This window comes from Macrotis lagotis, chromosome 1, assembly GCF_037893015.1.
Source record: "Macrotis lagotis isolate mMagLag1 chromosome 1, bilby.v1.9.chrom.fasta, whole genome shotgun sequence".
Taxonomy (NCBI): Eukaryota; Metazoa; Chordata; class Mammalia; order Peramelemorphia; family Peramelidae; genus Macrotis; species Macrotis lagotis.
In genome coordinates, this window is record NC_133658.1 from 438,576,828 (window position 1) to 438,721,006 (window position 144,179).

The following is a 144,179-nucleotide window of genomic DNA, read 5'->3' on the forward strand; positions in this document are numbered from 1 at the left end:
ATAATAAGCAGTATTTATACAAAACAATCAAGCATTAAAAGTAATTGAGGTAAACTGGAAACAATTCCAATAAGCTCAGGGGTGAAAGAAGGATGCTCATTAATACCACTCCTATTCAATGTGATATTTTAAAAAGGTAGCTTTAGTGATAAGAGAAAAAAAGAATTAGAAGGCATTAGATTTGGCAATGAAAAAGCACAACTTTCACTCTTTGCAGATGATATGATGGTATACTTAGAAAATCAACAAAAAGCATACCTAAAACAATTAACAAATTCAAGAAATTAACAGGATATAAAATAAATCTACAATGATCATCAATATTTCTGTATATAAGTACAATCAAGAACAAGGGCGAGAGATAGAAAGAGAAAATCCATACAAAGTACCTAAAAATAGCATAAACTACTTGGGAATCAACCTCTTAAGACAAACCCAGAACGTCTATGAACCAAATTACAAAATACTTTTCACACAAATAAAATAAGTTGTAAACAGCTAGATAATCAGCTATTGTTCATGTGTAGAACAAGCTAATATGATAAAAATGACAAATCTACTCAAATTAAAATACTTATTCAGTGCCATACCAATCAAAAAACCAAAAAACAATAACGAAAACAACAATAATTTTGCAGAGCTGGAAAAGAAAGTAACAAAATTTATTTGGAGCAACAAAATGTTAAGATTAGCAAAGGAATTGATAGGGAAAAAAGTGCAAAGGAAGAGAACCTAGCTGTACCATATCTAAAACAATATTATAAAATGACAGTTATCAAAACTGCTTGGTACTGGTTAACAATTAGAGTAATGGAGGACCAGTGGACATAGATAGGCACAAAAGAAACAGTAGTAAATGGCCATAGCATTCTACTGTTTGAAAAACCCAAAGACATTAGCTTCTGGGAATAAGAATTCACTCTGACAAAAAAAGTACTGGGACAAATGGAAAGTAGTATGGCAACAATTAGATAGCTATAGGTCTACCTATATCTCATATCCTGTTACAAAATAAGATCAAAATGGGTACAGAATTTAGATGTAAAGAATGATGTCATATCATTTAAGAAAACAAAAAAATACACTATCTGTCAGATCTATAGGAAGGGGAGAAATTGATGATCAAAAAAGAAATAAAGAACATTTTAAATTGCAAAATGGATGATATTGACTATACACAAATAAAAGAGTTTTGCACTAATAAAACCAGTGTAGTCAAGATTAAAGAAAAATGGAGTGCTCAGAAATAGTTTTCACAGCTAGAGTTTCTTATTAAAGACTCATTTCTAAAATATACAGAGAAGTGAATCAAATTCATATGATTTTACGTCATTCCCAAATGATAAATGATCAAAGAACATGAAACAACAGTTTTCAATTAGAGACATAAAAGCTATATAAAGTCAAATGAAAAAAATTAACCAATGAAGTTCTCCTTCTCTTACTTGGTCATAAACTACTTCCCTTTTACATAGATCTGATATGTTCAGACTTAGCACAAAGAACCTGAACCTTTCCCACTCTGTCGAATACCCTAACTATACTGAACCACATGTTTACATATGTTTCTAGGAGTATAACAAGAAAATTTATCCAAATGCTGTCTTTGTTTCTGTATCCTTTCTTGATCTCAGTACCCCCCCCCACTTCAAAACACTATAAAAACCCTATCCCATGAACATTCAGGTACTGTGATATGGGTACTCTTCAATCCCAGGAAGTCACTGGGAAATTAAAGATCTCCAAACTTATAAAATTTTGGTCGCCATCTGGCTCTTTGGCTTCAACATTTGGAGGACCCAGCGAGAACTTAGTGTTTTGTGTCACCACCATCGGTGCCTCAAATTTAGGTTCAAACAGACTGTCTGTCCCTTCCCTAGGGGAGCTAGCCCCTGATAATGTTCCAGGGCTTCAGGACAAGATAGATATAGCCTTAGTATGAACCTCTACTCCAATTCAATGCCCCATTTGTCTTAAGTGGAGATGTTGTTACACCTGGGGAGTAAGCTTTTTCTGGTTCTGTGTCTAGACATTTGGTTGAAGGGAAATTCCATATCAGATGTAATGTCCGGGTCCCCTCTTTTGGATGCTCCTTGCAATAGCAAGGAACACATTTGGTTGGCTTTTGGGAGGGAGAGATTGTCTAACGTGACAATGACATCTCCCCTCATGGAATTATTTAGAGGTCAGGAATTTACCATTAGTCTGCGTTTGTTGATATATGCTAAAATTGTCACTTTGAAATTTCTGTTGCATTTGTGTAATCTTTTCTTGTGCCTCATCTGTCTTCATATATTTAGATTGTCTATTTACTTGTGTTAGGCTCTTCAATTGATTTGTTAATTGGGGGGGTCCCCTAAAAATTTCTTTGGGTTGTCTCATCTAAACTGCTGCTCTTTGTTATTTCAGTCACCTGGTATTTTTAGGCAATTTTCATCTAATACCCTCACTGACTCTCCCCTTGAGCCTGCTTTCTGCCTGTGTTACAATGGGTAATATGACCACTCCCTCCTCACCCCTGCATTGTCTGTTGAGCAATTCCAAGAGGGATTTTTATTTTTATTTCAAATGGAATGGATTTTGATGTTAAATTGACTAAGTCCAAACTACTCACCCTGTTATTCTACCATTATGAGAAGGTCACTCCCCCCTTCCTTGTTATTGTTCCCTTCTCTTCTCTGTTCTCCATGATTCCCTACTGCCAGAATGTTTCCCTTTCCCTCCCCCCCCTTTTAGAAAAAGGACTAACTAAGAGAAAGAGTTACTTCAGGAGGAATTCATAGATTTAAAAGGGACCTAATTTTGAAGTTAAAAAACCAGGAAAGAGACAGTGATTATAACCAAATGTGCTAAATAAAGAAATCAAAAGAAATGCTCTTTCAATTTGAAAAATTTGTGGGAAAATAAATTTCTGAAAGACAAGAGGGTCAGATCAATCCTAAAGCATATAATGTGGTTACCAAGATATATCTATATAGGGGAAATTAAATAAAAAATCTTTTTCCAGAATGTTACGGCATCATCAGAGCTTCAGGTGTTTAAGAATATAGATCCTGGTAATACTAAATTTTTTGGATTGTAAAATTTTAGGGTTTACTCCTTTCTTTACTGAAAACAAACATGCAATTAAGATATGTGTTATACAGTCAGTAAACTTTGTATAAGAAAAGTTTTACCTAGACTTTAAAATTGTTTTGTCATAACAAATTGTGAATGACCTGAAGTTTCATCTATCACATTTGTAAAGATTTCTTTTGAAAAAAAAAATCTAGAGAATACTTTGCCAAATGGTCATATTTCTCAAGGCCTTTTTGGCCCAGAAAATTTGTGAAAGGCTTTGATTTTGACCTCATGTTTATGAAAGAGAATATTGGTATGTGAAATCAATGTGCCTTATTTATTATCTGTTAAAAAGAGGAAATTATACATTTAACTGAAAAAATGTCATGGGTAAAAAGTGAAAATTTTATTGCATAAAACCAACATTGATATAGGATCTTATTTTCCTTGAAAATATAAGAGTATTTAGGGGCGGCTAGGTGGTGTAGTAGATAAAGCACCGGCCTTGCAGTCAGGAGTACCTGGGTTCAAATCTTGTCTCAGACACTTAATAATTACCTAGCTGTGTGGCCTTGGGCAAGCCACCTAACCCCACTGCCTTGCAGAAAAAAAGAAAATATAATATAAGAGTATTTGGAAGAAGAGATAAAATAAGCTTATAAAGCAAAAATTCAGAAGAGGTTTATGTGTAAATGGTAATTAAACATTAGGTTATCTTTAAGAGAACCTGCTGTTTTATGTTACTTTAAGATAATGAAATGTCAGTTTGTTATGTTTCATGTAGGTTAAGAATTTAACATTCACATTATATCTTAACTGCAAGATATCCTTTTCAATTATGTTGAATAAACGTGAGGAGCTTTGGAAAATGGCTGAAAAATTAAAACTATGTAACCCTAATTAGATGACTTATCAATAAGTAAGATGTTGAAGGGCATTATCAAACATGTGATCTACTTTTGGAAAGAGACTATGTTACTGTAATGATGTGTTAGCTGGAATTAATGATTGATTGATTGCTTTAATGAGGGAAATTATCAAAGGTCATGACACTCTGGGCCTCCTGAAATTTTAAAAGATGTGTGGGACCTTGCTTTATATCTGTGGGTCCTGGTATAAAGATAATAATGGAACTATTTTAGGAAATCTAGTTCTTACTGTGTTACACTTATTACTGTTTTGTTAAATTTAGAGATCTCAGCAACAGAATTCCCAAAACCCATTCAACAACCCCTTTCACAAGGTCCCATCTGTACCCCCTCAGAAAATTGCATCACTAGATCAAAAGAGGGGAATAGGAGAGCAGGGAATGTAATGAACATTCCTCGATGGAAAAATCCTGTTCTCCCCCCCTTTCCACTAAGCCAGACTACTCCCCTCCTGGGAAGATACCTTCACTGAATAAAAGAGGGGAAATGAAGGTAGCAGGAGGATGGTAGAGAATTGGCAGCAAAATTCTTATCTCAGAAAGAATAGAAAGAGAGGCAGTAAAACCACCTGAAGAAAACCACCAGCAGGAGCTTTTGAGTATCTCTTGGCTTTTGCTGTTTTTCAGAATGGGTAGGAGCAAATAAAACAGCCTTGGGAGTAGTTTACAAAAATTCTGACTGAGTTCTTCCCCAATTTGGCCTCTTGCTGGGAATCAGGTCAGATAATGGCCCTATCTTTACAATCAAAATCTCTCAAGGATTCCTCCACAATACTGGGGGAACTTGACTGCTTTTTGAATGTTCAGAAAGTAACCATATAAAATATATTCTTTTGACAGGGACACTCAGTGTAAGTATATGTGATATATGTGTAAGGAAGGGAGCTGATAGATTGTGACCACCCCCCCAAACTAAATTATGAAGTGGATTCACTTGGAGTGCTAATTAGTTAAAAAAATTATTTTGACTTCTCTGAACTTTTAATCAATTTTATTTTTATATCAGATACTAGGACAGTCAGCAAAAGGAAATGCTTCTAGATAAATGTCATTACTGCAGCCAAGGAAGCCAAGATGTCAGGTGACAGGGATGAGCCCCCAAAGGGGTGGCTTCTCGGTATAGCCTGAGGTTGGACTCTTTTGACTTGAGTTCACAAAAGTGACATTTGGCTAATGTCTCACCTGGAAGAATAAATCTGGCCCAAGTCTTAACCACATGACTTCTGCCTGGACACTGATATTCATCACTTATATCTCTAAGGGAATTTTTCTTTGATGTCCTGGATCTGTGTGGATACTAAGCAAACCAGAAAAAGAAGTTTTAGGTGAATTGGATCTAATAGTTAGAGATAGGTTAGTTGTGTTAGGTGTGTTACTTTGACACTGGCTAACACATGTTAAGGTAGGAATTAAGTTTCTTTAATTTTATTGAAAAAGAAAATTGAGGTAAGAAGAATGGGCAATTCTTAGAATAATTACAGCTTTAAGGTGCACTTAAGGAAAGGAATGTGAGTCAGACAAGTATATCAAGAGAAGGAATATCAAGGGTATATTTGGAAATATTTTGAAAAATTTCATTTTGTTAAGGATGTTTGAGCTATTATTGTAATAAGAGCAAAGGCTAATATTGTTTTATTTTTAAACCATATGCTGGTTAATCTGAACAAACATGACTGTTGAATGTTTATGTTAAAAGCTTTGAACAGTATGATAATTCTCATTGGGAGTTTGCTCATATAATGAACTACTAATGAAATATTGTGTTAAAGTGAAGCATGTGCATCAATATTGTGATAAAGCAAAATGGAAATAAGTTCCTTTTCTTGAGATGAAAACCTGTGCCTTGATCTGAGGAAAATGTTAAGCAGTTTCTGTACCAAAACACACAGTCCCAACTAGTCACCTGAGCTGGAGAGGACTTTTTGGAACAGATTCAGAAGATGCAGAATGACATCAGATGTCTCCAAGAGCAAAGAGAAGATAGGAAAGACACTGGACCACTTCATCTTTACCATTTCTTGCCCATGTATACATTGTGTAGTCAGGGGATCAGTTTTTCCAGCCTCCCCTTGATTCTTTAAGTGTGCCACCCTTCTCCTACATGACTCAGTATATTCTACCTAAGTATCTCTTAGAACTGGACTGTAACAAATTAAAGAGATAGGTGGACTGAGAGACTCATGTGAGATATAATGATGATAACTGGATCCTTTGTAAAAATGCTGATAGTTCATGCTTATCCAGGTTATAAAAATGATACCTCAAGCATTTAAGTTATTTTGAAAAAGGTGGGGAATGTAATACAATATTAATATTTTTATAATCCCTGTCTAGAAGGTGTCCTTAAGACCTTTCTAGGCCCAGAGAAACTCCTCAGAATTATCACTTTGCAAGGTGTCTTCGGGTCTGAAAATAATTTAACAGGACCCAAATGCTTGAATCTGGGTGTCACAGATATACCATCAATTTATCTAAGGTTCCCAAAGCACCCTTGTTAGCCTAATCATCTTGTTGTATCTGTAAAATTCTTGTGTCTTAAAAGGACTGCCTCCCCTTTCCCCAGATGCAGCTGGAACCATGGTAGTAAATGTCACTCCCTCAAACCTGTGGGAAGCCCATGAATTCACAACTCCCTCCAACTCAGGAAACATGTTCAGACATAACACAGAGACCCTGACCTTTTCCCCTCTGTCTAGCCCCGTATCTATACAGAACCATATGTTTACATTTGTTTGTATGACAAGAAAATATATCTACCTGCTATGTTTATATCTACCAGCTTTCCCTCAGCAACCACATCCTGAAAACATTAAAATAACCCTATCTCCTGAAGACTCAGGTACTATCTGATTTCGGTACTTTTCATCCCCAGGCAGTCCCAGGGAAATTAAACTTCTTGAAACTTAACAAATTTTGGTGTCCAATCACTCTTTCTGTTCAACACTATCACTGAGATTAACAGATAGTACTGACACAGGCCAAGTCAACATTTGGGATGTAGGAGACAAGCGGTACACAGCAAACTGACAATATTTTCACAAGGAAATTAATAACTGTTAGATAAAAGATATGAGATTTATTTTGATCAGAAACATATAGATCAGATTTATTCATTCTAATTATAGTATAACAATTAGGAAAATATATTAGCTTTGCAATTATGTATAGAGAGATACCAAAAGAATGAAAGACAGAGAAATAGATTTATAGCTATAGATACCAAAAATATCTAAACTAGAGGTGGATATTATTTAACAAGAGAACACTATATATAAAACTGGCATAGCATACATAGAGTATTTGTAGCATAATTCCTGATTTTTCTCAAGTTTGAAAACTTCAGGCAAATTAGTCGCCATAAACAAAACATGTAAACTTTCAAAAGAATAAAAGTTTTCTCTGTATCTGTGGACATCAGAAATAAAAACAATTCTCAAGGACACAAAGAAGAAAGACAGATAGACAAACAGGATAGGTGTCCACTGCTATCAGGAAGAATCTCAAACCTTGAAAATATTTTCAGCCTCATATTTCATCTGTTTTAGTGAATGGTCTCTTGGGGCTCATTTTTCTTGAGTTTCCTCTTGAAACCCTGCTCCACAAGGCCTGCTGGAGGGAGGTTTATGGCTGGTCTCCTGATGCTTTTTTCTCACTGTGTCTCTTGCACAGTAATACAGGGCTGTGTCCTCAGCTTTCAGGGAAGTCATCTGCAGCTGCAACAGGTTGTTGCTGTTGTCCCTGGAGATGGTGAACCGGCCTTTCACAGAGTCTGCATACCATTTGTTTGTTGCATCATTCCTAATACTGGCAACCCACTCCAGTCCCTTCCCTGGAGCCTGGCGGATCCAGCTCATGTAATAGCTACTGAAGGTGAATCCGGAGGCTTTGCAGGAAAGATCAAGAGATCCTCCAGGCTGCCTCACATCTCCCCCAGACTCCTCCAGCAGAACATCACAATGCACTCCTGCAAACAAAGAAACATTGAAGACAATAGTCATATAAATACATTACTTCAAAAAGTTTCCTTAATCATAAGACAAAAGACAAAATCACCTTGTAAAATAGTCAGAATGAAGATCCCATTCAGTACAAGACCCATTGTCCAGGCTCTTCAGTGGGGTTCCTTAGGAAGTCCAAGACCCCACAGAAGATAAGCTCCTTTCCCAGAGCTGCAGGTTGGTTTTTGTTGATGTTCATCCTCAGAGGGAGGAGTTCAATTTGCATGTTTGTCTCTGTTCAAAATGGAGGAAAGAACTGCCTCCCAGTATGCTGAGTCCCCTCCCTGAGAGAGAGGTTCCCCTAAATCCCTGGAAAAGACCAGCAACCATGGGAGTACAGATATTATTTGTAAAGACCCAGTGTTTATCCTTTATCATTCCAATCTATTCTCAATAATAAGCGAATGTTCATTAGACTATTCTATGTTCAGATACCTTACTAGGTTATCCCAATATCTTTCCACACTGGAAAGGCACCCCGTTACTTGACTTTTTTTATCCTTAGAAGGGATTGAATCTATCTGGGGGGATTATTGGAAGAGGGGCAGATAGGCAGATTTCTCCAATGATGTCTAGTCATTTCCACTTGCTTATAGGGCTTATTTTTTTGCTTATTCTCTTTTGACCTATATTCGTGTGTATTATTTAACCCAATGCCATTCACAGTCCCTTTATATACAGCCTATAATGTGTGAGCAAGAGAAAGGTGATTGTTAAGTTTTCAGGGAGAGCAGAAATCATCAGACTCTGAAAATCAGAGCTGGATTCATAAGCTTTTATTTTATTTGTTGAGAAATAAAAATGGCAAAAAAAGTCCAAGATGTAGATTAAACTTCAAAGTACATTGTATTTTGCATACAATGTTATTCCCTGCAGAGGTGATTTCTACATTTTAACTTTTAATTTAAGTTTTGCAATTTACAATTTATTTTAAATTAAAAAATTTTCATAGTCTGGGTCACTTCTTGAGTTGGGGAGAATTGATACAGAAGGGATGGGGCATAACCAAGCCTGCTGAATCTCTTGGACCATCCACAAAGGCCTCGTTTTGTTTCTCACATGAAAGATATGCTCCAGAGAATGTTATAATCTTTTAGAGAATGGGACCAATTGGAAGCTGAGACTCAGTCTGCAGGGAGCTCCATCTAAAATAAAAAAAAAAAAAAATTGCTGCCACCTACTGTTCTCACTGGAATATGGAGAGAAATAACTTTGGGTCGATTATATCTACTTTTATGTTAATTCTTTACTCATGAGGGAAAAGCTCTCCTCATCAGGATCCCTAAGAATGCTGACAAAAATACAAATTGCTTGCTCATCATCCTGTGCGATTGGAAGGAAACAGGAACTGGATCAGTTTATTTATCTTTTTTCTTCCTCTGCATTAAATCTTACATTTCCATCATGCTATTGTTGCCACACAACTTTAGAGTAAAGAACAATTCAAATCACCTTATGGAATGGAGTTTCTCTGTTCTTACAAAATATATTTTGTCTTCCCATGCCCGAAGAAACTAATTGAAGCTCTATTATCTTCAATCCATCTTTAGTTTAAGGCACTTTTCAGCCCTTTATAAACTGCTTTGTAACCTTCTACCTCGGATCTCACAGTTTTCTTTCCTCTTTCCATACGGCTACCAAGGTGGTGTTGAAACATAGTCCTGCCATATTTAATGAACTACTAAGTCTCCCTGCTTACTCTAACCTTTAATATAAACTATAATAATGCTGTTATCTTTTTTCATAACCTGATCCCAAATCATCTTTGTCACTTTATTATATACTGGTTGTTTCACTGAAGTTCAGTTAAACAAGACTTCCCCCATTCCTTTCAAATGATTCTCATTCTCTGGTTTTCATATAGTCTTACAATGTCTCTTCTCTTTTACTAGGATCACTGCTCCTAATCTCCACTTTATTTAATTCCTTGATTCCTTCAAAGATCATCTCAAGTGCCTTTCTATGTGAGGTCTTTCCTGCTTCCCTTCATTTGGGAATGCGCTCCACTTGAGTTATTTTATACTTATCTTTATATTGTCCATAAATATACTTATTTTTGTATGTATTTTGCCACAAAAGAATGAAAGCAATTTGAGAGTAGAAATTGTTTCAATTTCGTTTTCATGTACTAAGTACATAGCTCCTGTAAATTTTTAAGTGATTAATAAATGTGTATTAATATATTGACAAAGTGATTGAATTCAGTGACACTTCAATATTTCTTATCCTGGAGTCGCTAATATCTTACAGCCTCAGGCCAGTAAGCAAGCCTCCAGAGTTCTCAACACCAAAGGCCAAACAGCAATCCCTTCTTCCAACAGAAGACACAACTTGTGACCAAGTTGGCAGGAAGAAGTCACTTACTGGTTTAATCTCTCCTGGCTTTCCTTTAGAACTGACAGGAATCAAGCTCCTTAAAAGATGTTGAAGCAACAAAATTTAAAAAAAACAGTTGAACATCCCCAGCAAGGTCTGTCTGGAGATAGGGGAATGTGGGAGTGTCCAGGAAAATGAATAGCAACCCATGTCAACAGCGGCAGAGTAAGATATGATACTAAGCGGAGAACCAGGAGTGTGGGATCAGAAACCTTTGTGGTGTGGCCAGTGTGGCCACAGAATGGGAGCTCCAACTTCATAGGAGAGGTCCAAGGAAGAGTCACAGAACACCCATTTGGCACACACAGCTGGTCTGCAGGGCGCCAACCCAAGAGTCACTGGTATTCCCAGTAGATCACCTGGAGTTTTCAAGAGAAGATCTGGCATTCCCAGGACATACAGCACAGAAACAATCCCATATATTCACACCTTTCCCAAAGGTACAGGGTACAGGAAGGTGAATTTACCAGTTCTGACTGTTCACAGAAAATTACTGTTGCACCCTGGAAACCTAGCCCAGAAACTGGGTTGCCAGTGTGGACAGTCCAGATACAGCCCCACGCATAGGCAGTGGGCAGCTGACATCACCAGCATAGACAATCCAGAGAGAGTCTCTGGAGGTTCTTACTCTTCAGTCCACGTAGTGACATCCTGCATTCCCTAATATCTTATATCCTCAGGGCAGTAAGCAAGCCTCCAGAGTTCTCAACACCAAAGATCAACCAGCAAGCTCTTCTCCCAACACAGGACCCAAAATCCATTAAAAAAGATCAGAGAAAAGCTGGGTCTATTGGATGTTACCTTGAAGAAAAGGATACCGGCTCAGAAATGAGGGCAGAAGGGTCTCTAAATGTGAAGGAGAGACTATGAATGTTGCTCCAGCCCAGAAAGATTTCTTAGAATGGCTCAGAAAAGATTTTGAAATCCAAATGGAAAAACTGAGAAAAGAAATGAAATATAAAATCAGTATCTTGTAACCAAAAATAAAAAAAGAAAATGAATCTTTTAAAAATGCAGTTGGACAGATTCAAAAAGAAAATAGCTCTTTCAACTCATAAGGGAACAAACGGAAAAAGATAACAGTTTCCCTAAAAATAGAATTGACCAGGGGCAGCTAGGTGGTACAGTGGATAGAGCACTAGCCCTGGAGTTATGAGTACCTGAGTAAAAATCTGACCTCAGACACTTAATAATTACCTAGCTGTGTGGCCTCGGGCAAGCCACTTAACCCCATTGCCTTGCAAAAACTAAAAAACTAAACAACTAAGTAAAAAAATATAATTGACCAAATGGAAAAGGAGATGAAAAAAACAGCAGAAGAACATGTCACCTTGAAAAATACTTTGGGACTAGCGGATGCTAATGATTTCAAGAGACACAAAGAATTTGCTAAACAAAATTAAAAAAAATTAAAAAATAGTAGAAAATGTAAAATACCTTATTACTAACAAACTGACCTTGAAAATAGATCCAGGAGACATAATTTAAGAAACATAGGAATTTATACTTGAAAGCTATGATTTAAAAAACATATTCATATTTATAGGTCAGATTTTTGGCACTCTGACTTGTTTGACAACTGTCTTTGGTTAAGGAATTTTATCCAGCTTCCTATCATAACTCATTGCCTGTGTTATGTATTTGAGAAAACATATTGTGAGAACAAAGTGAGTTTTCCAGTGGATTGGTGCCTCTCTGGTGAGAGAATTTGTTTTGAAGTGTTCTGGCTCACAATGTATTTTGTACGTTTTTGTTTAAATTGAGTGTTCTTTGTGATCAAGGTACAATCAAACTCTTCTCTCTCTAGCCTGGTTGTTGTGCACTCTTGTCTCTTTACCTTGATTGGCCAATCTCTGTTCCCTCATATCACTCACTTTTTCTGCCGGGCTAGCATCTTCCTACCTCCCTCTTGCCTTCTCTCTGTTTCAAAGGAAGGAAGAAAGTAGAGGAAATTGGGTTATTTTTTCTTTTCCAAAAACTCATGGCTAAGCTCTACAGGACAAACTCTCCTGAAATCATGTTATTTTTTAAAAGAGAAAAGGGTTCTCTTCTTTTTCCCTAAAATTCTGCTCTGACAGTCCAGAGACCAGCTCTGAGAAATTTCATCCCTTCCTCTTTGTCATTCTCTAAATCTTGATTGTCTATTTTAGAGGCCTTTTATATTTTGTATTTCAGATGGACTGGAAGGAGTCTGACACTCTTTCTCTCACTCCCCTTTATCCCTTTCTCAGCTGCACCAAGTGGCAAGTAAAAGGTAAGTACATAAAATATCGATGTCTGAAATCCATTTGCCTTTTCCAACTGGCAGAAATGATGCTTCCAAAGGAGTGGTGCTGGGAAAGTGGCTGCCTTCGTGTCTATTGTTTGGTTTTCATTGTCTATGGACTTCTTTCTGTCTTCTTCATTTCAGTCTCTCTCTCTCTCTCTCTCTCTCTCTCTCTCTCTCTCTCTCTCTTTCTCTCTCTCTCACTCTTGCTCTCAATCTCATTCTGATCTCATTCATATTAGAGGCTTTTCAACTCTTTCTTTTTCTGAAAATGTAAAATATAGAGCATAGACTTATTAGGGACTGTTGTGTATAGGAGCATGGTAAATTATGTTTACCTGGTGTCCCTGAGCACAAGAGTCTTATCTTACAAAGTAGCACAGGAGTGGGAGTGGATTAGAGACTGAGGAGGTATTTAAGCACTGGTGTTTGGTTCAATAAATGTAGACCTTGGAGACCTTGGAGTACTTGGCGATCTTGGAGAACTTTTCATCAATCTTCTTGTCTCCCACCCCTTCAACACTCACCAGGGGAAAGACGAATGGAGTCCAGAAAGGAAGTCAACATTGACTAGTTATTTTGAAACTCAGAGTTTGTTGGAAGAAAATGGGACTGGTTGAGTTGGATAGGAGGCAAAGTGTATAGAGCATCGGCCCTGGAATCAGAAGTACCTGACTTCAAACCCAGCCTCAGACACTTAAAAATTACCTAGCTGTGTGACCTTGAGGAAGACATTTAACACCATTTGCCTTCAAAAAAAACTAAGAAAAGAATGAAAATAGGACTGAAAATAATAGAGAGCTATTTAGGTTTAATTGAGTATGCCATAAAAGAACCATATTTAACATGAAAGGTGATCTTTAGCATCTAAAGAAGGTATGAGTAAGTGTATTAAATTATATAAGAACTGAAAATCACTAGCTAAGGTATTGATTCTTTTTGGTTGTGTAGAACCCAGGTTTGAAATGTTTTTTAAGATGCACTAATGTTTGGAGTAGATTGAATCCTAGCATCATGAAAGTGAGCACAGTGTTGGTTTGGTGAACTCTCATGGAAGAATCAAACTTTGGTTCCAGAATAAATGATGGAAACTGAAAATTCTATTCTGATAATAATTGTTTTAGATATAAAGACATGTATATAATTTAAATTATTCATCTAAAGCTCTACTTGACAATGGTTGGGAAAACAAGATCCATGGACGATTGCGTTCATTTCTAGCACCAATTTAAATGAAATGAAAATTTCAAAATATGAATTACCTCTTGTATTTCTTGGAGTTTTGAATTTAAGTGTTTAAAAATGACCAATTTATAATTAATGAACAATAACAGTCTAAATTATAAACAATATCAATCTAATTTAGATTTTCTTTCCTTTTAAGACTGTTCCTAGTTTTTTGCTAAGGCATTCATAATAATATAAATGACTTCACTTAAGTTAGAAACTGCACATCTTTCTCTTTAGAAAGCAAATTAGTAAACCAAAATACAGTAAGGAGAAAGGAGAAAGAAATAAATATGTGTAGCATGCTTATTGAAGCAAATCACACCTTATTAGCATCAAGATCTGCAAGTATGGGTTTCATTTCAGAAAGAAATTTTTAGTACTGAAGGATAAAGCAAAAGGACTATTTAAATTAAGAGCTGTATTAAGGTTATATGATCATTTAATAATTACATAACTATATAGATAAAGATTAGATATAGATAGATAGAGAGATAGATAAAATCATAAATACATATAGGCTGATCTGTACATTATATAACTGAACTGTTAACATGAATTAAGATATTTAAAATATACAATTGTGTTCAAGGTCTTTTGTGATATTCCTAAGTATTCTTATATGAAGAAACATTGATCAATAATTGGTTGGTGGTTTGTTGGTTCTTGTCATTCTTTATCCGAGAAGACCAAAATTACCACAATATATTTGAGACAAATTGCAGTGTGTCCGACTGTGGCTGAGCAGAACAATAAAATCTAAAAATGCTCTTTCACAGCTTGGGCACGAAGAGCCCACATGAACACCTGCAATGGGTACTCTAAAGTAAGGATATTCCTTTGGGTTGCTTCAATTCTCCCTTCCTTATAGAATTCAGCCTGATCACTGATGAGGGCAGTCCAGGCTTGGCAACCCTGTGCCAGATTAATAGTATGAATAAAAGTACGAATAAACTAAACATTTGAGATTTTAACATTGTATTACTAGCAAACAGAATTATTGAATTAAAATTAAGTAAACCAAGCATTATTATTATTATTATTATTATTATTATTATTATTATTATTACTTATTAGAACTATAAAAGCTAATTTGAAGATTTAATACAGATAGTGATAAGGTAAAGATAAAAAAAGTATGTTTGAGTAAACCTTAAAGCCTTGGTTAACTTTATCATTGGCTGTCTTTTCCTGGTGATAAACAAGTAGATAATTTCTTTTCAAACAATAAGTCTAGCTCAAGGAATGGGATCCTTCGAAATCTATTGATAAACATAGATATATTCAAATGGGATGAAGGAAAACTAGCATTAAGGGGGTAAAAATCCCTTAGAATTTCTTATGATTCATTTTTTAAAAATACATTGAGTGTTATAGACCGGCTGGTATATTCACCACTACAAACTTTCCCGATTCTACAATGATTTGTGAGAAGGAGAAATTGGCTCTAAATAGCCAAAAAGGGAGACTATGTTTACTGGAGTGTGGGAAGAATGAATCCACTTATTAACAGGTCTTGCAAGGCATGGGTGCCCCTTAGTGAGAGGCCCTGAATCCTCATTACATAGAAGATTATACAGAAGATCTCTGCTCTTTCCCTCTGAGTCCTGATAGGTCCTCATCAACATGGGTACATTCCAGCTCAGTCATAGCTTGACATTTCACCTCATTGACTGCTTCCTCAGTTTTCTTCCAGATCTCCTCTGGCATATATCTAGAAGCAGGCCTGTGAAGGAATTCCCGATGTGATTCTAGTGGTACTGGATCTGGATTGAGGACTCTGCTGCTGCTGCCACCACCTTTCTTTAGTTCTTCTGCATCACTGTATCAACAGATCCAGCAATTGAGCTCCACCCCTCCCTGCTTCCTGACATCACTGTAGCACAGTGAGGGATCACCTTGTTTTTTCTACCATGTCCATGATACAGTTTAAGAGATGGTCAAGGTATTTCCATTCTTCTGCCCATTCTCTGTCTGTTAGCCTGTGATCAATCATTTCTTCTTGGCATAGGCCGTGCAAACCCATAGGTCTGTTCCTGTCCCTGAGGTACTTGTATTTGGGGTGTGGGTAGGAGTCCCTGTAGTGGTGGGCAATGTCCATATCATCCAAATGATAATGCTGAGGTGGCGGTGGGGCAGAGTGAGGCAGACTGTTGGGCTGGTAAGTTTAGCCATTATTTGGACTGTACCGCTGGCCTAGGCTCACAGTGCATGGCTGCTTGCTTGGATGCTCAGAGTGCAAAGGGTCTCTGTCAAAGCCATTTTCTTTGGTTCTGTCTGGAGTTTGTCTCTTCCAGTTTTCTTTCACATCAAGAAGCAGTTCTGAGGAATCAGCAGGTGAGGTGGTGTTGGCATCCAGGAGCAGCTATTCATGTTGATCCAGGTACTGGGCAGGATTCTGTTTGGCTAGTCTTGCACAAATGCAGGAGCATCTGTTGTAGGAGGGGGAGGTTGGCCTTCAAAACTGGGATAATAAAAGGTCTCAGTGGGAAGTTAGTAGCTTCTTGCAGTTTGGAATTAAATTCTTCAATTGTGAAAGTAGATTTCACCAGTCCTAGTACAAGAGTGCCTACTCTTTCCCCTATTTCTGGTAAAATGCCATTGTGGAACTGCTGCAAGGTGGTAAGAAATCTCTTCAGCTGAATTGCCTTGCTCCACAGGCTGGTGATAATTGCTGATTACCCAGAGAGGAAGAAGAGGAAGGCTCATTGCTAAAGCCAGTGGATGAAGATGGCACTCCATTCAAAGCTGTGGGTGAATGGCTTGTGCCATTAGTTAACATTGTGGGCATGAATGAACTGCTTCTTGGCGCTCCTTGGGTCATTGGAGGAGGTGGCGTGTTGGAGGCCTCAGTCAGGATTTCATCCTCAACCTACAGGTGAGTCTGGTCTTTTGGAATACTTCTCACTACGATCTTCTGGCAGGAGTACAGGAGCAGAAGTGGCTTTGGAGGCAGCAGCAGCAGCAGCAGCCTGGCCCCGACTGTAGTCATTAAACACACCTCGAAGCTTATACTGCAAAAGGCCGGAGATTCCCACCATTCGCCACAGGCTCTGTGACTGCAGGAGGGGAGAGGGAGAGAGGAATGCAACACAGCTTCCTTTGTCAAGTCCGGGCGCGCACGCGCGCACACACACACACACACACACACACACACACACACACACACTCGTCAAAAGTCAAAACCAAACGAGTCTAGGGAAAAGTTGTTTGGAACTCAGTAGCAGTACCAGCTTAGAGATATCTGGTACCAAAAATGAAAGGGACTAGGTCGAAGAGCAAAAGGGAAGTCTCCACATAGAACTAATTACTGAAGGAGATCCGCCCCCCCCCACCTCATTTTCCTTGTTGCTGCAGACAAAAATGATTTGGAGTGCGGAGAACTGCTACTGTCACAGGTCTCTCTATCTTGTTGCTCACATAACTATGAATGTCTAATTAGATTTTAATACAAATTTCTTTATGTTCTTGTTGAAGGAATTCTAAGGAAATTGCTTTTTCTGGTGTATAATTTATAATGTCATTCTTGAATGGTAATGAGTTCAACAACACCAGATAAAATTATCATGTAAATGTCTATTTTTTCCTTTGCTCTCCCTCATCAGAGAAATAGTTATCATTAGAAACAAATGTGTAAATATATAGAAATAAATAGAAGTATGCAGTTAGTGTCTTCTTTCATATATCTTTTGTAATTAATTTTTGTATTTATAATCATCAAAATATTGCTCCTTTTGGAAACAGTATCTTCACTGGGCAGATTATACATTTGTATTTCCTGGGACCTGCTTTTCTCATTTCCACTTGTGACAGCAGAGTTGATTCTCCCTCTTTTTATCAAAGAATTACCTTAATTTTTTTTGCTTTTATATCATTTTAATTTCATTATGTATCCCCTCCCCTTTCCTACCCAGTCATGCCTTATAAGAAAAAAGAAAAAATATTCAGAGAGATTTTATGACACATTGACCATGACTTACTTGCCTTTTTAACATTCATATCCTCAACACCCCTCAACAAACACACATACACAAGTTCTGATAAGGGCAGGTCACTTCTGGTTTTTACAGGGCTACCCATGTCACCACAAACAAATAAAGCCCCACAAATCCCCACTCTCCCACATATTTGTGCTCTGGCTGGCCCTGGGATCAGTCACTAGGGATCAGCAAGGGTGCTCTTGGCCTCCACTGTGTTCAAGGCTGTCTTCTTGACTCCTGTACCTTTGCCGTGCTGTTTCCCATAGTTCAGGTAGTGACTGAAGAAGAATTTCATCCACTTGGGGTCAGACTCAGGTGCACCACTCTCTCATAGATTTCTGGACTTCCCTATGACGCCACTCTTGCCATACTTGATAACTATGTGCACTTGTGCTAGCTGCTAAGGGAGCTCTCAAATATGGACCTGGCTCACTCCACATAGAGGGGAACCTTGCTGGCAAATTTGGAGAAGACATCTGCATGTTCTTCTGTGGCAGACAATTGAAGGCCTCTGAAGTAGGCTGTGCCTGGCATCTGCAGCCTCCTCTGAAAGACGAAGGCACCATATTTGATTCACAGTCTTCTCTCTTAAGAAGACTTTCAGGATCCAATTGAAGAGCTCTCCAGGGGTCTAGAGATTCTCTGAGTTGTTGTAGGTGTCAGCTGGCTAAAGGAAGACCCCCAAGGGCTCCTAGTACTGCACAGCTGGCTCAAAGGCCTTGGTCAGAGGATCCTTTGAGCCATGTTCTCCAGGTTCATCAGGGCTAGTCACACACTGAGCTTCTCCAGGTATGGACTTGAAGGTTCTTGGTCATTGCCTCATCATTGTCCTTCTCAATCCCAGTGACATGCAAGTGGAAGACCATGTCTCACTCCAACTCCCACCCCATATTTGATCAGTAGTTTTGTCCTGTCAATTCTACTTTCATCTTGGATACTCTCTCCTCTCTCTTCAGATACTGAAACCACCTTGAGGTCCGCCGGATCACCTCACTGCTGGACAATTTTGCTGGTCTGCTGGTGGTCCTCCCATCCTCAGTATGCCCTTCACTTTGTTCCTTTCTAGATTCAGCTATCAAAGAGATCTTCCTGAAGCATGGGCCTATTTCCTCCAAATTCCAGAGACTCTGTATTACCTCTGAGATAAATATAAAATCCTAGGTGGACTTTATATCTTTTCATAGTATGGGCCCTTCCTATCTTGCCTCTTATTCTGCCTTAGTTCCTTCTCATACTCAGCAATTCACTGACCCTGACCTCCTTGCTGTTCCTTTCATAAGAGATTCCATCTCCCTCCTCCAAGGTGTTTTGTCACTGGCTGGAATTCTTCTCCTTCTCATCCCTGCTTCCCAGCTCTTTTGACTTTTTCAAATTTCACCTTCATCTCTACTTTCTCCATAATCTCTAAATCTAGTGCTTTTGGGATGGATATGTCCTGCACATATTTTTTAACATAATTATTTTCATATTCTCTCTGAATGAGGCTGACATTCTTAAAAAGTAGGACTCTTTTATACACTTTCTTCAGTTTTCTAGTACTTAGCACCATGCCTGGCATAAAGTAAGTGCTTCATTAATAAATCATTGTTGATAATTCGACCTCCTGTCCTTCCTGAATGAGAATCCAATATTGGGGAGATGTGTTCTACTCATGATTTCCATGTTACACACACACACACACACACACACACACACATACACACACACACACAGAGTAATTTCTCTATTATTTTAACATATTAAACACAAAATTAACCAAATAAACTATTACAAATTATTGAGCTTTGTGGTGAATTAAATTCAACAAAAAGTTAACAAAGGTACATTTGTGTGAGTCCTATTATTGAGGCTGGTAACCTGAGAAAAAGATGGATCAATGATCACCACAAAACCTAGACAAATATTCAAGCAAAAGATAGATTCCCTTTTAGAAGTTTTGACGAGTACAAAATAAAGAATAGAATAGGGTAGGTGACATCATGGACTTGGGGTCAACATGATTGGTTACATAACTGAAGCATGTGGAACAACATGATAGATCAGAAGTTAGGAATGGGGGCTGACAACCACCCTCTCCTCTGCCTCCTATGACTAAGAAATTGTTATCAGCTGAGTCCACTAGCAACCTCCAAGCCCAGATTCTTTGGACAGCAAACCAGACAGCTACAAAGAATACCAAAGTGGTATAAAAACATCAGTCTGGGGTGGCTAGGTGGCACAGTGGATAGACCACCAGCCTTAGAATCAAGAGTACCTGTGTTCAAATCCGACCTCAGACACTTAATAATTACCTAGCTGTATGGCCTTGGGCAAGCCACTTAACCCCAATTACCTTGAAAAATCTAAAAAAATAAAAAATAAAATAAAATAAAAATATCAGTCCCAATTCCTTTATGACAGGCAATATCAACAAGATTAAGAGAATCTGTTATGGCAAGAATAGCACAGTGATTAGTAAAAGATGTGGATTTCTAAAACTAACCCATTATATGTCAACTGAATTCTGAACTAAGTTCAGAGGTAGAAAACCATGACTAAGTAGTCAGTTACATGACAAAGTAACTTAGTTGTAGATAGGACCAATAAGAAAATGATGTAGGATCCCTTTTTATTTTTCAGTATTGTGTTCATACAGCACTATCACTATGCTTTATGCATAGATTACACATTCCATTACATAGAGGCTAATCATATTCAAAAACTGTTAGAAAGGAAATATAAAGAAATGTTTATAGCTTTAGTTGAATTAAGTTGATTTATTAATCAGCTTGGGAAATTTTAGGGCCTTGAAACATGAAGAATACTGATACTACGTGAAAAACTTCTAGTGACTGGATGACCAGACAACCTTAAAATTATTAAAGCAAATGGAAGAATATCACCAGAATGACTTATTAAAAAGGATTTAAATTCCTTTCTAAAAGGAAGTTCCAGTTAGTCTATTCAGGAGCCCACAACCCTGAGACAACCCTGGACTATGGGCTACTGGGCAGTGACCAGTCCCTTCCTTCCCAGCAATGTTGACTCCACCAGCACCTAACAGAAAAAGAGAAAATTTAGAGATTTTTAAATATAATCATCATGGTTGACATTGTAGAGAATGAGAGTCCAGCTCATCAGACCTTAATGAAGAGACCTGTGCTGGGTGTCTTGTTAACCAAATCCTCTTCTGGTCACAAACTAGGTATTCAATATGGGTGTTTATGTATGCAAATATTCTGGTATGGAAAAATGTCAATGAGATTTCTGAGAGAGAGCAGCTATAAGCAGCTTCAGACTCAGGATAGTTTGACTCTTTCAGTTTTGGAATCTATTGAACTTCCACTGAAACAAATAAAAAGCTGTGGCATCCAGCATCTGAACAAGACAGCATTGACAGTGGAGACCAGGGTTAATTAACACATTTGCTAGCAGTTGGCCATCAGTGGATATCAGAAAACACCTGGCATTTATTTATAAATAAGAAATATTTCTCTGTATTTCAACCATCTAACACTTATGGCACTTGGCCATAAAGGCAAAAGTCAATGTATTTCATGAAATGGATCCAATTATACTTAAGAATGAAAATGAAAAGTTTCAAAAAAGACATTCATGACCCACCAGGAACCATAACTCTTAGTCATGGTTTGGGACTTCTTCACCAGCAACATCTTGTCTTTCTCCATCTTACATAGATTCACTGGGGACTTCAGCCCTTGATCCCAAACATTTCTATCTGATGAACACAAGGAGTGGTGGAGGAGGGGTAGGTTGACTACATCATAGCAAATTCCTTTACACCTCCAATAGAAGCCCTACAATTTTTCCTGTGCAAGCATTGGCCACCACAGCACTGGTTGAAGATAATTTAACATTTAGTTGAGTATTGAGTACAGTTCCTTATAGTTGCTAGTAGCTTTGGTTAAAACTCCTCATTTATAGATTTATAGTACTAAAGTTGAAAAGGATACAAAAATCAAGAAATAAAAAGCTCATGACTTCTACTTAATGGGAATTACAAATAAATATATGAGAGGGGATAAAGCCACTAAACTATGAAACTTGAGATTCTAGACTACAAATAGTTCTCTTTTCTCTTTCTAAAGATAAATGGGAAAGACAATAATATTTGCATTGAATATTTCTTGTAGTAAGTAGTTATCTTCAGATTGTTCAGAGCCTGCCCTAAAAAAAGTATTGTAATGCTGTCAAATTGAGCCACAATTTGAATAACTGCTATCACAAATATTAGTATCCTTTTTATCTCTGTTAAAACAGTCAGTTTTCTGTGTGTAGTAATGTAGCATGATGCAAAAGAATTCTATACATTTGGAGATGAGAGTGAATTTTCTGAATGCTTATATGCCTTGGCATTCTGTGCAAAAATAAAGATTTAGTAGTGAAAATGAAAATTTAGAAAGAGTATGTGTTCTTAAAATTCTTAGGACACTAATTCATTGTTGGTGAGGTTGTGAAATGATCTAAACATTTGGGAGAGCAATATGGAATTGTGCCCCAAACACTATTAAATTCTCAATACTCTTTGACTTAGCAATACCAATTTTAAATCTATCAGTCTGAGTAAAATATTAGAATGGGAAAGTAATACATTTTGAAGGGTATGTGGAAAAATTGGAACATTATTCAGTGTTGATGGAACTGTGAACTGATTTAACCATTTTGCAGAACAATCTTGAATTAAAGCCAAAGTGTTATAAAACTGTTTATACCTGACCTAGGTATTGTATATTATATTGTATATTGTATATTATAGCAAAATGAGAAGATGGAACACATTCTCTAACAGACTTGTGGAAAGGGGAGCAACTTATGAAGATATAAGAAACAGAATATTTTGAGGTGTATAGTAGATAAAATCAATTACATCAAATTTAAAAAATATTTTTGTGCAAATAAAATGTGGCTAATATCAGAAGGAAAATAAAAATTGGGAGAAAATTTTTATAAGCCATTCCTGAGATAAATATTCTATATCTAAAATGTAACTAATTTTTTTTATTAGTATGAGTCATTTCCCAATTGATAAATAACCAAAGGAAGTGAACAGGAAATTTTTTTCTGTGAAGATTTCAAAGTCTTATGGGAAAATGTTCTAAATTACTATTCATGAGAGTTACATTAAAACAAATTTAAGATACTGTTTTAAATCTATCAGTTTGAGCAAAATGTTAGAATGGAAAAGCAATACATTATGAAGGAAAATTGGGACATTATTCAGTGTTGGTGGAACTGTCAACTGATTTAACCATTTTGCAGAACAATCAAATAACTCCAAAGTGTTATAAAATTGTTTATACCTTTTGACCCAGTAATGCCATCATTAGGGTTTTTTTCAAGCTGATTGAACTAAAAGTAAAAGAACCTATGTTCTAAAAGAATTATATCAGTTCTTTTTATGGTAGTAAAGAATTTTAAATTGAGGAGTTGACAATGAGTTGGAGAATAGATAAACCGATTGTGATATAGAATTGTAATAAAATACTATTGTGCTTAAAGAACTAATTATATAGGGAATTTTAGAAAACAAATATGGAAAGATGGAGATAATGAAGAGTGAAATGAGCAGACCCAAAAGAACATTGTACAAAGTAAAAGTTACATTTTTTAAGAACATTATAAATGTGGAAATCAAATGCAAAAGACTTATGAAGAAAGATGCTATGCACATCCAAAGGAAGAGATGATAAATAGAACTCCATGTTGTCTGGTTTTATACACACATACACACACACACACACACACAACACACACACATATTTACATATACACAGATGCATTCATACATACATATTTATACACATTTTTGTCTAATGATATGGTGAAGTGGGGAGGCAGAAACAAAAAAGTTCATAGAAGAGTATAAAAGAAAATTTAGAAGAAAGTACAGAAAAGCAGGGTAGTTTTGAAAATGTGTAGTATTTGTTGTATAGATTTTCAGAAAAAAGTAAACTGAGAAATGAAAATTCATGATTTTATATTGAATCCTGTTTATGCTGTGTGTTGTGTTTTTAACTTTTTTGTATTCAAGTATAAAATCAATAAAAAATTTAAAAATTAAATACTGTTTTATATATATAAGATATATAATATGTATGTATATATATATATATATATATATATATATATATATATTTATAAGGTTTTTGTGGGGGGATCAGAAAGTGGGATTATAAAGATGCTCTATTTAGGAAATGGAGGACCTATTGAATCAAATACACATTTATAGGATTTAGCCTTGTTTAACATTTTTTTTGGAAATCACAGTAAATTTAGAATGGATGAAGAATAATGTCAAGAGATTTTTGAGATGCAGAAAAAGAAGAAAGATGGATCCAAAAATGAATGTCCAGGGGGCAGTTAAGTTACCACAGTGGATAGAGCACCACCTATGGAGTCAGGAGTACCTTTCTTCAAATCTAACTCCAGACACTTAATAATTTTCTACCTGTGTGACCTTGGGAAAATCACGTAACCTCATTATCCTAAATAAATCAAAACTTTTTTTAAAAGTTAATTTTTATTCATTGTATATTTTTAATATCTTGCCTTGGATAATACTTATAGAGATTTCTTACACTGAGTTAGAGGACAATGATAATAACATTTATCTCCCGGGGTTGTGAGAATAAAATGTGATAATATTTGTAAAGATCTTTACAAACCTGAAATTCAATATAATTGGTAATTATTATTCAATATAAATGGATGATGGATGATGATATTTTTATATTTTAATTTTCCTGAGTACTGCTAAGTGTGGCAACTTTACTGAAGAGAATTATGCAAGTATTAGGTTTACTGAGGTAGCAATGAAAAGTGCAATCTAGATAATCATGAAGACTTAGAAGACAAACAGATTCATATTCATAATAGCTCTGATCAATTATTGACATAGATTTCTTTACTCTTTTATTTAAGGGATTCTAAATAAGGAAACTGAGAAGCATGTTTTAGTGAGAGGGAGGTCCTATAGACTTGAAATCATAATATCTGAAGAGAACTGAACAGTTTCCATCTTTATGACCATATAACTATTATTCTTATTAATTTTTTCTCCCAATAATATGTAAGGCAATTTTTAAAAGTTTTTTTAGGTTTTTATAAGGCAAATGGGGTTAAGTGGCTTGCCCAAGGCCACTCAAATAGGTAATTATTAAGTTTCTGAGGTCAAATTTGAACTCAGGGCCAGTGCTCTATCCACTGCGCCACCTAGCCACCCCAATTTTTAAACTTTTAAAAAGATGTGCTCTCCAGCTAAAAGAACATTAATAACAACACTGTGAGATGATCAACCCTGATGGAAGCAACCTCTCTCAGCAGTCCAGAGCTAGGATAACACTATTATATGGGTTATGGACATTATTATCCCCATCTAGAGGAAGAAAAACAAAACAAAATCCTTCAGAATCTGATGAACACTACAGTCACTTAAAAAAAAAAAACTATCTCATATATTTCTTTCCCTTAATCCTAATTCCTCATACTGAAAATGACTAATCTGTAAACATACTTAACACAAGTGTGTATGTACAATATTAACGTATTTACTGTTGAGGGGTAGAGGGTAGGAAGGGAGGATGGAAGGAACTTTTGGAACTTAAAATATACATAAGCATATGAATGAATGTTTAAAAAGCAAAACAAATAATAAAAAAATTGAGCTCCCAATTTTGTTCCTTCCTTCCTCCTAACCTCCCTTTCTCTCATATAAAACATTTCCACATAAGTCATTTCATATAAGAGGAATTGAATTTGAAAAAAACTAAAGAAAGTAAAAAAAATAGTATGCTTTAGTTGGTATTCAGTTAGTATTAGATTTTTTTCTGGAGGAGGATAGCATATTTCGACATGAGTCCTTGGGAATTGTTTTAGAACATTATATTGCTGAGAATAGCTAAGTCATGCACTGTTCTTCATAGTCCAATATTGCTTTTACTGAACGCAATGTTTTCCTGGTTCTATTCACTTCATTTTGCACAAGTTTACGTAAGTTGTTTGATGCAACAGTACCACTGTTAAGTCTATTTCACAAAGAGAATAAAAAGGGTGGCTTGAAATCAAGCACCATAAACTGGTGAAAATATAACTCTTTCAAATCAGAAAAAAATAAACTACAGCTAAAAAAGAATTAATTATGGTGTTTGGAGTGGGAACTAGCCTATCTTTCCTTAATGGCTAATATTCTTCCTTTTATTCCATTTTCTAATGTATATATATATCAGCATCCCATTCAGGTCAGAGAAAAATTATTGAAAGAAACACCCTTTGAGATGACTTAATGCAGGAATTGGACAAAATTATGTGGTAGGGATCATCTAAGAGAGAACAAGCAGCTTTTCTGTTAAACTAAACTACTGATTGTTGACCATTGTATTATATGCACAACTAACTTGTCTTAATGATGTGTAATTAAGATTATTTTCTTATGGTAATTTCTTTATAATTTTACTGTTACTGGAATAGGGTAAAGATAGGCTTGAGATTTTTATCAGGACAATGAAAAATTTTCTTTCCCTAGGGAAATTCTGCTTTTATTCAATTTTATATAACTTTAATCTTTTAAAATGTTCCCTAGAGTTTTAACTGTCCCTAAATCAACTTTACAATTACTTATTTTCTCAACTCTCTATTACCCCAAGGTAGTGCATCCAAAAGTTCTAACTCTCTCCTCTCTGTTGTCACTATGAGAGATAATGATATTAGTCAGATTTTTATTTATTCAGACTTAACCCTGCTCTTTGAATGAAACCTCCAGTCTGCTTCCTCTTCAATTGACTTATTCCATGCCATGACATTATTAACCTCATATTTATGATATCATTCACTTCTCTCCTATGTTAATACTTGTCGGTGGTTCTTTTAACATCTCATTTGTGTTATCATATAAGACTTTTCATGCTTTTCTCCCTGCTTGTGATGCGCTGTTTGATCTCTGAGTTCTTCACTATCAAATGTTTATAAACCTCATGAAAAAAATTGAAATCATTTTATTTTTCCAATTACAACATTCAAAGTTTTTCAACATTCATCTATATGCAGATTTATGAGTTCTACACTTTCCATTATCCTCCCTTTCATCCCTCCTCTCCATGGTAGTTAACAGTCTTGTAAAAGTTGTATATGCACATTTGTATTTAATGTATTATCACATAAGTCATGTTGAGAAAGAGCAATTAGAACTAAGGGGAAAGGAAAAACCATGAGAGAAAAAAGGGAAAACATAAAAGAAATTTTTAAAAAGTAAACATAATATGCTTTGTTCTGCCTTCAGACTCATAGTTATTTTCTCTGGGTGTAGATGGTGTTGTCCAAAACATTTCTTTCAGGGTTGTGCTTGATTTCTGAGCTACTGAGAGGAGGTGTATCCATCATAGTTGATAACCTTAAAATGTTGCTGATGTACATAATGTTCTCTTGCTTCTGTTCACTTCACTCAGTATCAGTTTATGCATCTCGGTCCATGCTTCCCTAAATCTGATTGCTCAAGATTTCTTATAGAACAATGGCACATTCATAAATCGTAACTTGTTCAGCTATTCTCTAATTGATGGACATGCTCTTAATTTGAAAGTACAAATTCCAGTACAAAAAGAACTGCTATAAATATTTTTGAGCATTTTTCTTGGTTTTTATGATTTCTTTAGGATATAGACTAGTATTGATATTGCTGGTCATTTTCATTGCTTTCTGGGCATAGTTTCTGGTTGCTTCCCAAAATGACTGAATCAGTTCATAACTCTAAAAACAGTGAATTAATGTCCCATTTTTCCCACATCCTCTCCAACATTCATTTTCCTTTTTTGTCATCTTAGTCAATATGATCGGCATGAGATGGTATCTCAGAGTTGTTTTAATTTGCAGTTCTCTAATTGATGACTTGGAATATTTTTTCATATGACTATAAATATGATTTTAATTTCTTCTTTTGAAAACTGCCTGTTGATAACTTTTGACCATCTTCCAATTGGGTAATAATTTGTATTCTTATAAATCTGACTCATTTCTCTACTTTAGAATTGAGTTCTGCAGAAACACTAACTATGAAAATTGTTCCCTAGATTTCTGCCCACCTTCTAATCTTGACTGCATTGGTTTTATCAGTGCAAAAAATTTTAATTTAATATAGTAAAAATCATCCATTCTGCAAATTGCAATGTTCTCTATTTCTTATTTGTTCATAAATTCCTTCCTTCTCCATAGATCTGATAGAGTATTTCTTGCTCTTTTAATTGGTCTATGGTGTTGCCCTTTATGTCTAAATCCTGTTCTCATTTTAACCTTGTTTTAGCATAGAGTGTGAGATGTGGGTCTATGCCTGGTTTTTCCATATTATTTTCCAGTTTTCCCCAGAAGTTTTTGTCAGAGTGTGTTGTTATCTTATATCATTTGGGTTTGTCAAACAAATTACTATAATCATTTACTATTATTTCTTTTGTACCTACTCTAATCCACTGATAGATTACTCTATTTCTTAATCATTATCAGGAAGTTTTGATGACTGCCTTATTATTATATGCTTTTTAAATCTGCTACAACTAGGTCATCTTCCTTTGCATTTTTCCTCAATTCCCTCAATATTCCTGATCTTTTTTTTGCTTCCAGATGAATTTTGTTACTATTGTACTACTACTGTTTTGTTACTATTGTACTACTACTGTTACTATTTTGTTACTATTGTACTACTATTGTACTACAACTATAGAACTACAATCTTTGTTAGCTAAAGTACAGATAACAAAATCACTTCATGATCTAGTTATGTCTAACTCTTCTGAGTACATTCTCTGTAATATAAAGTATCATGTACATATACCTTCCCTCTGTTCCCTGTAGTAATATAGCCTTCATTAACTAAAGCACTCCTCTGACCCATTAGAAATCCAACCCTCTTAAGCAACATCACTTCATGATGCATTTATATCCATACCCTCTAAATGCAATCCTTTGAACTATATTTAACCCTTATTAGCTAAAGTGTTGGTTAATGGCTCAATACTTTCAAGGTTATATTATACCAATACCCTCTTTCTTTGTATGTTTCTCTTAACTATCCTAAGAAAAAGGCAATTTTCAAGAGTTACAAGTATCTTACCTTTCAGGGATGTATACAGTTTAATACTCTTGACTAGCATCTTTTACCACTTTCTTTTTTACACATCTCCTGTTTTGTATTTGCTTTGAATGTTCTTTTCAGTTATGCTTTTTTATCAGAAAATTATGAAAGTTCTTGATATCATTAAAAATCATTTTTTCCCTGAAAGAATATGCTGAATATTTCAGAGTAGTAAATTCTTGATTGTAACCAATGTCCTTTATCCTCCAGAATATCATATTCTAGGCCCTCTGATCCTTTCTTTTTGGCTACCTGCAAAATTTTCTCCTTTGATGGAGAATTTTAGAATTTGGAAATTATTCTTGGAGTTTTTATTCTAGGGTCTCTTTCTGGGGATGATTGATGGATTTTTTTTTCAAGGACAATTTTATCTTCTTATTCTAGTATATTGGACAGTTTTCTTAGAAAATTTCCTGAGAGATATTTTCTAGTCTCTTTTTTTGTTCGAGATTTTGGTAGACCAATAATTCATTAATTATCTCTCCTGCATCTATTTCCTAGGTCATTTGTTTTGCCTAAAATGTAGTTTACATTTTATTCTATTTTTTCTGCCTTTTGGCTATTGGTTTATATAATCTCAGTTTCACATAGAGTCATTAGCTTCCCTTTGTCCAATCCTGAGAAAGTAGATGCTTCCAATTTTTAGTTGAAGAAACTAAAACAAACATAGGTTAGTGACTGATCATCTTGCAGTTAGTATGTGTGACTGTATTTAAATGCAGGTCTTGATTCCAAGACTAGACTACCATCCATCCTAGCCTTATTATTTGCACTGTTAGAGTTGGATGTATTCAGAAGTGTGTTACTAGGTAAGGAAGTTAAGAAGAGAGAAGTATTACTGAGACATAAGAACTCACAATGAAAATTTTTTAAATGGGCTCTACCTAGTTGACTGAAACCACTTCCAGCACACTACAGTATAGATGTCCATTTCTGGTTATACTTTAAGCTATTCTTTCTCCAATTTCACATTAACATTCTCCAGTTTCAATTTTTTATTCTGAAAAAAAAACCCACTTCCATAAAATGAATACATCAAATTTTATTGAGAAAAAGATTAACCAATAACTCCTATAGAACTGATGCCTGGATAAAAGGAATGACTATCTGAGAGTTCAGGATACCCTGAATCTTGAAACTGAATTTTATTCTGAATAAAAAAGTACATATTGGCCATAGTATAGTAAAAAGTCATAATGAGGGCTGGCAATTATTTATTTAGTGTTTTATTTTTTCCCCATTACAGGTAAAAGCAATTTTTAACATTTATTTTTAAAACTTTGAGCTCCACATTCCCTCCTACCTCCAACTCACAAAGAGAAAGCAAGAAATTTGATACAGGTTATAAATGGGTAGTCATGCAAAACATTTCTATAATACTCTTTCTATGAAAAGAATTATAGACTCCTCTCCATCTAAAAGGAAATCTCAATAAAAATTAAGTATTTAAAAATTATGCTTCAATTTGTATCAAGACACCATCATTTTACTAGGGATGGATAGCATTCTTCATCACAGACCTTCAGAGTTGTCTTCAGTCTCAGTATTACTAAGAAAAGCTATGTCATTCACAGCTAATCATCCTACAATATTGCTGTTACTTTTTTGCACAGTACTTTTCACTTAGCTTCACTCATATAAGTCTTTCGGGGTTTTTCTGAGACCATACTGCTCAAAATTTCTTATAGAATATAACAATCTATCATGGATCACGTAGCACAATTTGTTCAGTCATTCTCCAACTGTTAGGCATTCCCTCAATTTCCATTTCCTTGTCACAAAAAAGAACTGTTATAAATATCCTTGTACATACAAGTCCTTTCCCTCTTTGCTTTTCATCTCTTTTGGAAGAAAGACCCAGTAGTGGAATTGATAGTGCAAAGAATAGGTATGGTTTCATAGTTCCAAATTGGAAAACTGACAATTAAAAGAACATGCTGGCCAAAGAAATTGTAGGGGAACCCTGTGGCCTCCAGGAAATAAGATTAAAAACTGAAGTCATCAGTGCTCAAATCAAAATCATCAACTTTTTTCTTCTAGAAAAAGCATAAGGGCACAACATACCTGAAAATTAAAATTAGATGAAGCCAAGAGTGCTTTCAAGATAGGGAAATTACATCATAAAAGGCTTCAAAAGAAGTCAAAGGAAATTCTGAGAAGGGCAGGTCATTTTTACTAAGAAAAGGAAGCTGTTAAGTACTTTGCACTGTCCCAACAGATAACGGGATTTTGTGGAACCTTTTCATGTTGGCAAGATTGGAACAGTTGAATTTTGAAGACACAGAGTTGTTGCCTCTGCATCACATTTGAGGAAGTTGTTACTCTGTACTTTAAAATCTATTTATCAAAATCATTTATTGCCAACCAAAAGGAAACCCTAAAACCAAGCTAAACAGAATTAACAAAGGATCCAGTCATAAAAGGAAAGATTTTTAACTTTTCACAGTTGAGGGAAAAAAAATGCATTAAAAATGCACTGGCCCTCCCCCAATCTCCCATTTGATACACAGGCAAATAAAATACATTTTAATTGTTGCACAAATAATAATAGACACTTTCAAGCACTCCATTCTATATTGGAAGTACTATAAAGAATCCCAGTTAAGCTGTGACTTAAGGGAAAAAAATAAATTTTCATGATAACTTTGCTATACATCTAAAAGGAAAAAACCTAAGAAGGTCCAAGTTTAAAGTCAACTACACTATTACATGGGATAGTGAAGTGATAAAGTATATAAAGTACCAGGTATATTGTCAAGAAGATTCCTCTTGCTGAATTTAAAATGTTTTTTAAATTTTTTTGACTTGTTGTTGCTGATGTTGCCAACGTTAATATTATTTGTGATCTCAGAAATATTCATATGCTTTATAGTACATGCTACACATACTAAAACTCCTGATAAACCAGTCTCAGCTTTTTCCAGCATCAGTTTTCCAGCATCAATTTATCATATAATTATATTCACATTGGTCTCTAAAACTATTCATCATGTCCCGATTTCTTTTCTGTGCCTTCTCTAAGTAAGCATAATAATTCTCTATATTCTATAAGAATCTGTCTTCAAAAATTGTATAAATCTTTATAGGAAGCATTTTTTTTATCTTTTTTGCAAGTCAATGAGGTTAAGTGACTTGGCCAAGGTCACACAGCTAAGTAATTGTAAGAGATTGTTGAGAGTCACAGGAATGCTATCATGTGACTGGTAATGACCTAAAAGGTCCTTTTGCCCTACTTACCTGGGTCGGCTCACTGGATCTTCTTATCTGTTCCTCATGTTTTGGCAGTTCCTGGAACATTGTGTGAGAGCTCTAAGTCTGAGAAACTAACATTTAAACTCACTGATCATCTGCTGTTCAAGAGCTTGGAAGCATTGTTTGACTGGCTACTTAGCGGAATGTCATGTGCATAGGAAGAAACTATGAAGTAAAAAGCGTATTTAAGCTCTTGCATGCTGCTAAATAAATGGAGAACTTGCTATCTTTGCCTTCTGCTTCTTCAATATTAGCCTGAGAACTTGACTACAGCTGAACTGAATCAAGTAGGTAGGTTTAACCAGCACACAATAGGTAATTATTAAATGTCTGAGGACACATTTGAACTTGGGTCCTCCTGGACCAGGACTCTATCCACTGTGCCACCCAGCTGCCCCATACAAGTATTTTTTACAGAATATTGTGAACTTTGTCTACTTGGAAAGTTAAATCTAGTTCACAGATATTTTTTAAAAAATGCTTACTTTTTTCACGAATACTTGATCTAAAATACTAAGTTCATTTTCTTAAAGATCTTCACAAAAGAAAAAAAAATGTAGTATAATGTCTATAAATCAGTTTATTGTGAGATCCACTTATTAGCAGACCTTCTAGGAAAGATCATCTCTTCATTCTGCCACTCATTTCTAATGTTTTTGTATATACTATCGAAAATGAGATTCTCACAAGTTTTATTTTCTCTTTTTGGTTAGTTGCATAATTTAATAGTCTTTATTGTCTTTCACATATTCATAATGCTTATGCAATTTTACATATTGCTTATAAATACTTGGTTGTGTGTATTTATTTATATATGTGTATATATATAAATCTCTATATAAATGTAATATTGCCCTTCCAAGATATGAAAATGCCATAGACTTGCACTTTTAAAATTTGAATTCACTACAATAAAGCTTAAGCTGAAAAAAAGAAAAGCCTTTCTGTGAGTCATATGCAGCCAAATCATATGAATACACTTAACTATATAGACACATCTAACCTAAGCTCTTTCTAATAATATTTCCTTCATTCTCGAAGAAAACCAAGACATCAGGAAGATGATTCCATGACAAGCACATGAATTGTATTTGAGTGAAGGGGGGATGCTGTGCTTAGTCACCCATCTCACTTTCTTCTCCAAAGCCATCTGGGTCTAGTGGCCAGATATCAATCAGTATGACTGGAGTTGGTGCTGGATGTGAGGCAATCAGGGTGAAATGTCTTGCCCAAGATCACACAACTACTAAGTGTCTGAGGCTGGACTTGAACTCCTATGCTCCTCACTCCAAGGCCAGTACTCTATCCACTGTGTCATAAGTAGATGAGTAACATACACACACACACACACACACAAACACACACACACATATAAACATACACACTCATTCACTTACCTTGCACTTCTATTTTCTACTTTTTCTTACTCTGAATGGCCAAATTCAGGCTGAAAAAATTAATAACTGTTAAATTAAGCTTAAAAACAGATAATCTGGAAATTTAAAATGTGATTTGACTCAGTCATACACTGTTTAAGTTGACTGTACTTAAAAGAATGGATGTTTACAGACTATTCAGAACAACCTAGTTACAGAAAAAGATTTGTTCAGATAAAATTCCAAGATAATTTGTCATTGATACCTAAGCAGAGATAAAATAGAGCAAATGTTTACTCATTTTATCACACATTCTGGAAATGAAAGAATATTTTCTCAACTTTGCAGATATACATAGTCTCCAAAAGCAAATCATATTAAAATCTAATGGCCTTGCCCATCAATTGGAGAATGGCTAAACAAGTTGTGGTACATGAATACTATGGAATATTATTGTTCTATAAGAAACCATAAAAGAAGCATGGAATAAGTTACAGGGTCTGATGCTGAGAGAAGGGAGTAGAACCAGGAGAACGATGTACACATTAGCAACAACATTGTGAAATGATCAACCTTGATGGAAGCAACTCCTTCCAGCAGTTCAAAGACCTAGGACAACCATTTTAGACCAGCTATGGACAATGTTATCCGAATCCAGAGGAAGAAAAACAAAACAAAAAACCCAAAAAAACAATGTTTCAGAATCTGATGAACACATTACAATAATTATCTCTTATGTATCTTTTCCCCTTAATCCTAATTCCACAAATCGAAAATGACTAATCTGTAAACATGTTATCAAAAATATGTATATACAATGCTAACTTGACTGCCTCTGAGGGAAGGGGGTTGGGAAGGGAATTATGCAACTCGAAAATATACATGTGCATATATATGAAAAAAATTAAAGAAATCTAATGGCCACCCTTCCCTCCCCTGCCTTATATCAATTTTCTTTCACACCATTTGAGCCTAGAGAGTATATGAAATCATACAGATCCTAAAATTCCTTTACTTGTTAAATATATTACAAAGCTACAGAGAAAAGACACAGAAAAGAAGTTATAGACATTTTGTTTCCCCTGCATCTGTGAAGGTTCAACTGTTCTGGAGAGAGTTAATAAAAGACAGATAAAAATGTCAGAGACACACCATAAGGGAAGGAAACATAAATAACAAACACAATACTTGCTATAAAAATGGATACAAATTTCAGGCAGATTCTTACAGAGCATACACCTAAAACTGAAGTCATGCTTACTTAAACAGATAAACCATTTCAAAATATTTTATAGAGATAATAAAAAACAAAAATTCAGTTTTCCAACTGAAGCAGTCAGTCAAATAGACAAAATAGAAGCAACATAACACAAATAAAGATTTTAATTAACCTGAGAAAACAAAATAAACAAGGCAAGTCTAAGTCTCTGAAAGATGTGAAATTCACAGGTAGAACCTTTCTCTGGTATCTCAAGAGAATTTAAGAGAATTTTTTTAAATCTCATACCTAACACCAAGAAGAGGCATGGGGAGGAAGTAAGTGGACACATTTTTGTCTTTCTTTAAAAAAATCAACTTAAATTGCAATGTTTCATCTTCAGAATTTCTCCCAGTCTCTATTTCCTTCCAATTCTTACAGAACCATTACCACAAAACATAGTATTTTTAAAGAAGAAAGGAAGGGAAAAATCATCAAAAATAATCAATATAGGAAATAAGTCTGAAAATATATGTGATATTTTACACTCATGAAATTTCCACCTCTTCAGAGTTTTGGGATAGGAAGTGCTCCTTGGGATCATGCTCGTTCTTTGTACTTTTCTCATACAAATTTTTATGGTTTTATGTGAATTGTTCTTTCATTTACTTTATAGGTATTGTGGTTACTGCTTCCTTGATCATTTGAATTTCAATCTACATTTTCTCATGCAAATTTTTCCATATTTCTCTGTCTTCATTGCATATATCATTTTTTACATTTATGAGGAATGTGGAGTGTTGTTGGTCTTCACAGAGTAGAGATAGACTAGAAATACATTACAAAGGGAGAATAAGTCTTTGTAGGAGTCAATTCTTCTCTCATTCCAGCAGATTTATTTTTCATATAGAGTACACATTGTTCCCTAAGATTTGTATCACAATATATTTAGTATTTCTACTTCTCTCCCATTTGAAAAGAACCTACTATGTTTCCAAATCCTTTGCAGCATGCTCCTATAAATACTTTAGTATTTAAGGAAATTTTTTCTGATCAGTAACATTCTTCAAATAAACCTAGTGCAGACTTCCAGCCAAGATGGTGGACAGAAGACAGGCACAGTTCTAAAGTCTCCTGATCTCTTCCCCATCTATCACATGGTACAAACCTCTTAAAAGAAATCCGAACCAGGAAACCCAGAAAGAAAAGCCAGGAGAGGAAAATCTGCCTCAGGATTTGTCTCTGCAGCAGCCTTGGCTGAGTACCAGCAGGTGAGTATGAGCTACCAGGGAAGATCAGCCAGACCAACAGCTGAATAGGAACCGGGAGTCTGAGGGCCCGAAAGCTGGACCTGCTGGATCAGCGGTGGGGCTGGACGAAAGGGGGCTTGGGTCCGCGGGGAAGCAGAGGCGCTGGTGTTGGTGCTGTCCCCCTGGAGCTTGGGGAAGGAGCTGCTGGGAGAGGTCTGGTGCAGGACAGCTATGGACACCATCCCTGGGCTCCTCAGTCTGAGAAATTCTGAGCCCATGCCTCCATTGCACTGAGGCCTCCTCCCAAACAAATACAAATTATTTCTGCCTCAGGCCCAGGTGTGTGAGCAAAAGAACCAGCACAGCTGAGGAATCACCTCAGGCCAGGGTAAAGCCCACCATTGATTGAAGGCAAAAGAATTCAATAGCTCCAATTACCTCCCTCAAGCAAAGGGAGAAGGCCTCACAACCAAGGTCACAGACACCCCAGGGAGGGCAACCAGCACCTCCTACTGTCCAGCCAGAGAAACTGCACTCAGTAAAGCCTTTAGAGATCCCAAGCCCAGGTGAACCAGCCCCACCCAACTCAAGGTCTTAGCATAATGAAGAAGGGTCAGTGGAAAAATGGATCCATAGAAAAATTCCTGGAAGGGAAAGACCCCAACCCAGAGAGACCTGGAACATCTGAGGAGAATACAATCTGGTCTCCAGCACTTAAAGGCTTCCTTGAAGAAATAAGGAAGGAGTTTAAAAATCAACTGGAAAATTTGGGGGAGACAATTAATACCTTGCAACAAGAAAACAAAACCTTAGAAAGTAGAATTGGACAATTACAAAATGAGAACAATTCTCTCAGATCCTCAAATGAGCAAATGCAAAAAGAAATTAATTCTCTCAAAACCTCAATTGGCCAAATGGAAAGCTCGTTCAAAAGTAGAATTGACCAATTAGAAAAGGTTAATGAAGAAAAGTCATCTCCCCCCAAAATAATGGAGTCTACAGAAACCAATGACTCCACGAGACAGCAAGAGTCAGTTAAACAAAATCAAAAAATAGAAAAAATAGAAGCAAATGTGAAATATCTCATCAACAAAACCACTGACCTCGAGAATAGATCGAGGAGGGGAAACCTGAAAGTTATAGGACTTCCTGAAAACATTGAAGAGAAAAAAGGGCTGGACTTAATATTACAGGATCTAGTGATGGAAAACTGCCCTGACATCATGGAATCAGAGGGCAAAGTAGTTATTGAAAGAGTACATCGATCCCCACCAGAAAAAGATCCTAAAAGGAAAACACCAAGGAATGTTGTGGCCAAACTCCAGAACTATCAGATAAAAGAGAAAATCCTGCAAGCAGCCAGAAAGAAACAATTTAAATATCAAGGAGCCACAGTAAGGATCATGCAGGACCTGGCAGCATCAACTCTAAGGGATCGAAGGGCCTGGAACAAGATATGTCAAACAGCACAGGAGCTTGGAATGCAGCCAAGAATCTACTTTCCTGCAAAGCTGAGCCTTCACTTCCAGGGAAAAAGATGAACATTTAACGAAATGGAAGAATTCCAAAAATTTCTGATGAAAAGACCAGAGGTAAACAGAAAATTTGGATATCAAACAGGAGGTTCAAGAGACACATAAAAAGGTAAAAAAAAGGGGGGGGGGCAGTAAAAGAAAAAAAAATGCAATCCAGCAAGTTGAAACTGGCTATAGCCCAGCTTAGGGTGGGGGTGGGGGGTAGAGACTCTCATAAATCCTGAGAAATGTAACTCTAACAGGGAAAATATACCTAGCCAGAAATGATGGACATCCATGACCTATATGAGACAGATATCTAATGGGATGTAACTGGCTTTAACTCCACTGGGGATAAAGACTCTCATAACTCTCAGGAATTTGGACTCTATTCAACAGAATATATTGAACTAGAAGGTACAGACACTCAGAATTTTCTATGACTTAGAATGATCTAAAAAAATACACTACCTCCCTAAGAAGGGGGACAGGAAAGAGACAGGAGGAGAAAGGGGATTGAATGGGACAAATCTCATTAAACTAAGAGGTACAAAAAAACCTATGGTAATAGATGGGGGAAAGGGAGTAGAGGAGAAACACCTGAATCTTCTTCTCATCAGACTTGGCTTAAAGTCAACCTACATACACTCAGTTAACTTATAAAACATCTAACCTTTCAAGAAGTAAAAGGGGAAAAGGGGAGAGGGGACAGAGGAAGGGAAGGGGAGTGGAGGAAATAAGGGGAAATAACAAAAGGAAGGGAAGGGAACAAGGAAAGGGGAAAGAAAGGGGAGGGTGTGATATAGGAGGGCAAACACACTGAAGGGAGTGGTATTCAAAAACAAAATACTGGGGAATATGGATAAAAGGGGGGAAAGGGGGAAAAATACAAACAGAGGGAAGATAGCACAGAGTGCAATAAAGAAGTAGTAATCATAACCTTGAATGTGAATGGGATGAACTCTCCCGTAAAACATAAGCAAATAGCAGAGTGGATTAAAAACCAGAATCCTACAATATGCTGCTAACAAGAAACTCATTTGATGCAGAGAGATACATATAGAGTAAAGGTAAAAGGTTGGAGCAAAATATATTTTGCTTCAGCTGAAGTAAAAAAAGCAGGGGTAGCAATCCTTATCTCAGACAAAGCAGCAGCAAAAATAGATAGCGTTAAAAGAGATAAGGAAGGAAATTTTATCCTCCTAAAAGGTACTATAGACAATAAAGTCATTTCAATATTGAATATATATGCACCCAGTGGGACAGCACCCAAATTCTTAGAGGAGAAGCTGAAAGAATTACAGGAAGACATAGACAGCAAAACTCTATTAGTAGGAGACCTCAACCTCCTGCTATCAGATCTAGATAAATCAAATCATAAAACAAACAAGAAAGAAATTAGGGAGGTAAATAGATTGTTAGAAAAATTAGATATGGTAGACTTATGGAGGAAACTGAATGGGGATAGGAAGGAATATACCTTTTTCTCTGCAGTACATGGAACTTATACAAAAATTGACCATGTACTTGGACATAAAAACCTAATGATCAACTGCAGAAAGGCAAAAATAGTGAATACATCTTTCTCAGATCACAATGCCATAAAAGTCTTATGCAATACTGGCCCAAGGAGATATAGACCCAGAGCAAATCGGAAACTGAATAACCTCATCTTGAAAAATGAGTTGACTAAAAAACAAATTATAGAAAGAATTAACCATTTTATCCTAGATAATGATAATAATGGAACAACATAGCAAAACCTATGGCATTCATTCAAAGCAACTCTCAGGGGATATATTATAGCTCTAAATGCTTATAGGGATAAATTGGAGAATGATGAAATCAATGAACTAAACAAGCAACTAAAAAAATTAGAGAAAGAACAAATCAAAAATCCTCAAACAAATATCAAATTAGAAATTTTACAAATCAAAGGAGAAATTAATAAAATTGAAAGCAAAAAAACTATTGAAATAATAAATAAAACCAAAAGTTGGTATTATGAAAAACCCAATAAAATTGATAAACCTCTGGTCAATTTGATTAAAAAAAAAGAAAGAAGAAAAGCAAATGGCTAGTATTATAAATGAAAAAGGTGAACTCACCACCACTGAGGAGGAAATTAAAGTAGTAATTTGAAATTATTTTGCCCAACTTTATGCCAATAAATTTGATAATCTAAGTGAAATGGATGAATATTTACAAAAATATAAGTTGCCCAGGTTAAATGAAGAAGAGATTAAATACCTGAACAACCCTATCTCAGAAAAAGAAATTCAACAAGCCATTAGTGAACTCCCTAAAAAAAAAATCTCCAGGGCTTGATGGATTCACAAGTGAATTCTATCAAACATTTAAGGAACAATTGGTTCCAATCCTATATAAACTCTTTGGAAAAATAGGGAAAGATGGAACTCTGCCTAATTCTATGAAACCAATGTGGTACTGCTACCTAAACCAGGAAGACTTAAAACAGAGAAAGAAAATTATAGACCTATTTTCCTGATGAATATAGATGCAAAAATCCTAAATAAAATCTTATCAAAACAACTACAACAAGTCATCACTAGCATAATACATTATGATCAAGTAGGATTTATTCCAGGAATGCAGGGTTGGTAAATATTAGGAAAACTGTTAGTATACTCAATTATAGCAATAACAAACCTATCAGAAACCATATGATCATATGAATAGATGCTGAAAAAGCTTTTGACAAAATACAGCATCCATTCCTATTAAAAACACTAGAGAGTGTAGGAATAAATGGACTGTTCCTTTAAATAATTAGCAGTATCCATCTGAAACCATCAACAAGCATTATACTCAATGGAGAGAGGCTAGAGGCATTCCCAATAAGATCAGGGGTTAAACAAGGGTGCCCATTATCACCACTACTATTCAATATCATATTAGAAATGTCAGCATCAGCAATTAGAGAAGAAAAAGAAGTTAAAGGAATTAGAATTGGGAATGAAGAGACAAAACTCCCACTATTCACAGATGACATGATGGTCTACCTAGAGAATCCCAAGAAATCATCTAAAAAACTCCTGGAAACAACAAGCAATTTTAGCAAAGTTGCAGGTTATAAAATAAACCCCCATAAATCCTCAACTTTCCTATATATGACTAGCAAGAAACAGCAGGAAGAGCTAGAAAGAGAAATTCCATTCAAAGTAACCTCAGACAGTGTAAAATACTTGGGAGTCTATTTGCCAAGACAGACTCAGAATCTTTTTGAAAACAATTATAAAACACTTCTCACACAAATTAAATCAGATTTAAGTAACTGGGCACATATCAACTGCTCATGGATAGGTAGAGCTAATATAATAAAAATGACAATTCTACCAAAACTAAACTATCTGTTTAGTGCCCTACCAATCAAAATTCCAAAAAATTACTTTAATGAGCTAGAAAAAATTATAAGTAAATTCATATGGAGAAATAAAAGCTCAAGAATTGCCAGGAGCTTAATGAAAAAAAAAATGCAAATGAAAGTGGCTTAGCATTACTCGATCTAAAATTATATTATAAAGCATCAGTCATCAAAACTGTTTGGTATTGGCTAAGAAATAGAGTGGTGGACCAGTGGAATAGACTAGGTGTAAAAGCAGGAGAGGATTATAGTAATCTGCTGTTTGATAAACCCAAAGAGTCAGACCACTGGGATAAAAACTCCCTCTTTGATAAAAACTGCTGGGATAATTGGAAGTTAGTATGGAAGAAACTTTGATTAGACCAACACCTCATACCCTTTACCAAGATAAGATCCAAATGGTTACAGGACATAGACATAAAAAACAATACTATAAGCAAATTAGAAGATCAAGGACTAGTCTACCTGTCAGATCTATGGAAAGGGGAACAGTATATGACTAAGGAAGAGTTGGAGAACATCACTAAAAACCAATTAGATGATTTTGATTACATTAAATTAAAAAGTTTTTGCACAGATAAAACCAATGTAATCAAGATCAAAAGAAAAATAGTAAATTGGTAAACAATCTTTAAAACTAATGATTCTCGCAAAGGACTCATTTCTAAAATATACAGAGAACTGAGTCATATTTTTAACACAAAAAGCCATTCCCCAATTGACAAATGGTCAAAGGATATGCAAAGGCAATTTACAGATGAGGAGATCAAAGCAATCCATAGCCATATGAAAAAATGCTCTAAATCATTAATTATTACGAAATGCAAATTAAAGCTTCGCTGAGGTACCACCTCACACCTCTCAGATTGGCCACTATGACCAGGAAGGATAATGATCATTGTTGGAAGGGATGTGGGAAATCTGGGACACCATTACACTGTTGTTGGAGCTGTGAACTCATCAAACCCTTCTGGAGAGCTATTTGGAACTATGCCCAAAGGGCAACAAAAATGTGCATACCCTTTGACCCAGCAATACCACTACTGGGTCTATACTCTGAAGAGATGAGGAAAAAGGGTAAAAACATTACTTGTACAAAAATATTTATAGCAGCCCTGTTTGTGGTGGCAAAGAATTGGAAATCCAGTAAATGTCCTTCAATTGGGGAATGGTTTACCAAACTGTGGTATATGTATGTAATGGAACACTATTGTTCTATTAGAAACCAGGAGGGACGGGATTTCAGGGAAACCTAGAGGGATTTGCATGAACTGATGCTGAGTGAGATGAGCAGAACCAGAAAAACACTGTACACCCTAACAGCAATGTGGGAGTGATGTTCAACCTTGAAGGACTTGCTCATTCCATCAGCTCAACAATGGGGAACAATTTTTGGCTGTCTGCTAAGGAGAGTACCATCTGTATCCAGATAAGGAGCTGTGGAGTATGAACAAAGTACAAGGACTATTCCCTTTAAAATCAGAAAAAAAAAACCCAGATGTCTTATGGTTTGATCTGGTTACCTCTGAGAATTCTGTTCTCTTTAAGGATATGATTTCTCTCTCATCTGTCTCATCACACCCAATTTGCATTGAGGAAACAAAGTAAAGCCTGATGGAGTGCTATCTGTGGGGTGAGGGTGGGGGGAGGGAAGCAAGATTGTGGGAAAACTGTAAAACTCAAATAATATCTTTAATAAAAATTTTAAAAAAAGAAATAAACCTAGTGGTAGAATCTCATTTTAAGTTTGCTAAGTCATTTTTCAGTGGTATTTGACTCTGATGGCTCTTAGAATGTTTTCTTGGCAGAAGAAAGTGATTTGCTATTTCTTTCTTGAGCCCATTCTTCAAATGAGGAATTAAGACAAAGAAAGTTAAGTGACCTGCTCAAGTTCACACAGCTTACAAGTATCTGAGACAGGATTTGAATTCATGAAATCAGCCCTTCTGGGTTCCATGCCCACAGTTCTACTAGTTGCCTCAATGGACTTTTAGCCATGCATTTCTATTTTTGTTACATATTCATGGCTCCACCAAAAATGCACATGTATTTATCTTTCTATAATACTTAATTCGTCTATATCTTCTATTATTTTGGCTAAGGCTCCTTATGATTTTAAGGAAAAATTCATTAATTCCTATTCTCTCTAGTGTATTTAATAGGAATGTGCACTGTATTTTATCATCGATTGATTTGTTAAATTTATTACTGATATGTTCAATTTTGCTGTTTTCCTAATATTGTATTATCCTTACATTTCTGAAATAAATCCCACCCATTTATAATGGTGGTGATATTTTATTTAAAGTTTTTGCATCAGCATGCATTAAGTAAACTGGTATATAATGAATCATGCCCAACTGCCTTTTTGGACAATACCTTGAACTGATTTTTTTTAGGTTTTTGCAAGGCAAACAGGGTTAAGTGGCTTGCCCAAGGCCACACAGCTAGGTAATTATTAAGTATCTGAGCCCGGATTTGAACCCAGGTAGTCCTGACTCCAGGGCCGGTGCTTTATCCACCATGCCACCTAGCTGCCCCATACCTTCAACTGATAATAGTTCTATGGGTGCCCCACCTAGATACAGCAGCCACTGAGAAAGATTCTATAAGGACAAGGAGTTAGAGACTAGAATCCAACCAAGTATCTTCTGATAACAAACTGTTCACTCTTTGGTATCCCTGAACATCTGACTAAATATTTTATATTATGCTTGTGCTTATTCTTACTCCTTTCCCAGGATGAAGGTCATTCCCTGTACCCCCTATCTAAGCCCTGACTTTTCCCCGGCTAGTTGCTTATCCCCTAGGGATAAAGACTATATGCAATAACTTCATATCTATGTATTAATTTTTTTCTCCCACACCTATAACTCTGAGTTGTGAGTCTTCTTGAAGTCCTTTTCCTATTTGAATTCCAGGTCATCATGTGAGCACCAAACTATATCAGATCCATGGCAAGGATTATCAGACATGATAATCCGAAGGTTAAGGTAGGCAAGTTGCAAATTTATAAAAGGTGAACAAATTTATAACAAAAATAATTCAAACAGAATCATGACAGGGATTGTTCTGATCAATTATGGATGTAGCTTTCTTCATTAACTATTTAAAGCAATTCTAATCATTATCAAAGAAAATGAAAATATTATTTGGAAAAGGAAAAGAGGCACTGAGACTTCTGCTTTGCTTCTGACCACAAAATACCTAACACAGTTCTGGGAAGAGAAATCATGTAAATCATGCTCCTTTGTTTTATAAAACATTTTGAATTATACTTTTAAGAAAGCCTTTTGGGAAAGCACAGGTCAATGAAAGCCAAGTTCTGTACCAGAGGGAAAAATATACTTCCACAAATAGACAATGATCAGTCTTCCTGCATTGTATAATTATGAATAGAATGAGACCACTGTTATCCCCTATTATTTGTCCAGAAGAGAAGATATATAGATTCCTAAGAATTCTGATAAGATGGCAAAGGTCAGAAATGTCCAGACCCTCCAGATTTCCTATATAAATAGATAGAAACCACCATGAAATGAACATGAAATACTTAAAATAAAGGGGTAAAGCAGTTGTCCACCTAAATCATCTTGAGAGATTCTTAGAAAAGTCTCTAGTGTTTGTAAATACCTCCAAGCTAATGTCTCTAATTCAACAAACAGTAAATCCAGTGAGAAGCAGACAGTATTTCAAGAAATTTCACTTCAACTTTCACCTCATCCAAGGTCTCTTGATATTTCTAGAAATTTATCCTTGCAGTGTTGGCCAGACAAGATCTCTGGCACATGGAAAAATCAGTGATTAGAAATAAATGTGTATCTCTAGATGCTTCTATCAATAAAATGAGAAAGAATAGATTAATGAATTTAAAACAATTAAAAAATAGAAAAAGAACAAAAGTCTCTGATTAAATATTAATCAGATCAATCATCAATTTATTGTCATATAGCAATTAACTATTATCAGAACTTCAGGTGACTTGAATATTAAGGGAATCCAAGTGTGCCAGGCTATAATTAGGTATCAACAAAGAGAACTAGAGGAAAAAATCATAAATCAATTGTTGCTCATATACCTAAGAACACTGCTGTTAATGAACTACAATAAGCAGAATTTGAGATGTAAAAATACAATAATCTTAATTCACATTTAGAACTGGATTTTTTAAAAATCAATTTTTCTGTGATTATTAGCCATGTTTAAAATAAATATATACCGTTTATTTCAGAATTCTTTAAAACCATTATAACATCTTAGGTGACCTTAAATTTACCAGCATGTGTTATTTGCCGGGTTTTTATTTACAACGCCGGCTTCTTAATGCTAGTCCGTCCTCTTACTCACCAGTCCAACGCGTGGTGAGTCTTCTGGGTACCTCCGGCCCCCACTCTTTGATGGGGGAAGAACCAGACAGAGCGCCTGAGGTGGGTCATGAGTCTTTATTCTTCTGTGATCACATTCCCGCTTCCTCCCCACCTCTCAGCAGACACTTTTATCCCTCCTGTCCTCCCTCCCATGAACTCTTAAACAATGAGGGGCCGAGTTCTGTAACATTCCTTTATAAGGGGATTATTTTATCCCTTCTGTCCTCCCTCCCATGAACTCTTAAACAATGAGGGCCCGAGTTCTGTAACATTCCTTTATAAGGGGATTATGTTTCCCCTGCTAAGCGACTGCCAAGCCTCTTCCCCCCGCCCCCCCCAACATCTCCCCCTTTCTGTTTTACAAGGTTATCACTTGGTGTGACCTTAAGCGGTGCTGAGGTTAGCCTTAAGCGGTGTCATTTCTACTGGCCTCTGATAGCCGGGGGCGAGGAACCCTGTCTTAGGTCATCTCCTTCAACCCAGGTCCTTGCCCGCCCTAGGCGCCCGACACCCTCAGGGCCTGTCTTAGGTGGCTGGGTTAGGAGAGGTTGCCCGTCTTGGGGTTTACCTCGTCTTACCCCTAGGTGTCACATGTCATGCATGGCGGCTAGCCAGACTTGGGGATCCTCCCCCGTCTCCATGGCCATGAAGGCTTTCTGAGTAAGAAGCATATAGCCCCTCTGTTAGCTAGGCGGCAGAAACAGACAACAAGTAGGGTGATTCCCAGAATCAGCGTCCTTGTTCACCCTCAAGGGGGTACCCTCCCGCCATCTGGCAATCCCTCCATGGTATGGGATCCTCGATGTCTTCCCCTGTGGCCACACATGAGGGGCCCCACCGAGGAATCGTGAAGTCCCGTTGAGTTTGATTCACCAGGGGTCGCCAACCCAGAAGGCCTCGGAGCTGGGTCCCCTTTTTTGTCCCTGCTGGGCTGACAGTCGTCTGCGGGAAAAGGCCGACGCAGGGGTCAGTTGGGGCAGTGCTATAGTTAAAATCGTTCTGCCCTGTGGAGTTGAAGTTCCAGGACCGCTTTTCTTCCCCGATGTCGAAACATAGGGAGTTGTTCAGGTCCCAGCAGAAGGAGTTCTGGGCCGGTGCTTCAGCGGGGTCCATATATGCAGAAGGGAGCCCCATCGATGTATTGGTCACTAGCAGGCGAGGGTAGATCGGGGAGTTCCGTGCTACCGGAAGGGGAGAGGGAATAACTCGGAGTATTCCCCATGTCGGATTTCCTTCAGATGGAGCACCTCCAAGGATCCCTACGATGATCAGAAGGCCTGAAAAAGGAAGAAATTCCTCTCACCCCGTAGGGTTGGGCATTAATCAAGGTCTCTTATCTTGTAAACAGGGAGCCATCTTTCTGGCTCTTCTATCTTATCCCAAGCTGCAACATGTGTTTCTTTAACAGTCTCTAGCTCAAACTGGCCATACCGGGCCTGAACAGCAGGGTCAGTATAGGCTCCAGTTCCACACAGGAGGTCAATGGCTAAATCCAGGGGAGTATAACCCCGGGATTTTGCCAGCTTAGAGGCCTCTCTGCGGGCCTGAGCCTTAAAAGCTAAATATAAGGAGGCATCCAGGCACGCGGCTGCAATTTCGTCAAAGTCAGCAGGGGTCCAAGGGTGCGTAGCAAAGAGGTTTTGCATCAGTCTTTTTACATAAGGGGAGTTTGGGCCGTATTTAGTCACGGCCTCCTTAAGTTCCTTAAGCATCTTAAAAGGGACAGGGCGGTAGTCTCGGGCTCCGGTAAGGGGGTCCGTAAATACCGGGTAGAGGCCCCAGTCATCCCAGTCCACCTCCTCCCCTTTCTCTATTGCTATGGAGGCACTGGTGGCAAGTAGGCCGGATGGGCGGAGCCCTTGAGGGGATCTCTGAAGGGCGGACAAGGAACACGGGGGATTTTTTGCCTCTGTTTCCTGGCTGGGCCGCCAAGCCTGGGGCGCGGCAGCTGTCCAATCAGCGCGGACTTCTCCCTCCTCGTCAGCAGCCTCCCGGTCCCACCTACTCACGCTCCTCTTCCTGCCACCCCTGAGGGCTGTTTGCACCCCTCCCTTCCCGCGCTCGAAAACTTCCGGCCCTGAATCTTCTCCCTGGGGGCCCCTTGTTCCCCCATTGTTTCTTTTAAGTTCCTCCCACGGATACAGGGGAGGGAGTGGCCTTCCCTCTTCCTCTGAGCCCTCTGAATCCGATCCCGCCAACGAGCTACCCACCTGAGTGCTGATTGTTTGTGCCAAAGTCACCTTCTGGGGATGCAGGGCTGCATCCACTATCTTATACACTGTAAAATCCTTGGGGGTCAGTTTTCCCGGGCAGGTGTCATTATAGGAGGCCATCTGCTGCCCTACCACCTTCCATTTATCTGGTTGGATCCCACTATGTTGCACCCAAGGGCAGATGTTCCAGATTTTCTCAACAAAAGCACGGCACATCTTGATAGGTAATTTACAGCCATGCTTAGCGCAGAGTTTATAAAGCTGCGCTGCAACGGCCTCTTTTTCCTCCGGCTCAAAGGCGGGAATACTATTCCGGCCCCCCATGCTGTCTACTAGCCGAGGCTGCAATCCTAACAGGTGGCAGAACTGGAAAGTTCCCGTTCGGCAAAAGAGAAGGAGGCAGCAGGGCACAATCAGACAGGCCAGCACGGCAAGGAGCGTGATTAGAGCAGAAGGAGAAAGGGGAGAGAAAGAAAGCATAGTCAACACAATAGGGATATGTCCCTCAGGCAATATCTGAGAGTAAACGCCCTCTCCTTCCTCCCGGTCAGAAACGACCGAGGCTGTCTGGAGAATCCGACCAGCGGATTCAGACCTTCCCTAGCAAAATCAGGTCCCGGGTTTCGGCACCACTTGCCGGGTTTTTATTTACAACGCCGGCTTCTTAATGCTAGTCCGTCCTCTTACTCACCAGTCCAACGCGTGGTGAGTCTTCGGGGTACCTCCGGCCCCCACTCTTTGATGGGGGAAGAACCAGACAGAGCGCCTGAGGTGGGTCATGAGTCTTTATTCTTCTGTGATCACATTCCCGCTTCCTCCCCACCTCTCAGCAGACACTTTTATCCCTCCTGTCCTCCCTCCCATGAACTCTTAAACAATGAGGGGCCGAGTTCTGTAACATTCCTTTATAAGGGGATTATTTTATCCCTTCTGTCCTCCCTCCCATGAACTCTTAAACAATGAGGGGCCGAGTTCTGTAACATTCCTTTATAAGGGGATTATGTTTCCCCCGCTAAGCGACCACCAAGCCTCTTCCCCCCGCCCCCAACAGTTATTAATTCTCATATAATAAAACAGTAGTAGGAATACCACCATCAAGGTTGATCATCTCACAACATTGTTGTTGATGTGTACATTGTTCTCTTGATTCTGCTCCCTTTGCTCAGCATCACATCCTGTAATTCATTCCATAGTTCTTTAGAGTCCATTCATTTATGGTTTCTTATGGAATAATAGAATTTCATAAATTCATGAAACATGATTTGTTCAACCATTCCCCAATTGATGGGCATCCCCCCAATTTCCAATTCTTTGCCACTACAAAAAGAACTACTTTGAATATTTTGGAACATGTGGAAATTTTCCCATTTTTTTATGTGTTTTTTTTCCTGGATATAGACCTAGAATTGGAATTGCTGGGTCAAATGGTATGAACAGTTTTATTGCTCTTTGGAAATAGTTCCATATTGGTCTCCAGAATGGATGGATGAGTTCACAACTCCACCAGCAATGCATTAATGTCCCAATCCTCCCACATCCTCTCCATCATAGATCATTTTCCCTTTTTGCCATCTTGGTCAATCTGATAGGTGTGAGGTAATACTTCATAATTGTCTTAATTTGCATCTCTCTAATCAATAATGATTTGGGGCATTTTTCATATGATATATATATAGCTTTAATTTATTCATTTATAAACTATATCCTTATCAATTGGGGAATGACTTGTAACCTAATAAATTTGATGCAGTCTCTATATATTTTAGAAATGTGACCTTGATCAGAACTTGATCAGTTGTGAATATTGCTTTCCAGCTTACTGCTTTTCATCTAATTTTGGCAGCATTCATTTTATTAGTGCAAAACCTTTTTAATTTAATGTAAGCAAAATAATTCATTTTGCAGCTTATGACATACTCTGTTTCTTGTTTGGGCTTAAATTTGTCCCCTTTCCATAGATCTGATAGACAGAGTATTTCTTGGTCAATTAATTTATCTATAGTGTCACCCTTTATGCCTACAACCTGTGCCCTTGACCTTATTTTGGTAAGTTTGTTTATTTTCTGATTTAAACCTGATTTGAAGGAAAAACATAGTCTTTTCAATGTCTAATTCAGTTCAAATGGGATTAAAATTCCCTAATAAAGAGATAGACTAAAAATCCTAACTCCATTATCAATTATTTAATTTAAAATTTTAAAATTTGTTTTTATGACAACAGGATTAAGTGACTTGCCCAAGGTCACACAGGTAGATGATTTTTAAGTATCTGAGGTCAGATTTGAACTCCAGTCCTCCTGACTCCAGGACCAGTGGGTGCTTTATCCATTGCTACCTATATGCCCCAATTACTTCATTTTAAATTAGCCATAAAAAGGCTAGTTTAAAAAACAATTAGAAAGGCTAATTAAAAAAACCAATTTAATCCAAAACCCCCCAATAAAAGGAATAGACATTTAACTCAGTCTTAACAATCAGGAATCATTTCAAATCTGAGTTACACATACACAGGAGTTTTAGACAAAGACAAAGACAAAGACAGAGGCACAATTCTTTTTGATCAAAGGTTACACATTTTTTCCAATTATGTAGTGAGATTTTTAGGAAATTTCTGGTCAGTTAACCAAAATCTCAAGTGTAGAGACATTTTCTCAGCTCTCCAGACCAGTGAAGAGATGTGAAAGGTCGGACTGAAAAAAACTACACAGAGAACTTTGATTTAAAATACATTTTTTAGTTTTTCCCTCTCCTGCTGCTGGAGGAGCCAGCCGCCACCATGGCGAGTGTCCTTTGGGTCTAGATGCCACTCACCTCGCATCTGCGCCATCCTTTGGCTCCGCTCTCGACTCTTCTTTCAGCCCGTCTCCTGGAGGCCTCTTGTCCGCTCCGATATTGAAACTAGCCGGGAACCGCCCTCCAAAAGGGAATGACACAGTAACCATCAGAACAAGGAAGTTCATGACAAACAGACTTCTTCAGCGAAAACAGATGGCTATAGATGTCCTTCATCCTGGCAAGGCCTCAGTACCTAAGACTGAAATCCGAGAAAAACTGGCCAAGATGTATAAGACAACTCCAGATGTCATTTTTGTCTTTGGATTCAGAACCCATTTTGGTGGTGGCAAAACAACAGGCTTTGGCATGATTTATGATTCCCTTGACTATGCAAAGAAAAATGAACCGAAGCACAGACTTGCCAGGCATGGTCTGTATGAGAAGAAAAAGACATCAAGAAAGCAGCGAAAGGGACGCAAGAACAGAATGAAGAAAGTGAGGGGCACTGCAAAGGCAAATGTCGGTGCTGGCAAAAAGTGAGCTGGATATTTCATAACAGAAGGACTAAAAGACACTGTGGATGTTTATCTGTGAAGATAATTTGGATTTTTTCATCAGAATGTAAATAAACTGTTAAAACTCTTTAAAAAAATATATTTTTAAATACACATATGTGAGGGGTAACAATGCTGACTTTTCAGAAATATAGTGCTAAATTAGTTTAAGCCATAGGCCTCAGTTTCTATTTCTCAAGAATCAGGTGAGCATGAGAACCTGGATCTCCAACTAGAAAAATTATGTCACCCTAACCATATAAGGTGTAAACAAAGACAGACTGGCCTGGGAAAACTTAGGTACACCTCCCTTCTCTTTTGACCATAAGGTTTGACCAATTGTTGTAAGGGTCTGAAGAAAAGAGGAGGGGTAATGGGTTGTGGTTTTTGTGTTTTTTTTTAACCCTGCTTTAGCTTCTATAATTCAGCTTTTTCCTGCTCTCTTTCTCTCATAGAGGGTTAGGAACTGCTGCTTCTTGCAAGAATTGAATTAAATTTTAACTCTTTGCTGCCACTTTGAGAGGCCTCCGAGTAGTCATTTTGGGTTAGGGTCTCAACACCCTGCACACATATACATTTATTTATATTATTAATTAATTTTGAATCATACTGATTAAGACCAATCATAAGAAAATAATTTTAGAATGTTAGAATTTCTTGAAGAACCGCATATATAACTTAAGTTTTTAAAACAGCCTATCAGTAGTTAATTTCTTAATATAGTTGAACGCATTCTCAAGTTACTTTACACAGTTCAAATCTAGTTACCCAGTTACAGATATCTTAATTATTATCCAGGGCTTAATTAAAATGGAATCTGGATTTCCCAGTCCCAGATAGAATATTATCAGTTCCCATTTCTTTCCTTTTATTTTGCTCTTTTAGTCAAATGACCACAAAGCACTTAAAATTCTTCTACTTGCTTCCCTCCACCCCCCTCCAAGGATGGGGCTCTCTTCTGCCAGTGTTAAAGCCTTGAGGGAATGGGGGGAGGTGGAAGTCTAGGGAAGAAACTAGTCACCCCATCCTCCCCTTCTTCCCTAACCCAGGGAGAAGGCATACTAGCTTTTCCACTAGACCAAGTTTTGGAAATTCTCACCCATGAGTAATGTAGATTTGCATTTCAGCTGGGACATAGCCTAAGCTTCTGGGTCCTAAGAAATAAGAGCTCTTTCCCTCCAGCTACCTGCAGCCATCTGGAGAGGGTGGGATGCTGCAGAGTGAGAGAGTGTTTCAGAGAGACTGACAGTTTACCAGAGTCAGGCAGAAACACAGACTGAAGCACAGACAAGAGACTGTCCTCCAGAGATGGAGGGAGAGAGGGAGTCTGTAACCAGCCACATTCCTTCTCAAATGCCAAACTCCTAGTGAAAAAGTCCTTCCAAGCCCACTCTTGGAATTGCCAAAGACAAGATTATGCTACTCAAAATGTTACGAGAAGCCAACTTTAAACCTTGGAGCATGTCTCCACCAGTCAGTGTCCTCACCCCCAGCAGACCCTTTAAGGGGCTGTGTCCAAACACAGTGGACCATTCTAGGGGCCCAAGGATGACTCCAATACCAATGCCCCTGGTTATCAGCTAGTCAAACCCAAAACTAAGTCTGGCTCTATGACAACCTCACAGTACCCCTCCCCAAGAATTCCCAGGAGCAGAAGTGGGGCTTAAGGGAAGGGCTTTCCTAACAATTCAATTTGACCTGATCTGGGAAAAGTGGCCTAGTTTAGAGTTTCTCTCACCTCATAGACCACCGGGCAGATACAGAGAGATTCAGCATCTGTCTGCCAAAATGTAATGGATGAGAAGTGGGGTCTCCAATAGAGACTGAGAGCCCTTGAATAGTGAATGAATTCAAGCACCTCCTAAACCACTCAGGATTTATTATCAATTGCTGCTAAGTATACATATCAAAACCTTTTTAGCCTGCTGGAGAAGGGACAGAACTTTGTGGACAGCAATGAATAACCAAAGGCTAGGTGAGTTTGCCTGAGATATAGAGACAGCCAGGGAGAGCTGTCTAGGCCAGGTAGGGCAGCCAGGTGGGAATGGAGGTTAGACCAGGTTTTTATAGTCTTGCCCATTATCTGGGTACTGAGGGCAAAGGGAAAATCCCTCCTCCCTTACATCACCAAAATCAAGTAAACAGGTAGGAAGGTAGTGGTTGAGAATGAGGAAATGCAAATTTTGCATTTTACAATGAAACAATATAGGAATCAATTTACATCCCAGGAGAAGATAAAATTTTACACTTTAACAAAATTTAGCATCAAAAAAGATTACAAAATTTGTTCCTATATTCATAATTCTCTGCATCACTACAATATACCAAGATTTAGGAGTTTGGAATATGGACAAAAAAATGAAACAATCCCTACTTTCATATTGCTTCTCTTTTCTTATAGGGAAATATATGCATAAATAAGTATATACAAATGATAGGTAACTCTGGGATGAAGGATACTAGTAAATGAAGAAAAACAAGAAAGCTTTCATTTAGAGGGAGGCACTTAAGAAGAAATTTAAAGGAATTAAAGACCTGTAGATTAGGAGAAATATTTTTCTAGGAATAGGGGAGAGCCCTTGTAAGAGGATGGAAACCAGGAAATGAGTGTCATTTGGAGGGGGTGGGGGGGCCGATAACCAGTGAAAGTAGACTACAGAGTTTAATGAGAATACCAGCATATGATGAAATTGCAAAGATTTTGGGGAGGGTAGATTAAAAAATTTAAAACAAGTATTAAAATTTATATTATCTCTTAGATGTAACAGGGAGAAATGAAGGCTCATTCAATATGGTAGTGGTACAAATAGACACAAGTTTGGTAGTCATATGAAGAGAATAATGTTATAGTGTGAGAAATGAGTTAGATGAATGATTGAGATCAAAAAACAGATTACAAAGGGATGAGAAGTACTTTAAAGGAAGGTATCACTTTTCCTAGGAATTAGGGAAAGGGAAAAGATTTGTAAAGATAAAGAGAAAATAATATACATCAGTGAGACTTTCTAGGCTTGTTAGGCCAAGAGATATTTTGAAGGAACAGAAATAACTTTATTCCATAAGCTGCTTTAAATTTTTCTTTTTTTCCCATCAACTATGTAGCAAACACAGGGTAAGGTAAATGTAAGACTTGTATCAGAGAGAAAAAAGAAACCTGGAGACAGATTAATATAATTCATACATTACCTTATACAAAATTCCACAATCACAAAGGCTGATTGGAGAATGATTTATATTTTTGTCAGTATTCTAATGGTCCCAAATGAGATCTACCTTCCTTCCTCCAATAAGTAAAGAAAAATATTCTCTCTCCTGACACTGCTGAATATAGTAGGTGGCAGCAGACTTGCTTGCTCCTAGGTCTCTAGAGAGATTCAGGGTGCTTTATTATATATATTCCCTGTCCATTTTTTGCCTCATTTCCTTCCACTCAAAGAAGAATATGAGCTTGGGTTTGCTGGTAAATTTTTAACAACCAACATTTCATGTGAGAAAAATGCATGCATGATACATTTTTAAATGTAATCTACATATTAACATTTTTTTCTGTCTTTGTTAAGTCTAAACAATTATAAAACCCTATAAATCAAGTCCTGATTTTCAGTGTCTCCTGATTTCTGAAGTATGTGTTCATATCTGTCTCTCTTACCTCTCTCTTACCAATATGAATGGGATTGGGGTAAATAATCCACTGAAAAACAGTTTCAAAGAGAATAAGCAAAATAACAGACCAATAAAGCAAGCAGAGTTGCCAAGGAGCTTGCTCAGAAATTCCCCACTCCAAAAAAAAAATTCTTAATATTGATTCAATCTCTGGTAAAGATTAAAAATGACAAAGTCTCAGAACCTTTTTAATTAGAAATAGTACTAGTTTCAGTTGGGAAAATATACTGATGTATATACAAAAGTCTTCCTTTTTTTAGATTTTTCAAGGCAATGGGGTTAAGTGGCTTGCCCAAGACCACATGGCTAGGCAATTATTAAGTGTCTGAGGTCTGATTTGAACCCAGGTACTCCTGACTCCAAGGCCAGTGCTCCATCCACTGTGCCACCTAGCCACCCCTGGACAAAAGTCTAATGAGCATTCCCTTAGTACTTAGAGTGATGGAAGATAAGACATAGGAAATTTACCAAAGATATTTGGATTCTCGATATCACTGTACTTCTCCAGGGTTTTAGACCCAATTCTGGAGAAAACTTTTCTCTGCAGCTCATGGAAGGAATTCATCATAGTTTGAGGCAGTTGGTCTTCCTCACACTTAACAGAGTAAGACATGCAAATTGGACTCCTCCCTCTAGGGGGATAAAATCCAGGAAAACCTTGTGTACACAGCTTGGGAGAGGAACTTTTCCTTTGTGTGACCTTTCTCTCTTACAAGAGTGACTGTAGAGCTTGAACAATGGGATTTGTACAGAATGGAATTTTCATTCTGATTATTTTAGAAGGTAGGGTTTTTTTTTTTCTTTTTGACTAAAGAAATACACTTTGAAGTGAAATATTTGTGCAACTATTATCTTTAATGATTTTTTGTTTGTAGGAGTGAATTGTGATATTCAACTGGAGGCCTCTGGGGGTGATGTGAGACTGCCTGGGGGTTCTCTTCATCTTTCCTGTCTATCTGTCTGTCTGTCTGTCTGCTTTTCCATTTGTTTTATCTCTTTTATATCCCCACCATTTACCAAGCTAAGGTCAAAATGGATATGTGACCTACAAACAAAGACATTTTTTTTTATGAAAATTCAAAGAACATGGAACATTACTTATAAAGAGGTAAAAAATTATGAATAAACAAGAGATGGAGAGCAGAGTTAGGTGGAAAATAGATAATTTTAATTATATTATATTAAAATGGTTTTTGTACATATAAAATGAATGTAAGCCAAGAAAAGCAGAAAACTGTGGAGAAAATTTATAAACAGTTACTCTGTTAAAGTTTTTGTATCGCTTATGTATATAAAGAAATTCGTAAAATCTATGAGTTGAGAAATGGTAAAAGGATATCAAGGGCAGTTTTCTAATGAAGAAAGAAAAAACAGTGGTCTGATCTCTGTTGATTAGAGAGATGCAAATTAAATTAACTTTTAGATATTATCTTACACCTCTCAGATTGACTAAAATGATTGAAGTAGAAAGTAACAAATGTTTGCCCAGTTGTGGAAAAAATTGGATACTAATTCATTGTTGATGGAAATGTGATTTGATCCAACTATATTGGAGAGCAATCTGGAATTGTGCACAAAGAATAACTGAATTGTCTATACCCTTTCACTTAGAAATACCACTACTAGATCTATTTCTAATAGGGAAAATGAAAATAAAAATCCTTTATATTCTAAAATATTCATAGTTGCTTTCTTTGGCCTGGTTATTATTGAAGAGATGTCTGTCAACTGGGGACTAGCCGAACCAGTTGTGGTATATGATAATGAAGTATGTGGCTTAAACTTTGAACCTTAAAGTTCATGATCACTTTTACCCTCTTCTGGACTCATACAATGAAAATGGATACCATGATTTGCTGAATCATCCCAATTAATTATTCAGGTAATCAGAAGAACTGTATGACATTTCTTTTTTTTTTTTTAGGTTTTTGTAAGGCAAATGGGGTTAAGTGGCTTGCCCAAGGCCACACAACTAGGTAATTATTAAGTGTCTGAGACCGGATTTGAACCCAGGTACTCCTGACTCCAGGGCCAGTGCTTTATCCACTACACCACCTAGCTGCCCCGACATTTCTTCTTGCATGGAAAATATCCCACTTGACTGATTTTAGTCCTGCCTCTGTGCAATTGGCAATGTATATAACTTTTGCCATAGACTGAATTTAGGGAAGGATTATTCCCTTACTGTGTAACTTTGTCCCTCTTCATTTGTGGCAAATTTTTATATTCATACTATGGGATCAGAATGAACACAATGGTTGATTTTTATCTCTTAGATTAATGCTGAACTACATTTGAGTAATTATAGTGATATTCAGTTATAAGATTTGAGCTATTTAGCCCAGAAATTTAGTTATTTTTTATGTTCTGAAGAACTAAAGTGGATTTGCATCTGGCTTTGTAAGCTGGGTGTTTTATATATATATATACATATATATATGTATATATGCATACATATATGATTTGTATATATTTGTGTATATAAATCATATATATATAAATAAATACATGTTTTTGTATAAAAATAACATGTTTTGTATAAAATAATGCCTTTAAGTGTTTTAAAAACATGTTGACTGAGAGAAGACAGGAAATTTGTTAAGCTCTCCTGGGTTTTCCATAGAATTGACATTATTCAAGCCTCTTAACAGATTTTGGAGCAAGAGCAATCACAAAAGAACAGAGTGGAGCATCTTCCAAAAAGGTCTGTCAGGGGGAGTGTGGCTGAGCCTAGGACAGGGGATCAGTACACCAACAGTAAAATAAGTGGGGACCAACTTGAGATCCTTGGCTGTTCGGTGTAGGCTTTTGCAGTTCAGGCTGCACTAGGAAAGTTCCAGCATGGATGTCTAGGACCCCCATTCAACTGAGGATGTTAGTCTTGACAACCTGATTGGGACAGTGAATCCCTGGCATTCCCAACCTGGAAAATCTAGCATAATGGTGCAAACAAAATGGAGACAATCCAAGGTGTTCCTACCTTTCCCAATGGCCTAGGGAGTGAGCAACTAACATCCCCAATGCAGATAATTCAGAAGATCAGGCATTCCCTCTTGATTGATCCACTAAGCAAACCCCTGGGCTTCCTAACATCAAAGGTCTCAAGCCAGTAAGCAAGTCTCTAGGTTCTCAACATCTATAAGGGAAAAACCTTGGGAGAGGTATCAAATTCCAAAATGAATAAGAAAGGTCAGAAAAAAGCAGGTTGTTTGAATGTTACCCTGAAATAAGATTGGGCAAAAGACTAGCTTAGAAAAGGAGGGCAGAAGTGTTGCTACATGTGAAGCTTTTTTTTTAGGTTTTTGCAGGGCAAACGGGGTTAAGTGGCTTGCCCAAGGCCACACAGCTAGGTAATTACTATGTGTCTGAAAGCAGATTTGAACCCAAGTACTCCTGACTCCAGGGCCGGTGCTTTATCCACTATGCCACCTAGCTACCCCCTGAAGCTTTTTTTTTAAAGATTTTATTCATTTAGAGTTTTACAATTTTTACCCTAATCTTGCTTCCATCCCCCCACAACCCAAAGAAGGTAATTTGCCAGTCTTTATATTGTTTCCATGGTATACACTGATCCAAATTAAATGTTATGAGAGATAAGTCATATCCTTAAGGAAGAAACATAAAGTCTAAGATGGCAAGATCAGACAATAAGATATCAGGTTTTTTCCCAAATTAAAGGTAATAGTCCTTGGTTTTTTTTCAAACTCCACATTTCTTTCTCTGGATACAGATGGCATTCTGCATCACAGACAGTCCCAAATTGTCCCTGGTTGTTGCACTGATGGAATGAGCAATTCCATCAAGGTTGATCATCACCCCCATGTTTCTGTTAGGGTGTACAAAGTTTTTCTGGTTCTGTGCATCTCACTCATCATCAGTTCATGCAAATCCCTCCAGGCTTCCCTGAATTCCCATTCCCTCCTGGTTTCTAATAGAACAATAGTGTTCCATGACATACATATACCACAGTTGCTAAGCCATTCACCAACTGAAGGACATTTACTTGATTTCCCATTCTTTGCCACCACAAACAAGGCTGCTATGAATATTTTTGTACAAGTGATGTTTTTACCCTTTTTCATCATCTCTTCAGGGTATAGACCCAGTAGTGGTATTGCTGGATCAAAGGGTTACATGTGAAGCTTTGAAGAAGAATATGAAGTGGTCTCTAGGCCAGAAACACTTCTTAGAAGAGCTCAGAAAGTATTTGAAAAATTAAATGGTAAAATCAGGAAATGAAATGCAAGAGAAAAATTAACATCTTGAAACAAAATGTGACAGAAGAAAGCAAATCCTTTAAAATACAATGGGACAAATGTAAAAGAAAGTAATTCCTTCAAAAATCCAATTGAGCAAATGGAAAAAGATAACAGTTTCTTTAAAAATAAAATTGACCAAATAGAAAAGGAGATGAAAAAATCTAACTGAAGAAAATACCTCCATGAAAAATTGGCTGGAACTAGGGGAAGTTAATGATTCCATGAGACACCAAGAATCTGTTAAACAAATTTTAAAAAAATAGAAAAAAATGTAAACTATGTTCTACCAGATCTAAAACTATATTATAAAGCTTGGTACTGGTTAAGAAATAAAGCAATGGATCAGTGGATTAGGATAGGTTCAAAAGAAACTGCAGTAAATAACTACAGCAATCTACTATTTGACAAACCCAAATCAGCTTCTGGGATAAGAATTCATTATTTGAGAAAAAGTGTTAGGAAAACTGGAAAATAGTATGGCAAAAATTAGACATAGATCCACATCTCATGCCCTAGACCAAAAATAAGGTCAAAATGGGTATAGTATTTAGACATAAAGAGTGGCATCATAAATAAATGAATAGACCAAGAAATTATCTATCAGATCTATGGAAAGGGATAAATTTATGAGCAAACAAGAATTAGAGCACATTATAAAGTACACAATGAATGATTTTGACTATATTAAATTAAAAAGGTTTTGGCAATGCTGCCATTTTGTCAATGCTGCTAAAATTAGAAGGAAAGCAGAAAACTAGGAAACAATATTCACAACTAGAGGTTTTGATAAAGGTCCCATTTCTAACTATATAGGGAATTGCATCAAATTTATGAGGTTACAAGTCATTCCCCAATTGATAAATCATCAAAGGATATGACTAGACAGTTTTCAAATGAAGGAATTAAAACTATGTATAATCACATGAAAAAATGCTCCAAATCATTGCTAGTTAGATAAATGCAAATTAAAACAACAATGAGGTGTCATCTCACACCTATCAGATTGGCCAAGATGAGAAAAAAGGGAAAATGATCAATATTGCAGAGGTTGTGGGAGGATGGGGACATTGATGTATTGCTGGTAGAGATGTGAATGAATCCATCTTTTCTGGAGAGCAATATGGAACTATGCTCAAAGAGCAATAAAACTGTTCATACCCTTTGACCCAGCAATTCCAATTCTAGGACTATATATCCAGAAGAAATTATAATAAAAGAGAAAAGTCCTACATGTTCCAAAATAATCATGGGAACTATTTTTTTAGTGGCAAAGAACTGGAAATTGAGGGGATGACTATCATTTAGAGAATGGCTGAAAAAGTCATGGTACATGAATACTATGGAATATTATTGTTCTATAAGAAACCATAAATGGTCAGATTCTAGAGAGACTTGAAATGAGGATCTGCTGCTGAGCAAAGGGAGCAAAACCAAGAGAATGATGAACACATGAGCAACAGCATTGTGAGATGAACAACCTTGATGGAAGCAGCTCCTCTCAGCAGTTTAATGAGTTAGGATAATTTTATTAGATCAACTATGGACAATGTTATCTCCATCCAGAGGAAGTAAAACAAAACAAAACAAAACAAACACACACACACACACACACACACACACACACACACACACACATGCACACAGACCCAACTCTACAGAATCTGATGAATACTTTATTTAAAATGATCTCTTATGTATCTCTTTCTCTTAATTCTAATTCCTCATACCAAAAATAGCTAATCTGGAAACAAGTTTATCACAAGTATGTATGTACAATCCTAACCTGACTATTTGTCACTGAGGTCAGGGAAGTGGGAAGGGAGGGTGGAAGGAAATTTTGTAACTTAAAAATATACTTGTAGGGGCAGCTAAGTGGCACAGTGGATAGAGTACTGGCCCTGGAGTCAGGAGTACCTAGTTCAAATCCAGCCTCAGACACTTAATAACTACCTAGCTGTGGGGCCTTGGGCAAGGCACTTAACCCCATTTGCCTTGCAAAAAAAAAAACCCTAATAATATATATATATATATATATATATATATATATATATATATATATGTGCATATGAATGAATATAAATAAATAGATTCAGAAGAGATAATTTAAGAATTATTTAGACTACTCAAAATCTATGATCACAAAAAGAGCCTGAAAAAATTCTTAGGAAATCACCAAGGAGAAACTGCCCTGATATACTGTAATGAAAGGCAAAACAGTCATTGAAGAAATCCATGGATCCCTCCCAAAAAATACCAAAATATAAACACCAAGAAATATTGTGACTTCTAAACTTTCCTGATGAAAAGACCAGAGCTGAACAGAAAATTTGATCTTCAAACAGCAGACTCAAGAGATATATGAAAAGATAAACAGGGAAAAGTAAAAAATAATTTGCTATTCTGTAAGATTAAACTGTTACATCCCTACCTGGAGGAAAATTCTCATAACTCTTGAGAATCGTAACTCTATTAAAGGGAATATACTTAGACTGAAGGTATATACATAGGATGATATTAATGGAATGATTTTTTTTTAAATTAAGACATTTAAAAAAAGGAAGAATTGTAATGAGATGGGAGGAAGGCTGAGGTAGAATGCGGGTATATTACATTACATGAAGAGGCACAAAGGAGCTATTGTTGCAGAGGGAAAGAAGGGAGGGGGTGAGAACTGCTTGAATGTTACTATCACTGGATTTGACTCAAAAAGGCAATAACACATACACACAGTTGGGTTTAGAAATTCATCTTGCTCTTCAAATATTAGGAGGAGAAAGGGTGGGAGGGAAGTAGTGACTGAAAGAAGGGAAGGAAGAAAGGGAAAAGGGTAAGAGGGAAGAAAAGGCAGGGTGGCAAATAGAAGGGAGGATAGATTGAGGGAGTTGGTATTCAGAAGCAAAACGCTGATGAGATGGGAATATGGTGAAAAGAGTGAGAAAAATACAGAGAGGAAATAGCAAGGATTACCATAAAATTAGTAATTATAACTGTGAATGTGAATATGAACTCTCACATAAAATGGAAGTAGACAGCAGAGTGGATTAAAAACTACAATGCTACAATATGTTGCTTTCAAAAACATATTTGAAGCAGAGAGATAAACACAGAGTAAAGTTAAAGATTGTAGTAGAATATATTATGCTTCAGCTAAAGTGAAAAATGAAGGGGTAGTAGTTCTTATCTCAGTAAAAGCAATTGCAAAATTAGATCTCATTAAAAGAGATAAGGAAGGAAACTATCTTCTTAAAAGGTATCATGGAGAATGAAGTAATTTCTTTAAAAAAAAGCTATTTGATTTCATCCATATGTACTTCTATATTTTTAAGTTACAAAATTTCTGTCCTCCCTCCCTTCTCCCCATCTTCCAGCAATGAGCAGTCAGGTTAGCATTGTACATACATACTTTGGGTAAACATGTTTAAATATTAGTCATTTTCATTCTGAGGAATTAGGATTAAGGAAAAGAAATACATGAGATCATTTTTATAAAGTTTTCTTCAGATTCTGAAGGGTTTGTTTTCCTTTTTCTTTGTTTTGTTTTGTTTTGTTTTTCTTCTTCTGGATGGGGATAACAATGTTCCCAGCCTGTCTAATACAGTTGTCCTAGCTCTCTGAAATGCTGAGAGGTTGCTCTTCTCACAATATTGTTGTTAATGTATACATTATTCTCTTGGTTCTGCTCACTTTGCTCAGCATCAGATCCTGTAATTCATTCCATGCTTCTCTAGAGTCTGACAATTTATGATTTCTTATAAAACAGTAATATTCCATGGTATTCATGTACCATAACATGTTTAGCCATTTTCCATTGAATAATTCCTCAATGTCCAATTCTTTACTACTAGTAAAAGAGCTGCTACAAATATTTTGGAACATGTGGAACTTTTCTTATTTTTTATAATTTCTTCTGAATATAGATCTAGTATTGGAATTGTTGGGTCAAAGATTATGAACAGTTTTATTGCTCTTTGGGCATAGTTCCAGATTGCTCTCCAGAATGGCTGGATCCATTCCCAACTCCACCAGCAATGCATCAATGTCCCAATCCTCCCACAACCTCTCCAACATTGATCATTTTCCCTTTTCTCATCTTGACCAATCTGATAAGTGTGAGATGACACCTTGTTGCTTTAATTTGCATTTCTCTATTTAACAATGATTTGGAGCATTTTTGTATGATTTTTAATTTAATTTTTAATTTCTTCATTTGAAAACTGTCTATTCATAATCTTTGATCATTTATCAATTGAGGGAAGACCTGTAAACTTATAAATTTGATGCAGTTCTCTCCATATATTATAAATGAGACCTTTATCAGATTTCCCAGCTTTCTGCTTTCTTTCTAATTTTGGAGCATTGATTTTATTAGTGCAAAACCTTTTTAATTTAATATATTCAAAATCATTCATTTTGTGGAAATGAAGTAATTTCAATGCAAAATATGTATGAACCAAACAGCACAGTATCCTTAGATGCTTAGAGGAAAACCTAAATGAGTTACAGGAAGACATAAACAACAAAACTATACTGGGAATTCAACCTTCCTCTCTCACAATACCAAATTTAAATTATATTATAAAGCTCAATCATCAATACTGTTTAATCTTAGCTAAGAAACAGAGTGGTGAATCAGTGGAATAAATTAGGTACAAAAAATAGTTGTAAATGACTAATCTACTATTAGATAAATTCAAAGATTCTAGTTTATAGGAATAGAACTCATTCTTTGAAAACTGCTGGGAAAATTGGAAGATAGTATGTAAGAAAGTAGGCATAGACCAACTTCTCACCCCCTCTCCAAGATAAGGTTGAAATTGAAAATGATTTAGACATCAAAAATGTTATCATAAGTCAATTAGGAGAACAAGAAACATTTTCCTGTTAGATCTTTGGAAAAGGGAACAGTTTATGACCAAAGAAAAGATCATAAAATTTAAAATGGGTAATTTTGATTTTATTAAATTGAAAAGGTTTTGCACAAATAAAACCAATGCTACGAAGATTAAAAGGAAGGAAGCTGGGAAACAGTTTTTACAGCTACTGTTTCTGACAAAAGATTCATTCTTAAAATATGTAGAGCACTGAGTCAAATTTATAAGAATGCAAATCACTTCCCAATTGATAATTGATCAAAGAGTATGAAAAGGCAATTCTCAGATGAAGAAATTAAAGCAATTATAGTCGTATGAAAAATACTCTAAATTATTATTGACTAGAGAAATGGAAATTAGAATAATTCAGAAGTACCATTTTACCTCTATCAGATTGGTCAATATAATTAGAAAGGAAAATGATCAGTGTTGGAGGGAATGTGGGAAAGCTGGGACACTAATGTGTTGTTCATAGAGTTGTGAACTGAGTCAACCTTTCTGGAGAATAATTTGTAATTATACCCAAAGGGCAATAAAACTGTGTATAACCTTTGATCCAGCAATAACACTACTAGGTCTGTATCCCAAAGAGATCCCCAAAAGTTAAAAAAAAACCTCACATGTATAAAAATATTTATTATGGCTCTTTTCATAGTGGCAAAGAATTGGAAAATGAGGGGATGCCTATTAATTAGGGGAATGACTGAACAATTGTGGTATATGAATATAAGGGACTCACTATTGTTCTTTATGAAATACAGAATGACCTATAAAGACTTGCATGAACTGACTCTGAGTAAAGGGAACAGAACCAGAAAAACATTATACATACTAAGAGAAACATTGGGTAATGATCAACTATGTTAGACATGTTCATTTTAGTAGTACAATAGTGAAAGACAATTCTAAAAGACTTATGATGAAAAAATACCATCCATATCAAGAGAAGAAATTATGGAGTTTAAAATGCAGACCAAAACTAACATTTTTAAATTTTTTAAATGTTTCTTATGCATTGTTTTTTTCTCTAATATTTTCTTCTCTTTGAATTGATTTTTCTTTCACAAGATGCTTAATATGGATCTATGTTTAGCATGGTTATATATATATATATATATATATATATATATATACATATTGGATATATATATATATATATATTTATATACAATATTAGATTACTTTCTGTCAGAGAGGAGGGAGGAGGGAAGATAGGGAGGTAGAAAAATGTAAAACTCAAAACCTTGCCAAAGAATATTTTTGAAAACTATTGTTTCATGTAGTTGGAAAAATAAAATAAAGAAAAAAATAATAATGATATTAATGCAATAGTTCTTGAGAACAAGCTATTATTCTATTAATTATTTTAAACTAAATTAGAAATATCACTAGTTTTGTTTTGAAGAAAATAATTTTAATATAATCACTTTCTAAGAGGAGAGTATCTTATAAAATATTTTGCGTTATATCAATGGCAATGCTAATTTTATTTGAGTTTATTGTTCAATGAGGAAATGAAACCTGTTTACAGAGAATGTCCTATGGTACAAACATGTTTTATTTAACATTTTTTAGATAGTTACAAAAATTTTGATCATTTTATTTTAGAGGTATTTGTAGTTAATATATCAGAAACATTATAAAACAAATGCTGAATTTGCAGTATATACACAGATCAAAGTTGTGAGAACCAGATAAACAAAAAGGGATATTAATTAAATTGAATCATTACAATCACCATATATCTACATATATATATATATATATATATATATATATATATATATATATATATGACTTTATTTCATGGTATGAACAAAAAGTCTAAAAGTTTATGTGGGAAATTCTCATATTCTTTAAACATGTTTTATTATAAACAACTTATTTGAGTTGTACAGCTTTGAAAATGGTTATTTGTCATCCAGTTCTTTGCTGTATCTTGATAACTTTATCTAAGTTCATTTTGTATCATAGGTCTTTTAAAAAGTTTTTTTTTTAATTTTTATTTATTTAAGGCAATGGGGTTAAGTGACTTTCAGAAGGTGCCACAATTAGGCAATTATTAAGTGTTTGGGGTTGAATTTGAACTCAAGTCCTCCTGACTTCAGGGCTGGTGCTCTATCCATTGCACCACCTAGTTGTCCCTGTACCTAGATGCCCCCTAAAAAGTTTTTTGTAACTTATATTTTTAATGAGAGGAGTAGAGCCTTATCTGACCCATCTCCTCTAGATGAGGGTGTTGAATTGAAATGAAATTAAGTTAATTTAAGTGGTATTTAAATCTAGAGTTCTAAAATAAATAATAGTTAAAACAAAAATTGTAGGTAGTAGCAGCAGCAGCAGGAGGAGAATTACCATATTTCCCCATCTATAAGACACTCTTTTTTGAAAAATTTGGGCTCTACAAACTGGGAGTGTCTTATACAGTAGTTGTAGATTTTTTTTTTTTGCATTTCTCACTTTTTCCCATTTGTCTTTGCCTTCATTATTTCACATTTGTTACAGATATATTAGGTTACATTTTGCCACGTTCTGCCCAGAAATGGCTCAGAAAAGATTTTCATTCAGTGATGAATTCAAGTTCAAAGTGATCCAATTTGCAAAAGGGAATGAAAATCATGCTGCTGAAGGTCAGTGTGGTCCTCCACCAACTGAGAAAACAATCTGGGCCTGGCTACAGGAAGAAGAAGCCCAACTGAAAACACCACAGCAAAAGGCCCATAAGAATGTCCTGAGTTAGACAGCGAAGTGAAGAGATGGATGGAAGAGCAAAGGGCCAGTGGAGTTCCTTGTCCATAGATGTTTCAGCAGGAGGTCAGAAGAATTGTGATGAAAAAGAAGTGACTGTTCTCAAAGGAGGACACAATGGGTAGTTCAAGTTCATGAAATGGAATGGACTGGGAATGTGTCCACACACCAGAATGGCCCAGGGAGAGCTTGTGGTCAACCCCAAATCAGAGCACAGGCAGGAGAGCAGGCAGAGCTTCTCCTGAGAAAGGGATTCTTTATCAAACACAGATAAGGACAAGCTAATGGATGGGAACTCTGACAGTGATGATTTGTATGAATTTTATGATGAATAAAACTTGAGTTAAATAGCATTGTGTAATACATAGTTTTTAAATTCCAGACCCCAAAATTAAGGTGCATCTTACACATTGGGGAAATATGATAAGAGCAGTAATAGTATCAATAACTGGAGCAGTAGTGGGGTGGGGAGGGGAGTCAAGCAGGTGGAGAGAAACCAGGAAGCTCCTGGAACTTTTCGTGAAACAACTTTAAATGAAGTCTCTAAACCGATCCTAAAATGATGGAACAAACAAAAAGACTTTTTGAAATAGAGAGCTATTATGCTGTCAGGGAAGATCAAAACACCATCTCAGAAGAGAAAAGCAATGGCAAATGCCTCCTGTGAAGCCTCAAACGGGATTATGAAGTTGTTTCAATTTCAAAAATATCCTCTTGGGAGAGAGATCAAAAAAGAATTTAAAAACCAAATGAGGGGGAAAAGAATGGAGAAAATAAATGAGAGTAAAGCAGGAAAATTATGAAAAAATTGTTATAGAAAACAATATCTTTAAAAGTAAAGTCAGTCAATTGGAAAAAAGCTGACAAGTCTTAAAAAGTAAAATTAACCAACTGGAAAAGGAAACACAATAGATATTGCAGAAAATAAATTCATTTAATTTTTGATGCTGGTAATTTGGTTTTTTATTTTTTTGAATCAAATTAACCAAAGTTTTATCTATCTTAGCATCTCAACTTTTTAACTTTTTTTAATTTGTTTTTTGTTTGTTTGTTTGTTTGTTTTTTGCCAGGCAGTGGGGTTAAGTGACTTGTCCAAAGACACACAGCTAGGCAATTATTAAGTCTCTGAGATCACATTTGAACTCAGATCCTTCTGACTCCAGGCCAGTGCTCTATTCACTGTGCCACCTAGCTGCCCCAGCTTACCTTTAAAAAAACCAATTCAGCTTTATTTATTAGTTCAATAGTTTTTTACTTTCACTTTTTATTAATTTCTCAATTTTTTAATTTATTCTTTGATTTTTCATGATTTATAATTTGGTGTTTAACTGAGAATTTTTGATTTTATTTTTTCTAGCATTTTAAATTGCATGCCCAATTCATTAATCTCCTTTTTCTCTATATTATTCTTGTCAGCATTTAGAGATATACATTTTTCCTAATATCCTTGACTGCATCTCACAAGTTTTAGTATGATGTCTCATTATTTTTCATCTTGTATGAACTTATTGATTTTTCTTTGATTTGTTTAAAAATAGGTCATTTTGTTTCCAATTACTTTTTAGTCTATCTTTCCATGGACCTTTATTACATGTAATTTTTATTGTATCATCATCTGCAAAGAATACATTTAATATTTCTGCCTTTTTGCACTTGATTGTGCGGCTTTTATGCCCTACTACATGGCATGTTCTGCAGAGAAGGAATATTCCTTTCTTTCCCCATTCAATTTTTCCCATAGGTCTAACATATATAACTTTTCTAAAAATTCTATTCACCTTCTCAATTTCCTTTTTTGTTTATTTTGTAGTAAGTTCTATCTAATTCTGGGAGGAGTTTGAGATCCCCCCCCCCCAATATGGTATTACTGACCATGTCTTCCTGTAGTTCACTTCATTTCTCCTCTAAGAATCTGGATGTCTCATCACTTGGTACAAAGTAATACAATAATGATCAAATAACAGTGTAATCCTATATTCCACTCCCAGTAGTCTGTTGATGAACACATTTCATCTTGAGTCACGAGAGTCCCATATAGTCACCTGGACCCAGAAAACTTCTTTTCTTGGGATGGTCTGGAAAACATCATGTCCTCTGTCACCATGTTTTCTGGTTTTAGGCAACTTGTAGAGACTCCTCACATGTTCCTTATCAAATAGATCTCAATAATGAGTTTAATATAACTCACAAAGTTAAATTATACAATAAACAGTTCATGTTGTGAAGAGCAGCTAAAATCTTATAGCTCTGATCTTAATAATAAAGTACAATGATACATGCTAGTCATTTATATGCAAACTATATATTTCAACATACCACAGAAAGCAAAATTCTTAAACAATTCCAAATTACACATGTTTATATTTTTGTAAATATTGAACAATTTCATTTATATTGTCAGATTTATTGGAATATAGTTGGGCAAAATAATTTTGAATTGTTACTTTAATTTTCTCCTCACTAATGGTGAGTTTACCATTTCATTTTTGATACTGGTTATTTGGTTTTTTTTAAATCAAATTAACCAAGGTTTTATTTACTTATTAGTTTTTTGATTACATTAAATTAAAAAGGTTTGCACTTAAAAATGCAACTGAGATTAGAAAGTATGCAGAAAACTGGGAAAGAATTTTCACAGTTAGTGTTTTAGATAAAGAACTCATTATTAAAATCTACAGAACTGAAAGTCAAATTTCTAAGAACACAAGTCAGTCTCCAACAAAAAATATTCAAAGCATATGGACAGGCTGTTTTCAAATAAATTAAAATGTGAAAAAATGCTCTAAATCATTAATGATTAGAAAACTGTAAGTTAAATAACTCTGACTTACCACTTCACACCTAACAGATTGGTTAAAAATGACAAAAAGGAAGAGCTGGGAAGCCAGTGAGAGGCTTATCCCCAAGATACAGGCACAGTTCTGCCAGAATAAGAGTCCTAGCTCCAGTTTAGAGGGAAGATTTTTAGCCCTGGGAAGCTGGTGAGCTGTAAACTACCCTAGCACAGGTTAGCTGGGAGCTGGCCTAGAATAGGGAGCAAACCAGGAACACTGGAAGCTAGATCAAAAAAGCACAGACCAGAGCAAAGCTGGTCCCCAGCAAAAAGAAAACAAATACAAAAACAAAAACAATTTGACACAATTCACCCTATACCATAAGGAATAGAACTCAACTACACAGTGCCCAGAAAAATAAAAAAAAGCACTAACCATTGTCAACTACTATTTTGATAGTATCTCAGAAGAGGAAAACAGTGACAAAATGCCTACACTTGAAGCATCTAAGGGGCTAATGAACTAGTTTCAATTCCAAAAAGACCTCTTAGAAGAGCTCCAAAAGGATTTGAAAAATCAAAGAGAGGAAGAAGAAAATGGAGAAAAGAAATGTCAGTTATGCAGGAGTATTATGAAAAATTAACTGAAGAAAACAATAATTTTAAAAGTAAAATTGGCTAGTCAAAAATAAAATTAACCAATTGGAAAAGGAGAAAAAATACTGAAGAAAATAAAAACCTTAAAAGCTAGAATCAGCCAAATGGAAATGAATGACTTTGTGAGACACCATGATTACATCAAACAAAACCAAAGGCAAAAGAAATAGAAGAAAATATAAAGTACCTGACAGGAAAAATGACTGACCTGGAAAATAGCTCCAGGAGGGATAACTTAAAAATTGCTGATCTTCATGAAAGTCACAATCAGAAAAAGGGGCTAGATAATATCATGCAGTAAATTTTCATGGAAAACTGTCCTATTATCTTAGAACAAAGAAGATAAAATTATCCTTTAAAGAATCCATCAATCACTCCCACAAAGAGAACACAAAATAAAAACTCCAAGGAATATTGTAGCCAATTTTCAAAATTATCAGATAGAGGAGAAAATAAGATGAGCAGTCAAAAAAGAAGCTATTTAAAAACCAGGGAACCACAGTTATTAATTACACAAGATTTAGCTTCAACATTATAGGATCAGAGGACCTCTATAGAATATGATATTCTGGAGGACAAAGAAAAACAATATCAAAATGTTTGAACATAATTATAAAAAAATAAGAAGAAAAGTCTACTAAAAATAAAACAAACTTCCCTAGAATTTGTAGCTCAAGAGTGTAATGCTTTTTGTTCGTTTTGTTTGTGTTTTTATTTGTTATTGCTTTTTTGGTTGATTTAGAAACTCTAAGAAGTTTTCTTCTATAATTCATTTCTTTGCTTATAATGTCTCCTTGCTGCTGTGATTTGTGAATTTATTCATATATATATATATATATATATATGTATATATATAGTCATTGTTCAGCAGTATTCGATTCTTTGTAACATTATTTTGGAGTTTTCTTAGCAAAAATATTGGAGAGGTTTATTGTTTCCATATCCAACTCATTTTTCAGAGAAGGAAATTGAGGCAACCAAGTTAGGTGATCTGCCCATGATCATACAGCTAGTATGGGTTATATGTGATGATGGGCAGATCACCTAACCTATTCATTGTACTGGTGAGAGCAAGTCCATCATAATTCATCATCACAATGTTGTTGTAAATGTGTAAAATGTTTTTCTGGTTCAGCTCACTTCACTCAGCATCAGTTCATACGGTCTTTCCAGACTTTTCAAACCCTTCCTTCATGATTTCTTTTTTTTTTATTTTACATTTCCAACTATATACAAAGGTAGTTTTCAACAGTCATCCATTTGCCATGTTATGAGTTCTGCATTTTTCTACCACCTTCACTCCCCTCCCTCCTTCCCATGGCAGCAAAATGGTAAAAGTTGTACATTTAAATGCATGTTTAACATATTTCCATATTGTCATGGTGTGAAAGAGGAATTACAGTCAAAGGGGGAAAAACATGAGAAAGAAAGAAAAAACATCCCATTCACATTTACAGTTATGATTACTAACTCTGTATTTCTCTCCATTCTATCTTCCTCTTTTTGTACTTTTATCTTTCCTTTCCCCTTAGCCCTCCATAACCAGTGTTTTGCTTCTTACTGTCTCTATATTTCCATTCTATTAGTCATTCTTTCTATCATCCCTTTTTCCTTTCCTTCTCCCTTTCCTCTTTTCCTTTTCTTTTTAATTTGTACTTTAACTTTACCTTTACTATTATCTTCACTCTTCCTTTTATCCATCCCTTCTCTCCATTTCTTTCCCCTTCCCCCAATATTCCCTCATATGGGTAGAATAAATTTTCAAACCTGACCAAATCTGTGGAGAGTAAGATTTACTCAGTGTTCACACCTTCCCTTTTTTCCTTCTACTTTAATAGGTCTTTATGCCTCTTCATTTAGAGTAATTCATCCTCTAATACTTCAACATCTACTAGCATAATCATTCTTTCCATGTTTTGATTGTTTCAAATCTGTCTTGTACCCACAGGTATAAGAAGTATATTTTGATAGAGGTTGTGGGTACAAGAGGGAAAGAAGGGAAGGTGAGAGTACTGAATAAATATTACTCTCAACAGATTTTATCCATGGAGGACCAAAGGGCCTCTGTCCACTACCCCTCAACTGCCCCTTAGAAATAAAATTCTCAAGAACCATAAACATCATCAAATTATACTCAATTTAAACCACATCCTCTTTCCAAATATTCTCTATAGAAATACAATCCTGAAGAGCTAAAGCATCATGTAAAGCAAAATCACTCAAGAGCTAAAAGCCTGATCACATCACAGTTAATTTAAACCACATCTTTTGTCTAAATATTTTCCTTTTAATTGACCTAAGAGAAATGCAATTCTCAGGGGTTAACTAACACTCCTTCCCCACACATATCTTCTTACTTTTTTATGCATTTCTTGAGTATCGCTTTGTAATTGAAGATCAAATTTTCTGTTCACTGCTGGTCTTTTTAAAAGGTACATTTGAAAGTCCTTTATTTCATTGAACATCCATTTTTCCCCTGAAAGGAAGTGCTGAATTTTGCAGAACAGTTGATTTTTGGTTGTAATCCTCAAGTTGCCTTTTTGCATTGACTTAAAGAACAATATATTTTTCTTATATAGAAGTCAGGTTTTTAATGTTATTGATTTTTGCTCCACTCCTAATAGATTGATATTTTCCTTTGTATATTTATATTTCTAATCATATATTCTTTCTTTTTATCTTTGTTCAATTTTGTCACTGTAGATTTAATTTTTCTATGTGAACAACTGTATCTGTTTTGTGGGAGATAAATTCAACTTTCACAACTTTTATTTCCTTCTTGCACCATTATGAAACATTCTGCTATGACTCTAGAGTTTGGGAATACATAGAACCTTATGCTGCATTTTGAATCTATTAATTTTCTTTTTTATTTATACATAATTTGGAATTCTTTAGATATTCTAAAAGTTATCTTTCTTCTGTTATTATTATCTTCCTCATTGGGTCATTTGTTTATCTTCAAGGTCTTGACCTGAGTTTTCTTCTCCTTTACCTTCTGACTCCTAATTTGATGATTCCCTAATCTAGTCTTCACAGCTGTCTTGGTTGCTATCTTTGTTAGGTGGATTTTAGTGACTTTAGTCTCCATCCATATGACTTCTGAAGGGACAAAATTGTTTCAGGTTTGGGCAGTTAGGTGGTGCAATGGATAGAGCACCAGCCCTGGAGTCAGGAGGACCTAAGTTCAAATCCAGCCTCAAACACTTAATAATTACCTAGCTATGACCTTCAGCAAGTCACTTAACTCCATTGCCTTGAAACACTAAAATAAAACAAAAAAAATGGTTTGAGGGAGATGTCAGGACCTTTTCCTTCAGACCAGGTGGAACCCCACACATTCCAATTTTTTTTAATACAATCTTATTTAATTTTTAGCTAATTACTGTAGTACAGCATCCTGCCACTCCAAGGGGAGCAAAAATTTCATTTTCTGTACCTCCAAACTCTCATGATCATTCTAGAATGGGGAGAATTGAATTCTGTTTTTTAGCCAATAGATCATGTTGTGTCCCCTTTTCAAGAGTTTAAGTGCTGACATTGGAATTCTAAGTGGCTATATTAGGGATAATAAGCCTTTTCTCCTGTTAATTCATTAGTTTGATATCTTATTAGGGCTCAGTGCTTAGACGGTATTGATAATTGAAATTTCTTTTACTTCTTATGTGTTATTGTTTTGGAAACATTTGAGGGGTTGTGAGGAATGGAGAGGAAAGATTTTTCTAAATGTTCACTAGACTAAAAATGTCTGAGTACATTTTGATTCCCACTTCTTAATATTCTTGTTGAAGGAAATCTAAGGCAATTTTCAACATAGCTTCCCCATCTTGGCCTACTCCTCCAAGTCACTTTTGCACTTTGAATGGTCAACTCAACAGTTCCAAGGAATTTGTGAATCTACACTCCTGGGCCCAAAGTTGACACAATTAGTTCAAAGAAAGACAAAGATTTGAGCTTGGACTTTTCAAACATAAGGCACACTTTCCCACAAATATATAGAGAGTAGGCACATGCATAGAGTATACTAGTTGAAAGTCACATTTAAGGACTACTCCTTAGTAATCCAACTCCAAGCCTACTCAGATCTCTGCCACTTCAAGACCCTGACTTCCTTTCCTTATTGTAAGATTTGCATGTTACTTTTTTAAAAAATGTTATTTATTTTATTTTTGAATTATGGATTAAAATAATATACTTTAAATGATTGCACATCAAACTGCAAATCTGTTATTGTAACTTGCTATTCTTTTAAAATACATAATAGTATCATTTAAATATCTTTTCATCTTTCTTATCTATTCTAAAGATAGCTATCATTACACATAAAAATATACATAACATATATATATGACAAATATATAGACATATTTAAATGTAAAATTGTTACATACTTCTATTAATCAGTTCTTTCTCTGTATGCAGATAATCTACCTTCATATGTCTTGAAGTTAATTTGGATATTTATTTTAAAATGTTTTTATTTTATGGAAATAATGTTTTTTCTGGGCAGGTCTTACAATTATATATCATGGGCCTATTTTTCTCTTTATTTCTTCTCCTGTCAGCAAGAATTGAATAATATTTTTTGTATTAATTGAAGGGACATGTCTAATCTAGACCTTGTTGATGTGACATCAATTGCCTTCATCATATGAGCAAGGACCCCAAATACTCTCAGGTGGATTAAGATTATTCATGTTAATTAAGGGAGTAAGAAATATAAACATTTCTTTAAATTTCCTTTACAAAAATATTAACATACTTGAACATATATAATCTATATCAAATTAGTCACTGTCAAGGGGACAGAAGAGGGAAAGGAGAAAGGAAAAAGGAAACTCAAAATATTACGAATGAAATTTGAAAATTATCTTTACATGTAATTGGAAAAATAATTAAAAAATAAATTTCCTTTACAAACAATGAATAGGATGCTTTCAAGTTTTTCAATTTTTACTTTCTATAAATAGGACACATAGGGTGATTATTTTATGTTTGAAATGGGAAAAATACAAAAGTCTAAGATGCTGATACTTGTATTTCTAAAACAATGATTTATAGATTTATCTCTTGAAGGGTACTATTATGAATTTTTCTATAGTCATAGTCATTGAATTCTGTTCATAATTCAGTTGTATTAAGGCAATGGAGTTAAGTGAATCTGATAAATTACAGAACAAGAAGGAAGCTCCCCAAATATAATAATTATAACAGAAAGGGAAAATAAATAAACATAGTTTAGATTCCCTGCTTTATGATGAAAACATAGCTATGATGGAAGCCAAGAGAGAAATTGGTGGCTTTAATTTTCCCCTCACTTGATTGAGTCCTTGAAATTAATGATGATCTATAAAAGAACTCTAAACTTAAATCTCAAAAAGGATAAGGATTCTGAAATTATAATTATTCCTCAGTATACAATTAAGTGTGCAAAAGGTGACAGCTGAGTTATATATTCTGGGATGAGAATGATACTTGAAGCATGAGAATTATCGCATAGAAATCAGTCAAACTTGTCCCATAAATCAGGCTATTAGGTCACTCTCACAGATGATAAGAGTTTCTCTTGCTCATCAAATATTTATGTCTGAGAGACAAGGTGTCTGTTAGAGATTTGCAATTTTCTTATTTGTGAACTTTGTCTTTCCATAACCCAGTTTCTTCACCTAGAAGAATGTAACAAGGAATGTTCCTAACAAGGCAATTGGATCTATGGAAAAATAATCCTGGTGAAATGTAATCCTAGGTAAAAGGAGACAAAGAACAGACTAAGTGGGGAAGTAGAGGAGGCAAGTATCAGCACAAGAGACCCTGAGAAAAAGTGAGTCACAGTCTGCTGGTTATTGGCAATGGAAGAGGTTTGAGCAGCTTTGGCCATTAGAAATGGGACTAAGAGTGATTAGAAATTTATAAAGATCACATAAAGATCTTCTACTTATGATCCTTCTTTTTTAAGAATTGTTGAAGTTCAGGACAACTAGGTGACACAGTGAATAGAGCAGCTCAAATCCAGCCTCAGACACTTACGAATTACCTAGTTGTGTGACCTTGGGAAAGTCACTTAACCCCACTGCCTTAAACAAATAAAAATAATTAAATACATAGAGCTGTTGAAGTTAAGTGGAGGTAAAGCAATGAGTATGTGAATCTCAGCATTACCAGCAATGCCCTGTGCTTTGGAACTAGCTCTAGAATTTTCTTCCCCAAGTTCTTCCTCTTTAAATAAAGAAAGACATGCAAATTGGGTCCCTCCTGACTAGGATGAAAAATAACCTGTACCTGTATCTGTATTTCTGGGAGACAAGTTCAAGCTCTGTGCATTTCTGTGCAGAGGATTAACCTAGAAACTCAGCATGAAATTTAGGTTGAACTGAATATTTCTTTTGACCATTTTTCAAAGTAGTTTTATACAAAGGGGGGGGGTCAATTTGGTGTTGATTTAATGTGATTATTGACTTTAATGCACTGTCTCTGTGTTGCAGGTATCCAGTGTAATGTGCAGCTGGTAGAGTCTGGGGGAAATATGATACAGCCTGGAGGTTTTCTGCAACCCTCCTGCAAAGCTTCTGGATTCACTTTCAGCAGTTCCTGGATGAGCTGGGTCCACCAGGCTCCAGGGAAGGGGCTGGAAATGGCAACTCATGTTACATCTCCAAATGAACTCCCTTAAGACTGAGGACACAGGTGTATATTACTGTGCAAGAGATACACTGAGGAAAAGGAAGGTGAGACCAGACAGAAACTTCCCCTATCTGGAGGTGAGACTCCAATGAGTCCATAGGGGGCTGGGCTCATGATGCACAGAGGACAAGATGTGTAGATCTAGCAATGGTTGTAGAGTGAATCTGAGGCATTTTTATTTATGGCCTGTTCTTTTCCTTCTTTCACAGAAGAAAACAAGTTTTCCAGTAGCTAACTGTTCTTCTCAATGTCTCACTCTCATCCCTACCCCCCCACTCCCACCTCAGAGGTAGGCCCCTAGCATCTCATACCTGGACTATTATTCTGGCCTGTTGGATTTTCTCCCAGCCTCAATATTCTCTTCACTCTAGTCCATACTAAATTTAGCTCTAAAGATTATTTTCCTAAGTCACATGTCTGATATTTTCCTTAAATTCAAGGGCTCTGTATTACCTCCACAATAAAATATAAAATCATGTTTAGGTTTTAAATCATTTTATAATTTGTCTGCTTTCTAATTTATTCAACCTTCCATATACTCAGCATTCCAATGATACTGACCTTTTTGAAAAGTTTCCATTCCCCTGTGTTTTCTCTGGCTGGAATTCTTTTTATCCTGCTCATGGTCCTTTTGTCTTTTTTCAGATCTCACTTAATATTTTTCTCTTCCTCTTCTACTTCCTTCTTCCCATCTTATTCCAGGGCTTTTGCTGTCTTCCTGAATGAGAATGAATTCATTAAAAACAGGAACAATAATTTGCCTTTCTTTATATCCCTAGTATTTAAATACATTGTCTGAAAGATTGAAAATTCTTAAAAAGTATTTTTTGGTATTTTGCATTGTATATTTTCTTGAATTACTCTTCAGTATTGCTGAAATGTGTTATATTCATGATTTCTATGTAATACAAATAATGAACTATTGCTCCGATTTTTAGCACATTAAGCACAAAATTACTCAAATTAGGGATAATAAATTATTGAATATTGTTGCAAGTTAAATTTAATAGAAAGGTAAACTAAGATACAATGTCTAGACAAGATAGCATTATATTATGAGGACTGGTAATCTGAGAAAAGACAGATCTATAGCTTCCTTTGTTTCCAACCAAGATCCTCAAACAAAAGACAGATCCACTTTTATAAATTTTGGTAAGAACAGAACAAAGAGCAGAACAAGGTAGGTGACATTATAGGCTTGAGATCAGCATATTTGGTCAAATTAGCTGAGGCATGCAGAACAAAATGATTGCGTGGAAGTCAATCTTCCTCAGCCTCCTCTGATATAAGGGTGGCTATTAATTAAGTCCACTTGCAAGATCCTAAATAATGGTCCTGTGATTAAGAAGTGGTTATTAATTGAGTACAATTACAAGGTCCAAGACAATGATCCAAACTTCATTGTAAGGTAAACCAGATATTGTTGAATAATAGTTTGGTGGTGTAATGATATTAGGCCCAAGTCCCTTAGGAAAATAATATTCCCTCAAAGTAATAGTGGGTACCATGAGAACTGGTTTTCTAAACTAAGTTCAGAGACAGAGAGTTATGACTAAGTTATTTGACAAAATCAATTAATTGTAAATAGGATCAAAACAATGATACAGGATTCATTTTAATCTTCTCAGTATTATATACATACAGCAATATCATGTGCATAATGCATAGATAAAACATGCCATTACATAGAGTCTAAGGAGTGTCCCATTCATAACTTTCAGGGAAATGTAAAGAAATGTTTATAGCTTAAGCTGATGTAAGGAAATTCATTAGCCAACCTGAGAGAATTTTAGGGCCTTAAAATATGAAGGAAGCTGACATTACATGAGGAACTTCTAGGGATTGGCTGACCAATATAGCCTCAAAATTATTAAAGCAAATGGGTAAACACTGTTATAATAACTTATTAAAAAGTGTTCAAATTTTCTTTTAAAAGGAAGGAAGTTCTAGATGTTACTCTCAGGAGTCTCCTCACCCTGCCTCCTGGGCTTTGATCTACTGGGTAATGACCAGTCACAGCTTCCTCAGCAAAATTAACTCCACCAGCATCATAACAAGAAAAGTTTAGAAAACATTTTTCAATGAAGTCATCATGGTCTATATTTTGGACGGTGAGTTCATTCAACCATTTTTATTTTATTTTTTAATTTTTGCAAGGCAATGGGGTTAAGTGACTTGCCCAAGACCACACACCTAGGTCATTATTAAAGGTCAGAGTTTGGATTTGAACTCAGGTCCTCCTGACTCCAGGGCTACTACCCACTGCACCACCTGGCTGTTCCTGAGTTCTTTCAAATTTAATGAAAAGACCAGTGCCGGGTATCATGTTAACCAAACTGTACTTCTGGTCACTCATATTCAAAATATGTGTTCTTAGATGTGGATATTCTGGCACTGACAAATATTAATCAACTTTTTGAGAGAGAGGCACTACTGGCTGCACCAGATTCAGGATCTCCTCACTATTTCAACTCTGGAGTCTTTGTTTAGTGACCTTTCATTTGAAACACACAACCAGCTGTTACATATGGCTCCTGATCAAAGCAGTTGTGATGGTGGGAAGCAGGGTTTGCTAAACACCTTTCCTTCCTTCCTTCCTTCCTTCCTTCCTTTCTTTCTTTCCTTCCTTCCTTCCTTCCTTCCTTCCTTCCTTCCTTCCTTCCTTCCTTTCTTTCTTTCTTTCTTTCTTTCTTTCTTTCTTTCTTTCTTTCTTTCTTTCTTTCAATAACAGATATCAGAAAACACCTGATGTTCATTTATAACCTAAGTAGCATCTCTATACACTCCTACCATACAACATTTAAGGCTTTGGGGCCAAATGCAAAAGTTGTGAATTACCTGTGATGAATCAAGCTATGGAATTATACTTATGACCCCAAAATGAAAAGTTTCAGGAAAAACATTCACAACCTCACTATGTGGTGGGATAACTTTACCATCAACATTTTGCCTTTCTGCTTTAGTTTGGGATTGGTAAAGATACCTTCATACTGGAACTCCTAGATACAATCTCATATTTGTGCATTAGGAACCTTAGCATTCCACCCCAATCATTTGTATCCTTGGATGAACTGAGTGGATGGTAGGAGTAGGGTCAGAGATTTCTCTGAGAATAGATTTCTTTGACAATATCAAGTGTAAATTGAATCCTTACATTTTGCAGAAACATCACAATTTCTCCTGTGCAAACACTGGCTATATAGGACTGGTTCCAGTTAATTTACATCTAAAAGAGTGTTGTATGGTCCATTACAGTTGCTAGTAGTTTCTCATTTGTAGGTTTATAGTACAATTATAAACTGGACAAATGTCAACTGACAAATGTCAAGAAGTAATCCGCTCATTTTCTGCTCATTTAATTGCTGAACAACTCTTCACAAGACCATTTAGAGAAAATTTGCATATTTTCTATTTAATGTGAATTACAAATAAATTTGATGAGAGGAAAGGAAGCCATTAAGCTATTGGTCTCAGCTCCTGTAACCTGAATAGCTGGGCTCCAATCAGTTCTTTTATCTTTATAAGGATAATATTTGTCTTGTAAATTTCCTGTAGTAGGTAGTTAGATATTTCAGGATTGAATAGACTGCCCAAGTGGTACCATTTCTTCTTTTATAGAAAATTCAAAAAAATGTATATGCCTTTCCTTTCCTATTCAGTTTTCTGAGATTGATTTTTTTTTGGACATTGAAAAAAGAGTCTCTTTGTTTCTTTCTCACCTGCCTCAATCACTAAGATATATTGTATTGACCTGAATTCTAAAGTTTTTGAAAATTATTTTTCTCTACAATGGTATCATTTTATTAATTGTTCTCCTACTACTGCTCATTTTTCTCTGCAGCTGTTCATTGACATCTTCCCATTTTTCTCTGTATGTACCCATTTTATCAATTCTTGTGCAAAAATGATATACCATTCTACTAATATGTCATGATTTACTTAGGATTATAGGCTCTTACTTTTCTATATAAATGCTAGTTAATATAGCAAGAATAATTATAATTATCATGCATATTTCTTATTGTACAGTAATAACCTATTTTGTTCGTATAATATAATTTGTTAAACAATTTTCCAGTTAATGAGCATTCACTTTTGTTTGCATTTTTTTTCAGTTTTTATCAAATAAGGAGTTCTTCTTGGATACCTCATATTTTCCATTCTATCAAACACTTAGCTTCTCGAATATTGAGGTCTCTTGTTTCTGATTCTTCCTTGTATAGTCAGTCTGTTGCAGGAAACTGTTTTTAACAGTACAAAGTTTTTTGATAACTGTTGCTTCATGAAGTGTGTCCTTGCTATTATTCTTTTATTTGTAATTCTTTTAATTATTTCCTTTGATATTTTTTATCTTTTTCCAAATGAATTGTGTTTTTTATCAATTCTTTAACATATTCCCTTGATCATTTGATTGCATTAAATGTATGTATAAGCTATGATAGTTCTGTTCATTTTTCTTGTTCTAACAACCTATTCAGGAGTACTGAATATTCTTCCATTATTATTTATTTCTTTAAGGAATATTTTGTCATTTGGTTCTGACTCTTTTGGGCAATTTGGTAGCTTGATTGCAAGATATTTTATACAGACTGTAGCTGTTTGAAATGGAATTCCTTTTCCATTATTCCTTTTTTGTATTTGTTTTAATTTTACTATTAGCTAGTATTAGATTTTCTATTTTGTTTTAAGGACTTCAGTTATCTTATAGGAAAGAAACTTTGGGTTATCTTATATTACCTCAGAAGGAAATCCAATATTACTTAGATTTATTTTTTATTTATGTTTATTATTTAATTTGGAATCAATGTCTGTATGGATCATGACCCAAAGTACAGATCTGTTTTATAGACAAATCAATCAGTCATTCACTGTATACTATTTAAAATTAATTGATTAGTGCATTTGCATATCCATTCTACAATTTTTTTCACATTTGGAGTAGAATTACTACCTTTAAAGTAAATTCAGTAGTTAATAGTGATCATGTAATTACAAAGACTGTTGCTACTTTTGTTATGATATATGGGTCAGGTTATTATCAGTTTCTAATCTTTTTGAGGGGGAATTAGAATTAATTGAAGTTCAAATGTAAAATTAATTTGATCAATTTTTTAAAGCAGCAAGATCAAGACTATAAAAGTTCTGTCTTCTATGATATTTTAAAATGTTTAATGTTTTTACTTCGGAGAATTGAATTTTTTGTTATTCTAATCTTAATCCACTAACCTGTCCAAGCAAGATTAGAATTCATATTTTAAAATTTTGAGTTACAAATTACCCTTCTCAACTCCTTCCTTCAATAAGAAGACAAGCAATGTGATATAGGTTTATACATTCACGATCATGTAAAATATTTACCTTGTTAGTAATGTTGTGGGAAAAATCAGTCAAAAAACAACTGCAAGAAAAATAAAGCTTAAAAAATGCATACTTTGATGTGAATTCAAATTTCATTAATTTTTTCTGTGGAGTGCATAGCATTTTTCATCATAAATACTTGGGAATTTATTTGGACAATTTTATTGCTGGGTAGAGCAAAGTCATTCACAGACAATGATCACAAAATATCGCTATTACTGTGGACATTTCATTTCACAATAATTCATGTAAGCTTTCTCTTTACAAAATGCTATTAAACTGTGCATATCTTTTCAGCCAACAATACCACTACTGAGAATGTATCTTAGGGGCACAATGGATAGAGGACTGGTCCTGAAAGTCAGGAGGATATGACTTCAAATCCAGCCTCAGACCCTGAATAATTGCTTAACTGTGAGGCCTTGGGCAAGTCACTTAACCCCATTGCCTTAAATAAATAAAAATTAAAAGAAATAGAATATATCTTAAATGATTTAAGAAAACACTAAAAAAGGAAAATGCCCTATATATACAATAATATGTATATCATCTCTTTTTGTGGTAGAAAGTGTTGTGTATCAACTGGAGAATGATTGAATAGCTAGTGGTATATTATGATGATGATGAAGATGCTTTCAGAAAAACCTGGAGGCTACTTTTGGGGGGTTGAGCCAAGATGGCAGCAGGAGAAGAATCTCTCTTAGGTGCTCTCTCCAAAATATTCCCAAAACCTTAAAATTATGACTCTAATTAAATTTTTGAGTCAGACCCATAGAAAGTTCCAGTGAGGCAATTCTCCAGCCCAAGATAACCTGGAAAATAATGGAAAAACTCTGTTTCATGAGCTTGGAGGGACATCTGCACTGGAGCAAAGGAACTTCAGCCTCTCAGGAACAGCCCCAGGGTGCCTAGGAGCAACAACTCCTGATAGCAGAAGCAGTTTCCTGACCTTCACTGCAGGGAGCACCAAGCACAGCTTGGAAGATTGGAGGAGAGACCTCTACCAGAGCGAGTGCGAAGCCTAGACCCACAGCATGGTCCTGGCACTCAGCACGGCAGCAGCCAAATCCAGGAAATGGAAGCAGTCTAGTGGAGTCCTCAGCAGGAGCCTCCAGGCAGCTGAGCCCTGAATGCTCAGTCCACTGAAGGTAAGGGAATGGGGGGAGAGTGCTGAGGTCTGTTCTCTGTCCCTGGAACAGGACTCTGGGATTTTGACCACATTCAGACCCTTTTCACAGTCTAGGCCCCCCATAGAGCAGGGAACCCTCCCCCTTACAGACCTGTGAGAGGGATGCATTTGTGGTCATTCACAGACCAGGAGAACAGTCAGAGTCTCATACACTGAGGTCCTTGTGGGGGTGTCCCAATAATATTCAAAAGTTCAGGAAGCACCCCAAAACCAGGCACAGGCGGGGGAAATGAGTAAACAGGGGAAAAAAGGTACCTGGCCATAGACAATTACTTTGATCCCATGGAAGACCAAAATACTCAATCTGAAGATGAAAAAGTCCAAGCTTCTGCATCTAAAGACTCCAAGAAATACAGAAGTTGGACACATGCTATAACAGAACTCGAAAGATTTTGAAAATCAAATAAGGGAGATAGAAGAAAATTTGGGAAAAGAAATGAGAGAGATGTAGGAAAAACATGAAAATGAACTCAGCAGTTTAATCAAGGAGATCCAAAAAAGTGCTGAAGAAAATAACATGGTAAAATCCAGCAAAAGTCAAAAGGATAAAACAGTTCAAAAAGTTATTGAGGAGAGAATGTTTTAAAAAACAGAACTGACCAGATGGAAAAGGACATAAGAAAGCTCTCCGAGGAAAACAAATCCTTCAGATCTAGAATGGAGCTAAAGGAAGCTGATGACTGTGAGAAATCAAGACAGAATAGTTCATCACCAAAAGAACAAAAAAATTGGAAGAAAATGTGAAGTATCTCATTGAAAAAAACAACTGATCTGGAAAACAGATCTAGAAAAGATCATTTAAAAATTATTGGGTTACCTGAAAGTAACGATCAGGAAAAGAGTCTTGATCTCATTTTTAAAGAATTTCTACAGGAAAATTGCCCTGATATCCTAGAAGCAGAGGGTAAAATAGAAATTGAGAGAATCTATTGATTCCCCCCCAAAAAAGATTTTTAAAAAACCACACTCCCCAGGTGTATTATAGTCAAGTTCCAGAGCTCCCAAGTCAAAGAGAAAATATTACAAGCAGATAGAAGGAAACAATTCAAATACTGTGGAGCTTCAGTCAAGATCACACAGGATTTACCAGCAACTACATTAAGGGCTCATAGGGCTTTGAATATAATATTCTGGAAGACAAAGGAGCTTGGAATTCAACTGAGAATCAACTACCCAGCAAAACTGAACATTCTCTTCCAGGGGAAAAGATGGACTTTCTTTTTTTTTTAATAGTAAAGCAATAATTTTATTTAATTTGATTATATTTACACTGTCATTCTTTGTTCTTAAGGAAGAAAAAATTTTTATAATTTTTTTAATATTTATTCTCATTTTGTACAAAAGTTTTTTTACATTAATAAAATATTCTTGTTTAAGAGTAAAGGAAATACTCCCACCCCCCATAAATATAAACTTGCTTGGGTGATAAAGTAAAGGGGAGAGAAAAAAAATTAAAATAAAAAATAATAGTAATAATTGTAGTCATTGGCAGGTGGCACAATGGATGAAGCACCAGCCCTGGAGCCACGAGCACCAGAGCCCACATCCAGCCCCATACACCCAACAATCACCCAGCCATGTGACATGTAAGCCACCCGATCCCCACTGCCCTGCAAAAACCAAAAAGAAAAAAGAAAAAAAAGACCCAAAATAAAATAAAATAGTAATAATAGTAGGGGTGGCTGGGTGGTGGACAGAGCATTAGCCCTTGAGGCAGGAGCATCCGGGTCCAAATCCGGCCTCAGACACCCAATGATCACCCTGCTATGCATCTCCAGGCAGGCTACCCAGCCCCATTTGCCCTGTACCCCCCATATAATAATAATAATAATAAATGTGCTTCAGTCTTTGTTCCAACACCAACAACTCTGTCATGGGTGGATCCCATTCTTTATGGTAAGTCCATCAAAAATGCTACTTCCATATTTTTCCAACATTGCCATTGCTGATTGCAACTCCCTCCTTTTGTATTTCTCCACTACCATGTACTATATTTTCTCTCTCCTTTCACTCTGACTCTGCTGTAAGGTAGCTGAGTGGCACAGAAGACAGATCCCTGGTCCTGGGGCCAAGAGGCCCTGAGCCCCCATACTAACCCTTAGGCCCAGCATCTACCTGGCCCTATGGTCCTGGACAGGCCTTCCAAACCCAGCCCCTTGCAAGAAGTAAAAAATAAAATGTGTTATATCTGACCACTCTCCCCCCATGGTCCATCCTCTCCTCCTTCATTCCCATCCCCACCCCTTCCCCCTGCTCCCCCTTCTTACTCCAGATGCCTATACCCCATTGAGTATGTATGTTGTTTCCTCTCCTAGCCACATCTAATGAGAGCAAAGATTCCCTCATTCCCCCTTGCCTCCCCCCCTTCTATATCATTGTAATAGTTCATTGTAATACAGAAAAATATTATTATATGAAATATATTGGCCTATTCCCCCTCTCCTTTTTCTTTCTCTCATTACATTTCCATTTTTTTCTATTGACTCCATTTTTACACCATATTTTAACTTCAAATCCAGCTTTCTCCTGTGCTTCAACTATAAAAGCTCCCTCTACTTGCTCTATTAACTGAGAAGGTTCATATGAGTATTATCAGTATCATTTTTCTATGCAGGAATACATGCAGATCATCATCATTAAGTCCCTCATATTTTCCCTTTTCTCCTCCACTCACTGTGCTTCACCTGAGTCCTGCATCTGAAGATCAAACCTTCTGTTCAGCTCTGGCCGTTCCAAAAGGTACATTTGAAATTCCCCTGGTTCATTGAAAGTCCATCTTTTTCCCTGGAAGAGGACATTCAGCCTTGCTAGGTTGTTCATTCTTGGCTGCATTCTAAGCTCTTTTGCCTTCCAGTATATTATATTCCAAGCCCTACGAGCTTCCAATGTAGTTGCTGCTAGTCCTGTGTGATCCTGACTGCAGCTCTATGATATTTAAACTGTGTCCTTCTTGCTACTTGTAATATTTTCTCTTTGACTTGGGAGTTCTGGAACTTGGCTATAAAATTCCTAAGGGTTGGTTTTTTGGGGATCTCTTTCTCGGGGGCATTGGTGGATTCTCTCCATTTCTATTTTGCCCTCTGCTTCTAGAATATCAGGGCAATTTTCCTGTAGTAATTCTTTGAAAATGATGTCAAGGCTCTTTTCCTGATCATGACTTTCAGGTATTCCAATAATTTTCAAATTATCTTTACTAAGTCTGTTTTCCATATCACTTGTTTTTTTTTCAATGAGATATTTCACATTTTCTTCTAATTTTTCATTTTTTTGGTTTTGAAATATTAATTCCTGATTTCTGGTAAATTCATCAATCTCCCTGGATTCTATTCTTTGTCTGAAGGATTTGTTCTCCTCAGAGAGTTTTCTTATCTTTTTTTCCAATCTGGCCAATTTTGCTTTTTAAAGCATTCTTCTCCTCAATAACTTTTTGAACTGTTTTATCCATTTGACCTAAGCTGGTTTTTAGCATGCTATTTTCTTCAGCATTTTTTTTTTGGATTTCCTTGACTAAGCTGCTGACTTCATTTTCATGTTTTTTCCTGCATCTCTCTCATTTCTTTCCCCAATTTTTCTTCTATCTCCCTCATTTGATTTTCAAAGTCTTTTTTTGAGCTCTGTCATAGCCTGAGCCCAATTTCTGTTTTTTTCTTGGAGTCTTTTAGATGCAGGATCTTGTGCTTCCTCATCTTCAGACTGAGTATTTTGTTCCTTCTTGGGCTCATTTGCAAATATTTCTCAATGGGGTTCCTCTTCATATTATAATATATATCTCTTTAAAATTATCACAAAGTCCCTTCCCTGTCACACAGACTTTCTTTTTAGATTAATCTGACTTGCTGTGTTTGTGATTCAAACTTTCTTCTAGCATTAGACTTCTCATTATGCGTATGGTATTTTACTGTGAGTTATTTTTAGTTGTGAGCCTTTGATTTTTCTTTAATAAAAAAAATCCATGATGTACTTATTTTTACAATAGTGGTTCTAGTCTTCTATGAACTTGATGTGATTCCTTAGTAGTTGTATCCTATTTTCTGGCTTTTTATTCCATTTTTGCTTTGATTAGATGTTCTGAAATCATTCCCATATGTGAAAACAAAACTGCAAGAAGAAATAGTAAAAACGTCCCCTATTTAGAATAATCTAGACAGTAAAAATACCTCATAGTACACCTGCCAAAATAAATCCTGAAACTGTGTGAACAAAATTATTTAAATAAAAACCTTTGATAGAAATAAAAATCAGATTTAAATACCTGGAAAAATATTGTTCATGTTTAGCAGGGCCAATACAATATGACAATTTTATTCAAAATACATGATAAAATCAATACTATACCAAGTCAGTTTTAATGGAATTTAATGGAATAATCACAACAAAATTGAAAAACAGAATATCAATAATGTCAAAGAAGAGAGAGATCTAGCAGTTACTGGACCCTTAAACTATATTATAAGGCAATAATTATCAAAACTATATGGTACTGGCTAAGAAATTGAAAGTGGATCAGTGGAATAGATTTGCAAATTAAAGCAGAAAATAAACTAATTAAAACTTGTATTTAAAAAGTGTTAAAGACAAGATTTTGGGACAAGAATTCTTTTTTTTTAAGGTTTTTGCAAGGCAAATGGGGTTAAGTGGCTTGTCCAAGACCACACAGCTAGGTAATTATTAAATATCTGAGACTGCATTTGAACCCAGGTACTCCTTACTCCAGGGCCGGTGCTTTATCCACTTTGCCACCTAGCCGCCCCAAGAATTCTTTATTTGACAAAATTTTTTCAGAAAACTGGAAAGCAGTTGTATAGAAATTTGGCATAGACCAATATCTTTAAACATTTATGAAGTTAAGTCAAAAGGAGATCACGATCTAAAGAGAGAGATTTTACAAGAAAATGAGAACATAGATTATATTACTTGTCAGATTTATGAATAGGTGAACAATTTATCAATAAACAAGAGATAGAACAAAGTTTAAAATGTATGAAAGTTTCAATTGTATTAAATTAAATGGGTTTTGTACAAATAAAATAAAAGTCATCAAGCTCAGAAGGAAAGCAGAAAATTGGAAAACAGTTTTAGACAGTTAATCAGATTAAGGTCTCATTTAAAATATAAAAAAATCATTGTCAAATTTATAAGAATATGTGTGAATACCCAACTGATAGTCAAGGAATAAGAACAGGCAATTTTATGAGGAGAAAATCAAAATAATTTAAAATCACATGGAAATGCTCTAAATCATTAGATTAGAGAAATGCAAATCAAAACAACTATCACATTGGTTAAATGATAAAAGGGGAAAATGATAAATGTTGGAAGGGATATGGGAAAATGGGACATTAATTCATTGTTGGTGGAATTATGAACACCTCCAGCCATTTTGGAGAGCAAGCTGAAAACATGCCCAAAGATTTATCAAACTTCTTATATCATTTATCTAGCTACTTCTTGATCTATTTGTGGAGATAATTAGAGAAAAAGGAAAAGAGTCTGTGTTCAAAAATTTTTATAGTAATATCACTGTGTGCCAAAGAACTGGAAACTGCCTAACAATTGGGGATTCCTGAACAAGTTGTGGTATCTGATTGTAATGGAATACTATTATGCTATGAGAAATGAGTTCAATGACTGCAGAAAAAAAATTGCATGATGAAAAATAATGAAAGGCTAAAATAGAAATAGAAAAATTACATTGGTTATCTCTTTTTTCCCATTGGTCATCTCTTGAGAGATAAATACAAATAAAACTTCCAGGAATGTGATAGACAAAACTGAGTGGCAAAATGCAAGTCATCAAGAAAAAATTCAAGGACTGAGGAGGTACAGTCAGGTTCACAAATGATTTAACAGCTACCTCTATTAAGAAGTGGAATGCTTGGAATACACTACTCCTAAAGTTTACAGTAAAGAACACCTTACATGGCACAACTGAATAAAAGTCTAAAGGGAAAAATATAGATCTTTAATCTAGTAGAAAGCTTTCAAGAATTTCTGATAAAAGACTGGAGTCATGTAGAGACATTGAAGTTCAAATACAGGAAGTAAGAAAAACAAAAAGGCAAGAATGAATGAAATATCCTGTTTCTCTGAAACTATCTCCTGGAACAGTGGATAAAATACTAGGCCTGAAATCAGGAAATTCTAAATTTAAAGCTGACCTCAGATACCAGCTTTGTATCTCTGAGGCAAATTGCTTAATCTTTTTTTTTTGCTTTAGTTTCCTCATTTATAAAATGAGAATAAAAATGAATTTATAGTATAGTATTATCATTAGAATAAAATGAGTTAATATTTGCAAAAAAGCAATTAGCAGAGTTCCTGTAAGAAGATAGTATAGTAGGCACTGCTTTCCTCTCTCTCTCTCTCTCCCTCTCTCTCTCTCTTTCTCTCTCTCTGTCTTCCCTTTTCCTTTTATCATAAACAGAAATATAAAAACTAAACTAATTAACATTCAAATATGGGAAGATTATGTCCCTATCAAAAAAGTCTAATTGAATAGAAGATGAGAATGGTTCTCTCCTGTCTTAATGATCCTAAAAAGAAGAAAGGAAATAGGGGAAGAAGATTATTCACAAATGGGAAAATGAGAAAGTAAGGTTAGGGAAAATTAGGTCACATAATCAGGGTGTAGAAAGCCACCTGGTGGGAGATAATAGCTGACCTGTACCTTACACTTAACTAAATCATCTAAATAAGGGGGGGAAAACCCTCAAACACATACAAAGAGCTATTTGTAAAAAATTTTTAGTCATTTTATTTATGCCCCCCCCCCTTTATGGCCTCATTTAGGATAAAGATAAAGGTGTGGTTGGACATTTCCTTCTCCACTTCATTTTTCAGATGAAGCAAAAAGGGGTGCCTTGCTCACTGATTACATAGGTGTCTAAAATTGGGTTTAAACTCAGGTTTTTCTGACTTAAGCCAGCACTAGTCCTTTATACACTATGTCACTTATTTCAATAGAAAAATAGGAGGAAGGGGGAAAGGAAGAAGTAAAAATTAGTGGGAGGGCAGATCACTAGGCAAAGAATTAATTTTATGTCATCGAATGACAATCTGAGGGAAGGAGTCAAGCTGGGAAATAAGTAAACAAGTTAGAGTAAATGTGCTGTAATGCAGAGTCAAGTAATCTGAAGCAGAACAATTTATACAGTGACAACAATTTAATTAAGACAAACTATTGAAAAAATTAGAAATTTTGCTATGATGATTCCAGAGGACTTGTCATGAAAAATACTAACACATGCCAAAACTAGGATGCAGATTTGGGGGACTCCCAGAGAAGAACCATTTATTCAGCAGCTATTATTTACAACAGCTTTTTCAGAGTTTTAAGGATAACCTGCTGAGGGAAACCTAAAACTCAGTTTTATGACTCTGAGTCCCCACAGTTCAGATTTACATAAAATCATCCACATTGACAACAATAAAGAAAAGATTTGTGGAGTCTTATGATGATAATGAGAAACACATATATCATATATGTATACATATATACAATAAAGAAAAAATAAAAATGATTATGTATAATTTTGTAACTCTTTTTCATCCTTTTAAAAAGTATATAATCAATGAAACACATTACTTTATAAATTTTCTTACTTATTTCTCTTCTCTGAATTTCCTTCTTATTTAATTAGAATATTTTTAGGACTAGGAAACAACTAGAAAGTATTATGAAATATAAAATGGATAAATTTTGATTATACAAATTTAAAGTTTTTACACAAATAAAAATAATTCAAACAAGATTAAAAGAAAAACAGAAAACTGTGGGAAAAAATTTAGCAATGAATCTCATAAAGTCCTCATTTCTTCCCTCCCCCATCAAAAAAAGAAAAAAAAAACACCCCTTGTAACAATTATACATATTTCAGCTAAGCAAATAGACACTGTGACTATATACAAAACTCCTTCCATACCTTGAGTCCATCTGCTGCCTATCAGCAGATAGAGAACAAGCTTCATAGAGATCTCAAAAGAAGAATAGCAAAACATTAACAAACACTTGAAAAATGTTCAAAATCACTGACAATGAGAGATATGCATTTCAAAACTATTCTGGGGTTTTATCTCACACCTTACAAACTGGCAAAAATGACACCAAATGGCAATGTCATTGTTGGAGGGATATATTGTTAATGTATTGTTAGTGGAGGTGTAGAATGGTAAAACAATTTTAGAAAGCAGTTTGGAATTATGTAGATTATGTGACTAAAAATGTCCATAACCTTTTAACCAGAGACTCCATTAATGAATTTATACACCAAGAAACCCTTTGATAAGAAGACTTCATATACTCCAAATACTCCATATATTCCATATACTCTAAAATATTTATAACAGTACTTTTGTGTTAAGTAAAAATTGGAAACAAAGTTGTTACCCATCAGTTGGGAAATGTTTTATCAAATTGTGGTTCATGATTTCTACTTAGCTGTAAGAAATGATGTGTATCATTAATTATAAAGAACCATAGAAAAGTCTATAGGAACTGATGCAGAGTTAAATAGCTGTAACCCCTCTCTCCCAATAACCACTCTCTCCCAATAACCCCTGTAACTAAAACAATTTGAATGGAAAGAATACGTCCAAAAAAAAATGAAAAAAAATTAAGTGGTACTGAAAAGAAGAGCTATGAGAAAACATCTCCAACTTACCCCTTTCTGAGAGTTGGGAGGTCCAGGGGTATTACACATTGAATAGGCTTCTGGACTACCACAATGTATGGACCAGTTGTCCTGATTTGTTTTTTTTCTCTCAAAAAATACTATTTTTCATATGTAATGGTGCTTGAAGAGGAGGAGAGAGAGGGATTCATAGGATTCCAAGATGCAATAAGAAAAAGAAAACATCAATAAAAGAATATTGTCAATTCAGCAGTTTTTTATTATCTTTAATATTTTTATTGTTCCTGTTGGTTTAATCACCTTTTAATGATATTACTTTCTATAAATTTCCTGTATTCCTTCTTTAATTGTGTTCTTCTTTTTGACCTTTTAAAAAATGTATAACAGTTTTCTCTTCTTCCTTCCCTTCCCCTGAGTCTCTATATTTCTCTCTCTCTCACTCTCTCTCTCTCTCTCTCTCTCTCTCTGATAAAATAGCAATAATTTTCCTTTAAAAATTGCTAGTTTTAATTATCAATACAATGATCATTTGTTTTCAGTTTTACTCATTTTCAGAATTTTGACTTGATTTTTAGTTTGTCATTTTTCAAGCTTTATTATATTTGTTCTTTCTCTGTTTTTTAATGAAAAAATTTAGAGATATAAAATTTCTTTTAAAAATGAGTTTCCAGAGTAGCTAAGTGGCATAGAGGATAGAGCACTGGACCTGGAGTCAGGAGGATCTGAGTTCAAATTGGACTTCAGACACTTAATAATTACTTAATTGTGTGACCTAGGGCAACAAGTCACTTTAATCCATTGCCTTGCAAAAAATAAAACAAAAAAAGCTCCCTCCAATAAAGTTTAAATATCATCTTTTTATTATTTTCTTTTAAAAATATTTTCTATTTCTACAATTTTAATTCACTGACATATTTCCTCTAATTTTATAGCATTGTATACCTAATTTCTTTCAATAAATGCCATTTATTGATTTTAATTTAACTTTATTATAATAAATAAATAATGCTTAGTTTTTATATTTTCCTTTAGAATTGGAGAAGAATATTTGGCCAATTTTTGGAAAGATGCCATATTACAGCTTAGAGGGATACAAATTCCCAACTTAACACCAGGTCTATCAACTCTAATTTTATCAAAGTACTATTTGTGTCCTTTATTTTTTACTTTTCTCTTATATTAGCAAATCTGAAAGATGTGAGGTTGTCCTTTTGAGTTGTTTCCTTTGCATTTCTCTAATCCAAAGGAATTTAGTTAATTTTTCATGTGACTTATTTCATTTGACTTTGATTATTTCATCTGAAAATTGCCTCTTATAATCTTTTATAGCAGTTATCAATTAAGGAATTAATTACATTCTTATAAATTTGATTCAGTTCTCTGTATTTGAGAAATGAGACCTTTTGAGAATCATTTGCTAAATTTTTTCAGTTTCCTGTTTTCCTTTTAATCTTGGTTGAATTTTTTATTTGTGTAAAAACTTTAAATTTGTATAATCAAAATTTATCCATTTTATATTTCATAATGCTTTCTAGTTCTTTCCTGGTCCTAAAAATATTCTATGCTTTTCTATTTTGCTTAAGGCATTTACCCTATACATTTTGATCTTATCAAGATGGTGCCTGAGTTATTGTTCTAATCTTAGTTTTTACAGCATTGTCTTCTGGTTCCTTCCTTCCTTCCTTCCTTCCTAAAAACACTAGAAAGCTTAGGAATAAATGGGGCTTTCCTTAAAATAATAAATGGTATCCATCTTAAACATCAACAAAAATTATATTTAATGGGAATAAACTCAGAGCATTTCCAATAAATTCAGGGGTGAAATAAGGATGTCCATTATCACCATTACTATTCAATATAATATTGTAAATGCTAACAGTAGCAATAAGAGAAGAAAAAGAAATGGAAGGAATCAGAATTGGTGATGTAGAAGCAAATCTTTTACTCTTTGGAGATGATAATGATGATATACCTAGAGAACCCAAGAAAATCATCTAAAATCTCCCTGAAACAATTAAAAAATTCAGCAAATCTGAGGATATAAAATAAAACTGCATAAATCATTAACATTTATATATACGAACAACAAAGCCCCAAGAACAAGAGATAGAAAAGGAAATTCCATTTAAAATAACTGTAGACAGCTTTAAATACTTGGCAATCTATCTCCCAAGACAAACCCAGAAATAGTATGAAGACAATTATAAAGCTCTTCTCACCTAAATAAAGTTAGATATAAATAACTGGAAAAATGTCAAATGCTCATGGATAGGTTGAGCTAATATAATAAAAATGACAATTCCACCAAAATTAAATTACTTATTCAGTGTCAAATCAATCAAACTACCAAATAACTACTATACTGAGCTAGAAAAAATAGTAACAAAATTCATCTGAAGCCTCAAAAGGGCAAAAATTGCAAGGGAGCTGATGGAAAAAAAAATGTAAAGGAAGGTGTCCTAGCTCTACAAAATCTAATACTATACCATAAAGCAACAGTCATCAAAACTTCCTGGTATTGTTTAAGAAATAGTGTAATGCATCATTGGATTAGAATAGCTTCAAAAGAAAACACAGTAAATGACTACAGCAATCTACTATTTGACAAACTCAAAGATGTTAGCTTCTGGGATAAGAACTCTTTATTTGACAAAAATTGTTGGGGAAACTGGAAAATAGTATGTTCAAAAGCTAGGCATAGATCCACATCTCACACCCTATACCAAAATAAGGTCAAAATGGGCACAGGATTTAGACATAAAGGGTGACACCATAGATAAATTAATAGACCAAAAATACTCTATCTATCTGATTATGGAAAGGGGATAAATTTATGATCAAACAAGAATTAGAGTACATTATAAACTGCAAAAGGAATGATTTTGATTATATTAAATTAAAAAGGTTTTGCACTAATAAAATTAATGCTGCTAAAATTGGAAAGCAGAAACCTGGGAAATAATCTTCACAATTAGTAGTTCTGATAAAGGTCTCATTTCTAAAATATATAGAGAATTGCATCAAATATATAAGATCTCAAGTCATTCCTCAGTTGGTAAATGGTCAAAAGGATATAAACAGACAGTTTTCAAATGAAGAAATTAAAGCTATATATAATCATATTAAAAATTCTCCAAATCATTATTGATCAGAGAAATGGAAAATTAAAACAACAATGAGGTATCATCTCACACCTATTAGATTAGCCCAGATGAGAAAATGGGAAGATGATCAATGCTGGAGAGGTTGTGGGAGGATGGGGACATTGATTCATTGCTGGTAGAGTTGTTAATGGATCCAACCTTTCTGGAGAGTAATATGGAACTATGCCCAAAGAGCAATAAAATTGGCCATATCTTTTGATCCAGAAATTAAAATTCTAGGACTATATCCAGAAGAAATTATAAAAATTGGGATAAGTTATATATATTCCAAAATATTCATAGACACATAGTAGAGGCAAAGAATTGGAAATTGAGAGGATGCCCATCAATGGGGGAATGACAAAACAAGTTATGGTACATGAATACTATGGAACATTATTGTTCTATAAGAAACCATCAATAGTCAGATTCTAGAGAAGCATGGATTGATTTACAGGATCTGATGCTGAGCTAAGGGAGCAGAATCAAGAGAACAATGTACACATCAACATTGTAAAATGAACAACCTTAGGACAGCTGCATTAGACTGGTTATGAACTATGTTATCTCCATCCAGAGAAGAAGAAAAAAAACAAAATACACATAAAAACCCCTTCTGAACCTGTTGAACACTTTATAAAAATCATCTCTTACATATCTATTTCCCTTAATGCTAATTTCTCATGCCAAAAATTACTAATTTGTAAACATGTTTAACAAAATATGTATGTAAAACATTAACCTGACTGTTCCCAACTGAGGGGAGGAGGTGGGGAATTTTGTTGCTTGGAAATATGCATATACAAAAGGATGAAAATAAATAAATTAAATGAATGAATGAATGAATAAATAAATTTTAATAAATAAATAAAATGTTTTTACCATGTTATTTTCTTCAGTATTTTTTGGTATCTCCTTCACCAAGCTGCTGACTTGATTTTCATGATTTCTTTTTTCATTTTTATTCTCATTTCTCTTCCCACTTTTCCCTCTCCTTCCCTTATTTGATTTTCAAAGTCTTTTGTTGAGTTCTTCCATAAGCTGAGACCAATTCCTATTTTTTTAACTTTTGGATGTAGGAGCCTTGACTTTGTCATCTTCTGACTGTATATTTTGATCCATGGGACCAAAGTAATTTTTTCTGGTCAGACTCTTCTTTTTTTTCCTGTTGTTGCTCATTTCCTTAGTCCATGACCTGATTTTAACTTACTTTCAAAGCCTTAAGAGGGTCTCTGAGTGCTCTCCCAGCCTGTGTTATATCTGTGGATGACTACAAGCCCCTCCCTCTGCCCTGGAGCAGGAGGTCCAAGGGGGGGGGGGCTCTCTGCTCTTCTATGGTAGTGGAGAACTCAGACTGGGCCCTGGATCTGAGTGTGGACACACAGCAGAGTCCTGCCCCAGAGACCTCTGCAGTCTCTTCCACCCCCTTACCCTGTGAGGACTGGGAGCTCTGGAAGCAGCTGCTGAATGACTCTGAAGGTTACTGCCTGGGGCTGCCCTAAAGCTGCGTTGGCCTGGATTCCATGCTCACTCTGGAGGGGCAGAGTTTTCCCACTGACTTTCCAAGTTCTCTTTGGTGATGCTTGGGCTGGGAGGTCTAGAAATTGCTCTGGCTGCCATGGACCCAGGTACTCCCAGGAGCTCAGGCAGCCCTCTGGAAGGAGGTGATTTGTTGGGGTGGTGTGGTTGTGCTCCAGACTGCATTGCGGTTCTTTCCAACCTTGGTCATAGATCTTCCGAGTAGGCTTGGGCTGCAAAATTGGTCCACCCAGACCACTCTTGGATTCAGTTAGAGTCATAATTTTTATGGTATTCTGAGACCCCTGGGGAAGATCTTCTGAGAGTTCCTGCCTCCACATCTCTTGAATCCACCTCTTTCTATTTTTCTAACATTTATTTTGGTTGTTTTATGTTTATTTTTCTTTCATTTATATTGTTTTAGTTGATGTGCATATTGCTTTGTTGATTATTTATTTCATATATCATGTAAATCTTTTTATAAAACTCTATATTCATTACATTTTGCTTTTTACATTGTTTCCTAACATCCCAATTTATTTAGACATTTTGCTTCCCTCCATTTGAAAAATAACTACTGTGTTTCCAATTCCTTTGTACTGTGCTCCTATAAGCATTTTTTTTCATTAATCAGTAACATTTTTCCATTTGACCTAAACTGGTTTTAACATGTTATTTTCTTCTGTATTTTTTGTATCTCCTTCATCAAGCTATTGACTTGGTTTTCATGATTTTTTTCATGATCACTCTCATTTCTCTTCCCACTTTTTCATCTCATTAGTAACTTTTTAAAAATTTATTTAAGGCAAGGGGGTTTAAGAGTGATTTGCCTAAGGACTTACAAGCAATTATTAAGTGTCTGAGGTCGAATTTGAACTCAGGTCCTCCTGACTCTAGGCATGGTGCTCTATCCACTGCATCACCTAGTTACCCTCATCATTAACATTTTTGAGATAAAACCTAGTAATAGAATCTTATGTGTTCCTAAATTATTTTTCAGCGTGTCTGAATCTCTGTTGGCTCATTTGGAGTTTCCTTTACAGAGTTCCTGCCATTTCTTTCTTGAACTCATTCTGCAAATGAGCAATTGAAGCAAAGAGCTAAGTGACTTGCTCAAGTTAACACAACTAGTAAGTCAATGAGGCAGATTTTAAACTTATGAAGATGAGCCTTTCTGGTGTGAACCTCAGTATTCTATCTCTTGTGCCACCTAGCTATCTCAAATGACATTTTAATCTCCTTATTTTGTAATTCCATTTTTTGTTAAATATTCAGAGTTCCTCCACAAAGCACATGTGCTTATATTTCTATAATCCTTAAAACTTAGATATTTCCATCTTCTGTCATCTTTGCTAAAACTCAAGTTTTTTGATAGGCATTTCTCCTATTTTTAGTAAGTTGGTACATTATTTCATAATGGTTATTATTAGTTTGTCATTCTTTTTTTTAAGAAGTATTTATTTATATTTTTGACCACTTAACCGCTTATCTTTTGGGAAATAGCTTTTGGAATATATACACATAGATATAGAAATTAAAAATATGCATGTGTATATACATACATATGAATATATATATATATTTATGCACATGTAAACACATAGTCACAGAAGTCATATATCATCATAAATATATATATTTATAGATATAAATATGAGCAGCTAGTGGATAGAAGATTGGGTTTAGAATCTGAAAGACTCATTTTCTTGAATATGAATCTGACCTCTGACTTTTGTAAGCTGTGTGATCCTGCAGTGGGTCAGAACCCCTGTTTGCCTTAATTTTCTTCTCTGAAAAATTAGTTGCAGAAAAATGACAAAGCACTCCAATATCCTTGCCATGAAAACTACAAACTGGAGTCACAACAACTCAAATATGACTGAACAAGAAAAAGATAAAAAATATATAAATATACATAATGTGTTTATGTATGTATTCCCATGCACATATTTATGCATATATTACAAGGCAGGGAGAATAATTAGCAAAGCAAAAAAATATTAGAAGAAATTTGCTGAGAACTTCTGAACCAAGGAAATATTGCCAATTGTATTATTTCCAGAAAAGAAAAACAAACCACTACAACTACAACAAATTTTGTACTTCTCTGTTATAAACTCCAAGGAAGTTTTTATCACTTAGACTTTTATCCTTATTTATTTCTTGCATTTTTATTTTCAAGCTTTTTGACTTATGTTTTTCTAGGTGACCCATAGTAATTTGGCTTTGTGCATCCTGACTTAGAGAACAATAACTTTTACTCATGTAGACATGTTTGCTTTTAATGTTACTTATTTTTTTCTCCTCTACTTTTAGTCTTTTCTTCCTTTTGTTGTTTCCTTTTTAACTTAGATGAGATTTGCCACTTTGGATTTAAGTTTTTCCTACACTGTCAATTATGTCTTTTATTCTGGAGTTAAATTCAACTTTTACAATTCATTTTTTTTTGCATGGTTAGGAAACATTTTACTGTGGCACGATGCTGTCACTTTCAAGATAGTTTGGGAATCCATAGAGTCTTCTGTTGCATCATGCATAGATTAATTTTTCCTTTGTATGGCAGTTTTTATTTGTGTGTAATTTGTGGAGATGTTCTAAGGGCTATCTTATTTTTGTTATTATTATCTTCTTTATTGGTTTTTCTTCAAGGTCTCTAATTAGGTTTTCTTCTTAGTAAGAGCTTTGGTTGATTTCCATCTTTTTTCCCTTCTATAGACACCTGTCCCTTACCTTCTGACTCCTGTTCTGATGATAGATTCCTTATTGTCTGAACCTGTCTCAGTCTCCTCTCTTGCTAGGTAGATTCACATGTTAGTGGCCTCAATCTCTGCCCATGTGATGTCTGAAGGGATAAAAGGGCTTTAGGGGGATGCCAGGTTCTTTTCCTTCAGATTTGGTATAGCCCCATACATTCTGCCGTCCTGCTCCTGCTCCCTCTGATCCTCAGATTTTTAGCTAAGACCTGCTACAGCACAGCATTCTTCCATACTGCCACTCCAAAGAGAAAACGTGATTTTCTGAACCTCAACTTCTTGCTACACAGTTTGGAGAGAGAACAACTGAATTCTGTCATAAGCCTATGGGTGAGGTTGGGTCACTCTTCCAAGAGTTTGATGGTTGCTGAGAGAGGGAATTCTGAGTGAGGTTTTTAAGAATTTGGGATAATAAGTCTTATCTGATGTTGTTCATAAGTTTGCTGCCTTGTTTGAGTTCTTAGAGCTTAAGTGATATTGCATGCTGAAATTAATTTTATTTCTCATACATTAGTTATTTTAGAAACATTTGAGATGTGAGGACTGTAGAGGATAGAGATTTCTCCATCTATTTGATCATATTACTAAGAATATCTGATCAGATCTTTAGACAAATTCCTGTTGAAGCAAACAAATCTAAGGAAAAAATTTTTGGTGTGCGATTTCCAGTGCAGCATCTCTATCTTGGTCTGTTCCTCCAGGTTATTCTTACTGGTTAGATGATCATGGGTTCAGCAAGCACAGGTAGTTTTCAAGTCCACACTCATAAGTACAAGCCAGTTGACATTATGAGTTCAAATAAAAAAAATTGTAGCAGGAATCTTTTAACTATAAACATTAATTCAGTTTAAAAAAAAGAAAAAACCATGAATCATACTTTTCCATAAATACACTTAGGGTCAATGGAAAGACAAATGCAGAGAGTATGCAAGTGGAAAGTTACATATAATTAATAAATACACATGACCATACCAATTCAAGTGTTTGCCACTTCAAGATCCTGATTTCCTTTCCTTAATTGTTGTTCTTTTTTTTTAAAAAATGTTTTATTTGTAATTTTTGGAATAAACAATAACAAAAATTATTGCATGATGCTGCAAATCAATTATATACAATTTGCTTCCTTTTAAATATAGAATGATGATGTTTGTCCTACACAAAGAAGACCATAACATCAAGTGGCTGTTGCCATGCTAAGTAAATGAATTGGATTTGAGTGGGGCCAGTTTTGAATCAGGACTACTGGAGATGTACCTGGATGTGAGACAAGCAGGGTTAAATGACTTGTCCAAGGTCACAGCAGCTAGTAAATGTCAAGTGTTTGAGATCAGATTAGAATCCTTGTCTTTCTGACTTCAAGGCCAGTGCTTTATCCACTGTGCCAATTAACTGTCCAAAAATATAATATAGTTGTCATGTAAATAAATCTTTTTTCTTCCTGACCATCACTCTAAAGATGTCTATCATTAGACGCAAGTATGTAGATATACATAAAATTATTACATGTATAATTCTAATCTATGAGTTTCTATGTATGCAGATAGTATCTTCATATGTATTTTGTAATAAATTTTGGTATATTTATATTACTCAAAATGTTGTTCTTTATTGGAAGAGTGAGATTGCTTGGCAAGTCTTACAATTGTATTCCTTAAGCTTGCTTTTCTCCCTATTTCCTTTCCTGATAGCAAAACTGATTCTCCCTCTTACTATCACAGAATGAGCTAGATTGGTTTTGTTTTTATATAAACTAAGCCCATTTGGTATTAATTGCCTTCATGAGAACACAGATTATAAATACTCTTAGGTTGATTACTATTATTAATGATTAAGGGAGTAAAAAATAAGCTTCTCTTTAAATTTCCTTTACAAAATAGTTTACTTTACAAAAACTCTCAAGTTCTGTAATATTTATTCTCTGTGAATGGGACATAATGGGTAATTATTTTATGTCTATAATGGAAGAAGTGTAAACATCTCAGTTCCTGAAAAAGTAATTTATTGATAACCTTTGAAGAATATCATTAGGGACTTTTCTAATATAATTGAATTTTGTTCACAATTCTATTGTATTATAGTCCTTAATATGGTAAATAATGGAGTAGGAAGGAAGCACTTCAAATATAAAAACAAGAGCAAAGACAGAGAAAACAAATAGAGATGACTCAGACTCTTTGCCTAATGCTGAAGACTCCATTGCCATAACAGTGGACAAGAGGATTGATGGATTTTTATTTTTTCCCCATTGAGTTGAGTCCTTGAAAATAATGATGATCATTAAAAGATCTATAGATCTAGTTCTCTAAAAGTATAAGGCCCTTAAATTAAAAAAAAGACTGTGGAAATGAGAATGAAAAAAATTTTCCTGAGTATGCAATTAAATTTGCAACAGATGGCAGAAGAGTGAGATGTGCTGGTGATGAGAATGAAATTTGAAATAGAATCATCTCATAGAAATCCGAGCCTTACCTTCTCTACAAATCAGAAACTTGCATCATTGTCACATAAGATGATAGTTTCTCTTTCCCCTTCAAACAGGATATGTCTCCCTGAGAAGCAAGGTGTTTGTTGGAAGAGATTTGCAATTTTTTTATTGTAGATTGTGACTTTTATAGCTCTATTTCTCCACTAAGAAGAATGAAGCAGGTTATAGGAGTTGTTCTTTGCAAGGCAATGGGTGAGAAAGCATAAAAATGCCAAGGATCAGGAAGAGACCTTGAGAAGAATGTGATTAATTAAAGAGAATCAGTCTTCTGGTCATTGACAATGGAAGTTATTTGAGAAATACTATAATTAGAAATGGGACTAAGATTAATTAGAAGTTCATTAAGAACCCAGAAAAGTTTCTGTATGAAATCCTATTTTTTAAGAGTTGTTGAAATGTGAGTTATTCAGCCATGGGAATCTCAATATCACATTCCCTAGTACTTTTGAACCATCTCTAGCAGAACTTTCTGAGGTTAAGGAAAGAGACTTCTCCTGGGAAGAGGAAGGGGTTCTTCCTCTTTTGAATAGAGTAAGACATGCAAAATGGGTCCCTGCCTGCTGGATAAGAAGTTGCCCTGAACTTCTGCCTGTACCTCTGGAAGATAAGCTCAAGCTCTTTAGGCCTTCTGTGCAGAGGACTAACCTAGAAACTCATTATGAAGTTTAAGCCCAACTGGATTTTCCTTCTGACTTTTTTTCAAGGTAGTTTTATGAAGAAGGAGGGACAATCTTACTATGACTATTGACTTTAAAGCACTGTCTCTGTATTGCAGGTGTCCAGTGTGATATGAAGTAGTGGAGTCTGGGGAAGACATGAGACAGCCTGGGGGTTCTCTGTGTCTCTCCTGCAAAGCTGCAGGATTCACCTTCAAAGATTTTTATATGAGCTGGGTCCACCAGGCTGCAGGGAAGGGGGCTAGAATGGATTGCTGGTGGTAGTGGTACATACTATGCAGACTCTGTGAAAGGATGATTCACCATCTCCAGGGATGATGGCAACAGCATGTTACAACTCCAAATGAACTCCTTTAAGACTGAGGACACAGCTGTGTATTATTGTACAAGAGACATAGTGAGGAAAAGGAAGGTGAGACCAGACAGAAACTTCCCCCGTCGGGAGGGGAGACTCCAGTGAGTCCAGAAGGGGCCTCAGAATACAAGATGATGGGATACAGCAGCAGGTGTAGAGTGAATCTGGACCATTTCTATTTATGGTCTGTGCTGTTTTTATTTCTATCTGAGGAGAAAGAAAATTTTCCAGTAGCTAGCTGTTGTTCTCAGAATCCCACTCTCACTCCAACCCCCACCCAAACTCAATCAGTAGGTTTATCCTGTCAATTCTATTTTTTATCACAGATCTTAATTACTTTCCCTTCTCTCCTGAATACTGCAGGTGACATTATGGTTGTTCTCCTATCTCCAGTACCCTTTCAAACACATACTATACAACTATCAAAATGATCTTCCTAAAGTACAGGTCTCACTATTTACCCCAAATTTAAGAGACTCTGTATGACCTCCAGAATAAAAGATAAAATTCTATTAGACTTTTAAATCCTTTCATAGTATAATCCTTTCCTATCTTTCCGGTTTTATTTGACCTTATTTCCTTCCACAAACTAAACAATCCTCTCAAAAGATATTTTATCTCCCTACTCTATGTGTATTCTCTGGATGAAATTCTTTTCCTTCTCATTGTTGCCTCCTGGTCCATTTGACTTTTTTCAATTTTCATCTATAACCCCCCCACCCCCTTTCTACTTCTGGTACTGACAATTATTTATGAACTTTTTGAGAGACAGAAAGATGCTATCAACAGCATCAGAATAAGGAATGCATGACTACTTCAATTCTGGTCTTTGTCAACCTTCCATGGAAACCTATAATCAACTGTTGCATATGACTTTTTTTTTAGGTTTTTGCAAGGCAAACGGGGTTAAGTGGCTTGCCCAAGGCCACACAGCTAGGTAATTATTAAGTGTCTGAGTCCGGATTTGAACCCAGGTACTCCTGACTCCAGGGTCAGTGCTTTATCCACTATGCCACCTAACTGCCCCCTGCATATGACTTCTGAACAAGGCAGCATTGACAGTGGAGATCAGGGTTTATTGAATACTTTCTTTAGCAGTTGGACAACAGCAGATATCAGAAAATATCTGGAGTTCATTTATAACCTAAGCAACATTTATATATATTCCAACCATCCAGCATTCAAGGTGTTTGGGTCAAAACCAAAAGTCAAACTATGGAATTATAATTAAGATGCCAAAATATGAAGTTTCAGGAATGATATTCATTATCTCACCACAACCCAGAACTCCTTTTCATGTTTTGAGATTTCTTCACCATCAACATTTTGCATTTCTCCATCTTACCTATGTCCATGAGGGACCTCAGTCCATCACCCCAATCATTTGTATACTATGATGAACATAAGGAGTGATGAGAACCAGCCTAGATTGATTATGTAAGAGCAGTTTCCTTTGATAATATCAAGGGGAAACTGGACTCTTACATTCAATAGAAACATCACAATTTTCCCTTTGCAAGCACTGTCTATACAGAACTAGTTCCAGATTATTTAGTCTCTAGGAGAATGCTGTGTATGGTTCTTTTCAGCTGCTAGTGTCTTTGCTTAAGCTCCTCATTTGGAAGTTTATTTGGTACTCATTTGGAATACTAAAGTTGAAAACTGGATAAAGTCAAAAAGTGAAAAACTCATTTTCTGGTCAAGTAATTGTTGAGTGAATCTTCTTGTGATTGTTCAGAGAAAATTTATCAAATTTTCTATTTAATAAGTTTGATGAAGTTACTAAACAATGGACCTCAGCTCTTGGAATCTGAACATCTGGGCTCTATTCAGTTCTCTTTTATCTTTCTAAGGAAAAATGAGAAAGGCACTAATATTTCCTGTGGTAGATAGATTTCTCAGGAATGGTCAGAGGCTGCCCCAGTGTTTCCATTTCTTCCTTTACAAAAAATCAATGTAATCTTGTCAAAAACTTTAAAAACTGCTTCCACCAATTTGGGTACCTTTTTAATATCTTTTTAAAACCAGTTTTCTGTGTGTGTAGTAATGTAGCATACTGCAAAGCAGGTCTACATGCTTTGGTAGTAAGAGTAAGTTTTCTGAATGCTTACTTTCATTGACACTAGGTACAAAAGTTAACACACTAAAAATAAAAAAAGTTAGGAAATACATGTGCTCTTAAAATTCATGTGACACAAACTCATTGGTGGTAGAATTATGAAATGACTAACCTTTAGGAGACAAATTTGAAATTATTCCAAAAGAATTATTAAATTTTCTGTACCCGTTTACTCAGCAATAATACTACTACTACTACTACTACTACTAGGTCTATTTTCAAAAGTGATTCTAGAAAGAGGAAGAGAACCAAGAGTGGAGCCAAAGATAGTAGAGAGAAACCAAAAAGTTGCCTGACTTCTTCCCAAATTCCCTCGGAAACAACAATTAACCATGCCTTAAAATTCAATTTCTGAAACAACAGAATCCACAAAAAAAAAGATACTTTAAAACAATTCTCCATCTCAATATGTATTGGAGAGACTTCAGGAAACATCCTTCTTACTCAACTGAAAGGGTAGTGAAGCACAGAGCAGGAAAGGTTAGGTCAAGCCACAGAGAGAAGTTCTTAGCTGCAACAACTTAGACTCCTGGATTCCAGTTCACCAAGCCAGTGGTATAGCAAGCCAGCAGTGAGGACCCCAACCACATCACAGAAAGCATATTGTGAGCCTCTGAATGCTGGTGCAACAGGTAAATCTATGTTAGGCTACTCTAACACAAGGAGCAAGATGCCAGCACCAGCAGCTCCAATATAAAAAAGTCAGTGACCAGACCCTTGGGCCCCAGCTCAAGATGCTTGGAAATGTGGTCTCTATGCCCAGGGAGCAGAGCTCAACTTTTTAAATGAGCATTAAAAACAAAAATTGGCCTAACGAAGAAATGCCCTAACACCTATGGTGTCAGGGAAGATCAAAACACCTTCTCAGAAGAGGAAAACAATGACAAAACATCTACATGTGATGCCTCAAAGAGAATTCTGAACTGGTCTTAAATCCAAAAGTTTTCTTGGAAGAGCTCAAAAAGAATTTTAAAGATCAAGCAGGAGAGATGGAGGAAAATTAGGAAAGAAATTGTATAGGAGAATTGTGAAAAAAAAAATTGACTGCTTGGAAGTAAAGGCACAGGAATTGAGTGAAGAAAACATTATCTTTTAGGGCAGAACTGGCCCAATGGAAAGGGGGATAAAAAAAGTTAAATGAAGAAAATAAATCCTTGGCAATTAGAATTGGGGCAGGTGGAAATTGGTGACTCTATAAGACATCAAGAATCCAGCAAACAAAATCAAAAGACTGAGGAAAAAGGGAAGAAAATGTAAAATAACTCATGGGAAAAAGCAACCATCCAGGAAAAAAAAAGAGATAGTTTAGGAATGATAGGATTAACTGAAAGTCTTAATCAAAGCAAGAGCACAGTCAATATCTTTCAGGAGCTTATCAATGAAAATTGGTATCCTGGTATCCTAGAATGAGAGGTTAAAAATAGTCCTTGAAAGAGTCCCCCCATAGCCTTCTGAAAGTGATACTAAAATAGCAATCATAGGGGAAAAATGTAACCAAATTCCAGTAAAATCTTCAAACAGCCAGAAAATAGCAATTTAAATACAAAGAAGCTACAGATTATAAAGAATTTAGCATCTTCAACATTAAAGGATCCAAGAGCCTGGAATATCATAATCAGGAAAGCAAAGGAGTTTGGATTAATCAAGAATCAACTGCTCTGAAAAATTCAACATATTTTTTCAGAATAAAAGATGAACATTCATCAAAATAGATGAAATAATAGAACTGAATAGAAAATTTGATCACTGAATATAGAACTTGGAGACACATAGAAAGATAAATGGAAAAAAGTTGGTCTGCTTTTATAGGTGAGTATGGAATAGAGTAGGGTAGATGTTATCGTAGACTTGAGATAACCTGATAGATTATATGGATATGGTGGAAGTTGGAATATGGACTAGCAACAGTTCTTTTCTTCATCTTCCTGTGTCTAAGAATCAGTGACTGACTAAGTCTATTTGGAAGGTCCAGGATAATGACTCAGCAAAGCAGACATCAGTGAAGGGTAACTTGGTGAGTGGGAGTTATGTTTAATTTTTATAATATGACTATTATGCTAATGTTTTTCATGACCACCTATACCAAGTAACTTACTTTCTCAATGGAAAGAGTAAGGTGGAAGGAAGAGAGAGAATTTGCAACTCAAAGTTTTGGAAGTAAATGTTGAAATTTGATTTTGCATCTAACTTGGGGAAATTTTTGAAAAATAAAAATAAATCGTGAGCTTCTTTGAAAGGTCCACCTACTACTTTGAGAGTCCTCTGCCAGCAGAGGACTATTCTCAGCTACAGTGAATGAGACAGGAGCCAGAGATGGTGAGCACTCCAAGTTTATTAGGTTCAGACAGTAGTTTATCTTAGTCTACTTCTGTACTCGTGAACAACTCATGCTACCAGCTCAAGCACCAATCATGTTAAAGGTTACACATTGATTAAATCATTACACATTGGTTAAACAGTTACACATTTTTTATGCATACTTCATTGCTCCTGTGGTCCTACGACTCTTGATCAATGTCTCCAAAAACAAAGGAGTTGGGTCATGTTGGTCTCCTGAGAAACCAAACCAGTATATTTGCAAAACAACAAGAGGTCAAGAGAAGAGGGTCTTTTAAACTTTTACCCTTGTTATTACACAACTGTGGTCATCAAGGATCCCTACACAATTCCCCTTTTTTTTTGTTTTTTCCATAATTGGAGCTTCATCTGATCAAGATTGTTCTGAAAAGCAATCCACACAAATCAAGCAAGAAATAATGGTATGATTAACACCAGAAGTGTTGCACCTATGGTGGAAGTGGTGGTGTATAAAAATCTACTGTCCTCAAGAAAGAAAAGATAAATGACTAAAATAATCAATGTTTTTTTTTAACTGTCTTATCGGGTAAAAGATTTTGTTTAGAAGAATCATTAATTTGTTGTGCTAAATCATATAAATCTTCAACGTGTATAGAAATATTATCATTATCTATAATTCCATTAAGATGATTCTTAATTCTTTCCCCTGAGTGATGAGACTTATTATATTGTAATTTTGTCAAGTAAAAAGATGAATATCGATAATCATATGCCAAACTAGCCTTATTTTCTATCATATCTACTTTATCCTCATTATTCTCAATAGTATTCCTTAGTGCTTTGATGGGCTTATAAAATTCTTCATCTTTAATTCACTGTTCCTTGAATCCCAGAGAGACTTCTTAGCTAACTCTTCTAGGAATTAAGCTTGTACTATTTCATTCTTTAGATTGCTAGGGAAATTGACAAAATAATAATAGATATTAATAAAGATATTCCCAGAATAACACATGAAATGCATCTTTTTTTCTCTCCTTTTTATAGGATATTGAGAAATCCTTTTTTCTATTTCAGAAAACACATGATCAACCCTATTTTGATATCAGTCTTGGACTTTTACAGGTATCATCATATACCTCAGCCTAGTAATGATTAATACTGTTTCTACCAATACATTCTGTTAGGATACATTATAATAATCATCCATTATTGACATATTTTCAGTAGATCCATACATAAAGGCATAATTGTTCCCCAGAGAAGTCCTCCCCATCAGTATCTACTTTGAAGTGATTCTGTTGAAAATATCTCTTCCAGTATTGTTGTTTAGTCCCATAATCATAGCTATTTTCCAGTCTTCTCCTAAAGTTTTTTCCCCACCTATCCATATATAATGGAGCAGGGAATCCATGATAGAGTGTCCTATTACTGATTGATTCATTGTGCCATGAAACATATCTTTTATGGCAGGTGGCTTATTGAGTACTACACTTGATCATATGAGGGTTTAGTTCTGGATGAAGACATCGAAACCCGATAGTGCATGGAAGATAATATCTTCATCTGGTTTCTTTACATAAGGTTTCAATAATTGCAAATGTATCAAACTGTATCAAATCATTCATAAGATTAGGTATAATCAGTGGAAAAGGAATTGTGTCATTGGATATTTCTGTCAGATGAGAAGTTACCAGGACTACTGGAATATACATGTGATTATTTTTGGAGAAACAGAGAGGATATTTTGCTGATAATCCAGTAAAATTAAATCAAACAGGAGGATTAGTGTGATTGTAAAATGGATCACATTCAAATTGTGGCTGAACTATTTGTGAAAGATTTCCATGTATTAGGAGGGGTCTTTTCTCCTTCCACAACTTGGACCCAAGGCAGTTAAGGATAAAAAGCCCATCTCTTTTCTTCCTCTAGGCATTCCACCATGCTAGTCTACATTTGAGATAACGGCATCACAACAGTCCATAGTTTTTGTGTAACCTGCTTGTTTTTCCTTTTTCCCTTTTTTATGGGATCATCTTCTCCATGTCTTCTTCTGTTGCTTATTCAGTGATAGATCTCATATTTCTTTGATCAATCCAGCATTCACCTCCATCTGTAGAGATACAAAAAAATCTGGCCCTCTTGTTATTACCTTGTTAGGCCCCTTTCACATTCTATCCGGATCTTTTCACATAACTTGTTCATTATGTACCTTTTGTACAAGTTGTTTGTTTAGGTTAGAATTGTTGCCATCTACTGGAGGATGGCAGTAGTATCTCGTGGCCAGAGTTATAAGATGTTCATTAAATGTTAAATAATTGTATGTATAACATGCCATGTCTGTCCTAACTTTAGGTTTATTCCCCTAGGGAATGCACCCCCTAGGAATTTTTGGGACCAAAGACAAATCAGGTGGGTGAAACAGAACACATTGAACACACCTTTTTAATATCTATCTTCTTCCTTAGAAATGTGGTATAGAAGTGTAAGAGACCTTTCTGAAAGGTGAAATCCTACATGGACTTTATGAGCCTCTTCTACCGTACCAATCAATAATACATCAGTTATATCATTTCCTTCAGAAAGGTACACCAGTAAACCCAGAATGTGAACAAATATGCATACAGAACAAGGGATGTAATCATTTCTTAATGCATGATTGAAGGTCTTGGGACAATTACAATATAGTATCATCACTCTGTTTAATAAAAGCTGTTTCTATCCTCTTTAAGATACCTGCTGCATATTGACTATCCACTATCAAGTTGATGGGATGTGGAATGGAGGCAGCAAAGATGGTGGCATATAATTCTTTCTTTTGTGTAAATTTAAAAGACATATCTATAATTTGTAACATCTTTAAAGCAGGACAGTAAATAGAAGCCTTATATTCTTTTGTAGCATCAGTATAGACAGTATAGCTCTGCACTGGTTCTGACTTTACTACTTTTGAAATATCCCAGGGCCAATTTTGAAATAACTGGTTAACCATTAAAGGAATCCCAATACAAAAATTGTTATTTACTAACCTGTCAGAACTCATCTTCCATTATAAATCCTTTTATAATATCTAATGAATATGGTGTTTAAGTTTTATTAGGTAGTTATCCACTAATTTGCAATTCTGGAGTGTTACACTTATGAATAAGTTGTGCTATCATAGTAGAATACATAACCAATAACAATCCCAGTTCTTTGATGGATAACACCAGTGGGCATATAAGAAGCATTAAGTATAGTAATATCAAGTGTATTTTTATGATCAATCCCAATAGTTAAAGTTTTTTGTAATACTTCAATAAAATGAGACATAGCTTGAGTAGCTTCAGGGGACCACTGTCTTGGTGAATTCAAATCTGGATCACCCTTTAACATTTCATATAAGAGTTTCAAAGTATCATAAGGTAGGTAGATATAATTTGATCTTATCCATTGTATTTCACCCTAATAATTTCTATAGTTTATTTAAAGTATTTAGTTTTGTTATGTTTATATTTGGGGGTGTTATATTTATATGTGTAGGGTTTAGTATTTGTCCTAAATAATTAATGGATGGATGTCTCTGAAACTTTTCAGGAGCTATTGTTAGACCCTGACAAGCTAAAGCCCTCTCCACACCTTTTTTTTAGGTTTTTGCAAGGCATATGGGGTTAAGTAGCTTGCCCAAGGCCACACAGCTAGGTAATTATTAAGTGTCTGAGACAGGATTTGAACGCAGGTACTCCTGACTCCAAGGGCAGTGCTTTATCCACTATGCCACCTAGCCACCCCTTCTCTCCACCTTTTTCAAGACATTCTCTAAAAGATTGACATTGTGATGAGAAGCTAATATATCATCCATATAATGAAGGATAATTACATCATTAAATTCTTCTTGAATGGGGCATAAGATTTTATCTACAAAATTTTGCTACATGGATGGACTATTTCATCTCTTAGGAAGGTAATACCTTCCATTGAAATCTCCTCATGGGGGAATTTAAGTTAACAGAAGGTATAGAGAAAGCAAATCCAATGGCATCTTCTGTTTGTATAGGTATGGAATAAAAGCAGTCTTTTATGTCAATAACTCATAATGACCATCGTTCAGGGATCATATTAGGACAGGGAAGTCCAGGTTGTAAAGCTCCCATGGATTCCACAGAATTATTTATAGCCCTAAGGTCTGTAAGCATTCTCCATTTTCCTGACTTCTTTTTAATAGCAAAGACCAGCAAATTCCATGGACTAGTACTTTCTTCTATATGACCATTTTTGATTTCTCCTTCAATAATTTGTTTTAGAGCTTCTATTTTTCCTTACTTAGGGGCCACTGATCTATCCAAAAAGGCTCATTTAATTTCCATTTTATTCTAGGGGACATTAACTTTTCTTTTCTTTCAGTGGCCCCTATGAAAAATCTGTAGAAATGATGAATCCTGCTTGCATGAGCAAGTCTCTTCCCCATAAGATCATGGGAAGTCTTTGTACCATATATGGTCTAATTTTCCAATGTTTATTTTCAAATTCCCAATCTATATAATATTTTGAGAACTGAATATCTTGGAATCCTCCAATACCTAATAATTGATTATCTGTGGATTCTAAAGGCCAATTATGTGGCCAAAAACTAACAAGAAAAATAGTTTTTATCTGCTCCTGTATCCAACATTCCTTTCCTACCTTTATGGTTTTCATAGGTCTAGAGGACTGTATTTTTTCTGTACACATTCCCATTACTGGTGCAGAACCTCAATTTTCTAATAATATTCTTTGTGCTACTACTTGATTAACTTCAATCTCTATATGATTTTGTAGGGGATTAAAAACTGAAATTTCATTCTCTTCTAATATAGCAACCTGAATATATAAGCTGGGATAGTCCATATTTGGTGCGTTTACCACTAAACATTTATTACTATCTATTTTTGGTTCTTGTAGAGGAAGAGTGACTGTGGTACCAACTCTAAATAATTTCCTTGGGAACAGAGATCAATTAAAAATGTTCCCTGTGAGAGGTTAACTCCTGCTATTTCTTTCTTAATTCCTTTGTCCCTGAGCTGACCTCTTCTTCCATTCCTAAAATTCTCCAATTTGTTTCCCTGTGCTGGTAGGGATCGACCAGACATCGGATTTAAATGGCATTCACTTGCCCAATGTTCTCGTTTTTTGGGTTTTTTTTGCACTTTGGACAAGGAGCTCTCAGCAGAGGATCTCCCCCTTTATTTCTAAAGTCCTTTTTGATATGCCCAATCTTTCCGCATTTAAATCATTTTATACTATTTTTTTTGAAAACCCCAAGCCATAGTTTGTGCCATGATTTGTGCAGAATACCTAGCAGAACCTATGCTGGAACATTTTTGAATCATTTCCTCCAGTGAAGCATCCTGCCCACTCCCTATTAAGGCTTTTTTACAGTCAACATTGCAATTAGTTCTTATCAATTGTTTTAACATCACATCTACGCCAAGGAGGACCCCCATGCTTTTAGCCACTGCATCCTGCATTCTTGCCACAAAATCAACAAATGGCTCATCTGGTTTTTGTATCATAGTGGCAAAAGGTTTTTTGCTTTCCTCTGAAATGAGAACTCTCCCCCAGGTTTCTATAGCACATTTTGAAAATCTCTCATAAGTTTCTATTGTGTACATTATTTGGTGTCCATGAGTACAATTTTGTTCTGTTCCAGTCAGTTTTTCACAATAAGTGCTTGCATTTACAGGGTTTCCTGGGCATAATGAGGCTGCTACATTTCTGCAGTCTTCTGTGAATTCTGACATTCATGCTACTGCCTCACCTGGGGTTAAGCATACTTTCACTACCATTTTCCAATCATTAGCTGTGAGAACATAAGCCTTTAAATTTTTTAATTGTAAATTATAAAAGGAGATTTTACTCTGTATTCCTTGAATGCCTTTTTCATTTCCTTTATTTGACTAATAGGGACTACACTATGACGTCTTACTGCTATTGCTTGTTCTGTATTGGGGTCTACTTGAGTGTCTTCTAAAACGGGTATCATGAGTCCTAATTCTGAGAAATTTTCTCCTTGCTTTATAGCTTGATATATGTACCCCGTTTTAAAGGTGACAGCTCCTGTTCATTCCTAAAGGTGACTGTATCTGGCTTTACTTTTTCCTGTGACACTTCCATATTCGTATCCTTTACTAAATATTTTTCTTTCATAGTGGTTTTTAATTGTTGATCTTTCTTTGTCAAATCTTTTATTTCTTTTTCTTCTGATTGTTCTACCTTATCGCTGTCATTATTTTCCATTTGATTCCAGAACTGCTCTAGACTTGGATATAACAAATTGTTAAGTACTGGAGAAACTGGTGAATTTTGTCCAGAAATCTGAACCGAAGTCTGTGTACACACTTCAAACTTTCTAGGGAACTGTGAGTGAGATCAGCATATACCAACTGCACTAAATTATGTATAAAACCTACCTCTTCAGTCACTTGTTCATGCTTATTAAATTCAGTCATTTGTTCCTCTACTATGATCCAATCAGTTAGGCATCCCATCTAAACCCAGGGACATGCTTTATAAACAACTTCCAAATATTTCTTTATGTCTATTATTTCTACTGTACATCCCTGCTTCTTCAAAGCCTTAAATAATAATCTTATATGAGTTTCTTTATCTGAAACTCCTAGTACTTGTTCCATGAAAAGATTTTTCTTATGTCACCAGTCCATATATACTGGGCTGTAGCTGGAGGCCTCTTTTGTCTTTTAGAGGCTGATCTGCCCTGTGGTTGAAGTCCTTCTGTAATCTTCTTCTGATCTTCTAGGGGGCTCCATGTTGAGGCACCACTTGAAAAATGCACCTACTATTTTGAGAGTCCTATGCCAGCAGAAGACTATTCTCAACTACAGTGAATGAGACAGGAGCCAGAGATGGTGAGCACTCCAAGTTTATTAGGTTCAAATAGCAGCTTATATTTTAGTCTACTTCCATACTCGTGAACAACTCACACTACCAGCTTAAGCAGCAAACATGTTAAATGTTGCACATTGATTAAATCATTACACATTGGTTAAACAGTTACATATTTTTATGCATACTTCATTGCCTGTTGTCCTACGACTCTTGATCAATGTCTCAAAAAACAAAGGAGTTGAGTCATGCTGGTCTCCTGAGAAATAAAACCAGTATATTTGCAAAACAACAAGAGGCCACGAGGGTCTTTTAAATCTTTACCCTTGTTATTTCACAGCTGTGTTCCTCAGGGATCCCTAACACTTCTTGAGGGCAGGGAACGTTGTTTACATTTTTGAATCCCCAGTACTAGCACATAGATGTTAAATAAAGTTGTTTCAATTATTGGCTATAAAAAAAGAATAGGTTCATGTATCATATTTATTAATTATTAACCAATTAGGATTGGTTTCCAACCTCAGGAAAACCTACCTTTCTGTGAATATATAAGTAATATGTATGTTCCATGAGGGGTCTTTATCTAAATGAGATAGTCAAATGGTCATCTTTTTATTAATGATATTATTCCAAAATTAATAAAATGATTAATTACCAGGCCTCTCAAACATTTTGGCCCAATATTTGACCCAATTCTTTGATAGCAGACCATATCATTCAAAGTTAATTGAATTCTGAATTATTTAAAGTCAGAGACTAAGTTGTCAGAGGACAAAACTAATTAAGTATAACTAGGATCAATAAGAAAATGATATAAGATCCATTTTCCTTTTCTCAATATTATGTGCATGCAGCACATAATGTGTATGTATGACATATAGTAGTGTGCAATGTATAAAAAGTTTCTTACAAAGGACTCATTTCTAAAATGGAAAACTGAGTCAAATTTATAAAAACAGCAAGCTATTCCAAAACTGACAAATGGTCAAAGGATATACAAAGGCAATTTGCAGATGAGAAAATCAAAGCTATCCATAATCATATGATAAATTGCTCTAAATCATTACTTATTAGAGAAATGCAAATTAAAGTATTTCTGAGGTACCACCTCACACCTCTCAGACTGGCCAATATGACCAGAAAGGACAATGATCAATGTTGGAGGGATGTGGGAAATCTGGGACACTAATGTGTTGTTGGTAGAGCTGTGAACTCATCCAACCTTTCTGGAGAACAATTTGGAATTATGCCCAAAGGACAATAAAACTGTGCATATGATTCAGCAACACCACTACTGGGTCTATACCTTGAAGAAATGATGAAAAAGGGTAAAAGGATCACTTGTACAAAAATATTCATAGCAGCCCTGTTTGTGGTGGCAAAAAACTGGAAATCAAGTGAATGTCCATCAGTTGGGGAATGGCTGAAAAATTGTGGTTCCATAACATATAACAGTGTTATGGAACACTATTGTTCTATTAGAAACCAGGAGGGATGGGCATTCAGAGAAGCCTGGAAAGATTTGTATGAACTGATGCTGAGTGAAATGAGTAGAACCAGAAGAACATTTTATACCCTAACAACATGGGAGTGATGATTAACCTTAATGGATTTACTCATTTCATCAGTGCAACAATCAGGGACAATTTTAGGGTATCTGTGATAGAGAATACCATCTGTATCCAGAGAAATAGCTGTGGAGTTTAAACAAAGACCAAAGATTATTACCTTCAATATAAAAAAAAATGTTGTCTTATGTGCTACATAATTTTGCTATTTCTAATATTCTTCCTCAGGAATATGTTTTTTTCCTCTCAATACATTCAATTGTGATCAATGCATAGCATGGAAAAAACACAAATATTATCAGATTGCCTTCTGTGGGGGGGAGGGGGAAGGAAGAGAGGGTGGGGAAATATTGTAAAATTCAAAACCTAACAAAACTCCTATTGTATATAATTTGTATATAATTAGAAAGCAATTAAAATATATAAAAAAAGAAAAATATGTTGTGAATTTTATTTCTTTGTTCCTTCTTTCCTACTCTCCTCTTTTTTTGAGATGGTATGCAGTCCAATATTGTTTATACGTGTGCAATTATGTAAAAACTTCCACATTAGTAATTTTATCCAAGAAGACAAGATTTAAAAAAATTGAAAGGAAGAAAATATAAAAAACATGCTTCAGTCTATATTCAGTCAATATCAGAGCTCTTTCTGCAGAGGGGATTGGCATGCTTCATCTTGAGGCCTTTTGAATTTTCTTGGATTATTAAATTGCTGCCAGTAGTTAAGTCATTCGTATTTCTTCACCATGCAATATTTCTGATACTGTATACTATGGTATATGGTTCTTCTCATTAAAGTGAACTTTGCATCAGTGTATGTAAATAGTTTGATCCTACAATACATTATTATGTTTATGTTTATGTTTATTATGTTTATAATCCAAAGAGATTAAAAAGGATTTATTTGTACAATTTAACTATATTCTACACAATCTATGGAATTGTCATTGTTTCTAAAGGTTATGAAGCAGTGACTAGAAAAATAAAAATGCAAGATTTGCCAGGGAAGAGAAAAAAAAAGCATATACATGGTTCAGATTCTATTTATTAGACAAGATCTCAGAATCCTAATGACTGATTTAAAAAAAGTAATTTGTATCTTGGAAGCCGAAAAGACTCATATACTCCCACCCTTACTTCCCCACCTTTACCTCCTATCCCTCTAGGAATAGGAACATTGAGTTTCCTCATTTCTTATTCCATAGAGAAGAAAGAAAAAGAACATAAGAAGAAGGAAAAATGCAAATGAGGACATAGAGTCAACTTAGAAGTTCTGAATAAGGAGAGAATTGCCTCCAACTGGAAGATCAATCAAAGATGTAACACCTGTAATGTGGTTTCAGGAGGCCTCAGACACTTGTCACTTACTAGTTTTGTAACCTTGGACAAGTCATTCAACCCCAACTGCCTTGCATACAAGACCATCTTTAGTTGTCCTGATTCATATCTGGCCACTGAATCTAGATGATTTTAAGGGAGAAAGTGAGGCTGTTGATTTAGCATAGCACCCCCTCCTTTAAATCCAATTCACTTACTTATCAGGATATCACCACCCCAATGGTCAATGGTCTTCAAGAATGAAGGACAAACATCACCCCTGACAATGCAGAAGACAAACTCTTTTCCCTAGATGAGTACTGTGTCACTGTCCCGCCAAATATATTGATCTTCTATTAGAAATAGAATATGATGCCTAGATATTAAATGAGTTATTTTTCTATTCTTTTTCTATTTAATTTTTTTTTAGTTTTTTGCAAGGCAATGGGGTCAAATGGCTTGCCCAATTCCACACAGCTAGGTAATTATTAAGTGTCTGAGGCCAGATTTGAACTCAGGTACTCCTGATTCCCGGGGCTGGTGCTCTATCCATTGCGCCACCTATCCACCCCTCTTTTTCTATTTCTAATATTTTGTTTCTTTATTTTTCCTGCTAATAGTTTTCAGCAAATCATTTTTACATTTTTTTTACATTTTTCTCCTTCCCTTCTTTTCCTGCCTCTCCCTCTGATAGAAGACAATCTAATATAAGTCATAAAAGTAAAGAAGAATCTGGACAGCTAGGTGGCGCCAGTGGATGGAGCAATAGCCCTGGAGTCAGGAGGACCTGACTTCAAATCTGAACTCAAATACTTAATAATTGCCTAGGTGTATGACTTTGGGCAAGGCACTCATTCCCATTGCCTTATATAAATAAAATTTTTTAAAAAAGTAAAGAAGAATCGAATCAAATCAGAAAAAAATTAGAAAGAAACAAAACATAATACATAAGAAAACTTTAAAAAAATAGAAAATAATAAGTTTTATTCTGCATTTAAACTCCAAAGTTTCTTCTATGGGCATTGAAGACAGTCTCTCTCTCTCTCTCTCTCTCTCTCTCTCTCTCTCTCTCTCTCTCTCTCTCCTTCCTCTCTCTGTTTCTCTCTCTCTGTGTCTCTGTCCCAAAAAAACCTGGCCTGGTCTTTTGTTATGCTAAGCAACTGGTGTTTGCTGATTCTACAAGAGGAGAAAAGATTTGAATCTGTATACTTTGTGGGCCTGTATAATAAATCCTGAGCAGATTTATAATCCCAGAATAGTGTGTGAATTCTTTAACCATTCAAACACCTCTCAATTTTAATTTGGTGACACCAACCCCTAGCAATAGTTGGATCACTTCACAACACCACCAACACTGCAATAAGGTTCAGGTTTTCCCACATCCTCTGCAATATTGATTATTTTAAATATATATATTTATCTTTGCCATGAGTAGGATTCTTAACAAATATTGAACTATCTTTAAAATTCAATCAATTAGTTAATCAATTTGCACTCATTTATTTAACACCTACATATGCCAAGAGTTAGGTACTTGAATATGAAGACAAAAATGGATCAATCTGTTCTCATTTTTATATTCTTTGTGGGAAAGCATATACATGAATAAGCATATGTAGACTTTACAAAAATATAGTTCAAAATGGTGGAAATCAGGAAACATTTCATGTAGATGTTGGCTTTTGAGATGAGCTATGAACAAATCAAAAAATTAAAAGAGTAGATTAGGAGCAATGATGTTTTAGGAATAGAGGAGATCCATTGTAGGAGCAAGGAAAGTAGAGAATGAGGATCATTTGGAAGGAAGGAGGGAAGGCCAATTTAACTGGACTATTGACTTCAATGAGAAGATTAACATATAATGAGGTGGCAAAGACATATTGGGGTCAGCTTATGAAAAAAAAATTAGCAGGAACAATTATAGCTCATATTAGATCTTAGAGGGAAAAACGGAAATATTGAAAGCATGGCAGTGGTATGGCTAAATACCACTTTGGCAGTCACGTGGAGAAAGAAAAGAAAAATGTGAGACTTAAGGTAGATGACCCAAGAGAGAAGGTCACAAAACAGCTTACATAAGACTAAGAAGTGCCTTATCAATGACAGTATCAAGGAGTACTCTTTTCCTAGGAGTTAATATTAGGGAAATATTTTGAAAGATCTGCTGAATATAATAAAGAGTCTTTGGAGACCAAGATAAATTTTGTAGGAATAGAAACAACACCATTTGAGAAACTTTTGTGAATTTCCGTATGTGGCAACAATGGATGATGGAAATTCAAAGGCTTGTAACAGGGGAAGAAAAAAAAAACAGAGACAAATGGGTCCAGTTCAGGCTTTTTAACTTAGAAAATTTCACAATATTATAGTCTGGAGAAATATTCTCAGGGAGAATAATTGTATTTTTGCCATAATTCTAATGGACTATCATGAGAAAGACCTTTTCCCCAGAGTAAAGAATTACATAGGAGAAGATGTTAAATATTGGAGAGGTTGTGGGAGAATTGTGACATTGATGCATTACTGGTGGAGTTGTGAGGAGATCCAAGCTTTCTAGAGAGAAATATGTCCAAAGAACAATAAAACTGCCTATGAAGAATCACCACACAGACTCAGGAATGCAGTTATGAAAAGAAGATAAAGATTTATTAAAAGAAGTTATAACACATAAGAAAATGACAGAAAAGTTAAGAAGAATTTAAAGAAAAGATCACATGGGTTCCTGATTGAACTGGTCAGGCCATCTGACCAGGATTTTCATAGGAATCTGGAAGATAAAAGAGATGGAACCCCTTCCTTGATCTCCTTAAATTCTCCCTCAGAGTCCATGGAAGGGATCGTGACCTGGGAGTGATCCAAGTCCTGCATTTGCAGATTTTGCCTTTTGGGAAGGGGTCTCTTTTGGGAGGTCTTGGGTGTTTCCAGCTTGAGCTGGGTCTTTCAGGTGTGGCCTAAATTAAATGATAAAGGAAGAAGGAAGAGTCCCTTAACAATGCAAGGAAAAGATTTACAAAGTTTGTCTCCAACTGAACCCAACACTCCATTTCTCTGCATCAAACCTTCAGGGGGAAAATATTTTATCTGTTTACTTTCTTAAATTTCATATTAAAATACTGAGCAGTTTTAACATCCCAGAGAGTGTGAGTTTATTTGCCTTTTCAATAGCCCACAAATTCCTATGCTTATCTGGCCATCCCTAATTCCAACAGCTCATTTTTCAGTGAGGCAAATAGAGTGACTTGCCCAATGGTCACACAGCATATTTCTAAAGTGAGGTTTTAACTCTGGCATTTCTGACTCCAGGCATAGCATTCTATCCATTTTGCCACCAATTTCAAAAGAAGAAACAAAAATTAGTGGAGCGTAGATTAATGGAAAAATTAGTTCTGAGGAAAGACTTCTAAATGCCAAAGAATGGAAATCTGAAGGAGTAGTTCATAAACTTGGAAATGAGTGAACAAATTGTGGTATATAAATTTGATGTAATGAAACCAATACAGAGTTATGTTCAGAAACAGAACAATTATACAGTGACAACTATAATGAAAAAACAATGAAAGAAAACAATGATGAAAAAATTAGGACTTGTGCTCAGTGTAATTATTAATAACCATGATGATTCCAGATGATTAATCATGGAATACCTACCTTCCAAGATTTTGCTGAGGAACTAAGATATAGATTTGTGGGCCTCCCAGAGACAGGCTCACAATTCACAATTTGCTACTTCAAAATTTTAAGGATAACCTGAATACTACAATACTGTATTATGGTTCTTGAACACCCACAGTTGTGATTTGCATAAAATAACACAACAGCACTGAAGAAAATATTTGTGACTTCTTATGATGATATCTGACCACTATACATGTTATATATGACTAGGTAGAGGCACATATATATGCAATATAGGACACATGAAGAAAATTGTATATGAATGTATAGACATATTTCATACTTTCAAAAAGTATATAATCAAAGCAAAATATTACTTTCCAAATTGTCTTGTTTACCCAATTTCTATTTGAACATCCTTCATGTTCTTAATAACATTTCAAAAGGTTTGTTTTTTTCTTCACTTTTTTTATTCTTTTGGCATCACCATAATTAACCCCCTCTTCCTTTCCCCCAACTAAAAAAGAAAGAAAAAAACCCTTGTAACAACTCAACACATGAATCTCTCCTATTTTTCTCCCTCTCCCTTAATCACATCTCTGTCTCTCTGTCTCTTTCCTCTCTGTTTCTCTCTGATTCTGTCTGTCTCTCTCAGTATGTCTCTGGTGACTATCCCTCTCTCTGTAGTCTCCTATCACATTATAGGGGCTAAAAGAATCAAAAGTCAAAGGTATCCCGTGCTGGTGCTGTGGAAAGAGCAGGTGCACTGCAATGACTGCTCTTCATCCAGGTTGCCTCCAAGTCCACACAGTGCATCTTGCAACTTTCCTGGTGAAGCTCTTTGCTCTCACCTTGTCCAAATAGGAAATATTGGAAGTTATTCATTTTTCTAGAGTATCTCTGATTGTATAAGATTTCTACCTGAGTGGGAACACTGGTATTTCAGATAGAAATCTTTGTGAAGGACCTACACTCTTTAGAAACTTTCATAATCATTTTGATCAATCCTATTCTTCTAAGTTATTTTATTGCTAAAGTCAAAAAGGACAGTTTATTAGAGAAATATCTTGTCTCAGAGATCTTCTGTGAGTAAAATTCTTTTTCATCAATTAAAACTTATTTATTATTCCCACTATATGAAAAGAGAGTTTTCAACATTCACATTCTTTATTTCCCTTATTTTTTATTTTATTATTTTAATTCTCATTTTGTACAATTTTTTTTTACTTTAATAAAATATTCTTGTTTAAGAGTAAACAAAATACCCCTCCCCCCATGAATATAGGCTTGTATAGACTTGCTTGGGCAATAAAGGGGAGAGAAAAAAATAAAATTAAAAAAAAATAATAGCGATAATTGTAGGTATGGCCAGGTGGCACAATGGATGAAGCACTAGCCCTGGAGCCATGAGCACCCAAGCCCAAATCCAGCCCCATAGACCCAACAATCACCCAACCATGTGACATGCAAGCCACCCAATCCCCACTGCCCTGCAAAAACCAAAAAGAAGGGGAAAAAAAAGACCCAAAATAAAATAAAATAGTAATCATAGTAGGGGTGGCTGGGTGGCAGACAGAGCATTGACCCTTGAGCCAGGAGCACCCGGGTCCAAATCCAGCCTCAGACACCCAAAGATCACCCTGCTATGTGGCCCCAGGCAGGCCATTCAGCCCCATTTCCCCTGCACCCTCCCCCAAATAATAATAATAATAATCATAAATGTGCTTCAGTCTTTGTTCCAACACCAACAACTCTGTCATGGGTGGATCGCATTCTTTATGGTAAGTCCATCGCAAAAGTTGCTTCCATATTTTCCAGTGTTGCCATTGCTGCTTGCAACTCCCTCCTTTCTTATTTCTCCACTACCATGTACTATATTTTCTTTCTCCTTTCACTCTGACTTTGCTGTAGGGTCGCTGAGTGGTGCAGCCAACAGATCCCTGGTCCTGGGGCCAAGAAGTCCTGAGCCCCCATACCACCCCTTAGGCCCAGAATCCACCTGGCCCTATGATCCTGGAGAGGCCTTCCAATCCCAGCCCCTTGAAAGAAGTAAAAAAGAAAATGTGTTATATCTGACCACTCTTCCCCCCATGGTCCATCCTCTCCTCCATCGTTCACATCCCCACCCCTTCCCCCTGCTCCCCCCCTCCTTCTTACTCCAGATGTCTACACCCCATTGAGTATATATGCTGGTTCCTTTCCTTAGCCACCTCTGATGAAAGCAAAGGTTCCCTCATTCCCCCTTGCCTCTCCCTTTCCATAACATTGCAATAGCTCATTGTAATAAAGAAAAAACTTATTATATGAAATATATTGGCCTATTCCACCTCTCCTTTTTCTTTCTCCCATTACATTTCCCTTTTTTTTCCTATTGACTCCATTTTTACACCATATTTTATCTTCGAATTCAGCTTTCTCCTGTGCTTCAACTATAAAAGCTCCCCTTACCTGCTCTATTAACTGAGAAGGTTCATATGAGTATTATCAGTGTCATTTCTCTACGCAGAAATACATGCAGTTCATCATCATTAAGTCCCTCATATTTTCCCCCTTTCCTTCAATCTCCATGCTTCACCTGAATCCTGTATCTGAAGATCAAATCTTCTGTTCACCTCTGGCCATTCCAACAGGAACATTTGAAATTCCCCTGGTTCATTGAAAGTCCATCTTTTTCCCTGGAAGAGGACATTCAGCCTTGCTGGGTAGTTCATTCTGGACTGCATTCCAAGCTCTTTTGCCTTCCAGTATATTATATTACAAGCCCTACAAGCTTCCAATGTAGTTGCTGCTAAGTCCTGTGTGATCCTGACTGCAGCTTCACGATATTTGAACTATGTCCTTCTGGCTGATGGTAATATTTTCTCTTTGACTTGGGAGTTCTGGAACTTGGCTATAATATTCCTCGGGGTTGGTTTTTTGGGATCTCTTTCTGGGGGGGGGGGGGCGTAGTGGATTCTCTCCAATTCTATTTTGCTCTCTGCTTCTAGAATATCGGGGTAATTTTCCTGTAGTAATTCTTTGAAAAAATGATGTCAAGGCTATTTTCCTGATCATGACTTTCAGGTATTCCAATAATTTTTAAATTATCTTTCCTAAGTCTGTTTTCCATATCAATTGGTTTTTCAATGAGATATTTCACATTTTCTTCTAATTTTTGATTTTTTTTGTTTTGAAGTATTGATTCCTGATTTCTGTTAAATTCATCAGTCTCCCTGAATTCTCTTCTTTGTCTGAAGGATTTGTTCTCCTCGGAGAGTTTTCTTATCTCTTTTTCCATCTGGCCAATTTTGCTTTTTAAGGCATTCTCCTCAATAACTTTTTGAACTGTTTTATCCATTTGACCTAAACTGGTTTTTAGCATGCTGTTTTCTTCAGCATTTTTTTGGATTTCCTTGACTAAGCTGCTGACTTCATTTTTCATGTTTTTCCTGCATCTCTCTCCTTTCTTTTCCCAGTTTTTCTTCGAACTCCCTTATTTGATTTTCAAAGTCTTTTTTGAGCTCTGTCATAGCCTGAGCCCAATTTCTGTTTTTCTTGCATTCTTTAGATGCAGGAGCTTGTGCTTCCTCATCTTCAGACTGAGTGATTTGATCCTTCTTGGGCTCATATGCAAAATATTTCTCAATGGTCTTCCTCTTATTTCTCTGCTTGCTCATTTTCCCAGCCTGGGCCTGGTTTTGGGGTGCTTCCTGAGCTTTTGGGGCACTCCCACAAGGGTCTCAGTGTGTGAGGCTCTGTCCTCCCTCCTGGTCTGTGAATGACCATAAGCACCCCCCTCTGCCACGTGGCTGAGGTGGGGGGGGGGTGCTGCTGTTATATGGGGGTCTAGACTGCGATCAGGATCTGAATGTGGTCAGAGCCCCAAAGTCCTGTTCCAGGGGCAGAGGACAGAGCTCTGCAGTCTCTCTTCACTCCCCTCCCTCAGCTCAATGGGCTCATGCCCTGGGGCTCCTGCTTACTGGCTCCACCTGCTTCTTTTTCCGGATCTGGAATGCAGTGCCCACACTGCTTACTGTGTGCCCTGAGGGCTGAGCTCCACGTGCTCGCTCTGGCAGAGGTCCCTTGCTGTTCCCCTGCTTTGTGCCTGGTGCTCCCTGGGGTGCAGCTCAGGAGACTCCCCTGCTGCTGTAAGCCCCAGCTCCCAGCACCCTGGGGCTGTCTCCAGGAGGCTGAAGTTCTTTCACTCTGGCGGGCCACCCCTCAGGTGGGTATATAGTTCTTATACTATAAAAATTTTTCTTGCCTCTTTTTACATGTGATAAGTTACCCCATTATACCTCCCCCTTTCCCTTTCTCTCAGTATATTTCTTTTTACCACTTAATTTAAATTTCTTAGATATCATCCCTCCATATTCTGTTCTGACACATGTACCCTTTGTCTATATATACTCCTTCTAACAATCCTAATTATAAGTTCTTATGAGTTACCAGTATCATCTTCCCATGTAAGTATATAATCAGTTCAGCATCACTAACTGATTTCCCTTTCATGTTTACCTTTTTAAGTTTCTCTTCACTCTTATATTTGAAGATAAAATTATCTTTTCGACTCTAATCTTTTCTTCAGAGAAATTTGGAAGTTCTCTATTTTCTTTACCCCTGATAAAGTATGATCAATTTTTCTGTGTAGTTGATTCTGCTTTGTAATCCAAGCTCTTTGCCTTTTGGAAGATTATGTTCCAAAATCTTTCATCCTGTAATGTAGAAGTAGGCAAAGTTTATGTTATTACAACTTCTTGATACTTGAATTGTTTCTTTCTGGCTGATTGCAATATTTTTCTCTTGCCTTGGGAGCTTTGGAGTTTGGTGATAATATTTCTGGGAGTTTTCAATTTGGGATTTCTTTCAGGAGGCAATGGGTGGATTCTCTCAATTGCTTTTTTTCCTGTTGGTTTCTAGAGTGACAGGATGGTTTCCTTGATAATTTCTCAAACTATTATGGTTAGGTTCTTTTTTGATCAAATCTTTTTGATAGTCTAGTAATTTCTAAATTGTCTCTCTGGATCTATTTACCAGGTCAGTAGTTTTTCCACTGAGACATTTCAAATTGACTTCTATTTTTCATTCTTTTGGTTTTGTTTTACTGTTTCTTGATTTCTCAAAAAGTCATTAGCTTCCTTTTGCTCAATTATAATTTTTAAGGAATTATTTTTTCAATGAGATTTTTGTACCTGCTTTTTCCACATGGCCAATCTGCTTTTCAAAGCTTTCTTCACATTGTCTTTTGGAACTTTCATTATTTGGCCTACTCTGTGTTTTATGATGTTGTTTTCTGGCTGTTGACTCATTTTTCATGAAAAGAGATGAAGAAGAAAAATTTAAAAAAAAGAAAAGAGAGTGAAGAAGGATAATAATGAAAAATTGACAATTAGCATCAACTCCTTTAAAAATAAAAATGACTAAATGGAAATAAAAAGGATGCAATTCATCAAAAAATAAAATAACCAATGGAAAAAGGAGACACAAAAGCTAAGTGAAGAAAATGAAACCCTCAAATTAGAATTGGACAAATAGAAACTATTGACTCTATGAAACAATGAGATTCCATCAAATAAATTAAAAAAGTATATTTCTTTCCATCACCATTAATGTAATGAGATTTATCCCATTCAGTCTCTTCCATTCTCCCTTCTCTTTATGTCCTCTTTTTTTAAGGAGGTATTGTTTTTAAATCATTCTGAGTCAAAGAAATGTCATGAGTGCCCATCACTTCTGGCTAATAGAGTTACAATTCTGGAGAGTTATCAGAGTCTTTCTCCCAGGTAGGGATATGGCCATTTCATCTTTATATTTTTCCTTCACCCCTTCTTTTACCTTTCTGCGTGTCTCTTGGGTCTCCTGTTTGAAGTCCAAATTTTCTATTAAAACTCTGGTCTTTTCATCTCCCTGGAGCAGGACTCAACTGTTTGCCCACACTCAGATCCAGGTTGCAGTTTGGGTTTCCACACTACCATAACAGAGCAAGGATTATCCTCACAACTCTGGGACAGATGGAAGGACCTGAACACAGGCAAGAAAGCAGTCAGAGCCTTTCTTAAGACCTTAGGGGAATTAAAATCTCTGTGGGTTGTCTCAAAAAAAATCTAAAGCCTTGGAAGTTTGGTAAATCAGTCATAGACTGAGTAAATGAGCAAACAACAGAAAAAGAAGAATTGTACCATAGAAAATTACTTTGGGCCCATGGAAGATTCAGAAGATAAAAAATTTAATTTTCTGTATCCAAAACCTCCAAGAGAAATAGAAAATGAGCTCAGGCTATGGATGAACTCAAAAAAGAATTTGAAAGCAATTAAGGGAAATAGAGGAAAAATTGGGAGGAGAAATGGAAGTAATTCAGATAAATCATGAAAAGCAAGTCACCAATTTGGTGAAAGATATACAAAAAATACTGAAGAAAAATAATATGTGAAAAACAAGATTAGGCCAAATAGAAAAAGCAACACAAAAGGCAAATTAGGAGAATACTTTTAAAAAGCACAATTGGCCCCTGGAAAAGTAGATAAAAAAGTTCTCTGAGAAAAATAACTTGGGGCAGCTAGGTGGCATATTGGATAAAGCACCGGCCCTGGAGTCAGGAGTACCTGGGCTTAAATCTGATCTCAGACACTTAATAATTACCTAGCTGTGTGGCCTTGGGCAAGCCACTTAACCCCGTTTGCCTTGCAAAAACCTAAAAAAAAATAACTCAATCAAATACAAATGGAACTAAAGGAAGCTGATGACTTTGCGAGAAATTAGGAAGAGATAAACTGAACCAAAATAAAAAATTAGAAGAAAATGTGAAATATCTCATTTGAAAGACAACTGTCCTTGAAAACAGATCCAGAAGAAAGAATTTAAAAATTATTAGGCTACATGAAAGTCATGACCAGAAAAAGAGCCTAGACTTCATTTTTTAAGAAATAATTCAGCAAAATTGCCCTGACATTCTAGAAGCAGAGTGTAAAATAGAAATTGAGGGAATTCATCACTCATCTCCTAAAAGAGATCCCCAAAGAAAAACCTCCAGGAATATTGTAGCCAAACTCCAGAACTCCCAAGTCAAAGAGAAAATAATAAAAGCTGCCAGAAACAAACAATTCAACTACCATGGCTCCATAGTCAGGATTATACATGATCTAGGGGCAGCTAGGTGGCACAGAGGATAGAGCACTGACCCTGGAGTCAGGAGTACCTGAGTTCAAATCTGGCCTCAGACACTTAATAATTACCTAGCTGTGCGGCCTCGGGCAAGCCACTTAACCCCATTACCTTGTAAAAAAAATAAACTAAAAAAAAAAATAAAAAGATTATACTGGATCTGGCAGCATCTACATTGAGAGCTCTTAGGTTTTGGAATATGATATTCCAGAAGGGAAAAGATATTGGTTTACAACCAACAATCAACTACCCAGCAAAGCTGAACATCTCCTTTCAGGGGAAAAGATGGACTTTCACTGAAACAGGGTCTTTCAAATTTTTCTATTGAAACAACCAGAACTGAACAGAAAGTTTGATCTCCAAGTCAGGTTAACTAACCATAGAGAGGGTGGATGAGAAGGACTTAATGAAGAACTTAATGATGTTGAATTGTTTGTATTCTTGCATGGGAAGAAGATAATGATAACTCATATGAACTTTCTTATTTATAAGAGCAGTTAGAAGGAACACATATAGACAAGGCACAGGAAGGAGCTGAATATGATGGTATAATATAGTAAGAAAGGTGGATGATAAAGGAAAGTACAGGGAAGAAGAAAAAGAAGAGGAAGAAGGGTCCAAGATATTTCACATGGGAGTCAAGAGGAATCTTTTGCAATGGAGTGGAATGGAGTAAGGCAAGGGGGAATGACTGAGCCTTCATTCTCATCAGAAATGGCTCAGACAGGAAATATTAATAGTGCATAGAAATCTATCTTACCCTAGAGAACAATGAGACCAAAGGGATGGAATAAAGGGGAATGGAGAGGGAGATAAGGGGAGAATAGATTATAGAAGAGAGTGAAGATCATGGGAGAGGGTACTCAGACACAATCCACTTCTGAGCAGGGACAGGATGAAAGGAGAGAGAGAGAGAAAAGAAAAAAATGAGCGTGGGAAGCAGTAGGGTGGGCTAGTATAACAACTGTGGGAAAAATATTGAAGTAACTTCTTTTGTGGACTTTATGATAAAGAAGGCAACTCACCCCAGAGTCAGAGTCATTGGATTCTAAACACTGACTGAAGTAAATTTTTTTCTCTCTCACTGTTGTTGAGGCTTCTCATCTTTTTTTGGGGGGAGGAGGAGTTTATGATTACTATCATAACAAGATTATTGTAATAATATAAAATAAATAAAATTAATTATGTTTTTAAAAAAAAAGATCTATAGACCTAAAAGGAAAAGGGCCCTTAAATTTGAAAAAAATACTAGAAATAAGAATGAAAAATGTTCCTGAGTATGAAATTATTTAAATACACCACAGGTGAGAATAGAGCTACAGTTGGTGGTAATAAGAATGAAACTTGAAATAGAATTATCTCATATAATCTTAGCCATACCTTCTCCACAAATTGGATGATTATGTCATTGTCATAGAGGATAAGGTTTTTCTTTCCCATCAAATAAGATATGTCTCTCTGAGAGGCAATGTGTTTGCTGGAAGAGATTTGAAATTTACTTATTGTGGACTGTGACTTTCATAAGTCAGTTTCTCCATTTAAAAAAGTGAAACAGGTAATAGGAATTGTTCCTAGCACAGCAGTGGGTGAGTAAAACTGGAACTATTGGTAAATAGTCCAGGTATAATGCCATCTGAGGTAAAAGGAGACATAAAGTAGTCTCAGAAAGCATAGTAATCAAGAACAGACCCTGAGAAGAAACAGATTCAGTCTTCTGTTCATTGGAAATTGAAGATATTTGAGAAATGTTGACAATTAGAAATGTGGCTAAAATTGTTTAGAAGTTCATTAGGAACACAGAAAAGTCTTCTACATTGTAACTCAATTTTTTAAAGTTGTTGAAATCCTGTGGGTGATTGACACTGAGTCATTCAGCCAAGGGAATCTCAATATCACATTCCCCACTGCTTTGTAATCTCTAAGAGAACTTTCTGAGGTTCAGAAGAGAGACTTCTCCCTTGGAGGTGGAAGGGTTTTGCTCTTTTGAATGGAGTTAGACATGCAAAGTGGGTCCCAGCCTACTGGATAAAAAGCTGCCCTGAATCTCTGCCTATACCTCTGGGAGATAAGCTCAAGCTCTTTGGGCCCTTCTGTGCAGGGGACTAATTTAACTTCAATATGAAGCTTAATCTCAAGTGGATTTTCCTTCTGACTTTTTTTCAAGGTAGTTTTATGGAGGAGGGACAATATGAAGTGGTTTCTTAATATGACTATTAGGTTTAATGCAATGTCTCTGTGTTTCAGGTGTCCAGAGTGATGTGCAGCTGGAGGAGTCTGGGGGAGATGTGAGGCAGCCTGGGGGTTCTCTGCATCTCTCCTGCAAAACTTCTGGATTCACCTTCAAAGATTCCTATATGAACTGGGTCCGCCAGGCTCCAGGAAAGGGACTAGAATGGGTTGCAAGAATTACTACTGGTGGAAGCAGTACATACTATGCAGACTCTGTGAAAGGTCGATTCATTATCTCCAGGGATGATGGCAACAGCATGTTACAACTCCAGATGAACTCCCTTAAGATTGAGGACACAGCTGTGTATTACTGTACAAGAGACACAGTGAGGAAAGGGAAGGTGAGACCAGACAGAAACTTCCCCTGTTAGGCAGTAAGACTCCAGTAATTCCAGAAGGGGTCTAAGAGTACAAGATAACAGGATACAGCAGCAGGTGTAGAGTGAAACTGGACCATTTCTATTTATGATCTGTACTGTTTTTTTCTTCTATCTGAGAGGAAAATAACTTTTCCAGTAACTGACAGTCATTCTCGATGCCTCACTCTACAAACTCCACCCATATTCAATCAGTAGTTTTGTTTTGCCAATTTTATTTTTATTACAAATCTTACATACTTTTCCTTCTCTCCTCAGTACTGCAGGTAACTTTCTGGTTGTTTTCCCATCTTCAGTATCCTTTCCAATCCATACTAAATATCTATCAAAATGGTCTTCCAAAGTGCAAGTTTCACTACTTACACCAAATTCAAGAGTCTGTATTACCTCCAGAATAAAGTATAAAATTCCATTTGACTTTTAAATCCTTTCATAGCCCGATCCCTTCCTAGCTTTCCTATTTTATTTGACCTTATCTCCTTCCACAAACTAAACAATCTTTTCAGAAGATAATCTATCTCCCTATTCCATGTATATTCTCTGACTGAAATTCTTCTCCTTTTCATTGTTGCCTCCTGACCCTTTTGGCCTTTTTCAAATTTCATCTATAATCCCTTCACTTTCTACTTCTGGTACTGACAAATATTTATGAACTTTTTGAGACAGAGAAAAGCTATCAGCAGTATCAGAGTAAGGATTGTTTTGACTATTTCCATTCTGGAATCTTTGTCAACCTTCCATGGAAACATATAATCAGTTGTGCATATGACTTCTGAACAAAGCAGCATTGACAGTGGAGATAAGAGTTTGCTGAATACCTTATTTAGCAGATAGGCAACAGCAGATATCAGAAAATATCTGGAGTTCATTTATAACCTAAGCAAAATTTCTATATATTCCAACCATCCTGCATTAAAGGTGTTTGAGTCAAATGCAAAAGTCACTGAATTTCACGAGATGGAACAATCCAAGGAATTATATAATTAAGATGCCAAAATAAAAAGTTTCAAGAATTATTCCATCATGTCTCACAACTCCTCTCCATGTTTTGAGACTTCTTCACCAACAACATTTTGCCTTTCTTCAATCCATCTCCACAATCATTTGTATCCTCTGATGAACACAAGGAGTGATGGGAGCAAGTCTAAGTTGATTATATAAGAGTAGATTCCTTTGTCAATATCAAAGGCAAACTGGACACTTACTTCCAATAGAAACACTGTACAAACACTGGCTATTCAGGACTAGTACCACTTAATTTAGCACCTAGACAGTCCATTGCAGCTGCTAGTGGCTTTTCTTAAGTCCTCAACTGGAGATTTATAGGACTAAAGTTGAAAATTGGACAAAAGTCAAGAAGTGAAAAGCTCATTTTGGTCAGTTAATTACTGAGTGAATCCTCTTGTGACTGATGGGAGAAAATTTAAGAAATTTTCTTTTCAATGTGAGCTATTAATACTTTTGATGAGATGGGATAAAAGCATAAATGATGAACCTCAGCTCTTGAAACCTGAAGAGCTGGGATTCAATCAGTTCTTTATCTTTCTAAGGAAAAATGAGAAAGATTAATATTTCCTTATGGGAGATAGATATTTCAGGATTGATCAGAGGCTGCCCTAGTGGTCCCATTTCTTCCTTTACAAAAGTGCAATGTAATCTTATCAAATTGAGTCAAAACTTTAAAAATTGCATCCTCAAATGATGGTACCTTTCAATTCTCTTTTTAAAACCAGTTTTCTGTGAATGGTAACACAGTATGCTGCAAAGCAATTCTACATTTTTTTAGTGGTGAGAGTGAGTTTTCTGTAGGCTTATATCCTTTGACACTATGTATAAAAATAAACAGTGAAAATAAAAAGTTAGGAAATACACATTTTCTTAAATTTCTTGGGACAAATAATTCATTATTGGAAGAATTGTGAACTGATCTAACAGTTTAGGAGAAAAATTTGAAATTATGCCAAAAGAACTCTTAAACTGCCTATACTCGTTTATTCAGCAATACTACTACTAGCTCTATTTACAAAAAAAAATGATTCCAGAAAGAGGAAGAGAATCAAGAGTGGAACCAGGATGGCAGAGAGAAACAAAAAAGTTGCCTGATCTCTTCCCAGTTTCCCTTTGAAACAATATTATGTCATGTCTCAAAATTCAATTTCTAGGGGCGGCTAGGTGGCGTAGTGGATAAAGCACTGGCCTTGGAGTCATGAGTACCTGGGATCAAATCCAGTCTCAGACACTTAAGAATTACCTAGCTGTGTGGCCTTGGGCAAGCCACTTAACCCCATTTGCCTTGCAAAAATAAAACCTAAAAAAAATATCAAAATTCAATTTCTAAAACAATGGAACCCACAAACAGACAGTTTAAAATAATTTTCCAGCTCAAGATATGTTGTAAGGACTTTAGAAAACATTTTTCTCACATGTGTGTAAGGGGAGTGCAGCATAATGCAGGCAGGGTTAGGTCAAGACAGAGAAAGATTCTTAGGTTTAGCACAGATCAGTAACCTAGACACCTGGGTTCAAGTTCAGCAGGCCAGTTAAATAGTAGTTCAGCAGTGAACATCCTAGCCCTGGCATATAATATGAGTCCTGGAAAGCTGATGCAGTAGGCAAGACTGTGTCAGGCTACCCAATACAAGGAATAAGATGTGAGCACCTAAGTCTTCAGTGCAAAATGTCAGTGACCAGACCCCTGGCCCCTGGTATAAGATGCTTAGAAATGTTGCTCCCTGTTCCCCTGGAGCAAAGCTCAATTTTTAACATAAGCAGAAAAACAAAAAGAACCCTAACCCTAGAAAGGTACTATGGTGACAGGGAAGATCAAAAAGCCATCTCAGAAGAGGCAAACCGTGACAAAATGCCTATAGGTGATGCCTCAGAAAGAATTAAGAATTGGTCTTAAATCCAAAAAGTCTTCTTAGAAGAGCTCAAAAGAGATTTTAAACACCAAAACTGAGATGGAGAAAAGATTGGAAGAAGAAATGAGAATTATGCAAGATAATTATGAAAAAAAATTGACAGCTTGGAAAAGAAGGCAGGAATTGAGTGAAGAAAACAATACCTTTTAGGGAAGAATTGGCCTGGTGGAAAAGGAGATTTAAAAAGCTAACTGAAGAAAATAAATCCTTGGTAATTAGAATTTAGTCAAGTTCAAACTGGTGACTCTTTAAGGAAACAGGGAGAAACAAACTCAACAGACTAGAAAAAAGAAGGAAAATGTAAAATAACTCATGTTAAAAGTAACCATCCTGGAAAATAAAAGAGATAGTTTGGGAATGATTAGACTAACTGAAAGTCATAATCAAATAAAGAGCATAGACAATAACTTTCAGGAGGTTATCAATGGAAACTGCCATAGTATCCTAGAATAAGAGGGTAAAATATTCCTTGAAAGAGTCCATTTATTACCTCCTGAATTACCTCAAATTAGAAGTTGCAGGGAATAATATAGTCAAATTCCAAAATTATCAACTCAAGAAGAAAATAGTCAAAGTGGTTGAAAGTAACAATTTAAATACCATGAAGCTACAGTCAGGATTATCTTGGACATAGCAACTTTGACATTTAAAGATCTGAGAGCCTGAAATATAATAATCAGGAATGCAAAGGAACTTGGGCTATAATCAAGAAAAATTCAGCATACTTTTTCAGGGTAAAAGATATACATTAATCAAAATAGAGGACTTTCAGACTTTCCTAATGAAGGAGCAGAATTGAAAGGAACTTGAAGATGGAAATAAAGATAAATGGAAAGAAAAAACTGTTAGTCAATAACACTAAAGTTTTGGCATCCTTGCATTGGGAGGATGATGTTTGTTAGTCCTGAGAACTATATTTCTATTAGGACAGAGGGTGTAGATATAAGTTAATTATGATATGATGATATTAAAGAAAAACAATTAAGACATGGAAAAAAAAGGATTTTCCTGGAAGAAGGGGGAGGCAGCAGGTAGTCAATCATTTCACATGATGAGGTACCAAAGACCTATTATAGGTCTTCTGTAGAGGGAAGGAAGTGAGTGGGGTGAAAACTGATAGAATCTGATTCTCATCATATTTGACTCAAGGAGGGAATAACATACCCCTAACAGGGCATAGAAATTTATTTTGCCCTTAGGGAAGTAGGGAGGGAAAGAGGAAAGGAAAAAGGGGGGGGAATGATGGAAGAGAGAGAAAATTGAGGGAGGTAATGGTACAATGCACAATACTGGTGAGGAAGGATAGGATAAAAGGAGAGAGAAAAGTATAAATGGGAAAAAATAGGATGGAGAGAAATACAGCTAGTATTCACATATGTGAATGGGATGGATTTTCCCTAAAACAGATATTGATTGGAGAGTAGATTAAAAACTAGAAACATGCATTATATTATTTACAAGACACAAATCTGAAAGAGAGAGGTACACACAGAGAGTAAAAGGTAAAAAGTGACAGCAGAATATGTTATGTTTCAGCTGAAGTAAAAAAAAAAAGAAAGCTTAACAATCCTAACCTCACATAAAACAAAAGTGAAAATAGACCTCCAACTGATCTCATCACTCCCAGTCCTAGGTTTCTCTGCATCACTCTTACCCTTGAATAGAATTCTTCAACAATATTGAATATCTCTAAATTCAATCAATTCATCAAACAATTAACACTCATTTATTTAGCACCTATAATAAGCCAGGAGCCAGGTGCTTGGATATGAAGACAAAAATGAAGCAGTCTCTACTCTAAAATTGCTTATACTCTTTGTGGGAAAAAATATACATTAAAAAAGTATATAGAGACCATATAAAAATAAGTAGATGGTAACTCTTGGATGGAGGGCACTCCCAAATGGAGGAGAGGAGGAAAGGTTTCATGTAGATGGTGACATTCGAGATGAACTATGAAAGAATCAAAAAATTAAAAGAAGTGTAGATTAGGAACAATGGTGTTTTAGGGATAGAGGAGAGATATTGTAAGAACATGGAAATCAATGAATGAAGATGATTTAGAAAGAAGGAGGTAAAGATACTATAACTGGATTATTGACTTCAATGAGATTAGTATATGAGTAGCAAAGATATTTGGGGTCAGTTTATGAAATAAATTAACTTTAAATAATCATAGCTTATATTATATCTTCAAGGAAACAGGGAGAAATAGTGATTTCATTAAGGATGGAAGTGGTATTAATGGAGAGTTTTCAATATAGGAGATGTAATTGGAAACAGGCTTTGTAAACTTTTACACTGCTAAAATTCTGTCTGTGGCATGGAGACTTTTCTTTCTGAAATTCATTCTGACCTTGTCCATGCTTTCATGGATGGTCAAACTTACATGGATGCTACCACTGAAAAGGAAAGAAATTTGCACGCTCCCTGAGATGTTAAAACTGGTCAAGATTTTATTAGAAATATATAGCAAAGTAAACAGGTAAAAAGCTTTTCCTCCCCAGGGTTCAGCAAGCACTTAAGACAAGGAAAGGTTAGGTGTGGTTTGCCTGGTAGAGAGTGAGACAGAGAAAGGGAGATAGGTTAAGAGAGACAGAGATAAGGTATGGTCAAGCAGAGCTGACTGGGCCAGAGAGAGAGGGGCAGGTGGCCCCAAGTGGGGGTCCAAATCATGTTTTATGGCCTTGCCCCTTACCTGGGTACTGAGGGGAGAAAGGGAAATCCTTACAGGACATGATTCAGGTAAAGGGTTAAAGAATGGGCGTTGAAAATGGGAGACCAGATACGATTTTTACCTTAAACAAAGAAACAGTAAGGTTTAATTTACATCTTAAGAACTAGGAACTTCCTCAACCCTTAAGGAGATTCCCTGATTTTAACAGATTAAAAGATTACAGATTTTGTTTCTGCTACATTCCCAATTCTCTACATCATTTCTCTGCATCATTAGGAGTTAGTGAAAGGGAAAATGTCTGAAAAATATTTTGAGGGTAATAAAGATCAGCGTGCCTTTTTAGTCTTGGGAGGTCGAGATATATTTTATAGAAATAGAAAAACACCATTCAAGAAGTTTCTTTGAATTGTTCTTTTCCCTATAGGTTGTGCAACAATGAAGAGAAATGCAAGGTTTGTCCCAAGGGAAGAAAAAAACAGACAAATGGATCCAGTTCAGGCTTTACAACATATAAAATTTCACAAGCTCACTTACTGATGAAAAATAATTTGTAATTTTTGCAGCATTCTGTTGGACACTCAAGAAAAGGACCTTTTCCCCAAAGTAAAGAATTAATGTGGAAATCAAGTAAATGTCCTTCACTTGGGGAATGCCTTTGCAAACTGGTATATGTATATCATGGAACACTATTGTTCTATTGAAAACCAGGAGGGATGGGAATTCAGGGAAGCTTGGAGCGATTTGCATGAACTGATGCTGAGCGAGATGAGCAAAACCAGAAAAACACTGTACACCCTAATAGCAACATGGGGGTGCTAATGAACCTTGATGGACTTGCTCATTCCATCAGTGCAACAATCAGGCACAATTTGGGGTTGTCTGCAATGGCGAATACCATCTGTATCCAGATAAAGAACCATGGAGTTTGAACAAAGTTCAAGGACTATTCCCTTTAATTTAGAAAAAAAAACATGTATCTTATTGTCTGATCTTGTTATCTCTTATACTTTTTGTTTCTTACTTAAGGATATAATTTCTCTCTCATCACACTCGATTTGGATCAATGTAAAACATGGAAACAAAGTAAAGACCAACAAATTGCTTTCTGTTGGTGGAGAGGGAAGTAAGATTGGGGGAAAATTGTAAAACTCAAGTATAATCTTTAATTAAAAAAAAGGAAAAAAAATTAATGTAAAATAGATCTAAACAAAATAAAAAGACAGAAGTTCTGTCTCCTGCCTCTATGAAAACAGCTGGTGGCAGCAGATTTGATTGTTCTGGAAGGAGCTTCCTGCAGATTGAGGCTCAACCTAGAGGTGGTCCCATGCTCCAGAAGATTCTAACATTCCCCAGAGGATATTTATCCTGTGAGTAACAAAAAAGGGCTTTTGTGGAGGGTCCAGGAGATCCAGCAGGCTTTGCTATGCAATGTCCATTCTGTGCCTCAGTTCTCCCAACTCAAAAAGGGACATGAGCTTACCTGGGCTGAGAGATTTTAACACCCAGCTTTCCAGGGAAAATTGTATGTATGATACTGTTGTACAGAAATAAATGTAAGATTGAGACCAGTAAATGTTTGGGGTGAAGATTATTACTGGTGAGGCTCAGAGTATAGTAACTTCAACTCAAGCAGTAGAGAACAAAAGGAAGAGTGGAGTTTATAGAGGGTAAACCACAGAAGGGGCGAGCTGAGTTCCAGAAGGAGGGAAAAAGATTGGGTTACAAGAACATCTGGTGAGTATCAGATAAAATTTATGGTATATCTTGTGACCTCGGGGTCAACTGTTTGAGTCCTGTCAGGATGTCCCCAGACTTAAGGGCTTCAGGAAGCTATATATCTGTTAAAGCTGAGAAGTGTCAAGGATCCCCTTCTGCTACTTGGGTTATACAAAGTTCAGCACTTTAGTACAATACACTTTTATGCTTAATCTACATCATTAACATTTCTCTGTGCCTTTGTTGAGTCTGCACAATTAAAAAAAACATATAAAGCCAGCCCTGATTTTCTGTTGATTTCTGCTCTGACTGAAAACTTCACAATCACCTCTCTCATGATGACAGAGGGGATATGGGATATAAAGAATGACAGTGGAGGTAAATGATCCAGTTCAATGAGAATGAGCAAAATAATTGCCCCAAACCAATCTGAAATGCCTAGGTGTAATTGCAGAAATTTGCCTCTCCCCGCAAAATGATTCCCTATGTAGATTCAATCTCTTCTGAAGATGAAAAATAACAAAAACTTGGGTTATGATTCCAATTGGAAATGACACTGGGACAAGCTAGGAAAATATGAGAACATAGAAAAGTCTAATGAGTATTCCCTTGTGACTGAGAATAGATTAGAGAGGTGGAGGACAGGCATTGAGTCTTCATCAATGACATTTAAATTTTCTGGGGGAAATCTCTCTGAAGCTCAGGGAGGTATCTCATCACACTGGGAGGCAGCTTTTTTTCCTCTACACTAAACAGAGAAAGACACGCAAAGTGAGCTCCTCCCTCTGAGGATGAACATCAACAAAAACCTGACTGCAACTCTGGGAGAGGTGTTCTCTTCTGTAGGGTCTTTATCTGCCTAAGGACCCCCACTGGAGAGCCTGGACAAGGATTCTTGGACTAAATGGAATCTTCATTCTATTTTACAAGGTAGTTTTGTCTTTTGTCGTGTGATTAAGTAAACTCTTTTAAGTAATGTATTTGTATGACTACTGTCTTTATTGATTCTTTGCAGGAGTGCATTGTGATGTTCTGCTGGAGGAGTCTGGGGGAGATGTAAGGCAGTCTGGAGCATCTCTTAGTCTTTCCGACAAAGCTACTGAATTCACCTTCAGTGATTATAGCATGGGCTGGGTCTGCCAGGCTCCAAGGAAGAGGCTGGAGTGGGTCACAGAGATTACTAGTGGTGGAACAAGCACATACTTATGCAGACTCTGTGAAAGGCCAGTTCACCCTCTCCAGGGACAACAGCAACAACTTGCTACAGCTACAGATGACTTCCCTTAAAGCTGAGGACACAACCCTGTATTACTGTGCGAGATACACACTGGGAAAAAAGAAGTATGAGACCAGACATATACCTCCCTCAGCCAGGCCCGGAGGAGCCAGACTATAAGAGGGAACCAAGGAGACCACAGACAGTGACAGGTAAAGGATGAGATTAGAATGTGTTCTTCCCAATTAGCAGTGAGCATCTTTTTTTCTGCCTTCCTGTCTGTCTGTCTATCTATCTGTCTATCTGTCTGTCTCTCTCTCCTTTGTGGCAAAGGAGAATCTTTCCTGTTTCTGAAATATGAATTTTTTTAAGGGTTTACGTGTTTTGTACATGGTGACTAATTTACGCAAAGTTTTCAAACATGAGGAATTACTGAACAATCACTAATGTGCGTCCTATACACTTCCCATTTATAGCATTCATATATAAAATATATCTATGAGTAGGTTCAGATAATATATTAACTATACCTATAGAATATATGCAAATATATATGTATGTAGCCCATATTTGTATAATCATAAGCATAACATAGTATCATGGCACTGTAATTGGAAGGAATGTGAAACTTCTTTTCAATCAGACCTCTCATGTTATCAAATTTATATTCCTCTTATTTCATAAACGATCCTCTTGCTTTGACTGTATATATCATTGTCTGTCTCAGATCCTTGATCTTTGAAGTTAGAATAATCTTCTCCTGTCCATAACACTAGTTTGAGGAGACAATAAGGTTTATAAGGATAAAGTCCTTTAGAAACCTTCTCAGGAACCTGTGAAAACAAACTTTTTCCTTCAACTATTCAATTATTTCCTTTTTTTAAAAAAAGAGTAGTAGATTTTCATGTAAAACCATTTTTGTTTTAATTTTGTATTTCTTCCAATTAGAAACAATTTTAACAATTATTTATAAAAGATTGTTTCAAACTCTCTCTCTTCCTCCCTTCCAACCTCCACCCCATCACTGAGAAAATAAGCAATTTTTTATATAGTTATAAATGGGTAGTCAAGCAAAACATCTCCACAGTAGTCACATTGTAATAGAAAAAAGACACACCAACCAAAAAACACTTCTAGAAAAATGAAGTAAAAGAAATGTATGGAAAAGTATGCTGTATTCAGACTCCATCAGCTCTTTCTCTGGGGATGAAAATTATTATTCATCATAAGTTCTTCAGTGTTGTATTACTAAAAAAAGGTAAATCATTCACATCCTGTAATATTGCTGTTACTTTACTTTTTTACTTCAGTTAATAAAAGTATTTCTAAGCTTTTCTGAGAGCATCCTACTCATCATTTCTTACAGTAGCTTTCGATCAAAACAACATTCCACAAATTGTTCTGTCATTCCCCAACTGAGTGGCCTCTGTTCAATCTTCAATTCCTTGTCAACAAAAAGAGTTGCTATATATATATATATATATATATATATATATATATATATATATATATATATATATATATATCCTTGTACATGTAGGTCTTTTTTCTTTTTGTTTTTCATTTCTGTGGATATAGATCTAGTAGAGGCATTGTCACAGATCCAAATTTACAGAATGATTGAATTAGATCACAAATCCATCAACAATGCCTTGATGTCTCATTTTTCCCTACATCCTCACAAACTTTTGCCTTTTTTTCTTTTCTATTCTATTAGGTGATCTAATAGATGTAAGATAAAATTATTTTACTTTAGAGACTAGATAGCTTTTTTTAAATGACTATACATAACACTGATAACCTCATCTGAAAATTGTTTACAACTTATGAGCATTTATAAAAATTTGTAAATTTGAGTCAGTGCTCTATCTTTCAGAAATGTGGCCTTTATCAGAGAAACTTTCTCCAAAATTTTTTTGCAGTTGCTATTGCCAATTATATTTGCCTCCATCCTAATCTCCAAGTCGCTGTTTTTTCTGTTTTCTCTCTCCTTTCATCTTGTTCATCCTCTAGTGTTTTGATTCTGACTACTCCAATTACAAACTCTTTTCCCTTCCAATATACCCTATGCCATTCTCTTATCCTATTTCCCCCACCCCTAATTTTCTTTGGGGTAAGATAGATTTCTATACCCAATTGACTTTATATGTTATTCACTCTTTGTGTTAGTTCTGCCCTCTCTTCCACTGCACTGTATTACTTTTTCTTGCCTTTTTATATGAGATATTTTAAATTACTCCATTCTACCTCCTCCTTTACCTTCCTCTGAACACATACCTTTCTCATCCCTTAATCCCTTAAGATTTTTTAACTATCATTCCACCATGTTGCACTCACACCTATGCTCTCTGCATATATATATACATATATATATACATATATATGTATATATTGAGAGAGAGGCATGTGCTCTATAAATTCTACATACTCTGTTTCATTTTATATATATATATATATATATATATATATATATATATATTATATATATACACATATATACATTTTTATCTTCTATAGTAGTATGATTTAAGAACAGGTGTTTACTACTGTGAATATTCCCAAGAACTTTTTTCCTGTCTTGTAACTGGGAGGAGTTTCCCTGATTCCCTATGATTGCAAACTCTGATGTCCTATTTTCATTCTGCCTCTTCTTGGGATTACCATGGGGCCTTTAGGCTGCCATCTTGGCCCTGACCTCCTTTTTTAATTTAAGACATTTCCTAGCAAATCACTGAGCCCTTGATGATGTCCTAGATGTCTCTCAATTTCCCAGGACATTTTTTTTCTTTCTATTTGCTACTTAACTGAATATTAGGCTATTCTCCAACCATGTCATCCAAAGATATGAATTCCAAGAGAAAAAATGGAGTTTTTGATATTTATGAAGTTTAGGATTGAGAGCCTTTGACTGAGTATAATGCTGAAATGTTAAATGACATGCTATTAAAAGGAGCTCAATGGAAGTCAAAATATTTACTACAAAAACTGGCATATAGATTACTAGATAATTAGATTGCTTTATTATTAGATTATTAGATGTATCCCTATTCCATACCTTTCTATTACATGGAGAGAGATAAAATGATATGGGGAAATCCAGGAAACAAAAGGATAGGGGAGTTGAGAAACAATAGGATAAGATGAAAAGAAGGTAAAACAGAAGTGCAGGGTAAAATAATTTTTAAGGTTACCATTGGCTAGAATTTTTTGGTTTGTTAATCAATTAAACCAATCAGATCAACTTGATCTGTTTCCATTATCTTTGAACTATAAATCAAACAAGAATTTCTTACATTTTTTACTTTTCCAATTGTATATGAAAACCATTTTAAACTTTTTTTTATGTTTTGAGTTACAAATTTTAACCCTGCCTCCATCCCACTTTCTTGGTTATTAAGCAATCTAATACAGTTTATAGAGATATACACATATGTATATGTATATATACATATTAGAGAATATATATATATATATATATATATGCATATATAATATGTGGCAGAACATTGCCACACTAGCAATTTTGTGCAAGAATATTTCAGTAAAAAGACCCAAAGAAAGAAAGCAAGAAGAAAAACTAAAGAAAATGAAAGAATAAGAAGAAAGAAAAAAGGAAGAAACAAAGGAAAAAGAAAGAAGGAAAAAAAGAAAGACAAAAGTGAAATAGAAATGCTTCAATCTGTATTCAGACATCATTTCATTCTTTGAAACATTTTTTCAAAATGAATGCTTTATGTTGTCTTTGATTGCTGCATTACTGAGAATAGTTAAGACATTCAAACATGTTCATCATATATCACTCTTACATTGTGAAATATTCTCCTGATCCTGCTCACTTCACCTTTTATGAGTTCATGTAAGTCTTTTCAGTTTTTTCTAACATTATCCTGTTTCTCATTTCTTATAACACAAAAATATTCCATTAAAATAATGTGCCACATTTTGTTCAATCATTCACCAAATGAGAGATTCCCTTGATTTCTAATTATAGTCACCACAAAAAGAGATACTATATATATATATATTTTTGTACATATAACTCCTTTTCCCTTTTTTATGATCTCTTTGGCATATAGATTTAGTGGTATTCCTGGATCAAAGGGCATATACCCTTTGAGCATAGTTCCAAATTGCTTTCCAGAATGGTTGGATCAATTCACAGCTTCACCATCATTTATCATTTTATTTTTTTTCTATATGAGGTAATATATGTGAGTGGTCTGTAAGGGTTGTTTTATTTTGCATTTCTCTAATCAAATGAGGTGTAGAACATTTTTTATAAGACTATAGAAAATTTTACTTCATCTGAAATTGCCCCTTGCAATTTTTTAACCTTTTATTAATTGGGGGATTACTTGCAAAAATTTACCTCAGTTCTCTATAAATTTGAGATGTGAGGTAGATTCATTTTCTAAAATTTTTTTCACACCATTTTACTTTCCTTCTAATCTTGATTGCATTGTTTTTACCTGTGAGAAAACTTTTTCCAAACACAATTTTCTATTTTATATTTCAGAATGCATTCTAGGTCTCTACTGGTCCCAAATTCTTCCTTTAGTCATACATCTGATTGTGAAACTATTCTTTGCTCTCCAGATAACTATCCTTACAGCTCACGTGGTCATGAGCCCCCATGTTTCCCACAGAGGAGCCTCAAGGTTTCTGAGTCCTCCCCTTCCTCACTTCCTGTTCTTGTGGGAGGGTCTGACTTTCTCTAGCACAAACAACCCCAGGTGTTTGCAACTTGACTCAAGGCTCAAGTGAGCACAGCAGATCTACCCAGTGTTGATTATGCTGATGATTACCCAATAGAGATCCTCTGAGTTTTCTAGCCTGAGGGCCCAGTCCAGATTATGCAATCCAGTCAGGGCTAAGGAGTGGACCACTGATGCTGCTAACACAGACAATCTAGAGAAACCTTCTAGAATTCCTTATTGATGGGCCCACTGAGTAACCCCCTGGAGTTCCTAAACCCAATGAGCAAGACCTCTAGGAATCTCACAGTGGAAAGACTGCAAACTGGCCCCTCCCCCCTGAACAAGACCCTAGGGAAAGGGCCCAAAATGAAGAAAAACCAGCACAAAGTGGGGTTCATTGAATGCTACCTTGGAATTAAGGATACTAGCAGAGAAAAGGATTCAGCTTCAGAGGAGAATATGAATTGGTCTCCAACCCAGAAAGACTTCTGAGAAGAGAACAGAAAGGAGTTTAAAAAATCAAATTAATGCAGAGAAAACTGGGCATAGGAGTGATGAGATCAGTTGGAGACAAACTTTGTAAATCTTTTGTTCGCATTGTAAAAGGAAACTTCCTTTATCATCTAATTTAGGGCAGACCTTCAACTTGGATTGCATTGCTTTTCCAGGGCAGCCAGGAAGCACAGGTCCTGGAAGGCCACCCAAAGGCAAGACCTCCAATGAAAGACTTGCATCATTCCCAAGTCACCACCTCCTCCCATGGACTCTGTGAGGGAAGGGGAGGAGGCAACCTCTTTGACTTTTGAGGTTACTGCGGAACCTTGGCCAGCTGGCATG

General features: G+C 35.7%; 3 pseudogenes and 1 gene segment (V, D, J or C); 2 read left to right on the forward strand and 2 right to left on the reverse strand.

The window, feature by feature from the left end:
- Positions 1 to 7,536: 7,536 nt before the first annotated feature.
- Positions 7,537 to 8,159, reverse strand: LOC141506485 (immunoglobulin heavy variable 3-7-like). The segment is given in 2 exon segments: positions 7,537 to 7,952; positions 8,042 to 8,159. Coding segments are annotated over 2 exon segments (447 nt in total).
- Positions 8,160 to 15,427: 7,268 nt separating this feature from the next.
- LOC141504413 (protein CBFA2T1 pseudogene) lies at positions 15,428 to 16,896 on the reverse strand (annotated as a pseudogene).
- Positions 16,897 to 20,916: 4,020 nt separating this feature from the next.
- On the forward strand, positions 20,917 to 82,991 carry LOC141504421 (glycogenin-1-like; annotated as a pseudogene).
- Positions 21,029 to 50,923, forward strand: LOC141506816 (small ribosomal subunit protein eS24 pseudogene; annotated as a pseudogene).
- Positions 82,992 to 144,179: the final 61,188 nt, after the last annotated feature.